This window comes from Lepisma saccharinum, chromosome 2 (assembly GCF_977018435.1).
Source record: "Lepisma saccharinum chromosome 2, izLepSacc3.1, whole genome shotgun sequence".
Classification (NCBI taxonomy): domain Eukaryota; kingdom Metazoa; phylum Arthropoda; class Insecta; order Zygentoma; family Lepismatidae; genus Lepisma; species Lepisma saccharinum.
Window position 1 is genome coordinate 203554550 of NC_139230.1, and position 144179 is coordinate 203698728.

The 144179-nt window shown below is 38.0% G+C and overlaps 4 protein-coding genes across 6 annotated transcripts in view; 2 read left to right on the top strand and 2 right to left on the bottom strand.

Annotated features, from left to right (window-relative positions):
• The first annotated feature begins 12756 nt into the window (after positions 1 to 12756).
• LOC145984270 (UBX domain-containing protein 7) lies at positions 12757 to 54589 on the top strand. Its single transcript, XM_083117900.1, has 10 exons — positions 12757 to 12921; positions 29958 to 30224; positions 34963 to 35081; positions 35677 to 35823; positions 38055 to 38261; positions 39542 to 39766; positions 43210 to 43323; positions 45804 to 45975; positions 47757 to 47830; positions 48584 to 54589. Exons 1-10 carry the CDS (start codon positions 12864 to 12866, stop codon positions 48740 to 48742), a joined length of 1542 nt encoding a protein of 513 aa, XP_082974026.1. The 5' UTR covers positions 12757 to 12863; the 3' UTR covers positions 48743 to 54589.
• A 15491-nt stretch (positions 54590 to 70080) lies between these two features.
• Positions 70081 to 88546, top strand: LOC145984271 (uncharacterized). Its single transcript, XM_083117901.1, has 4 exons — positions 70081 to 70303; positions 79708 to 79830; positions 82318 to 82489; positions 86240 to 88546. Exons 1-4 carry the CDS (start codon positions 70240 to 70242, stop codon positions 88263 to 88265), a joined length of 2385 nt encoding a protein of 794 aa, XP_082974027.1. The 5' UTR covers positions 70081 to 70239; the 3' UTR covers positions 88266 to 88546.
• A 12683-nt stretch (positions 88547 to 101229) lies between these two features.
• BORCS6 (BLOC-1 related complex subunit 6) overlaps positions 101230 to 144179 on the bottom strand; it is a 179345-nt gene continuing 136395 nt past the window's right edge. Inside the window, exons 1-6 of one of the 3 annotated variants that reach the window (XM_083117911.1) lie at positions 120682 to 120804; positions 118040 to 118424; positions 109120 to 109295; positions 107932 to 108015; positions 105402 to 105478; positions 101230 to 102461 (exon numbers count right to left, since the gene is read on the bottom strand). In XM_083117911.1, coding sequence (XP_082974037.1) covers positions 102410 to 102461; positions 105402 to 105478; positions 107932 to 108015; positions 109120 to 109295; positions 118040 to 118415 — 765 coding nt within the window. In that variant the 5' untranslated portion in view covers positions 118416 to 118424; positions 120682 to 120804 and the 3' untranslated portion in view covers positions 101230 to 102409. Of the gene's footprint in view, positions 102462 to 105401; positions 105479 to 107931; positions 108016 to 109119; positions 109296 to 118039; positions 118425 to 120681; positions 120805 to 120885; positions 121088 to 144179 lie in introns of those variants that run through there. The other 2 variants (XM_083117909.1, XM_083117910.1) reach the window with 2 other exon arrangements.
• LOC145983833 (uncharacterized) lies at positions 128244 to 128771 on the bottom strand. Its single transcript, XM_083116878.1, has one exon. The coding sequence runs from the start codon at positions 128769 to 128771 to the stop codon at positions 128244 to 128246; it is 528 nt and encodes a 175-aa protein (XP_082973004.1).

Genomic DNA, 144179 nt, shown 5'->3' on the forward strand with positions numbered 1-144179 from the left:
GAATCCGTTGGATGCCGCATGCAAAGATCACGACATCGCTTACAACACCACGCAGACGGATCTGGACGCACGTCACGAAGCAGACAAAAAATTGGAACACGCAGCTTTCGAAAGGTTCGTGAGTAGAGACGCATCGCTGGGTGAACGGGTCGCCGCACTGGGTACCACCATCGCCATGAACACGAAACAAAAATTGGGGTGGGGTATATAAATAACATACAGTAAAAAAAAACAACATGGCTTGCATAACTGATTTGCCGCACGAACTACTATCTAAAATATTCAAAAAGGTAGTTAACGGAGATGTTAATAAACTTGTGATCATAGCTAAAACGACGCCGGCATTTCACATGGGATGCGAAATAGTTCTCAAGGACCGTCTTCGGGAGATCAGTGGCCTGAGGTGCGGTGATCTCAACATTCTGCTTTTGGCTGCAGGGGAGAAATTAAACGATAGGTTCGATGAATTGCACGAGGCAAGGCAGGGGAGAAGACGGTATACTGATGATTGGTACAAGTCTATGCAGGAGACGGAAGATATCATTACGCACATCATCGCGTTTTCCGAAGCACGGACTTTCTTCCTCTGTTAAAAAAAATAATAATATATATACGTGTCAAAAAAAACTTGATATATAAATAAATAATCTTCGGTATATATAAATAACACACAACGTGAAAAACAATTAAATTTCTCTCTAACACTTTGAAATTTTTTTTGATATGACGACTGAAATAATAAGTGATCTCCAAGCATTAAAACAAATGCTAAATTTGTCAGTCGAGTATGTAAAAATTCAGGAATTGGAAGTCGACAAACCTTACACGATAACTTCCGGTTCAATCGTTTCTACCCAGTATGGTCCCAAGGTACGCCTGTTGCTCAACGCACAATACAGTCTATTTTTACCAGATCGATACGCTAACATGTTATCTGACGAGAAGCTATCTATTTTAATCGAGAACAAAACTCGAATTGTGTACAAGGGGACAAAGGAACTTCTTGGCAAGAAAACAAAGCACGTAATAGAATTTGTGTAACGACTGCGAGGCCTTGAAAATATATAAATAACATACCGTAAAAAACTACACAAGAAAAAATCTCAGAATATATATATAAATAACATACCGTGAAAATAACACATAGAGCATCAACATGAAGCCCAAGGGTGTCGTGTACCAGATACCATATTCGAATCTAAAAAATCTAGGTACCCTCGATGGGTTACTCACCAAGAAACAACGCGAGAAGAAACGTTCTTGCTTGTCGAAAGGACACGGAATGAAATTGCTGCTCAGCACACCTCAATTGAAAAGATTGCAGCGTTCGCGGAAACAGCAAAAGATCGGAGGTTTCATATTCAGCATCCCGGCCATCCTGGCAGCATTGGGGGCCGTTGGAAGTTTGGCCGGCGGAAGCGCCGCCATCGCAAAAACCGTCATCGACTCGAAGAAGAACAAGGCGGAATTGGAAGAACAGAAACGTCACAATCTGGCCATGGAGAAGAAGGGGAAGGGCGTGATGAAAAAGTTTAAAAAAAAGAAACAGAAGCACTCACCAACCGAGACATTGAATCTCTGATCGGACCGTTACAAATCAAACACTTCAGAGGAGTTTTCATGTCCGACTCGTTACCTTCAAGCGTTAAAAGAAGAGAATGCGGAGTAGTCAACTTGGACGGTCAAGAAAATCCAGGTACGCATTGGATATGTTACCACAAAAATGACAATGATAAAGCATTCGTTTTCGATTCTTTCGGAGGTGTTCCACCTACAAATTTAGTTCATTATCTGAAAACGAACAAAACCTCCATATACTACAACGACGAACGCATTCAAGATTTCGGAGACGTGAACTGCGGTCATCTCTGCCTCTCCGTGCTCGCGTTTCTCTCTAAAATAAATAACCCTACGGTCGAAGATTTCCAGAAAGCATTGTGGAACCTCAAACAGCATCACTAGGATGGGCGTGTTCCATCTCACGAGCGAATCTTCAATCTTGAAACTCACGCTGCACGACGACATCGTCTATCCTAAATCCGTGGCTCTGCGTGCATTCTACAGCATGTACCTCATACCCAATGTTACGCAGCACAACAACAAAATTAGCGTCGGAAGCGAACACATCGTCGTCACGCCAGGACAATACAATCTTTCCACTTTGCAAGCTCAGTTACCCAAAGGCACATACCTTTCTCAAAATTCGGTCACGCACAGAGTGGAAATCCTATCCGCGACGGAGACCGTGGACCTGGGCACCATGGGAGAACTTTTAGGTTTCGAGAACGACACCAAACTCGAAGCTGGCATCAAGCACGTAGCAACCAACATTCCTAAATTCTTGGCCATAGAGACTCTGAACGTACACTGCAACGTGGCCGAAGGTATGATCACGAAATCTTCGGACGGATTGTTAGGAAGTCACAAGCAGACGGGAATCATAGCCACTTTCAAACCAAGTTCCGAGTTCATGGAACCGATCATCTACACACCCTCTTCGCCGATCTATTTTCCAGTATGTCGCAACCGCATAGACGACATAGAGTTGGTGGTGACGAACGAGAAAGGAGACGTGGTGGATTTCGCAGGTGCCACTACGACGGCCATCGTGGAGATCAACATATAATAAATAACCATACATGTAAAATGGAGCAAATCGAAAGTTACGAATTGCAATCTTTCCCTCCCAACCGTCGCACGTTCGCCAATCTGAACGAAGCGAACAGGGAGATCGAATACGACGTGGACGTAGGGGACGGGTTCATTCATCCTCACAGAGCGGACCTCTACCTTCAATTCGACGTGGTGAAGAAGGAAAGCGGAGACGCGTTTCCCGCAGCAGCAAACTTGATACTCGTGGACAACTTCGTGCCTCACCTGTTCTCGCAGGTGGAGGTGAGGAAACACAACACCGTCATCGACAGAATAGATTATCCAGGCATCACGTCGACGGCGGTGGGAACGTTGAAATTATCCAAAACGGACGCAGCGTACTACCAGGCCGGGGGATTCGAAGCCGGAACCAAAATATCGACGAGAAGTCACACGGTGCTCTTTCCCATGCGTCTGCTGCCTGGTTTCTTCTCGGACTACAAGGAGATCATGTGGAAGGGAGGACTGAGGATCACGTTTCGAAGAGCGGCCAACGACAACGACGTACTGATGCGATACTCTACTTTGGGTCCGGACGGCACCACGCCGATAGCCAACACTTTACCCGAAGCAGCGAAATGCGTCATCCGGAGCATGGAATTGAGAATGCCGGTGGTGGAATACGAAACGAACTACGCCCTCAAGTACAAAGCGGAGATCTTGAAAAGTCCGCAGGTGCCGATTCACTTTCACGGTTACCAGTGCGTGCAGAAGATGGCGTCGGGAAGTCACATGGAATTCGACGTGACGACGCAGTTCAACAACATACAGTTCGACATGCCAGATTTCGTCGTAGTGCTCTTTCAGACCGGGAGGGACAAGAATCAGGAAAAAGATTCCAGCAAGTTCGACGACTGCAAGATCAAGAACGTTTATCTGAACAACGGTAGGAACGAAGTGTTCCCGCGCGAGAATTACAACCTCGACATGACCAAAGACGATTACCTCAAACTTTACGAAGCTTACACGGCTTACAAACGCGTGACCGAGGGAAGCGTGGACGTGTACTACGCGCCCAGCGAATTCAAAACACGCAGGCCGATGTTCGTCATCAACACCACGAAAAGAAAGCAAGTGGTGGTCAACGATCGCACCAACATCAAGGTCGTGTGCGAGTTCCACGACGCGCTGCCCGATGATACCCTATGCAGCGTCATCCTGATTGCAGAGAAGTCTTTTGTGTATGATGTCAAGAATGAAAGAGTGACCGAACAGTTTTAAGTAAAAAAAAAATCACATAATTCTCAAAAAATTATACTGATCGTAGGTTCAAATATTAGATTAACCTGCAACGCAATGTTTAGGATGTACTGCGAGGAACACCTTCTTACATTTGTGAGAATAATCTGGAATAAAAAATAATAAAAAAAATTAATTTTAATGCATTTTAGAAATAAATCACACTTGAACGCACAAAGGAACTTCCCCTTTGGCCCTGCGTGTGCCCCATATTCACCCCGTAGGGCGCGGCAGGGAGTTAGTCCCGCTAAAAATCCCAAACCTCCACCTGTTTTTTTTTTTTGTATTTGAAGATAAACACTATTGTTCTAGTATTTTGGCTATATTAAATTAGAACATCTGTTACATGAATTGTTTTTTTTTTGTTTTTCATACATACATACATACTATTTACTACATTTGAGGCACATCTTACTAGTTTCTAGACGATGGTGGCCCCATGGGAGCGTGTGAATACCACACTCGAGAACGCACCTCTTATCGTCGTTGGGATCCAGGGCAATTTTTCTAACTTTGTTTGTGGTCAACACATGGTCGACGCTCTGGATGCGCTGTTCTTCTCTTAGAACCGACGACCTGGTCTTGAGGCAATCGACAAAGTCCTCGAATGCGAGATGCTCCCGAACCACCTGTCTGCCGACACCCTTGGCCTTCTTGGTAACGCTGCCCTCGGCTTTGATGGCATAGGCCTTGGCGCGAAGACCCGCAAACTCGAGAATTACATCACCGTCCTTCTCGTCTTTGAGTTTGCCAGGCACTTTTTTGTTTCGGGGCAGGATGCCGTACTGGTTCGGCTGGGGATAGCCCGAGGTGTCGAAGAGGTTGACCAAAGATGGTACCGTGACTATATCCCTGTATGCATCGGCTGAGTGGACTTGGTACACCAAGCTGTCCGTGTCCGTGTAGAGAAGCGAGATGTTGTGGCTATAATGTGGACGTAATATGTCGTAGTACGTCTCGAACATGTGCAGCTTGCTCAGGTCTAATACTGAGGCACCAACATAAATTGGCTTGTCGAGCCTCACCTCACTCTTCCTCATATGCACCAGAGCAAGCTGCTCATTATAAATGGTCCTCGATTTAAATAATGGGTTTGCTACGAGCCTGCGACATTGTGCTTTCCTCGTTACCAATTTTATGTCCATGCGATTCCGTACATTCTCCATAGTTTTGCCAAACACCGCATTATTCATTAACTTGAAGAAATCGCGATCAAAATCAGAAGTGGCGACTGTGCGATGTTCGGTGTTGAGCTCGATGTATGGCTTCAACCATGGAGAATGCTCGAACTTGAGGATGTGGTGAACTACGTGGACCGCGACCCCTCGCTGCATCAACCACCGGAGATTCTGGTAGTGCAGGACATAACGCTCTTTGGACTCGAAATCCATGACGAGCTTCTTCTGGTTGGAATCGGGTGGACACTTGAACTCGGGTGCAGGGGGAAGATCGCAGAACAAATCCTGCAGCTTCTCGGAGAACTCAAGGTCCACCTCGGCGAAGAACCCATGTTCCGAATCGTCGAAGCTTTCGACGTCGAAGTTGGAAGGGTCAGCCCACTCGAAGCCTCTAAAGGGGAGTGGCTGCATCATGGAGTGTCCGTAGAGGTTATTGACGTCCGTGTACATGATGTAGCTGGACGGTTGTGAGGGGTCGTAGCCGGTGGCCATGTGGTGATTGTTGGCGCGCGAGTGTCGCTGCGACACCTGGACCATTCCACCCCGCACGGCACGTTCCACAAACAGCACCATGTCCACGTCCGAAAGAAGCTCCAGCTCGATCTTCGTCACCAGAAACATGGCTGACCACGCTAGTCCGGGGAGACTGTAGAAGTAGGCAGGGTCCAGCTTGTAGATCTTCATGGCGGTCGCACGGAACGTCTGGAACACGTCGGCGAGGAGCGTCACATCAAGTCTGAGGTAGGCGTCGTGGTAGTCCCCGAGAGTTCGACAGCCCAGCTCGCGCCACATGGACTGGGCATGGTGATATTCCTCGTCGGTGATGTTCGAGCCTCGCAGCTTGCTGTAGAAGTTTGCTCGAGGAGGTAGCGACGTCTCTGCGAACTTGGAAGTGTCTGTGATGTATTCGTAGGGATAGACACCCTTACGCTTGAAGAGACCTGCGTCCAAGTTCGGAAAGTTCGCGGAGGTGATGAGCATTTGCTCGTCGCTAAGCTTCCCTGCGAGAGCATCGAGGCTGGCCGGGAGGAACCTCAGGGAGTCGAGGAAGCGAAGCTCGACGGTAGAGTGTGATCCTGATATTCGCACCCACTTGCTCAAGCTAATGTAACGCTCCTCGTTCTGCGCCAGGACGTTGATTCGCATGTCGTCGTAGCCAAAGTGAGGCACCAGATGGTGGAAGTCGTATCCCGAGCCATTATGAAAAAACACAGGGATGAAGCGCGGGTCCCGAGCCATGAGGTTGCATCCGTTGCACCATGGACCAACATACCTACCGTTAAAGTGATCATGGTGTTGGACTTTACGGTTGTTGGTGGTGTACTTCTTGACGCAGACAGGGCAAGCGATGGCCTCGTCGTGTCTACGTTGATCATCGGGGGACAGTGGGAGCATAGACTTGGGGGCAAACAGTACCTTCCCTATCTCGCTGGCTTCCACAACCATCCTCTCGAGGAAGTGTTTGGCTGCGTCGGGACCACGGTACATGTAGGGCTCGGGGGCGATGTGCTGGTCACGTCGCACCACAACGTATGCATAACTCGAAGCCTCGTGGAGTTGGTAAGGGGTGGTGGAGGAAACTTCGGGATCGGGATCGCAAGTGGACAGGGGTTTGAGGAAGGCCTCGAAATCCGCGATGATGATAGCGGGATGCTCCACCATGGCACCGTGCATGTGGAAACGCTCCACGGTGCCAGGTTTGGGCAAGACTGCCACACCAGGCTCGTTGTTACTACAGTAGAACTTGTGGCGAGCGAGCTTCTCGACAGCGATGTTGGAACCTTTGATGTGCTGATAATCCTGCTGTTTTTGATTGTCAAAAGTGAACAGGCACCTTCGACAAACTTCTATGCTACCATCATGCTTGCTTTTTTGGCTCGACACCAACCGGGAGAGCGAACGGATGAGGGTGTAGTGGTGATGGGTCTCGTCCTTGATAAGTAGGAGATGGATTTCTCGAGCATCATTGTTGTTTACGTCACTCACCCGGATGGGGTACACCGCATTTTTGTCAGTGAGACCGTAAACGTTGATAGCCAACCGCGTACGAGCCTCGAATTTTCGAATGTCCGGGACCTCTACGGGATAGTCGATCCCAGCCATGGCAACTTCCAGCTCTGGCTCGTAGGGTAGGTAGTGGTTAACCCGGTGTGGATGGTTTTTCCTGTCGACAGGGTGCAACGCTGCAAGCACCGACCAGACGAAGCACTTGGCGTCACTGTTCTGAATGTTCAGGACAGCCTTTTTTGCCGCAATAGTAGGTGGTAAGGGGACATAGCTGGAGGCGGAGAGAGGCACGAACTTGCAAAGTTTGACGCACAGTTCGTGAGGCTCGCCACACAGCGAACCCCCCGAGCCTTTAGCTTGATGTTCTTCTTGTTTTGCCACCAGCTCCTCGGCAAACTGGTTGTAGATGACCTCGAGGTTGTCGACATCCGCCAGATGCAGCGTCTTCGCCTTGGTGTTGTGGCAGAAGCTGTAAATTTCGTCAGACGGCTTCTTGTACTGGCAACGTAGCGATGCGTAGAATTTGGTGGAGTGCATTGCAAGCGCATCACCGAGGATGGAAATAATTTCGGCTTGCATGTTCTCCAAAAAGCTACGCACGTCGCATGAGCCCTCCGAAGTGATGACAAAATCTTCTAACAACCGCTGGAAAGCAGACTGGTTAGCTTTCGCCACAGGCTTGACGCGTTTGGCGGATGGTGGCGAGTCGGCTTCCGCTTTCCTCTTGGTCGAGCTGGTCGACGGTTGTGGAACAGGTGTTCCGACGACAACTTTGCATGATGTTATATGCCTCTTCAAATTATTAATGGTAATATGTATACCGCACCTGGGACATGGTTCGGTGGCAGCCAAATGCTTGCCTGGCACGCAGGTGCGACGATGTCTTGCAAAACGTTTGCTTGATATGGTTTTCTTGCACACAGGACAACTTTTCATGGAGCGCATCTTGTTGAAAATATTTGTGGGTATGTTATTATATATATATAGTGGAGTGCCATAAAATAAATACTGTGCAATAATTCACAATGGTGTTGGGTTTGGTGGGAGTGTGCTATTTATGCTACTTCTTGCTTCTTAATGAAACCTGTAAATAATTGAAAAAAATAATTAAGCTTGTGTATAGAAAACACAAAAATATTATGTGTGCATAATTCTACCAAACAATCTTTTTTTCTAACCCTCAGCCCTCTTGGCATATGAAGTATAAATCATAATTTCAGAAAACATAGTTATTTTCCGCTCGCCATTTTAAAAATCAAACCATAAGCATTATTTATGTTTATAGTATTCGTCGAGCGATAGCAGATAGAGCAAGAATCGTTTTCCTACAACCCATAGTTGATGAATTACAAAACATCTTAGAAATTACATCTTGAAATTTTAATCCAAAATAACTCGAAAACAGCAGGCAGTAGTCATCATCCCTCCAATAAGTTGTAGAGTACTTCTAATTGTGTATCGAATGTTATTAAAATTTTCGAATTAGGGCAAAAACTAAGCCTACAAATCAAGTTTCTCAAAAAAATAAAAAATTGTCTGTATTTCCGAAACTTGAGGGGGTGGAATCGATTTTATTTGCTAGTCGAATAGTTCTCGTCGAATCCTATCCAACAAACCTAAAATCATCATCCTAGCTCAATTAGGAGCCGAGAAAATCAATGTCTTGGAAAACGTCTTAAGATTTTTTGTCTTAAGAAAATTTTCTTGACAGACCGGAAGTAACATCTTGAGATACCGGAAGTCGACTTTCTTAAAGATTTAGATATTTGTCTTAAGACGTTTTCCAAGACATCTTGCCTTACGAGACAAATCCATTAAGGCATGAGCCCCCTGAGCCCCAAATGAGGGCGCAGAACTGTCTAAACTGGACTACTGATGACATTATTACTATTATTATTAGTATTATTAGTAGTAGTATGAAAGACGTTATTATCGTCGTAAATCACGCAAAAAGGGGAGAAGTTGGTGCTAAACCATTTGTGCTGGACAAACGATTTGAATTTTTTTTTCAAATGTTCAATTTCACATTAGCTAATAATTAAAAACAAACACACAAACTGTATTTTTGAAAGACAGAAAATGCATGACGAATATAATTATTTTTGTACCTTAGAATAAGAACATGCATATGCAACATGTTAACACTGTATTCAAAGCTTATTTAATACACATATATAACATATTATTTAAATGCATTGCATAATCAATTTATCCGCCTCGTAACAAACCAACAGCAAAAATGATATAAATCTCTCAAATGTGCGTGCTTCTTTTCATCCAAGCAATGCATTTAAGACCAAACTGCTTAGCAGTAACAGTCTGAAGTACATAGTTAGTCTCACTCACTTCTCTCTCTGGTAATTTACAATGCATAACAGAATAGAATGATGATATTGTCGGCGTCGCTCGCAAGAAAATTTCTAGATCCATATTATTGCAAACCGAAAAACAATATTAATTTAATATGCGCCGCATTCTCTCTTTCATAAAGCTTTATTTTAGATTGTTCGCCGCCTCTAGCTACGTAGCTACGGCTCTGAACTTTTACGAAATTACGAAAAAAAAATTACTAAATATATATTTTCATTTGCATAAAATTTGAAATCGAGGATGGTAATGCTCTCTGTGCCCCCCCCCCCCTTGCCTTTAGGTGTCCTCGTCCGTCTGGAAGAAAAAATAAATACATGAACAGTTGAACACTCATTCCATTTTGAACATCATTTTGTCATGCTGCTCTTAAATTCTGCTAGCCTTGCTTTTTTTTTTACTTCCATTTTTTCCCCCTTGTGCCCCATAGAATTGATATCGGACCAAGTTTGGGACCAAGCTTCAGCTTTGTTAAAATCCCCTTCTGCCGCACTATCCCCATCAACGAACTGTAACATTTCTTTGCGAACTTCGGGCTCCTCAGCAAAGTCTGAAATGGTACTTTACTAAACATGTTACGTGAAACATATAGAACGTATTAACAGGTAAACTATCCGTCACGATACAACTCACGTTAAATAGTTACCCAAGCACGACCTGATGAGTGATGATGTCTTGAAAGCATCTGAAATTTTTATTCCAGTGCGACTTGGAGAAAAGAGGAACACCAAGTAGGCGGACAATAAAACCGTTTCACAACAATGCGAAAAAAGAACTCACTGAGCTGTGTGCATATATCGAAAACACAAAGGCCGCTTAAAACAAAAGAAGAAACAATTCTTAACAACAATACTGACGAAAGAAAATAGAGTCCAACACAGATATTTCTGCCGTGCGATGCGCGACAGAACTAAAGAAGCAGTGTTGCTAATGGAGCAGATAGAAAAATCGTTGCAGTGCGCCGATGCACAGCTGTTACGTACAACAAGGAAATTAGAGAATTCAGGTCTATCTAACGTTGAGTTTTAAACGTCATGCATTATACCAGGACTAGGATTAATATGTACTAACAAGTGGCTTTGTATGTAGCTACATACATATGGACTAAAAATTCGCAAAATATGAACTAACACATACGTAAAATTACCAAAAATGCTGCAAAGAAGACTTCTTCATACGATTCCTTATTTGAGTGATTTCAAACAAAATAAAAAAAATATATATTATGTTTCATTGCATTAATGCACTGGTGGCGTTCTAACTTTTCACTCCCAAAACCAGTATACACTGGTACGGAACTGCAACGGCAGATAACAACATGTCAACGTGTTAAACCGCGACAATTGGACCCCAACACTCCTCCGCAAGCAGTATTATTATTTCCTCTCCGTGATCGGCGAAAGTCGGTTGCCTTTGTTGTACATTTACAAACGATGCCGGCTTCCACAACAATAACAAGTACATATACTGCCACTAGGTGTTAAGCTGCGCGGCTCTTTCTTTTGCTATGAACCAGGGCTGGCGCTAGTCATTTTGCCTCCCTGGGCGGTGGCGGTAGATGCCGCTCCATTTCGAACCCCCCCCCCCCCGGCCATTACGCAGCAACGGGAAATTGAAAATCAATATATTCCTAAGTAAAACATCAAAATATAAAATAAATAATGAGACTTCTTATGCTATTTCAATACTATTAAGCGCAAAAGAATATCTCGCTCGACCACAGTTTTCAATAGGCTTATTTTTTTCTTCTCTTCAAATTTTGCCGCCCTGGCCGGTGGCACGGTTCGCCCTCCCCTTCCGCCTACCCTGCTATGAACTTGGTCACCCATCAAAGCATGGCAATTTTAACACAGAAAACAATATGCATCGCATTAAGCAGCAAAAATGACAGCCTCCTCTTCCTCCTCCTAAATCCCATCTTTCGCAGCAAACGTCGCAAACTCTCTTGACTTCCCGCAAAATTTATGTCCGCCTATAATTTGACATGCAATTTTTTCAATGTTGGCACTTCATTTTCACGCAGAGCGCAGTCGTATATGCGCCTACGGATAACGTTTTCATCGAAAGCGTCCACTGACGATTTGGTCGCTGGTCTTTGTCGTTCTTTCCCGGGAGTGTGGAATGATGTGGAGGGGCCTTCTGACATCTCAAGAGATTGTCTTTCGTTCATGATAGCCCTGATTGTTCGTTCAGGAACTCCAGTCGCAGCCGCTGCTCTCTTGCCAAAATGCTGTATTGGGATGCTAACACCTTCACTGGCTTCCTCCTTCATGAACTCGTGCACGTTGCTTAGAATTTCCCGAGCTTGGCTATGCAAGGTTTTTGATTTCAACTTTGACAGAACTGGAGGCATTATGGAATTTAACGTTCATTAACAAACACACACTTTCACATACACACACGCAATACACGCACACAACGTCAAACCGGTAAAATACTTAGTATAAAATAAAAATATGATGCTTCCAATCCAACAAAACTCACCGTCATTTTACCTGCCTTTCCCCTTCCGTGACAGAAATAGTGCTTCATTATTACAGTTGGCAACACTAGTTACTAGCTAGCCAATGAACATGCACTGCATAAAAGAAGCAACCACTACGCCGTACTATATTGACACATTACCGTCCCTGCCGAACGGTGTGAACCGCGAGCTGGAGAGCTATTCAATTGTTTTCAATGATGTTTGCGCGAGTGTGTCCAGGAATGGAATGACAATATGGCAACAACAGCGAAGGTTTTCGAGCAGGGTAGAACACGTGATACTAAGAGAGAGGGAGACGAAACGAAAATTGGTATCTACGCAACAGCAAACTTATGTGTGTTGTACTTTACAACGGCCTCTGATCTTTATAGATTGCCGACAGTTCAGGAAAATATATGCGGCTTCTCTTTCAATGCTTGCCTGTTGTATACAATAACAGCAGTGGTCTCACTACCAATGTAATAACTACGACATATGGCACTGCAAGAATTAATGTTTTCAACATAGATTTTGAATAGGGGTGCTGACGGGGGTGCGGAAGAAATTTAGAGGGTGCGCTAGCACCCCCTCGCGCCCCCCCTTGTCTTGAATGAAAGGATTTCCCTCCCCCGAACATTCCTTCTACCCGGTAACGTGTCCATCACCCTTGTTCGAAAAGTTGAAAAGTTTGACATACTTCTACCATAGACAAAGCACTTCTACTTCGTTTTAAGTAGACTTTATGCTCAATTTACAGGTTGGTTTGGCCCGTTTTGTGCTGTATAAAACACAAAAATGGTCCAGATATTTTAATCCCAGCAGGAGTATGGAAGTAGTCTGTGATAAAGATAGGGAAGCGAGACTGTTTGAATGAGTGAACGAGTTTTGGAAAAATTGGGTGTTCTATTGTACACTAGTAACAAATTTCAGAAAAAAGTAGAAAATATAGTAGAGACATGGCATTCCGAAATAAGGGAAATAAGCAAGACTTGGAACAAGTTGTGAATATTACAGGTAATTTTGGTAAAGAAGCTCGTGGCGACTAGCACATTCGAATAAACGTCATTATAATGCACGAAATCTAATAGTTAACATACTTAGTGCAAGCCTCTTGTTCGATTATATTTAAGAAACCCTCCTTCTTCTGAATACCAAATGTTTTCATTGTTCGCGGTGCTGTAATGATACTTTTGAGTATTGTTGAAACCCGAGCTATCACCCACCATCACGCACTCAAATTCCAGGGGATGGTGTGAAGGGGTGGGGTGAGTGTTTTGGAAACAGTCAGATGTCAACCTCTCTTCTACGTAGTATATTGCGGCAATTGCAACGAGACACTTGTGCCTAAATGGACATTGTTTCCTGTTTTGTCAATGTACGTGTGCTCCTTCAGCACTTACCATTAGTCTCATCGTCGCGATCTGGCAAAAGTGGCAAAAAGCGACGTGACGTTCAGCGAAGAGAGTTCATCGTGTCTATTCAGGATGTAATGAAAATAAGGGGGGAAATGTAAAGAGAAGGGAAAGAAATGTCAAGGGTATGGAAATACATAATGGTAACGGTTCCGATTGTTTTATGATTTTTTTTTCAAATTCTCGTAGCAGAAGGATTAATTATTGTATAATTTTGGAAATCATTGTCACACGAAATTTGAACCCTCCTTAAAGTAATGAGCACTGCTTGGATTCGAAGAAAAAGTTATGGTAACTGTTCCGATTTTTTCATGATTTTTTCAAATTATCCTAGCAGGAAGACTAATTATCGTATAATTATCATAATCATTGTCACACAACATTTGAAACTTCCTTAAAGTAATGACCACTGTTTGGATTCAAAAAAACTTATTTATGTTGGAAAAAACAACTTAAAGATTACCTTATGCAAGCATGCTTGCTTCCCATGGACAATGTATTTTCCATTGAAAGTATCGTAGATTAGTGGGAATTAATGTAGAAGTAAATCGAAACCTTAGTAGAATGCATTTAGAGACTTTATTTTAAGGTACTAATCTGATATTCCCCGGACAGATTTCTTCATTTTTACAGAAGAAACTACTTACGGTAATAAGTTCCTGTAGCATTGTCTAACATCTGGAAGGTGTTTTGTGTGATGCAATGGATTTCTTCAAAAGTTTGGGGCTCATTTGGGGGCAGGTGACTCCGGCCAATTTCTAACATGCCTTTAACAGGGACTCTATAGATAAAGCCGGGGAGCCGGAGCAGAGGTGGGGCCACGTTAGCGGTTGGGGGGTGGTAGGTCAATTACCCCAGGGGCGGAGCCCGGAATCTGTGGGAAATTTGGACTCAAAAATTTCAAACAGAAATAATTTTTTACTTTAAATTTTCCACCGATTCCGGGACGAAAAACGTGAATACACCTTAAAGAATGTTCCGCGAAGTAGATAGGTAAGTACAAATGTAAAAAATTGACAAAACGAAGTTATAGGTGTCTGGGGAATATCAGATTTTTACCTATTTTAATGCTAAGAGAACCAAACCTGACCTGCATAACCTCACCATGAAAGTATATATTGAACAAAATCTTAAGTAATCGCTAAATCTCCACACTATGTGTTAACAGATGTAAATCAAAATCTAACCATGTAATAATCATATTCATAGCATGATATATTACACGAAAGGGAAAATGGGACGGAAATTAAATAATTTAAAAGATTAGAAAAAATGTAAATTCATTCTTATTGGAGAAAGGTCCCCAGCGGCCATGATAGATAAGGGATGAGAAATCATGAAAAATATGACAAATAATTATTTATATGCTGAAAATAATTTAAATATCTAATTATCAATAAAATGAATTTGCGTTTGTTTTCTAAACGTAACATCAATATTTTTCGTCCAGTAATCATTGTTGAAGATTATTTTTATTTGTTTTAAATAAAAACACCTTCAGTCAGACAAACAGGAATGTCTTGACTTTACAATTTTAACTGTAAATTCCTCATCCTGGAATTACTGATATAGAATCAAGTGTGCAGCCAGTCTGTCGGGTGTTTGTGTGTGTGGAAGGAGGTGAAACGAGGGAAGTGGCGCATGAAAGACGGAAGACATTAATATTCACTTACCGATGTCATCAAAAGTTTCAAACTTAAATTCTGTGATTTATATATATATAAGTAAGTTTGATCTTCCGGTGGGATTTGTTGCCAGAAAAAACATCAGAAGTGGTGGTTATATGGAGTTTCAGTAACAACACAATAAAGAAAAAATAGGTTCCAAACTCAAAATTATGCCCCACAGTCTGTTCAATAATTATTTTTGCCAGACCCTGTAGCCAAGTGGTTAGCACATCACGCTGCGACACCAAGGGTCCCAGGTTCAAATCCCGCTAGGGCTTGGTTGTATGTGAATGTCCATTCATCAATTTCATCATTCATCCCCATCTTCGCAAATTAGCCAAGAGGCACAAAACGCAAAGTAAAATAACCTAAATCAATCAATAATTATTTTCTTGCCACACAAACAACAACAAAGTATAAACTTGTGACTTGGTGAAATACTTTTCGTGGCATCCGTTTGATCACACGGGGAATTGAACCTAGGATTTCATCTTACGAATCTGACGTTTTACCGACTTTAACACAACCGCAGTGCGGAAAGCATACTATCCAGGTGATTTCTCCTGCCTGAAGATTGCATCTTTATCTGTCCGGTTCCAAACTTTCAATGTCCTTTCTCTCTAATTACATTCATTTGAAAGCAATACACTTCATTGTATAGTGTGTCTATGCTGTACACACATTGCTCACAGAATATAAGTTAATGTTGTATGTGTATATTAATGAAGACGTGCTTTTGTGCAAGGTTAGTGTTTCCAACCCTTAATGATCATCATGCTCAAGCTTCTGTCAAAATAGCAGATTCTGATATGTGGTGACGAATCTTGTAAGTCAATGGCGCATACATTACTATATTCTTAAACTAATTATTTGATGAAGAAGAGTGATTTTGCGAGATTTTTATCCTACTTTTGTGGCCAATGACATGCTAGAAAATCAGTGTGCTTACATAAGACAGAAAAACAAATGTGATCCTGAAGTCACGTTATTCGGGCCATTACAGAAAGAGAGAGAGAGAGAGATTCTTATTTCTTTGGATTATTTATTTCCTCCCATCCACAGTTTGAATGTCAATTTGATTTAATTTTTGTTAGTGTCACTTTTCTTCCACTTCTAGTTAATTACAATGTAGGTCGGAATTCGAACACTGGTCTCATGGGTGAACATCAACTTTGCTGTTACTTAAGCTAGGGAAAGGGGTAATAGAACCACCATCCACTCCCTTCTCCTTTCAAATGAATATGACCTTTTCCCAAAGCGAAGGGGTTGAGGCAATTTTTTTTTCCCCAAGATTAGTTATGGGATACTGAGTTTCTCGAACATTTTTTCCCGATTATTTTCCCATCATTCTCTTGTAAAATTGGACACTTCATTGCATTATTTATTACAATGCAAGGCTTTCCTGTAACAGTTTCTTTCACTCGGCAAGTCAGAAAATTCCCTGCATCAGGTGAAAAACTTTATTGGTAAGCAACATTGCAGTGTGCTGTTTTTTTACCTTTACTTTGGCTGGAGTGCCACACTCGATTGGCTCTGATGCTGATCTTTAGCTCAAATGAGTGTGCCAGTTTATGTGCACTCGTCAGCCTTTCCTAGCCTGACTACAAGGATGTAGATCAGCGGCAGTGGCATGATTAATCATCTAGGGGTGAGCAAGGGGTCCAGAATGAAATTTAGGGGGTGAGATGTTGAAAATAAGAAAACATGAAACACACACACTACTTTTAGCCACTACATCAAATACCAACCAAATTTTAGTAGGAATTTATGATAATATGTAGGCTAAATGAAACTGACTAGTACTTGCAACCTGCTTCAGTTTTTGCTAGATTTTAGCACATCAACTATGTTTGGAAATTTGAAAGGAACAGCTTGTTCAAGGGAGGCCAATGACATACATTGACATTTGAAAGATTTTCCTTGGAGGGGGGGGGGGGACTAGAAAATAGCACTCCTTCAGTTTGAAGTTATCATGTTCCTGTGATTCACTTATAATAATTAGCATAAATTACTTTGACTGAAATTAAATGAATGTGTGAAATATATAATTTTAGGTTGACATCAATTTTCCAGGGGAGATCGTGGTACCTCTTGCCCCTCCTTGTCTTGGAGTCCATGATGACATATATTACATCTTACACTCAAGGAAAGTGATCATAGAGTACAAATATTCAGACTTATTGAACTATATAGTGAAATACAAAATAAAATAACCCATTCCTTTAAAAAGACACTTTTGAACCTTTGCAGTACAACAAGTGGAGGTGTATAAAATTCACTTATTGATCAAATATTAAATACGTTAAACAGCAACTGCTGAGTATTCATTTGTGTGCATTGGGTTAAAGAAATAAATCCCTATGCAGCTTGAATTTCTGTTATTTGAAATAGAAAGGAACACCACAAATACGAAATCATGTAGTCACTTTCATGTAATTATCAAGTCACTTTTTCTTATACAATAACAGTGGTCTCACTTCAATACCTAACATTAAGCACTCAATATGACAGGATGATATATGATATCGTTAAGAGTTAGTGTTTTAGGTCGAACATAGCTTTTGAAAAGGGGTGCACAATCACCACCCTGGCGCTAACCCTGATGTACACTGCTCACAAAAAGTTTGGAATGTTGTTATATTAGGCAATAGGTTTTAATTGATTGGTGTTTTAAGTCTACTTGGAAAGAAAATGAATGCTACCCCATTCCAAATCTATCTATTTCACTTATGCTGCATGAAAATTCCTATTAGAAGTAAAGATCCAATCCATCTCCAGACAGGCAGTGAAAATGAGAATGGGGAAATCATAGTCTCTGAGGAGCACACCATTTTGCTTCTCGAATTTTTAATGATTTTTTTTTTAATTTCAAATTTGGACAAATTTGGAACCATGGAAATGTTCTGGAACAATCTGGAACCTTCCAGAATGTAACAGAACCTTCTAGAACTGGCTGGAACCTTCCAGATAATTCCAGAATGTAACAGAACTTTCTTGAATTTTTCAGATAATTCTGGATGTTTGGCCTAGCATTTAAAAGGGAGGACATGGAATGCACAGTTCAGTTGTCAACAGGCAAACAAAAAGAGAGCAGTTCACCAAATTTGTGGTCCAGGAGTGCTTGAAAGCTTTTATGCAAGGATTACTCATTGTAGGTAATTACATAGGATCCCAATTCATAGGTTTTTGTAACCGGTCTGCTGAGAGGAAAAAATGGCTTCACAATGGTGACAGTACAGAATTAAATGTGCAGATTACGGTCATGTGCACAAGAAAGTGTGTTACAAAACAAGCAAAAGACCACACTTTATTGTGGTTGGTGTTGTAAGTGATGTGTTTTCTGAGAGGTTTCCTAATGACGAAGTGAATCCAAACCATCACTTGTGCTCCAAATGCTACAATAGATTACGTAATGAAGAATACGAGCCACCTACTACTGTTGCAACTGAAGATGGCAATGACACACCCTTTGTCTCTGAAAATGAAGAGTTGCAGCAGCTAAATACAACAGCATCAGCAGTTGGAGTGTCACCTGTTAGAAAGCCTGGTTACCTGAAAGGCAATCCACAATCATATGTAAGAAGAAAACGAAAAGAGCTTGTAGCAGCAGTAGATGTGTCAACTGGAAGGAGTCTGTCCAGAATTTTTCAAGCTGAATCGACCTCCCATTTGGCAGAACATAATGTTATTCCACACTGTGAGTGTTGTGAATTATGGTTTAAAAATATAAATACAGCTGTTGAGTCATGCACAACTTACAACCAAAAGGTTCAAGTTATGTCTATTGTTCCCAGATCTGTTACTAAACAGCAAATATTAGAACACATCCCAAATTCTACCAAACACATGATTGACAAATCACGAAGACTGGTGGTGAAGAAAGGAATGTTTGGCATAACAGACCCCTACCATGGACATCCCATTATGAACAAGGACTTACAGACAGCAGTATAAAAATGATACTGTTACTGTGATAGAAAATGGTCAAAGAATTCCCAAAATAAAATGCTATATGGCAAGGAGTATCAGTGAAACATCCTTTTTAAACATGAGTATCCAGAAATAAAGATAGGTAGAACATATTTTTTCTCTTTGCATCCTAAGTGGGTAATACCACATCCAACAAGAGATGTTTGTGTGTGTGTGTACTGTTCAAACTTCAATCTCTGTGTAGCTACCCTGAAAAACCTGCTGCAAGAAAGTAATTCTTCAGACAATCTTGTGAGTAAGGTGTTATCATTAGTTGTGTGTCCTATGGAGAGTGAATCATGCTTATTACAAGAATGTCACAAATGTCCAGGTCAGGGTGGAGTAACTCTACAAACCTTACGACTTGAAGAAGCAGCAGAAGAGAAAGATGAAGTAAGCTACGCAACATGGGAAGGCTGTCAACTTTTAAAAAAAGACTGTGGCAATCTATTATTTTCTTCCAGAATTTCCCAAATGGACTGTGAAGGCCTTAACCCATATTTATATGAAAAATGTGCAAAGAAAATACATCTCCCATACTAAAGACTAATTAAAAACATCTGCTCAACATTTAGTCATTCATTGTGATTTTGCAGAAAATTGGTCTGTTGTTCTACCAGGACCTACAGGGGACCTAATATCAATTTTTACAGAGTGACCTATTTCAACAATTAGACAACAAGTTTTGAAATTATTAGTGATGACACAGGACACGATTCGTCTCATGCTTCATTAGCACTTTAGAAGATCAAAGAAAACCTTGGTTTTCAGATGGGGTTGCTAGTCACTTTAAAAACCAATTTCAACTGTATGAAGTTTCAAAATCACCAGGTCCCTCAGAATGGTTTTTTAGTGCAACTGGACATGGAAAGGGACCATGTGATGGGGTCGGAGGTCTAGTGAAATATCATGCCACTAAACACAATCTATCTAAGCCTGTAATACAGGCCACTCAGAGTGCAACAGATTTTGTCCAAACAGTTACACAGTACTCTACTGCAATCAGGTTGATGCTTTTACGCAATGATGATGTTTAAGATTTGAGCTAGAAAACTGGAAGATTGGAAAACAATTAGACCAATGAAAGGAATCCAAAAATCTCATGTGTGGGCTTACGACGGAAACAAGCTCTCCATTTCAAGAACAGCGGGAAGCATCATGGAATATGTTTCATTTGACAACAGTAAGGATATAACAGCTGTTAAACCGCATGATCTCCAAAGTTTAAAGACTGGAATGTTTGTGGTCTGTGTGTATGAAGGTGAATGGTGGGTGGCAGAAGTTACACAGGTCAGCAATGAATTACATGAAGTTACTGTTAACTTCATGCTACGTCATGGCCCATCCAGTGGGTACCGCTTTCCTGACAAGAAACAGCAAGCTGATCACACATGTTCTATCCAGTTGCATGATATTCTAAAGACAATTGATCCTCCTGTCCCTGTTGGTGCATCAGCAATAGTTCATTCCATGCTGACACTAAATCTATTCAGCAACTGTTCAGTGCTTATAATGGACTGGGACAATAGGTTCACTGTCTTTGTTATATTAGAACTGTTTTTTTTAATTGCTTCAGCAAACAGTGTCTCATGGCATGGATGCATAATATATATTTCATAAAACAATTTATAAGTGTATTAATGTAAAATTTCCAGAGTTTCAAATTTGTCCGAAAATAGATTTTTAAAAGAAAATTCATTAAAAATTCGAGAAGCAAAATGGCATGCTCCTCTTTTCAGGATATGTAGTACCCTTAGATATACAACTCCTGTAATATTTTTTAGAATTTTTGAGATAAACAATTTCTAAAAATAAAAAAAATGTTTATATTTTAATTGCTGTTACAATGTTGGTTTTGGAGATATTATTTCTTTATAATATGTAGAAACACAAATACTTCAAAGCAAAAAAGATTCATCCATTTGTCTCTTATTTGTTACGAAGATATTGCAATTTAAAAATTTGGCAGATCCAAAATGGCTGCCACATGGTCAACTTTGAACAGCTACATCACGAGTGAAAATTAAAGTAAATAATATGTATTTCTCAGATTCTCTCACAGTTTCACATATTAAAATTTCAGGAAAATCAGTGATGATGATTCCCACCCTTCTGCCTGTCTGGAGATGGATTCGGCTCAAAGAGAATAAATGCAAGCAAATTTTGTTGTCCTGAAAGTAGATTGAATTTTATGGATATTTTCGTCACACATTCATTTAATTTTATGTGTCAATGTGTATTTTGTCCCACAGCTTCTACCCTTACACTGTCAAATCCCCTCATTCCTTATACTCTCTGGACCTCTCGATGGCACTGTGGTAGCGTCATCGCCTTGTAATAGGGGCCGCAGGTTCGATACCCGGTGGAGGCACATAGTGGTTCGGATCCCACTTTAAACAGTAGGCCCAGTCCCAGTTAGCCTTTCTGTGCTAAGTGGACTTATAACACTTATAACACCACCTCAAATCCTTATACTCTCTCTCATCTGATATTCCTTACTATACTCCTTAAGGGGATCGACTACGGTCGTCATCTTGACAATCTTTCGCATTCATTTACATGGTAAATTGTTACCGTGATTGCGTTGCTCTGAAATTGAATTTTGATCATCTGCTTGTAGGGTCTTGTTCTTCGTGACCGTCCCATGTGTTCTATCACTTCAAAGCATAGATTTTATAATTATATTAAGAGCAAAATAATAAAGAACCACAAAATACAGTGATATGCGTTTCCACTTAAATTTCTTATTTCACAGGAACAATATTAGAAATCCAACAAGATAGTTCACTAGAGGAAACATTTGTGCATAGATTGCTATATTCTTGTCACTGGAAACTTTGCATATTATCATGCAATTTTGACAACACTGCACAACATGAAATTTGTCCTTTAGATGAAAATGTGTGATTCTAATGTATACGTGCATGACAAAAACTGATCTGCAATTTGTTTCCGTGTATCACGTGTCATTTAGCCAAAAACACAAAATTTGAAAGTTACATGAGAAACGTATGGGACAATAGCCGAAAGTGTGTTTCTCCTGTGTTACAAAGAATGAATGCTCTAAATTATACATTGGTATGACAGGATAAGTTGTATGCAAGAAGGTTGTTTGTGTGAGATCAAACAACATAAATTATGTGAGAAAAATTTTCCCCGTAACTTTTAAACCTTTTTCTTGAAAAATGTGTGCAAATGTTAATTACAATTTAGAGTAACTGTGCATTTCAGTACATGACCAGTACAAAATGTAAAAAGATAATGAAAAACAGCTGTGCTGGAATTCACTTGGCTGGTGGATCAAGTAAAAAATCTCCCCAAGGATATAATATTTCGAAAAACATTGGTTTATTTAGTTTATATCAGTTATTATTGTATAATAATCAAACCACAATATTATGATTACTATTTCTATTATTCGAAGATTTCTACAAAAAATTCTGGCCAATCCCCATGATGCCATTCGGTGCAATAGTCAAGAAATAAGTCTTTCAAATGATAATGTACTTACATCAGCTTATCTGATGCCATATTTGTGATCTGTAATCACTACAAAGAGGACAAATGGTGATGATGCCAGGGTGAGGAGAAATCCAGGGGGGGGGGGAGGATGACTGGTGTCCTTTTCATTGTTATTTATCATCATCATGATAGAAGATATAAAATAAAGGGCTGGTTTGTCTTTTCTTCACATTTCAGGCCAACTACCAGTGTTTCACAAATGCATAGAGCATTTTTTTTGTTACCTAAACAAGATAGAGATATCAGCTTTTTATTTATCAGTTGATTAAATTATAAAAGTAAACTTGAAACACGAATTGCTCATATGCATTGACCATGCATTAGAAATCTGTAATTAATGAGAAATGGCTGTAGGAACATGTTGTCAGGTTCCGAATAGTACCCTTGGAAATATGGTGATCCATAATAAACACGGTTCCAACTTGTTTTGTTATTAAATTTTCTGAATATGCATGCATACTATCCCAATGGACAAAAAAAAATAGTCTAGCAACATAAAAGAGAATAATTCAATAAAACACTTAATTTGGTGGCGTGTCCCCTGTCCTTTTGACCCATTTCTTTAATAAAAATCCAGTCAGGACAAAATGTGGCAAAATATAGGCTTCACCACTAAAAATAGACCTAACCTCTCACATGGTCATATCTTCCCTTTCAAATACCATGAGCATGGCATTATCTTTAGTAAAATTATTTTTCAGACAGTTAATGAATTAAATAAAGTTTAGCACAAAATGGCTAAACGGGACTGGATCCAATTGCAACTATAGTTCTATAGAAATGGAACCCGGAACTTCTTGATTACAAGATTATAACGTTCATGCTGTTCCATCGGGAGGACTTCAATGAAGAACGCAACGAGAGAGATTGTATGCGAAATTACATCGATAGAAACAAAGTGGAAGTATTCTAGAAAGTCAGATCTTTGATAATTGCGTTTGAGAGTCGATCCCAATGTAGATTCTCGTTCAATATTATGCCGAGGTTGCGTGCTGTTTCTACTTTCTGTATTTTGGAATTATTCAGCATAGGGAGAGGGAGTTTTAATTGTTCTAACTTTTTAAGGTTACTCGTTATGCCTAGTGTTAAAATGTAAGACTTAGATGAATTCAATTTGAGTGCATTACATTCAGACCATAGCTATATATTTATATTACTTCCTGTAATATAGATAATTTAAAACTGCACAGTCGCCACGTGAACAATTTTGTCCGCAAAATCATGTGTCGGCGAAAACCTTGCTGGTCTAAAGCCTAGAAATTGCCTGACTGAGGGGGGAGGGATAGCAGTATGGTTCTTCCGGCCCTCGGAAGGAGGGAGCTCTAAATGTTTGCCACTTGCGAGTAGTCAAGGCCAACTTTTCAGAATGACACAGTGGGGTATTTAGTTACGAAACAACCAGTGACTGGCCGGTGCAGCCAGAAACATTTCCTCTTTTTGGAAACCGTTACTGTCTTTCCACCGGCAAAGGAAAAGTGTGCCCATACTTCTGGTTCTGACTTCTGATTGCACAATAAGCTGCATTGTGAAAAAGTGTTTTCTTTGTCTTTACTTTCACCTAGAGGCTTGACTTAAATTATTTCAAAAATAATTTACGTATTCTTATGAAATTCATCTTATGTACAGTATCCTGCAAAAATAATTTTAGACAAATGGGATACGAAATTGACTGCTTTATTTTAACCATTGCGAGCATAGGTGGATGCATAGAAATGTTCCTGGGTGGGTCACAAAGTATGCTGTAAACATATGACAGAATGTAATGTTGGAAAGATAATGGGCAGACACAAATTCCAAGACAATTGCAAGGATAAAACCAAATGTTCTCTTAACATCCACTTTTACATCTCACTGAATCCGAACCAGGGACCCATTGATTACAAGGTGCTAGCATTAGGAGCTTGGATGAAGTAGAAGCAATGCCACAATTATTTGTATTGACAGTGATTAAATGAGAAATACTCCTTCAGGTGAAACATTTATGATGAAACTGACTGACTACTTTCAAAGAACATCCATGCTCAGGCTGGTATTCGAACCTGAAACCCCTTCCCTATGTAGCACGCTCCGCCATGCAGATCGACTCAAACGCAATTATCAAAGATCTGACTACCACTTTGTGTCCATCGATGTAAATTCGCATACAATCTCTCTTGTTGCGTTCTTCATTGAAGTCCTCCCGATGGCACAGCATGAACGTTATAATCTTGTAATCAAGAAGTTCCGGGTTCCATTTCTATAGAACTATAATTGCAATTAGATCCAGTCCCGTTTAGCCATTTTGTGCTAAACTTTATTTAATTCATTAACTGTCTGAAAAATAATTTTACTAAAGATAATGCCATGCTCATGGTATTTGAAAGGGAAGATATGACCATGTGAGAGGTTAGGTCTATTTTTAGTGGTGAAGCCTATATTTTGCCACATTTTGTCCTGACTGGATTTTTATTAAAGAAATGGTCAAAAGGACAGGGGACACGCCACCAAATTAAGTGTTTTATTGAATTATTCTCTTTTATGTTGCTAGATTATTTATTTTTTTTGTCCATTAGGATAGTTTGCATGCATACTCAGAAAATTTAATAACAAAACAAGTTGGAACCGTGTTTATTATGGATCACCATATTTCCAAGGGTACTATTCGGAACCTGACATGTTCCTACAGCCATTTCTCATTAATTACAGATTTCTAATGCATGGTCAATGCATATGAGCAATTCGTGTTTTAAGTTTACTTTACTATTTATTCAACTGATAAATAAAAAGCTGATATCTCTATCTTGTTTAGGTAACAAAGAAGATGCTCTATGCATTTGTGAAACACTGGTAGTTGGCCTGAAATGTGAAGAAAAGACAAACCAGCCCTTTATTTTATATCTTCTATCATGATGATAATAAATAACAATGAAAAGCAACCCCAAGCACACCAGTCATCCACCCCCCCCTGATTTCTCCTCACCTTGGCCTAACCACCATTTGTCCTCTTTGTAGTGATTACAGATCACAAATATGGCATCAGATAAGTACATTATCATTTGAAAGAGTTATTTCTTGACTCCTGCACCGAATGGCATCATGGGGATTGGCCAGAATTTTTGTAGAAATCTTCGAATAGTAGAAATAATAATAATATCATGGTTTGATTATTATACAATAATAACTGATATAAACTAAATAAACCAATGTTTTTCGAAATATTATATCCTTGAGGAGATTTTTTACTTGATCCACCAGCAGAGTGAATTCCAGCACAGCTGTTTTTCATTATCTTCTTACATTTTGTACTGGTCATGTACTGAAATGCACAGTTATTCTATATTGTAATTAACATTTGCACACATTTTTCAAGAAAAAGGTTTAAAAGTTACGGGGAAAATTTTTCTCATATAATTTATGTTGTTTGATCTCACACAAACAACTCTATTTTTGGAATTTTGAAAACTGTGGAATCATTTTTTCTTTGGATAAAATGGTAGAAAATTGAAACACGAAACAGCTCGGTTCTTGTATTTTACACTCAATGTTTACAATCTATTGCATTTTTTGCTTTTGTTCTGTTTGAATACTAAGTAAACTTTATTTCTGATATTAACAATAAAAACAACAAGCTTTCTGCTTTTTTTGTAATTTGCAACGAACAATGCCAATTTCCACACTGGTTCAACCTTCTTCCAATGCCCATGAATGACTTCTCCCAAAGCAATCGTACATGTTGTGAAATCCCTGCTATGTACCTTCTCTGGCTACTGGCTGGCATGATCATTCATTGAGACAACAATCGGGGAGAGAACAAGACAAAACAAACCCAAGGGAGGTCGTATTTGGCGGTTTCAGGATGAAAGTTTTATTTTTGCACATGCTAATTTTCATGGTTTTGAAAATTCATTACACAGTCAGTGATCAACTTTTTTTCTGTTAGAGATTGCAAATGATACTGCTATGCAAAAAGCATATTATGACAGCTTCCCTTACAGTTGTTTGTGATAATTTAAACTTACAGTCTATTCTAATGTATAACACAAAGTCAAAATGTTTCACAGTTTGTGTCCTGCATTATGGATGTGTCAATTGCAGATGAAAAGCTGTCGAGAAGAAGCAGAGGTCAAATGAAGCGGGGAACTACATTACATCGCACAACCACATGTCCTCTGGCATTCAAAACAACGAGACCCCACTCGTCAGACATAAGGGTTGTGAAGTCGTTTCCATAGTCCATGTGGTTAAGAAGTGAGTTCTGTGATTCAGTTCAATGCTCCCGGCCTCGTCGATTGCATAGTGGTAACATTGTTCCCTTGTAATCAAGAGCTCCCAGGTTTGATTCCCAGTGGAGGCACAGTGGTTGCGATACCACTTTAAACTGTGGATCCAGTCCTGCTTAGCCTATATGTGCATAAAGTGGACTTAAAAACCACCCAGCTCCATCAACACACTCAAACATTAGTTGGTTCAGACTAGGGCGACTGCAAAAATCATTCTGTGGGTGTATAAATGAAGTCACCCCTGTTTAGAATATATAAGTGGCTTTTGCTACATTTATGTGAAATCCTGTGGGTTAGAAAATTTTGTAATCTTTAGTCAATGGTTGAAGTAGCTGCCTGGAAATCATTTAAAAAATGAGGTGACAAACTTCCTGGGTAACCCAAAAAATAGAATGCTTTTTGGCCATTTTATCTGTTTTCAGTGACAACATGTTTGAGTTTGAGCCCATGCCACTCAGTGGCTTACATGGTGAATGGTTGACTCACAATTTCATCACCAAAGGTTCAGGGTTTTAGGTGTGGGTATTCCTTTGTAAGTGTTCCTTCATCCGTTTGCATCAGCCAGTCATCATTTGCCTCATTGTCATCAGGGTGGCGACAGACCTGGAATACCAGGAAAAGTCAGGTAATTTCAGAGGTCAAAAGAAGTCAGGGAATTTAGTCTTTTTCGACAAATGTTACTTACTTTGAGCTCTAGATGTGATGCATTGAAACTGCCAGGCAGGACTGGCACATTTAATGAATCTTTAATTATCACATTTAAAAATGTACTGATTTATCATTTTCTCTTGTTTGTATGGGAGTAATGAGGGAGTGTAGTTGTCAACCAGAGAAGTTCTGGGTGGAGGGGGGTGCACTCACTAAGGCTCCATCCGACAGATGTCCAACACCAAAGTATGGCATTTTGTCAAACATTCTGAAGGAACATGGAAACCAATGAGGGCTTGTAATGCAACCTATTTTTTCAGATTTCATGGTACAACATGTTGTCGGATGAACATTATTAGGGTTCATTGATGGATGCAATTGTTGTCGGATATTGCCATCCAACTAATGTCGAATTGCAACCAAATATCTCACTATGACATCCAACAGAAAATTAATACATGGCACTCTCCTGCATCCGATTTTTTGTTTCATGTGATACGACATTTCAATGGATAAACTTTAGGCTCCATTTATGTGTGTGAATTTTTTTGGACGTACCTGTCAACTTAAAAAATTGACAACGTTCTACACTCACTTTGCAAATCACCCTTCTCTTCTCCATTCTGTTAACCTCAGGATAGATGTTTTTTAATCTACTACCGGGGGGGGGGTAGTATATGTCCAATGCTATGGAATAAAGTAATAATAAATAGCTAAACAATTTTAATATACTAATAATCACTTTACTCAATAATCGATGTTCCTCTGCAGCTCTACTGATGTTTCACTTTTTATCTATTTTGATTGAATTTACTAGGCTATTACTTTATATGAGGGACATCCAGAGAGTAAGTTCCGATCAGTCATAAATTAAAACAAGAACATTGGTAGTAATTGACATTTATTGTATTAGTTATAGCGACCCATAACTTACTTTTTGACTTATTCATCACCGTTGTTCTGGCATTTCTTGTAGCATGGCTCTAAATTTTGTGTCCATGTCATGTTTCTGCCTCACTATCATAAGTCATAATGTATCTTCTGCCAGAAATCGCTTTAGCTGATGGAAGTTGGTACGTGTGAGGTTGGACCTCCCACTTGAAATAATGCAAAAGAGTACATGTGCACTCAGCTGTGGCCATGCACAGTGTGTCAGCCTTTCCATTTAACCATCGTCTGACCATACTCTCTCTTATGAAGTCCAGTCCTTACATCTGACAGGATTGTCGGTGGAGCTCTGCTGGCATCTGCTTCTGAGCGTGCAGACATCTGATTTCAGCACTTACTTCAGTAGGCAGGAGACTGTATGAGAGCTGCCATCTTTCTCCTAGCACTGTTATAAATGTATTCCATTTACAGCACTGCGACTGCACCCAATTACAGTCACATACCACATTTTCATATCTGTATACGTGTGTTGTGCACCAACCACTAAGGCCAGCAGAACTTACTTTCTGGATGCCCCTCATATATAAACTTGCGGATGCTGTGATCAACCACAAGTTTCTGTTTTAATGAGCTACTGCATCGTTCAGATGCCTGTGCAATGCAGTAGACTCCCCATCTATAAATGTTTTTTTTTTTCTCCCAGCAATAATGCTAACTGCATGTTGTCAGTTACACTCTACTCGAATATTGTGAATGTTTGTACTGAAGAAGTTCCTTGGATAATGTAAGGAAATATGGCTTTGTTTTGCATGGTCCCATTGCTTCACTTTCAGAACATATACATAGTTCTGAGAACCAGTTTTATGCAGGGTAGGCATGTTTAAAACTTGATATTTGATAGTCTGTGGTTATTTGCGTGTTTTGTGACTTAGTTTTCTTATTCAGCCCATAGGCCTATACATATCAACATATGCCCGACCCTGTGGCCGAGTGGTTAGCACATCGCGCTGCGACGCCAAGGGTCCCGGGTTCGAATCCCGGTCGGGCTTGGTTGTTTGTGAATGTCCATTCATCAATTTCATCATTTCATCACTCATCCCCATCTTCGCAAATTAGCCAAGAGGCACAAAACGCGAAGTAAAATAAACTAAATCAAATCAAACATATCAACATATGTATAATAACGTGAAAGACTAAGAAGAATTCAAAATAACTTTCGTAAAAATAACTAATTCACTCTAGTCTCATTTCGTCGTAACTCAAAAAATTATCAAATATATTATTTAAGCCTGTTTCCATGTGATAAAATCTCTCCTCAGATTATGAATTACAATATTTTTCCAAATTCACTATTTGCCAGTGTGAATATAAATCATAGAGAAATGAAGTAAATTTTTGTAAGCTAATATGAGAACAAGCCATTCACGGAAGCTGTACATCCATGTCAGGAAATTTGTCCTGGAAAACCTGTAAATGTCAGGGGATTTCATTTCTGCTTGCCTGTAGCCACCATGGTCATGATTAGCTTAAATATGCAGCTGCTGTGCTTAATATGGAAATATTAGAAACAAATCTTATATCTCAAGATGCACTAGTTCTAGTGGAATAACATTTCATGATATTGAAGAAAATTTTACTCTAAGTACTTGTACTAACATCACAAGACCCTATCATTTTTTTTTCAGGCTTGACTGAAGATGTAGCTAAGAATCTTCTTGAAGCATGTCTATGGAATGTTGAATCAGCTGTAAATATGCACCTGGAAGGAATGACAGACAGTGTTATTTTACAACACAACCAGTCTGCAGAGGAGGAAGTGAGACCACCTATTCCAGCCCAACGTGAAACTTTAGTAGAGGATCCATATTCTGTGCTTTATCCAGTGGCACCAAGGAGGAGGCGAGCCAGAAATACAGTATTTAATCCATTTAGAGATTTCCAAGTAGAGACAAGTAAGTTCCACTATTAAATTGTCAAATATCAATATAGATTAGTACTAGGGTTGAGCTGATACCACTTTGAACTGGTACCCATACCGACTCTCGCCGATACTGATGCTTGGAAATTGTAACAATTAACGGTTGTTCAAAATATTGATTAATGTTATTGGATGAGTATTCCATTCCAATTGTATGCATCAATGTACCTGATTTTTGCTTCAAAATATTCAAGAATTACATCAGCATATTAAAATTTTTCACACAATCTTTGTGCTAAATAAAAGGAAACTTCGAATTTTGCATACCCTCCAGGATAATTAGTGCGCTTTCCAGATTTCACTAGTGTCCACCAAAGCATACACCAGGTTAAACCATGACGTCCATATTACACCAACCTCCAGAGCTGGTGAATCTAAATGGCTTCGTCTGCTTTGAAACTTGTTCTGATTCATGATATCTGTTCTATAGGCAATAGTATGAAATGTCACCCCGATTTTGCTGGACTGAGAGCAAATAAACTGGATGCAGGCATAAACTGTCGACATTTTTAGTAGTACTGCTCTTTCACTTGCATGCAAAGTGAAATAAAGTATGCTGATCCATCAAAACATGTGTCCTTGTTCTGCTACAATATGCAGGAAAGCCTCCATTCACAATATTCAATATTTTTACAAACAATACCACTTCAATTCATAGTGCACATGCAAATTGAGATGTTGTTAAGTGATAATATATATTGTTTGTGATATATCTTCTGTGATTTAGTCACTATCAGTGACTTTTCCCTAATAAACGTGAATATGCATGCACTTTCCGTTTCTCTGATTCTTATACTACTGGTATCTGCTGATACCAAGACGTTAGCATTAGCGTTAGCTTAGTACTAAAAAATGTACAAGAAATCATGTTTGTTAAAATTCTTAAATGTTGAACACTTAATATTTTGGCTACTTTGTTTTTGTATGAAAAGATTTGGAATATTTGTGTAATCTAAAAAGGTGTTACATACTTACGAGATGTTATTTTATTTCTACACAAGTAAGATTCAAATTCTATTCACAGCCATAATATTTATTGTGGTGTTATCCACCTGGCTAGTGGGGTACAGAGCTCATATAACCTAATGGTTAATGCTATTACCTCTGGTGCAAGCAGTTCTAGTTTCAATTCCTGATGAGGCTTCAAAATTTCAGTGTTCACCCAACGTCGATGAGGACAATTGGATACTACCTGAAAACAATAGCAGTGGACCCAACAGATAAACAGTGGTGATGGGACACAATTTGCTGACTGCATCAGCCAATGAAAAAGTGTCTGGCAGCCCTTAGCTGTCAATGAGTTGTTTGCATCATGCGGTTTTTGACTGAGCACATAAGAGTGGTTAACTCATATCACCATGAAAGGTTCCGAGTCTCAGCCCAGGCATAAGTGTGTGTTCTCTCATCAATTTCATCTAGTCGTTCTTCATCCTTATTGTTGTGATGAATCAAAAAGTTTCACCAAAGTGATGTAAAATAAGAAGAATACAAGATGTAAAAGCTGCCATGTTTGGTTCCTCTTTGTGTTGGGCCAAATGTGTGGAATCATCCTTATAAAATATGACACAACACCATTCCATTGTCCTGACACATGATGTGGGCGAGGGAGAAAAACCATCCAGGGCCATGCTACCAACATGGCCAGCATCTTGAAAGCTGCCATCTTATAGTCAACTTCATTTTCTTACATGGAAAAGTAGCCATCAAAATGGGCTGGAAGTCGACGAGAAACACAAAGGTGTGTTCAGTTTGTTGTAACTTTAGTCATTCTCATGTAATTTTTTGCTTTCTAAAGTTTGCTGACTTCTCTTCATTCACTGTTGGATTTTGGAACAGTCAAGATGACAGAACATTGAAATTGGAAATTAAAAGGATCATCACTCATTTTGTCAATTCATCATCGTTACAATTAAACCCAAGAGGCAGAATAGCAATGTGAGACTGATAGAGTGGCAATAAAATTGAGAACACCACAGTGTTTCTTGACAAACTCTAGTTCATTTTGATATGCAACATGACCACCTTTCCATTATACAGTATATACAGGGTAGGGCAGAAACAATTAGATGATTTAAATTTGGTGCCATACCAATATCTTTGTAGTTGGCGTGGTGAAACAGACATCCCCGACTAGAGCAGTTTGAAGCCTTCAGTCATCAGGAGCATTCATCAGAAGAGCATTTGTTGTGGAAGCATTCTTTAAAAACACCTCTGCTACTGTAATGCAGCAGGTTTGTTGATGACATTTTGACATCGGAAGCAGTGGCAAAACGTGACATTTTTACTTAGTCATCGCAAGACTTGCCAAACATCAGGGTCAATCTTTCAACCTGGGAAGGGGTCATTCCTACATTGATGATGATGATAACAGTGTTCGTACCTGATGTGTATAGATGGCTAATTCTATTCTTAAAAAAAAATAATTAAAAAATAAATAAATAAAAACAAGGGAAAATTGTTTAACTTCTCTCTCCGAAATTCGGATTGCTTCCGAAATCCGGGTAGTAGAATTTTTGAATCGAGATTTTTACATTTTCCAGAATCCTGATATTTTTGGCCATCCCTGGTGTGAAAGTAAGATGTGTTAGGGAAAAGGTTCTGTTTCAGTAAGTATGTCTGTCACCTCGAGAACAAAAATCTTGATCAATCTTGTCATTTGTAAGTATAGTAAACACAAGAAAGCAGGAAGTACTTCGTGTTTTGTAAACCAAGAACATCCCCCCCCCCCAAAAATCGATATTTGAACCACAGGATCCACAAAAATTAAAAGAAGAAATACTATGAAGAAAATAGAATGGATCCAGAACTGCTTTTTTTTTTCAGTTCTTTCTAGCACTAACTGTGGGGAAATTTATGCTTTTGCTTACTTATATTTTTCTGTAAGTTTCTGTGTAAGTTGCGTTGCGATGCTCTTAAATATGTTTCTTTTTTCTCTTAAAAAACAAGAGCGTTGCATGGTTTACAGTGCTGGACATTCTGAGAAGTTTCATCTTGATGTCATAGAAACCCTGCCATGTTTGTAAACAAGGAGGCTGAAAAAAAAGGTCTCTCATGACCAGACCTTCAAAAGCGGGGGAAAAGTGGTCGAGGGACCTTGGATTTGCAGACCTGCTGTGATGAGCTGGCCCGCCTGACACCATTGCACTCACCGGAAACTCAGCAGGATGGTTGGGCATGGGGGAGGGGGTGTAGAACTGGGCTCTCCTTTCGATGCGCTAAACTTAGCAAATCTCTTGTGTATTTCTAGCTGTTTAATCGTGTTACTTAACTAGTTTCGCTCAAATATGCGAATATTCTGATTTATTTTTCTTCTTCCCTAAAATATTTAAAAAGCAATATTTTTATTATTTTGCTTTGTCATTGCCGCATCTCCCGATGATTGGACTCTGATAGGAAGGAACGGAAAGGTTCCAACACACCAAGCAATATTGAATTGGGTTATGCAATTCAAGACTACTGTATCCATTGCCCGCAAGAGACCTCCTGGTCTCTATTGTTCCTGATGTCAAAATATCATTGAAAAACACGCTGTGTTACAGTAGTGGAGTTATTGTTCCCAAAGAACAACATTCCACAGCAAACACTCAATGCTCTTCCGGCCAACGTTGATTGACGACTGAAGGCTTTAAGCCTCTTTACTCAGGGATGTGTGTTTTACCACGCCAACTACAATGGTGCCAAATTTAAATTGTCTAATTGTTTGTGTCCCACCCTGTACATATATGCCAAAACATTCAGAAGAAATCATCACATTAAATACACCATAATAGCTAAAATATCACTCTTTAAGTTAAATGTGTGTCCAACTATCCAAAACACTAGTAGATCATCTACTTAACATTCAGAATATTACTATATAGTATATTTGATGACTGAAAGGAAATGTGTACCACAAAAGCAAGGGTTTTCAATATGAAGAAGAAAAAGGTAAAGCCCCACACATTCTCAATTTCTACCACAGTGTGGATGATTAAATGAACACCACAATCCAGCCACCTGTACTTACCAGGCTTGCTCCCAGTTACCCATTTATGAGAGGCTGACTGAGCCCCAGTACTGTTTAAGTGGGAGCATTGTCATAAAAATTGCCAACTCCTTGGCCGAAGAAATACATCTCATTTGTCAGTTTAGTTTGTGATATTGTGTAACTTAGTACTAATATCTGTTGCAAAGTAGTTTGCTTATCATGCTACAACACCAAGGGTCCCCTTTTGGTTTAACCCACTTTATGCTCACATGGTATAAGTACTGGGCCTACCATTTAAATTCTGATCTGAATCACTGTTCAGTGTGTCTCCATCAGAAATCAAACCTAGGATTCCTTGATTACAAGGCAGCATGGTTCCACTACACCATGAAGGAAAACAAAGTATGAATGTATCATTATGTTTGATCCACAATCTAATTTAACAGTTCGTCATTAATTTTCATCATCATGATTCATATTGAAACGTAAGAAATCTGTGTAAAATAATTAATGCATGTAGTGAATGAAAGGAATGATGGCAAAAGTGCTAAATACCAAATGAGAAGGAAATTGGAAATACTAGTTTCCCTATTTCCTAATTAGGAAACTTCCCTATTTCCTTCTTGTTTGCTATATGTTGTTCAATTTAAAATTTAATTTTGATAACCGTGAGTGATCTTACGTAAGTTAAATTTTCTACATATTTATGTTAATACATTTTAATTTTATTGATTTTTTTTTAAAGGGAGACAAGAAGAATTATTTAGCAGACCACCAAATAGTAGTGATAAGACGCATGTAAGGACATTGGAAGATTTATTCCGCCCACCAATTGATATTATGTGCCAAGGAACTTTTCTGAAAGTAAGAAAAATTTGGTAATGATTTGTATAAAATTCTGATCTATACTTTAGCTAAAACTGCTGAGCTCTAATTTTAATGAAAATTTTAATTAATGCATGTATGGAAGTCAAATTTATTTTTTGCTGTGCCAAAATAAATAATGTAGATAAAACTAAAATAGCATTAGACAAGGAAATGTGTAGTAAAATGTTCCTAATGTCTTCATTTTACTCTTCCATTCACCTGGCCCAGCTGTATTGTCTTAGGGTGAGCATAGAGAAAAAAATATAAAATACCATAATAATGACAGAGGAAACAAAAATACTACATGAAGAAATTGCAAAAGAAAATAGATAAAATATATACAGTGCATGTGCAAATAAAAATGATACAATATTAAAATGAATAATTATTGGTTAATTTGGTGCTATTGAAATGAAGATTGTTTCTATCAGGTCATTGCACAGGAAATGTCGGATTTGGTAGTGATATTTCAAACAACAGTAACTTAACATTAATCATCTATCTCATCCCTATATTGCTTATAAAGTTATTTTATGATTAGTTTATACATTCATGCATTATAAAAATACAAATTTATATACATATTTTATAGGCTCGAGACTTTGCTACACTCTACAAGAAATGGTTGCTTGTTGATGTACAGAATATACAGGAGTTTGCGTGCCAGGTTTTAAATCGTGACATATGGGCTAATGAAGCAATAAGAACTATAATTGAAGAGCATTTTGTACTCTGGCAGGTGAGAGGTTAATTATATATTAGTACAGATGTTGTTTCTGGGGTTTCCCTTCTAATAATATTCAATTAAATTTGAAGCATTGAGCTTTGTACATAAATTTCCAGGGGATAGAATCTCTTTATTGATGAAAACATTCTCTCGGGTTATTGACCACAGGAGATCAGGCAAGGTTACCAAGCTTTCGAGAGCTAATGTCACTCTCATCTTCAGGGTTGAACTGGAAGTATTTCCAAGCTTTCGAGAGCTATTCTACCCTGAAGAAGAGAGTGATGTTAGCTCTTGAAAGCTTGGAATCACTTCCACAACTCACCTGGTTGATAACCAGAGTTAGCCCAGGTGGGTCTAGCCCAGTTTCCCCCTGAAAAACCCACCAAGAAACCAAGTCAAAAAGTGTTTTCTTCAGAAAATGTAAATTTTTGCTTTAAATACTTGAGGTGATTGTCAAAAAATTGAGAAAACTTGTAAAAAAAAAGTTTTAGCAGAGCTTATAATACACAAAATAATTAATGCAGTACAAGTCACAGTGGGCTTGTTTCAGGCTATTTTTCTCAAATCATGCTTGAAATGGACTTTTAACATGAATAATAATAATAATAATATACATGTACGTATATTCAAGCAACAAAAAAGAAATATCTGAAATTTTTAGATAAAACATTTGCATTGATGCAAGATTGTTGATCAAAGTTTACAAGTTTGAAATGTGGTAGTACTTTGGTTATCAGGCACTTCCTTATGTGGGGGAAATCATAGTTTCATCTGTGATGATCAGTTGATGCAATAAATTTTTGCATGTTTAAAACATTACAAGGAAAAATTGAGTACATTTTATTGAAATTTCGTGAAAGTAGAATAAAGTTAATTGTGGCATAATTAAATCGGAACACTCTTTATATGATTTTTTCATTTCTCATCATAATCGATTGCTTGCAAATATTTATGTCTAGTTACAAGTTCTGTAAGTCGTGCACTCTCATAATGAACCCCCTTTTTTTAAATAGGTGTGGGGTACTCACATGAATACAGTGTATATGTATACTTTCATATTTTGATAATTTTTTACATTTTCAAACCTTTGTCTAGTCTACAGTTTGAGCTCTGTGCACGAAACTTACAGGAGCATTATGACATTCCTTGCACTATAATTTGACAATAATTTTTCAAAATTTAGTACATGATTTAGGAAGAGCATGAGTTGCGGTGGATGGGCAAAGTGTCATCCATTTAGTGACCGTGATAATTGCTGTAAGTTAGAATCATTTACAGGGTGGGAAATAACCTTTTGCTAGGGGTCCACAGTCAAAAGTAACAACAATTAAGAAATTATGGTAATATCAAATGTTTACTGCGACAATTGTGGTTACAAAAACAAAATTAAAAGTTAGTATGTCCGCCGTTTGCTTCTCTCACAGCACGAAGACGATCAGGGTAGGAGCTCAGAAGATTCGCAAACAGTCCGTATTCCATTCCATGTCATGGAGGACTTGTTCCAGATGTGCAAGGAGTGTTGGCCGGGAATAGCGGTCCGGTCCGCGTTCCACTATCATCAAGGACTCAACTGCATCCTTCAGAATAGCCCCCAAAGTGCTCCGCTGCATTCAGGTCCGGTGATGCACCCGGCCATTCAGAACTGCTGAAGAAGTCAATGCCACTTCGCTGAAGAAGGTCTTGGTTTTAGCATTTGCCTTGAAGCAAGGTGCTTTGTCGTGAACTAACTTTTAATTTTGTTTCTGTAACCACAATTGTCGTAGTAAACATTTGGTATTACCATAATTTCTTAATTGTTGTTACTTTTTCCTGCAGACCCCTAGCAAAAGGTTATTTCCCACCCTGTAGTTAAAATTATTTCTGCAGCTAGAAAACTTGATAGACTGCAATGGTATTACATGTGAGCAAAATCAGACCAGGTGTTTGAATATGGCAGATGAAAAACCTTGTTTTCCTCATGTTTTAGACTCTATACCATGCTCTACATTAAAAAAATAAATTCAAAACTGTCTAGACTACATTTTCAGGGTTAATCACTTTCGACATTTTTTTCTTTCTTTTGCCTCACAGAAGTAGCTGTATTTGTTTACAAGTGTTAGCTTTCACTTGATTTTCAATGAATATGTTACAACCCAGAAGTGTCCGTGACTTCACATGTCAAAAGTATGATTCTACAGTTTTTAAATATTTTTAGACTAGTTCTGTGCAAATAATTTTGACCAAAAATTTTGTAATGTTTTTAGGTGCTTTCCTCGAGCCCAGAAGGTGCAAAATACATGACGTTTTACAATGTTAAGAAATGGCCATATGTAGCTGTTATAGACCCAAGAACAGGGGAGAAAATGAAAGTGTGGAACAAAGTTGATTCTAGTACTTTCTGTGATTTGCTTCTTAGTTTCTTGGCAGAGCATCAGTTTATAGACAGTCCTGAACAAAAGCGTCCAAAACTGGTAAGTATAGGTTAATTTTGTGTTATTGTAATATTGTGGATTGTTGGGAACATCAAGATTGAATGTATAATGCAGGGAAATGTAAAATCTGGGAACGTAAAATGGTATTCCTATGTAATTCACACCTAACTAATGACTCTTTAGAAGTCTGGTCAATCCATCTTCTGTTCTTTAAACACCCGACTCTTTTTTGCAATGTGCTCCAATCCTGACGTCGTCTTCTCATCCAAATTATAAAATGCTACAACTATGGATGAGGTGATACCGATGCTGATGTATTGATCTTGCTGATGTCAGGGCATCGATATCAGAAAGTATCTGTTTGAATTTAATCACCGATTCCTGCTGATACTTTCCAGATTCTGGGTGTATTGTGTGGTCTGCAAAAGTGCCATGTAACACTTTTACAGTATCTAATTATCCTGTAAATTTTGCAAAATTTAAAATTTTCATTTTTTCACCAGTATTGTGTGAAAGAATGGATTTTGTGATATTTTTTATACAATGTAATTCTTTGAATATTTTTATTACAAAACTCTAGTAAACAGGTGTATAATTGCTATAGAATACTTATATATGGTGTGAAAAATTATTGATGAATTTTGTAAGGTCATATTTTCACCAATAGTGAACAGAAATATATTATTTTACCACTATTTGAAAGAGGAATATTTGCCATTTCACACAAACCCTAAATACATTTGATGTGCTTTCCATGTGTGGCATGGCAGATGTCCAGGTGGACTTCCATTCTTGCCAAGCCTTCTCAAGCATGCCTTATGGGATGTTTCTGATGGGACTCGGTGTATGATTTCTGCCTATGGGGTTTCATCAAAGAGCATGTTTACATTGCTCTACTTCCACAGACACTGCCAAAATTGCGAAGGTGGATCAACATCAATATCACCATCAGAAACGTTACGCAAGAAATGCTTGAGAAGGTTTGGCGTGAATGGAAGTACTCCTGGACACATGGGGCACACATCAAATGCATTTAGGGTCTGTGTAAAACTTCAAATATTCGTCTTCAAATGGCAACAATATCATGTATTTCTGTTCATTATTGGTAAAAATGCGGTCTTACAAAATCAACCAATAATTTTTGCGCATCGTGTATATTAATTTTAATCAATATTCTAAGCAATTTTTTATTGTTATAATGTTTTACCATCTGTATCAGTAAGAATTGACACGAGCACTGATATCAGTATCGTAAGTATTGGTGTGGTGAGAGATGGCAGTGTTGTAAGTTATAAAGACGTGTTCCCATTCCATTTCAGGCTACTTCTCCTAAACACCATAGAAGAAGTGGTGTTAGTTGGACCATCACATCTCAAGACAGTTTGGACAGTTCTTCTCAAGATAGTTACATGTCTGTCAAAGAGAGTGGCTCAGATGTTCAAGAAGCGCCAATAGAAGGCAGAGATTTTGGTGAATTGAATTGCTGCAATGAAGCCAGAGAAAGTGCTTGGGTGCCATCTGATGTCAGTCAAAATGAAGAGAATGTAAGTGTATGTTGTAGTAAATAAAACTAAACTGTGTGTGCCAAGGTTTGCCAAGCAACTTTCATTGCATAGGTGTGCACAGACCCTCTGATTAAGGGGGCTAAAGCTTTGATGAAAGTTCGGTCGGACAAAGAAAATCCTCATTCCATCTCACTGTTTTATTGTATTGATGGGTACTAAACAGGGGCGTATATAGTGTGTGTCTGGACCCACCGAAAATCACTCTATTAGAAGAATTCCAGCTTCCGTGTCACAGAGTTTGCTGTTCCTCTCCCACTTTATTTTCCTTCTCTGTGGTTCAGACTAATTTACATATAAATGTTATTTCATACAGCAGATTCAAAACAACTAACTACACATAATTTATTCATTTCCAATATATGATCAATTTTTTCTGTGACTACAAACTAGGCTAATGAATAAAATGTGTGAGTCTTAATAAAAGTAATTTGCTGGAGAACAAAGTGAGATAGTCCAGTTGCGTAGGAAATAAACCCTCTGTAGTTGCTTGGAACTTACGTTGTCTTGAAAATACTTATTTTGTTTAAGAGTATAATATTGCTTAATAACGGTAATAAGATTTGTCTACACTAAATTTCTAAGTGAGAGTATTAGGAGGGGCAACTGCCCCCCCCCCCCATGCACATGCTTATGTTTCATTGGATAACACGAATCCCACCTTGGGAATGGGTGTCAATTGTGAGTACCCTTCATCAACTTCATATAATCATCACTCGTCAGGGTTGCTACGTGTCTGAAAAACCTGGAAATGTCAGGGAATTTCATAATCAAAAAATTGTAGCAACCCTGCTCGTTCTCATCATTGCAACAAGCCAAAAGTGGCAGAAAAATATGCTATAACAAAAATACGAATATGTTGCATAACATGTAGTCATTCCATAGTCTGATCACATTATCTGGCTTGTGGGACTAGAGGCTGCTACTATTGTTTTGAAGTAGCTCTCTAATTGTTCTCAGGATACTAGGTTAACACTGAACCTTTGGAGTCCAATCTAGAGATTGAACCTGGAACCACTTGCACCAAAGGCAAGAACACTATTATCTTAGATAAAGCACAACTCGCACCACATGCCATCATTTCACTAAGTAACTGAAGTCCAAGTGGCATGCCAAAACTCTACTTCAGTTACTTAGTACTATTTATTTTGTCTGGACCTCATATGTTATGTTTCTATTCTTCATTTATCTCTGATTAACTAAGTTTGAAGGGAGTATATACTTGCTACATGGACTGTCTCCGTCATATTTCTTGGTTGTAGCCATATGTAGATTACACGGAAAAAATAAAATATGAAGAAGGAATAGCATGGGGAAGGATTGAGAGGAAACTGTGCCTCATTTATAATCAAAATCTATGTAAATAATGTAATAAAAACTAACTAAATCCGAGAATTCTCGAATTCTGAAAGGAAGAAATAATGAAGTAATAAGTGCAAACATTGAAGAGATAATGTAAAAAAGTTAAATATTTATGTAGAGATAACTAAATAACACATTTTTGTATACATAATGTAGGATTTGCTCATTACTTAAACAATTAGAATTCTAGACTATTGTGCTGTAAACCCTTGCATGAAATACATATTAATTATAACTCAAAGTAACACAAAACTCTTTGATTCAGTCCCAAACTATCTACTTTATTACTGTCATGCTTATAGCTATTGTTATTCCATCTAGAGATAAAGAGAAATATTGAATTTGATTTGATAATATTTCTAAATTTTGTACTCATTAATTTATTAGGTGGGAGAATGGCCATCGGCTGAACCTCACCCTTTAATAAAGAAAATTTGAATGTGTCAAGGTGTTATTTTTGCATATTATAAGCCATTGGATGTTACTATTTAATTTCATTTACAGTAGAAATTTATTGTAATAATTACACATGAATTGTGGTATCCTTCCAAAGTAAGATGAAATATGAACTTGTTGCATACAACTGAACTCATTTCTACTAGTAGAATAAGAGAAGAAAACTAATGTTAAGGTGTATTTTTGAAAATTCTCTGACTTCTATTGTAGTGCAGCTTTTCATTTTTAACATGCTTCAGATTAATATTTTTGTTAATTCATTTAATACACATAATTTGTATGACTGTATTATTGGAATTGTCAAAAACTGTTTGCAGGTAGATATAATGACTATTTTATGGACAGGTGATGCGACAAATCACTTGAATGGGAAATTATGATTAGGAAATTGAATATGACAATCGACTAAAATAAAAATTTGTGGATACACATAAAGTGAGAATCAGTATTTGTAGTGTCTCCCTGATGGTGTAGTGGTGACGTTGTTGCCTTGTAATAAAGGGGTACTGGGTCGATACCTGGTGGAGACACATTGTACAGTTTAAACTGTAGGTCCGGTCCTGATTAACCTTTAGGTGCCCGATCGTCTCGTTATACGTTATAACTTCGCTATTTTTGGCTAGAATTCAGATTTTCTTTTTTCATAATGTTGCTAACACATGTATTTAACAAAAATGATTGTTGCACGTGTTTTTTCTTCAGAAAATGGCGGGAAAAAGGAGACTTCTTTTTGCATCTTTTTTCAAGGGAAAAATTTTGCCGACAAAGGAAGGCCGTCTTTGTTGTTCTAAAGCAATGCATTTCCCTCACCCCTGGAAACTGCATTTGAAGGAAGTTTGTTATCGGTATCTGAGGTCAAAAGGAATGTTTTGACCTTTTTTTAGGGGGTGGGGGAAACCGCAATTTTTAAAAAAAAAATATTTTTGGGGGATTCCCCCTCACCCTCCATATATATATGCCGAATATGCATAAATTTTATATTGTCTGAATCTGTGATTCATTCCACTTACAATGGTATATCATTCCTCTCTCTAGGGCAATTAGCCTCTGAGCTACCTACAGTCATTTCATGGTAAGACTGCATTTTGAAGCTTGAATCATTGGCTTCCTGACCATTCCTTTTAGGGGTACAACTCGCGTTACATTGGTCATACAATAATAATGCAAATATTTTTGTGTTCCTTACATGCCAGCGATAATTTACATGTGCATTTCGACACTGTCATGTACTTTTTTCTTGGGGGGAGGGGGGAAATCCCCATTTTTTCCTGAAATTTTGGAATTTGGGGGGTTCTCCCCTCCCCCAACCACCACATATACATCAAATTTGCATAAATTTTATATAGTCTGAATCTTTGGTTCATTCCACATACAACGGTATATCATTCATCTCTCTAAGGCAATTAGCCTCCGATCTACACTCATTTAATTGAAACTCTGCATTTTGCTCAAAATTGGCTCAGGCAGCAAGTGGGGGGGGGGGCTCCTAAAGGTTAACCTATCTGTGCATTACGTGGAATTAAAGGAACAATTAAATTCAATTCTGTATTTATAGCTTAATGGTCTGGGGTTATGCAGATAAATTGATTTTTATTTTTATTTTGTAGGCATCTTCCAACCACAGGCGAGGTAACAAAAAGGGTGGAAGAAGAAGAAAAGCTCCTATCACAAGCACAATCACCTCAGAAACAGCCGAAGAGAGCTGTGATACTCCACTTCATGTAAGTAATTCATTACTAATTGATGAGGTAGCAGAAATTTCATTAAGTTTGTGAGTAAGAGTGAACCTCTTAGGGATGAGGCTAATTAATTGATACATGATTGGTTTCAGCCTATAACCAGTCTGTAATTCAGTTCATAGTTGTGCCAGCTCGGTGACCAAATGGGTCAAGTAGTCTCACCACTGAAGTTCCTGGGTTCAAGTCCCAGTGTGACCATTTTTTTGTAATTATTATAATTAATAAACAGCTGCATCTCTATAAACAAAAGAATTAATGAAAAATTATTATGGCTTGTGAGTTTTAGTGAATGGTAAAATATGTGTGTTTCACTCATGCAATAATTGGTTATTATTTTTTATTAATAATGGTCATTTTTGTAATTATTATAATTACACATATGCAATCAACAAAGGAAGCAGTGATTCAACAACAAAATGTTTTCTTGAATTTTGAGAAAAAAAAATATGGCCTATGAGGCTTCCTCCCTCACCCTCAGACAGTAAGTTTTATCATATGGCATGGGTAGATACACCAGGGTTAATTAAGGGTGGGAATGAATCATTTAGGTTTTCTCATCCTGCACCTACCCCATACCCCTTGTCACTCTCCCTCCTCCTCAATTAAATATTTACCACTTTATATTGGATCTGTACATTATCAGATATTGGTATGCATTGACTTTAGAGGAGCTCCACCACACAACTTGCAAATTAACTCTAAAGAAGCATTCACTGTGCAAACAATAGTCCCTGGCTTAATCTTTATTCTGGTAGTTTTAACTCTTGTGTTAATAGTACAGTCATTGACACGTCTGAGTTGTAATAATCCCATTCAAAGCCAACGAGGTTTTTACAACCCAGAAGTGTCTGTAACTCTACAATCAATACTTATATAAGTATTCATTTTTCTATTGTAATAGTGATTTTCAGTGAGTGTTATTTAATATGCATGTTGACAAGGACTTCCAGTCAAGAAATCAACAGGTAGGTCAAGAAAGTCAAGAAATTATGCTTGTTGTCAAGAATTTTTGCTATTTTTTACAATATAGTGAATTTACATTGTTATATACCTGTACTGGGATTTGATAAAATTTAATATATTTGAAAGTCTAAAATTCTATTGAGTTGTGGTTAGATTTTTTCGCCTTGTTTCTTAAGGATTACATTCTTGTATGCATCAAGTTTTGTAAAAATATTAAAGTAATGTGGCCATTCCCCATCCAGGACGAAGTCTGAAGCATTAATTTTTACATGCATTAAAAGTGACATTTTGGTCATTTTTGAGTTGCAAAGTAAAATGTGCCATCCTTCAATTTTTGAGTGAAATTGCCATGTCATACAATTTGCATTGGACTCAGTGAAACCATCTGAAATTGGGAAATACAACACGAAAACAACTTATCTGCAGTATAGTTTCTAATAACCTTATTTCGTAATGAACTCAGAAATGATCAAAATGTCACTTACCATGTTTTACACCTGAGGCCTTCAATTAAAGAAAGTCTAAATCTCTTATTAAAGTACAACTTCAGTTTTCATCTTTCCACTTTGTGTTTGGGGTTTTTCATTGAATAATCTATTTTCTTAATTTCCAGCTATACCTAAGTAAGGGTTTACATGTTTAGAAAAAGACAAAAGAAGGTCAAGGAAAAGGAAAAAAAGGTCAAGAAAAACTCAAGAATTTTGGATTTGTTATTTTGGTAGACACCCTGATTTAATTTATACATTGGAAATTATTAAAGCGACACACAGAGCTAGTGGTCCCAGGAGGTCCACACTATATTTTGGTCTTTAAGTATCCCTTGAGGCAAAAATATTCACTCAATAAAGATGATTCTGTTCTCTTCAAGTACATTCTGTGGGTGAACAGAATATTGAAAATTGACAATTTAGAAAAATTGGTTTCCATAAACTCATTTGTTGAATTGTAAAATAAATCAAGAAAAGAAGTGTAATTGACAATTTCGAATCAATGGTTCTTGGGTTCTGGGCTGAGATAGCGCATGAACAACTTTGAACAACTCTTATAACACAGGTTAGTACTCGTTATGCAATATAACTATAATTATCTACATGCTAAAGATATGTGCGTAAATAAGCTAGTCGTTATGGGATGAAAATGCCAGCATCTGCACCATGTCACATGCTATCTTGGTGAACGAACGCACTGTACTATGTGCCTCCACACATAGTGGTTGGATCCCACTTTAAACTGTAGGTCCAGTTTCAATTAGCCTTTCTGTGCATCAAGTGGACCAAAAGAAACTCCATATTCTAACCATCCTAGAAAGGAAAGACGTAAGAATTAGTTTCTTCTCTGTGATGCCTTTCATTTGAAAGGATTTTATATGAATTTGTATTAGAACTTTCATTGTTTATTATGTGTGCATGTAATGTATGGGAAGTAGTTGTCAACATTAAAATTAAATATTTTTGTACTAGTGTGAATTGCATAGGTAATATATACTTTTCCTATTGCAGCCAAATCCTGCAGCTAATTCAAATGTACAAACAACAAATTCACTTGGCTCTTGTGAGTCCTCATCCTCTGAAAGCTGTGATGTAACCTATCTTGGTTGTTTTTCTCAAAACAAGGTAGATCAGCAAATGACTCCTGAAGTATCAGCAGGTGATGATTCATCTTGTACAGAACGTAAGTAGTTATCTTTCTTAGAGTATATCAAGAGGAGATAATATTCTTATTTGTGTATGTGATAGTGTGCTCTTTTCAACATTAACTGCACATGGGGTCCAGTTAATAATAATAATAGGTTATCTGTTGTGTTTCCTGTTCCGCAACTCTCCTCTTCCATTTTTATTCATCTTGTTCAAGATGTAGCATGTTAATAGTTAAACATAAGTTTTCCTCTTTCCTGTATTGTTTCCATAAGAATGCGCAAAATTGATAAAAATTACCGATTGTTTTGAAATATATGTTTTGTTAATTTCCAATCCTGAGGTTACCCTTCTCAGTACCTTTCCAATGAACTCTTCCATTTGTTGGAACCTTAAATCAGGTGTGAGGCTTTGTTTGTTCTGCTCGCAAAGTCATATAAAATACTGCCTGCTATATTTCACCCATGTGCATGCTCATACATTTCAGCATGTTCTTTTTTCTTATTGTTATCAATTGTGCATACAGTGGCACCTCTATTTTCCGTTCTTCAGGGGACCAAGGTGAAATAACTTAAAATGTGGGAAAATTGTATAGCATTTTGCTCTATTGGGATCATGAAGATTGAATGTATAATGAGGGAAAATGTAAAACTGGAGAACATGAAATCGGGGTTCCACTTTATACAATAAAAATGTTCAAACTTCATAAATTTAGTTTAATCTGTGAAGGTGTTGTTATTTATGGGTTGTAAAACACTTATAATTCTGACTTTAAAAGTAATTTTGCTTGTGGGTAATATTTACCCAGCACGTCCATGCATCCTGACAGAGAAAGCTCATCTTAGTCTTTTTTCTCATCTTTATCAAGTGCAAAAACAATAAAAATGTTCGAACTTAATAAAATTAGTTTAATCAATGAATGTTTATTCGGACATAAGAAGTAATTTTGCTTGTGGGTAATATTTACCCAGCACACATCCTTGCATCCTGGTGGATAGTGCTTATCCTGCAGGTTTACATCTTATCAATTTCAGAGGATCACTGCCCACAGACACTGCCTTCAAAATTAATATGTTGTTATGAAATAAGTAATATGCGAAAAACAAATGATCCTTCTATGCGAGACCCATTACCAATTACAGCCTCCACAAGAAGTCCCAGATTCAAATCTCAGCCTGGACATGTGTGTTCTTTGTGACTTTCCCTTCATCAATATCATCTTCATGATTAGCCAAAAGTGGCAGAAAAGTGAAGTAAAATAAACTAAATCAAATCAAACTCTTGCCAATCAGATTTTTTTTTTAATTTTAGTTGCAATGGGATTGATTGATATGTATAAAATGATTGGCAGTCAATTGTGACAAATCAATATACTGTGGAACCTGAAGTGTATGTTGATTCAGTGTTCTTTGACTAAAGAAGGTAAGATGTAAAAATCTGGAAATAATTGTAATATCTTGTATTGGGTTGGGACAGGAAAGGTAAATACATGATGCAGGAAAATGTAAATTTAGGAACAATAAACTGTGTATTGGAGCTGAAAATTTTATTTTCATACATTTTTTTAAATAGCCCATGAGTTACTTTCACATATCTTTATTTTTTCTATTTGCCCTTATGCTGCCTTGGTGAACAAGTTATGGTCTAGTCTTTGCCCAGACCTTTTTGATTATTCTTTTATAAACACTATTCATCCCCATTTTCGCAATAACCAAAAGTGACATTAAATAAAAAAATCCAGTTACATTAAATAAAAAAATTCCAGTTAAACATTTATTGTATTTGTTACTTTAACATTCATATTGTTATGTTTTACAGGTTTTGAGTTTTTGCTCAGGCTTCCAAATGGAGAAAAAGACAAGATACACTTATCTAAAACAGCTCACATTAAGGTAAGAGTAAGAAATATTGTTTGTGCTACAGTAAAACTAGTTAAATTAATTTTCATGACTAAATATTGAATAAACTGAACTGACATGTGTTAATTTGTAGTGCATGAATCATTATGCTTTCATTATTCCCCACAAATTAAATGCATATGACAAGAACTTGCTTACATTAAATTTATACAGATCAACTCAGTTCATTGAATATTTCCAGGACATTGGACTTATATAAGTATAATTGAAGTTCATTTTAATATTGTTGGAAATGAAATTAAGGTCTTGGTAATAAGTGCATGTTAAGTCACTTTTAGTTAATGAGTAAGGCAGTGATATTTTAATGTACATTTTAATTTGGTATACTTACATGCTGCTTTATGTACTACATTTTACATTCTCATGTATGAAACAAAAATTAACTAAAGTTTGCATTCTTTCGTCAAGTGAGATGCTACAGTCTTTTTCCTCATGCTATGATTGATTGTTAAATTCATGAATGCAACAATTCCTCTTGATACAGTACATTTCAAAAGTCGATTGTGTTAAGAGCAGTGTTATCTGATAATTCCCAAACCCAATTTTCACCCAAATAAAGTTAATCTTAGCAACTCATTTCTAAAGGAATTTGCTTCTCATGTAATTGCCAAATCTGTCAAAAAGATGATGAAAAATTTCCATGCAAATTACAAATGATTCAGCTTCAAGCACTCAAACAAATGAACGAATGAATACTCTAAATGCGTCATTTCTTTCCTCACATAGGACATTGTAGCATTAGTATCTTCTAAAGGCTATCCTCCAGAAGAGTACGAATTGGTAACTAACTTTCCCAAGAGGAATCTTTCCACAACTGCTCAAGATATTACACTGTTAGATGCAGGACTTCATGTGCAGGAGACCATCTTTGTTCAAAACCGGTGATTCTCAAGAAAGTGTCAGTTGGAGAGTACCAAAATGGCTTCATCTGTGATGTATCTGTACCTCATATTATACTTTTGTGATTTTAAGGAATTAAGATTCTTCCATGATTATTAACATGGCATGCATAATTGTGAATATGGAATAGGTATGTATGTATGTGTGTGTGTGTGCATGCGTGCATGTGTGTGTGTGCGATTACATAGGTGATGGAGTACACATGTGCATCTCTGTTTCCCTATGTATGTTTGTGTATATGGGGGACACATGGCATCACTGTAGTCACTAGAATTCAAACATAACTGAGTCTAAGGCCGTATATCCAAACTTTAATGTTTCAAAACATCAGCATGTTTACAAATGAATTTTTGGAAGTATTTTAGTAATTGATTTACTAAATACAAGCCAGTTCTTTAGTTTTGAATAATCTGTAATTATGTTTTGTATCAAAGATATTTATTTGGAATTATTCTTCACATGTATTCAATGTAATCAGAACGCTGATATAGCATATCTGTGAAGGATGGGATACTTAGTGTGATGTCTGTTTACATTGTGAATGTTTTTGTACCATGCACACATGGTCACTTTGACAACATGAGGCTCGGCTGGACCTCTGGCAGCTGTTTTCAAATTTTCCTTTCCTTTTAAAAAAACTGCTACGATATTCCAAAATCTGAAATATTACATATGCTTAGAATTTCTTCCAGAACATTCGTGTGTATTTTCCTGTGGTTTGCTTTCTCTGTTGCCTAGATATTATCAATAGTTTTGTGGCTATGTAAGTCTATTAAACCAATATCTAGACAACAGCAAAAACAAACCATACAAAGATTCACAGGAATGTTCTAGAAGAAATTCTAAGCATATGTAATTCTTTAGATTTTGAAATATGATAGCAGTTTTTCAAAAGGTGAGGATAATTTGAAAATGGCTGCCCTGGTGTCGTCCAAAGGTCCAGCCAAGCCTTGAGGCTCTCAGACTGCTGTTCCTTATTTGTGGCACAGTGGATTCTTCTTGTTTCAGTGTTGACTTCTAATGCTAGATATTACTATGCAAAAGAAACTAAGTTATTCAGATTCACCTTGCTGCTGTAGACTTATTGTTTGTGAATGAAATAGTGTTATAAATTTAAACTTTGCTTATGGCACCATCGATGGGACTTCGATACATTATGTCAAGTCCTCAGAAACCAGTGAATGTAGCAGGATTATCAGCACCTATGTTGTAAACTGCTGTTTGTTTATGCATAACTTCTCCCTAAGCTTATGATGATTTTGCGCAAATATGATTGTGTCTATGTGGGAGCTCACATGAATGTGTAGTTTGTTATGCACAACACTGAGAGCGAGAACCTTATGCTTTCAAAATGAATGAAGACTACATCTGTTCATGTTGAACAGAAGAATAACATAGAAAATGACACTAAGTGTACCATCCTCAGACGATAAATTTTTGAGAAATTTCAATGGTGTAGCTGCCCTGTATTAATGAATTGCATTGAAAAAAGCATATCATAGTTAAAAGTTAGCATGAACATATTGTTGACCAGTATGCTGTTTGGCTGACTTTCACATGTGATCTGCCATTTTTCCACTATCCTACAAATTAAAAGACATGTAAGTCATGGTGTGGTAGTTGTCAATAAAATCTAGAAATATTAGAATTTTTTAAAGTTGTTGTTTGTCAGTCTGAATAAGTTTTTCTGAGAAAAATAACTACCTGTTGACCTGTTATTTTCCATTTGGATTTCTTCATTTATTCCAAGAAAATTTTGTATGTCTTAATACCCAAATATAAGACCTTCTTTTGATGTTCAATGAATGTTCTTTGTTTATACATGATATATGTGACTGCAGAGCAATTAGATAAAAATCATGCAAAACATACTTTACAAATTTTGGCATGAATTGCATAATTCTGGAAATAATTATGGAATGAGGCATACCACAAAATTATCCAAAATTATCTAGAATTTTCAAATACATTCACAAACAATTACTTCTTGTTACATTTTCACCACCATAAATATTGATTATAACAAAGTTACCATTTATATTTTTCTAGAAGTTGCTTGCTGATAATGCTTCTATATTTTCTCTGACAGACCTGTATCACACTGTTTAAAAAATTTTGGTAACTGCTATGTAAAAATATTTAGTAGACAAACATTAACAAGATACATTATTCAGAACTCTGGGTCGTTTGTACCTCTAAAATTTTTCATACATTTCAAAATATGGCTTGTGCCTCCTTGATGGAACAGTGGTAGCGGCGTCGCCTTGTAATCAAGGGGTCCCGGGTTCGATACCCAGTGGAGGACATAGTGGTTCAGATCCCACTTAAAACTGTAGGTCCAGTCCCGATTAGCCTTACTGTGCATAAAGTGGACTTAAAACACCAAATCAATCAAATCAAAATATGGCTCCATTCATAGCCAGGAATGAAATGTACGCTGCAAGGCTCTCCCTTTTGCAACAGTTGTAATGAGCACTGTTGACAAATTAGCTCTTTTGTGCACTTGTTTGGCCATGAACTGTGGTCCCCCCCCCCTCACCCTGCTCCACTATGGTGCCATCACTGGCTCCGACCCACATAGAACAACTTTTGCCATAAATATACATTTTGAATGTGATATTGTTATATTGGCTGTGTTGCCCCACCCCTTCTTACCTCCCCAGCTACTTTTTTTAAAACACCGTGGCTTATGTGAAGATGACATAATATTGCTATCCGGGAATAGTTTATTTTCGATTTTGTATGACCATTGGCAGATTATTGAGATGGGTGATGCCACCAGATCTAGACAGTGAAAACTAAGAATAAATTGTCATCACTTTAAAGTTGATGGTAATAGCAGCTTCCCCCTCCCCCTTTGACACCTCACATTACCAGTGCTCGAAAAATTGTCTTCAAAGCTAGGTGCCAGCTCTGAAAATCAGGCACCAGGAAACCACCTACTAACAATTGTGCATTCTCAGTATGTTTCAAAAGTCGCGCAATCCAAACTTTGAAAATTTATATCAATAAAATCGTAAGAGATATTTACACTGGGTTTTCTGCGCTAAACTAATCCTGTAGGCTATCACTGGGATCATAAATTTATGTTAGCATTTATCTAAATATAAGCAATTACATTATTTTAAAAAACATTGTTAATTTGCTGAAAACATCTGAGAACTGATTTTTAACAATAAATACCAACTTTTAAACAATTTGTGGGATCATTTGTTGGTATTTGACTGGTTGTAAAACAGTTGCTTTGGGAGGTACAGCAGAAGCAGGGCATTTTTATTGGAAAACCTCTTGCACATGAGTGTAAGAATGAGTAGTAAAATACTCTTCAGCAAAGCACACACACTGCTCCAATGAATACGCCATGCTGAATCAATTTTAAAAACTGGGCACAGTAGCGGCGAAAGTGAGCGAAGAAAATTCAATGTAACCAGGGGCAGCCTAGGATTCTCTAGAGTCCAATTTTGGCACAAAAATCTTGATTTACGATTTTTCACGTAAATATATAGCCAATACTTACACACATGTTGCATGCGACTGTTGGCAATATTTCGACCTGCTAGTGTTGCCATATATGGAGATATGTCCCAAAAACGGCACTTTTCACTCAACCCATAAATCGCCAGTCAAAAATTCATCAAATGTTGGACATGACCAATATTTATTTATTTACTCAGAGTTTCAGACAGTGTTATTTGGCCATTTTGCACTGAAACAACATAAAGTAGAAACAAAAAAAAAAAAAAAAAAAAAAAAGAACAATAACAAGATAGGATAGATTGTCGAAAATGACAGACTGACATGGCATCAGTCATCAAATGTCTAATTATGACCCTTCGATAATTTCTTACATATTTTTCTTACTTAGAAGTTCATTTCTGGAAAAAATTGAATGCTGCTTTCCCTTTATTTTAAATTATATATATATAATTTTCTGTACAGAGTGAACTGATAATTTTAAGCATTGAAAAATATCTCAATGGATGAGGCTTTATAATGCAGAAAACCCGGTGTAAATATCTCTTACGGTTTTCATGATATAAATTTCCAAATTTTGGGTTGTGCGACTTTTGAAACACACTGTATAAGATGCTGTGCATCACGGTATTCAAAACATCGCTAAATCATTTGAGGAAGCAGGAAATGGGGTGTTGAGGGACAAAGGGTAAGATACTATTACGGACTCTATGGAATGTTCACAACGATAAAAAAAATCATTTACTAACTTACGCTGTACTGCAATTTGAACTTAGAATCATCAAAATTTCGTACATATTATAGCAAAAGATCACAGTCGCCAGGCTGAAATTTTTAGTTGCCATGGCGACCGGGATTTTTCGAGCCTTGCACTTTACCCTAGGAGGCACTTTATCGAGCCTTTGAAAATCTAGCTCTTTGAAAGTCAGTTTTAACTCAATTTAAAGTGAAATTTATCTCTTTTATGTGCATAAGGTTGGGCAACACTGCCAGGATGGCCATACAAGGCAAGGAGAAATGAATTATGCTTGTGGGAGCATTATTTTATTTGTTCTCTTGGGAATATCAAACTTTTGATGACATAGAAAAGATGTCAATGGAAAGAGGACAGATTGAAAATTTGATTGACAAGCAGAAAAGTCAAAACTTCCATTTGATTAGCTGTAACGTGCAGTTGAAGTTGTTGCATTTTTTTCCCGCATAAGGAATGCACGAGATTCTGAAAATTGTTATTAATCATATTTTTCAAATGTCATATCTAGCTTAACCCAGTGTTGGTCAACTGATGTCGGAGTAATGCCAATGACTTATCACCTCCATTTGTCAAATTTCATTGGTCTTTTTTGGTTCTCAATGCCATTTTTTGTTCATAATGTGAATATTCCACATTGTTGTTTTGTCACGTCCAGTGTACTGTGGCCCATGAACATTTCTTTGATTTTGATTGTCAACTTCGACGGCTGATACTTCACTGTTGCTGTCATGATCACATGTGCCAGGCTGCTTCACATCACCATCTTCTGAATAAAGAATACCACACTGCTCCTCACCTACACTTTCATAGTCTATTTTAGGCTATAAAGGCTTTATACAATATATACATTATTGCAATATATGAGTATTGTCGATCATGAAAAAGTCACTTAAACACAAGGAGACCAATACAATTCACGAAAACAAAAAATAAACAAATGAAAAAAAAAAAGTCTCGAGGTTGGTCGACACATGAATATCATGCTAACAGCTGGCAATGTGATGACAAGATCATGGCACAGCTCCTACTAACAGAAGGGAACTCTCTACCCTATTATATTTTCCCACCCGTAACAAAACAAAAGCCATCTAGACTGTGTCTCAAAGAGCTTTCATATTTTGCAACAGATATATAAGCAGAAAAAAAATCAATGTTAGCGCAGCACTAACAAGTCTACCAACATCGGGTTAATAATCACCTTTAAAAAATGCTTCCATTTGCAACATATGGATAAATTCATACTTTAGATTTTTTTTTCAGTAGCATTGTCCATTCTGGCAATATTAAAATAAATGCACACCTGGTGCAAAACTGTCACTCTTTGCCTCAAGGTCCTAATAAAATCTGAAACAAATATTAACTTCTTGGAACACAACAAATGACACGGAATTACAACTTTTCAAAAATTTGAGTTAACACCAAAGTTTATCCAGAAAAATATGAGAACTCAGAATCTGTCGACAATGTGTGAAATATATAGTATTGTAACTTGACATTTTTAACCAATATACAGGGTTCTTCCTAAGGGATAGGATCTATTGAGACATTACATATTAAGTGTTTAAAAATGTATTAAGATCTGAATTAGTGGTAACTTGAAGTCGAGTCTGGGTTCATCTCAGAATTAGGAACTATCAGGAAAAAAAATGGAGTATAATCAGAGATGAATCATCCCTTAACAAGCTACCTGCTTACGAGTACATTTTTGTCTGTTGGTGTATCAGGAATAATTAGAATATCATACCTGTGTACCAGCAAAAACTGCAGTAGCTGAAACACCAGTACATTTGAAAATAAAATTTACGTAATCAGATACTTGCTTGGAACTGCTTAAGGAAATACTTATTCATAAATAAATTTTGAATAGTTTGATACTTTTTAGTATTGCAGAGACAACGGAAAATACATCATACAATGAAAAGTAAATCATGGGCGATTCCTCCATGTAGGAAATGAGGAACTTCCTACAGTTCATTTATACTTATTTCCAGTTCTCTACTTTTTAGGAGTTTAATGCGCATTATAAAATTATGAGTGCAATGTATGTACTAAGTTAGCTACTGTCAAGAGTTGACTGCTGTGGCTCACTACAGCCACAGCCCAAAGACCATGGAGACACAGGCTTTGCTGAGGAACCTCGGTGGTCACACTACAGCCAGATGGGTGAGGAGTGGAAGGGGCAGTGCAGGAAAGGGGGAAGGTTGTGAAGATGATCTAGGAACCAACAAGAGTTTCCTCAATCAGAGATGACAACTCCAGTAAAATGGTACTAAACCTAGCACAGTTTGATCTTTGTTGGCACCCAGCACCCTGCTTTTGGTGTAATTATAAAATCTAGCATAATCTGCAAACACAAGTCCCTTGGAGAGGGAAATCAAATTCAAAGGAATATGTTTCCAGGAAATAAAAATAAAATTATGTCCAAATCTTATTTCTACGTGAGCACCATATATACCCTTATCTGTGGTTTAAGTTTCAAACAAACGGGAGTATGCCAACCCAGCGACAAGCTTTTAAAAACCATGCCATGATCCATCCTCTATCTTTTCTTTCTCCTGCGCGATTTAGTTCCTGAGGAAATTTATGGTAGAAAGTTGGGGGTAAACAAACAATTTTCTCAAAACCTTGTCAAGTTCTATGCTCAATCCATTTAGTTTGTTGAGCCATTCTAAAAAAATTTTGTGGGAAAATTAACAATATTACATAACTGTAGTGAACAATAAGTAACGCAAGCTCAAAACTGGAAAAGTAAATGCATAATTGAACTTTAAACTACAGTTATCTGAAAAAATTAAAAAATATAAGTTCTAGCACGATTTGAGAGTATAAGCATCACTTTTTATTATCCTCAATCCATACGACGACAGGGAGGTGCAACAAGATCGAAATTCTTCAAAATCTGAAGTTATTTTGATAGGTTCACATTTAAATATTTCATAGTTCAAAGGGGGCAAGGGTCCCTTGCCCTACCTTGAGCATGGGCGTGCAGCTAACATTCTAAATACAAGTGATACAGGTGACTGTAATTGAATGCATTTTTTCAAACCTTCCTTGGTTTACCATAACTTCTTCCTACACCCCAAAAAAGCCACGAGACACTACTGAAGTAAATTTTGCATTATGTGTTCATAGTATTACAAGACAGTGAAAAGCAAATGTTACAGAATGATGTACTTTTTGTTTTACAAGACAACGGTTACTACTACTATGCTGTTTTTATTTATTCACATTCCGTATTGTCATGTATATCTCTAGTCTTGCACACCTTCCTTACTTCTATTTTCTTTACAACAGCAAGTGTTGATTTTTCCATTTCGATTTTATTGTATGCAGCAAATAATTAGTTATGTACATCAATGTAACTATTGTGCAGTTTTGAATCCTACTTTAATAATGTATGCTTAAAATAATATTTTACTTGTTGCTCAATTAACAGGTCAAGAGTAAGTGGTATTGCAGTAAAATTGTAATTTTAAATGTGTGTCCACTGAGTGGTCATTAGTTTGTGAATATTTTGTAATTGTTTGTGTGAAAGTGGGTAAATTGTGTGTATGCCTCCTTTTCTTTCTAATGTTCACTGCTCTTTACATAATGTATGTTACAATTGAATAATATTCAGAGCTAAAATTCAAGTGGAATAAGTAGTGCATAATAATGTATCTTGTGATTGTTATTTTTGTTGTACAAATATTTATGGTGAGGAAAGTTTCCTGTCCATACAGAAAAAAAAACAAGTTCCTCAGTTTCAATATAGTTGGTTGACTAGTCTTTAAATTTTATACTTTGTCATTATATGCTTTAATTTCTTGTAATATTCACATTTTGTAAACACATTTAATTTGGAGTGTGAACATGAGGTAATAATATTTATCATGACTGAAAGTATGTATTTTTTTTTGTATTTTTGTTACTTTACAATGCTTTTCTGCCACTTTCAGCTTATGAGGATGATTAGATGAAATTAATAAAGGAACACTCACAAAGAACACCCATGTTCATGCCAGGAATCAAACCTGGGAACACAGGTGTCAAGATCGAAGTTGAATGCTTAATGTGCTCAGCCATTGAGATGGCCCTAATCAAAATAGCATTGTGCCAACCTCCATGGTGGAGTGGTTAGCACAGCATGTTAACATACCAGGAGTGCCTGGTTCGAATCTTGGCCTGGGCATGACTGTTCTTTGTGAATGCCCCTTCATCAATTTCATCATGTTGTCACTCATCCTCATCTTCGTGATTAGCCAAAAGTGGCAGAAAATAAAGTAAAATGAACCAAATCAATCAACCAATCAATCAAAATAGCATTGTGTTTATGTTTTATGTAAGAAATACATCAAGTAACAATTGATTAATAGCAGTGAACTGCAGCAAAGTTGCTCAGTGAACATTATAAGAGAATGAATGGAAAAGTTTTAATTTAATGGTCTCTGTTAGTGTATGTTGCAATATTTCTCTTCCATAAATTATATAATGTTTGGTTTCATAATTGCTCTGGATGTCTTTTCATTTTAATATGGTGGAACCCTGATTTTACATTCCCAGATTTTACACTTTCCTGCATTTTAAGGTTTTTCATATTGGTCACCTGAAAAACGTAATATCAAGGTTCCACTCTATTCTATTTAAAAAAGTCATTTGAGGAAATGACGCAGAATCACCTTCAAAGAAGGCATTAAATCTTATTTTTTCTGGATTGTTTTGTACTAATGTTTAGTGTTCTAAACAACATTAGAATTTCATGTTCTGTAGAATTTTTAATGTGAAATTAATAATTAGTAAATTATTTACATGAAATCTTGTAATACAAATATTGTTTGGAATTTCTGTATACAGGTAACATAAATAGTGGTCATTATTAGTGAAAAGAACAGGTAGGAGGATGTGGGCATTGTTGTAGATCAGGGAAACTAAAGGAAGAAAGTGATGATTTTGTCAAACCTTAGAAACTTAAAAAAGTTGTCAAACCTGTTGACTCCAACACTGCCAGGTTCGTTATTTCTGTATTTTACATCGTTTTTTATTCAAATCATAATTTTGCGAGGTTTCATCTTGGCAAAAATGCTTTTCCAGTCTTTTTTTTTTTCACTGGTTAATCTTATCCTCCTTTGGGTTTATTGCAGTTACCACTTCATAAAATAAGAATAAAAGTTGGAAGCTTAAATAGCTTCAAAACAACTAAAACTAATTAACGCATACACATTTTAAACCCAGTAATGCAAAAGTGCCTTTTTGCACCTTGGGAAATGATCCAGAGTTGTCAAAATCTTTATATATAAGTTCACACAAATCATGAAAAATAACATTAGAAGGAGAACATTTTGCTTCAATAGAGGATAAGACAGAAAATAATATAATTTATGCCATATGTGCTGCCAGTGTTTCAAGAAATAGTTAAGTTGTAAGCAATCAGTGTAAAAGTTAATGTCAAATGCTTATTTTTAGTTCACATGAAATATTATACCCACATTATAAATAAATTTGGCTCATGTTGCAGCCATGTAGCTACAGAAATGAACAGAGGGGTTATGTTTTCACTGCCATTGTGTAATATTCTCTGAACTAGAATAACATACCAAGTGTAGTATTTTAGATTGAGTAGCATCTGTATGTTTATCAAGATTATACATTGGATGTTGTATTCTGTTCATTCATTGAGGTGAATATTTGTAAAGGTACTGAAAAATGTATGTATTAAATGCTGAGAAATATAGTTCTGAATTTGTGAAGGACTTTGGTTTGTTTCCAGGAACTGCATTTAAACAATTTGCATTCCATAATGTAAATAGTATAAATTTGCATTTTGGTGATTTGCTGCAATCATTGTTTTTATTTATTATTTATTTTATTTTGTTTTTAAGTGCACTTCATGCACAGAATGGCTAGTTCGTGACCTACATTTTGGAGTACGATCTGGACCACTATGAGCCTCCACGAGGTATTGAACCCAGGACCCCTTGATTACAAGACAACGGCATTACCACTACATTGTCGAGGAGGCACATCACCATTGTTGCATTATGTCATTCCTTCCCATTCTAATTCCAATACATCAGGACTTTATATATATTATAAAGAAAACTTTGTAACTTGCTCTTTTATTGGAAGATGGGAGAGAAAATAGAATAAAGTTTAAAATTTGGGAATGTAAAATCATTGTTCACTGTGTGTAAGTATTGCATTCCAACTTACCACACCATTTTATCAGAGTTGTGGTTTCAAATATTTATAGAACATTTTGTTTGATTTTGGAATCTGACATTAATCCCTTTAAAGTTACCTTGCTCCACCTCAGGTATGATATCAAAACAATATTCTTGCACAAAGATTTAGGTCTCACATTTGAGGAACACACAGGTTTAATTAATTGATTGTTTCAATTGTTTTAACCGTACATTTTGACAACACCCTTCCTCTGTCTAGCTGAGTTTCTAACCTTCCTCTTTTACCCCACTTTTTTGTTTTCAGTGTTAGCTAGATATTAGAGCCTTGAGGGAGGTTCTGTTGAAGACACTTGCTGTCTGAGTCCATGCGCGGATATAGGCATACCTAGTTTTCACCGAAAATCCAATATGTCGTTCCATGCCTGATTAACGAAAAGTATATTTTTTTTAATTTTATAGAATTTAAATTTTTATAGTTCTTATATAGAATCTCAATTGTTGAAAGGAAAGATCTAATCGTAATAATTGAGGATTTGGCGTTTTAGACCATTCATTTTGCATATTTTAAAAACCCAGTCTCTGAGACCATTAACGACCCACAAAGAGTTAAGTCCACTTTATGCACAGAATGCATAGTGACATTACTACTATGTAATAGAGAGGTCCCAGGAAGCCAAGAGCAGAAATTTAAAGAAAGGTTATTTTTTCTGTAGACTTTCCAACCATTATAATAGTCACTTAGTAAGTGCGGATATCACGAATTGTGCCTTCCCATACATCCGTATTAATATGACAAATCATGTTATTTCACCATGTGACTGACTTACAATTTCAATCAAGTGAATAACAGTGAATGAGTATGCTCCAGACTTGATTGCTAGTTTAACACTTTTGAACTGGACTAGGTGACATCACTTCAGGCAAGACCATACTTAAGCCTGCTTTTTTTACTTTTCAACCACCACCACCATAGTTGGTGCTACTGACGAAGTGCGGAGAGAGAGAGGGCACGCTATCCCCAAAGTTAAGAAATTTGCATAAACATTCCTCCATTTACTGCATTGATTCTAATTTCATCCATAGAAGCATCACCGCCACATATCACTTAACTCACTCCGCCTTGCCAGGTAGGGATTTCCATTTTGAGCACCCAATATTGTAAAGTGAGGGCAGATTTTAAGTACGTACCATGTGAGACTGGCTTTACAGTGCAGAAAACATTGAGAATCATTCTATTTTGAACACGACCGCTTTGATCCAGACAGTTTGACAAACACTTCAGGATACAAAGTTTGCAAATCATTTCAGCAATGATTTTCTGACTTTTCGGGTTTCCGAACAGTCTGAAGTTTCAGTTCATGTTTAAAAGTGGAGAGTTCTCAATGTTTTCTTTATTATAAGTGCATAACCTTCTGAAAGTGCAAGTTTTTATTCCAGAAATGCAAAAAAACAATAAATATTCATGACTTTTTCCGGAAATTAAGAAATTCTTCCGTCCCGAACGTTGGACTTTTCTAGATTTTCAGTATTTCTTTGTCCTGACTAGGGTTACCAGACGTCCGGTTTTTCCCAGACATGTCCTACATTTTAGCCTTAAGTCCGGCGTCCGGGAGGAATTTGAAAAATATCATAAATGTCCTACATTTTGACCGTCACATAATATTAATTAGGAAAATACGTAACAGAAAAAAATCATGCAAGTTACAAGTCTATGGACTGTGCTTCCAAACTCAATAGTGAAATTTATTTTGATTCAGTCATTGCCTAGAAAGAAAAAAAAAGTTTGTCCTGCTATTAAACAAAAGGGAAAACAGAAGCAATTAATGAACAAAGTTTTGGGACCACTTTCTGATAACGTCACTGTTCAATGCCTGAGCAGAATTTCTTGCATTAGGGTTTATACTGATGGAACAAGGTGTTGCCCATTCTTATTCAATATAATTTGATTGTAAAGCAGGCGTATGGAGAACAAAGTTATTCAGGGTGTCTGCCAGTCAAGAAAAAGTAAAGAAATCAACAATTATGTCAAGAAAGTAAATTAAAAGGCAACAAATTATTCTTGTGGTCAAGAATTCTTGCTATCATAATGACTGGTTGGTTGATTTAGTTAATTTTACTTCACTTTTTTTTTTTTGCGCCTTTGGCTAATCGCAAAGATGAGGATGAATGGTTTTACGATAAGATGGATGAAGGGATAATCACAAACACACAGGGACAACAGACACAAGACCCACATAAGATTATACTGGCTGTGAGTCCAGACGCCAAAACCTCGCTTGTCTGCCAAACACAGTTCAGGATGCATTAATACGAGAAGGCAGATATAATTTTTTCTTCTTAAATTCAGATTTAGTTTTTATCTTAACTGGCCCTTTGGTAGGGGCTTTCATTAAATAAATATTTATTTTCTTAATTACTACCAACTTTACCTAAGTAGGGGTCGAATAAATAAAAGTTCAGAAAAACTGAAAAAAAGGTATAGAAAAGTCCAGAATTCTGGATGTGTTATTTTCGTAGACACCCTGTTATTGAACTAAAAACTACTCAAGATGAAACTTCTAGAGCCATTTTAAATTACGGTAATTGCTGAATATTTGTTTGCCATTACAGGTCATAATTCAAATGTTGAGAGAGTTCTTTCATTACAATCAACACAAAAGACTCACGAGAGAAATTATTTTTTCATAAAGTCTGTAAAATGTTTGGTACTGGTCCCTATAATTTCAAAGAGTTTGACTGTCCACTCTAAAATAAATATAGTTTGACTAAACCTGAAATTTTGATAAAAAATGTTTTCTCTGAGAAGTACCACTTAAATCATGTAGTAAGAGGTGCATTGATTAGTATGATTGCAAGTTTTGAAATTTTGCATTTAAAAATTCATTAAGAATTCATTTTTTTTAAAACTGAAAACGGTCATTTTACAACTACTTTCTAACATGTTCTATAGAAATATTATTATTTATTGAGAATGTTTTGTGTCCTACATTTTGGGACAGCATGTCCTACATTTCCCTTACAGCGATCTGGTAACTCTAGTTACAGCGCCTCGAATAATGTAGTGTGGAAAACGACCCAAGAAACTAGTTCCCCAGACGGATAACAAACATAGATGGCAGTCCGATCGGACCAGGTGCTAATTTTGTTATGAAAGTAATGCAGCTTAGTTAGTTTTTGGAATATATTGTGTAGATTTGTTTGTCTAGAAAGGCGGTAAGTGAATTGATGGAAACAGTTATATTTGTGGAGTGATTTGCAGTCACGAAATGACATTAATTTGGAAATAAAAGTAAAATAAAATTAATAAATAAATAGCATGCGTAACACAAGAAGAAACATCGCAAAGTGATTCCGGACGTCAGGTGTTGGATTGTGTACTAGAGTTTTATTTTTCTATGTTATTAGAATTTATTAGAATATAAATAGTATTCTGAGAGATATTTCATACCAAGGCGACAAACCACAAGTGTCGCTTGGAAGTGAGCAGTCCGTAATCAATGCAGCCTTTCGAACCGTAGGGACACAAGCTCTGACTGCACCATTTCCTCAATGAGATTTTACACCAAAGCGACACGCGACAAACAATAGGAGGATTTCACACCAAAGCGACACGGGTCCTTCGGTCCAAGGCAACTTTCATACCGAAGCGACACATGTTGCTTGGAAACGAGCCAATCAAGAGCAACATTTCACATCGTAGCAGCATGACAGGAAGCACAGGCCAGCGTTCGGTTGGTGAAATCCTCAAGCGATAAGTGTCGCGTGCCCCTTGTCGCTTTGGTGCGCAATCTCCCTAAAGCAAGACACTCATTGCATCGCGCATGCGCGAACAACAAATCACGGCAACAAACAAACTTATCGTGTCACCTAGATCTGTTGTAATGTGTGGTTTGTCGTGTTGCCTATCTGTTGTTCGCACAATTAGCAGCGAACGCTTGCCAATAAACTGAAGGCACCATGTCGCCTATCACTTAGTTGGGAACTCCCCCTGTAGCGCTTCGGTCTGAGCACCCTTCCTTTAAGGAGCTTTCTGATCGAAGTTACAAGTAGCACGCGAATACGCCATATGAACGTGTTGTTTGCTGTTTGGACCCTCATGTGCAATGAATGCTATTTTACAGTCTATAAGTGTGTGTCACTAGTGTGACAGTGTGAACATCCCGTGTCACTTGTCCCATTAGTTTGAAAATTTCCTTACACTCATGTCGATGGCATTAAGAAAGTTTTGTGGGGTTCCCCTTGTCGTTTCATGCAATCATCATTATCATCATCACCGCAATTAGTTTAAAGCGGAAGAAAAGAGACAGTAAATATAAAAAATACAAATGCTTCAGTGTGTATATCTTTAAAAAAAAATGATGATAATAATAATAATGAACCTAATTCATACATAAAAATTTAGTTGCCAAAAGCATTCCATGCGTATTTTTTCTCCCGTATTATTAACGAAAGTATGACGATAACAGGCCGTGGTCGACTGTCTAGAATGTTCGTTAATATCTTCGCGACCACTGTACCAAATATCATAGCAATTATCACATTCATAGAAATGCTTCATGTCAAAGAATCAGACGTTGCAGCGAAAACTCCATTTACTTCCATTATAAGCAGACGAATACCAAGCACCGGGTCCAGCACCAGCGCCTCTAGCGGATCATTTTCGAGTTGAACCAGCCAGAGTGCAGAACCGTGCCGTTTTCCACACTACTACAGCGCCTTGAATAACGTAGTTTGGAAAACGACCCAAGAAACTGGTTCCCCGAGACGATGACAAGTAGATGGCAGTGCGATCGACCCAGGTGCTAATTTTGTTATGAAAGTAATGCGGCTTAGTTAGTTTTTGGAATATATTGTGTGGATTTGTTTCTCTAGAAAGGCGGTAGGTGAACTGATGGAAACAGTTATATTTGTGGAGTGATTTGCAGTCACGAAATGGCATTAATTTGGAAAGAAAAGTAAAATAAAATTAATAAATAAATAGCATGCGTAACACAAGAAGAAACATCGTAATGTGATTCCGGACGTCAGGTCTTGGACTGTGTATTAGAGTTTACTTTTCTATGTTATTAGAATATAAATAGTATCCAGAGATATTTGATACCGAGGCGACAAACCACAAATGTCGCTTGAAAGCGAGCAGTCTGAAATCAATGCAGCCTTTCGAACCATAGGGACAAAAGCTCTGACTGCACAGTTTCCTCAAGGAGATTTTACACCAAAGCGACACGCGACAAACGATACGAGGATTTCACACCAAAGCGACACGGGTCATTCGGTCCAAGGCAACTTTCATACCGAAGTGACACATGTAGCTTGGAAAGGAGCCAATCAAGAGCAACATTTCACATCGTAGCGGCATGACGGGAAGCACAGGCCAGCGTTCGGTTGGTGAAATCCTCAAGCGATAAGTGTCGCGTGCCGCTAGTCGCTTTGGTGCGCAATCTCACTAAAGCAAGACACTCATTGCATCGCGTATGCGCGAACAACAAACCACGGCAACATGTCGCAAGCTATTGAGGAAATGGCCCAGTTTGAGCGACGCAGAAGCGACACGTGTGACTTATCGTGTCGCCTAGATCTGTTGTTGTAATGTGCGGTTTCTCGTGTCGCCTATCTGTTGTTCGCAAGCAACGCTTGCTAATAGACTGAAGGCACCATGTCGCTTGTCACTTAGTTGGGAACTCCCCCTGTAGCGCGTCGCTTCGGTCTCAGCACCCTTCCTTTAAGGAGCTTTCCGACCGAAGTAACAAGTAGCACGCGAATACGCCATATGAACATGTCGTTTGCTGTTTGACCCTCGCGATGATCCGGGAACGTCGGCTACGTTCAGTCGTTGCAGTTTCTCCTCTATGTCCTTTATCTTCTCGGAATTCCCTTCCGCTAGACTCGCTGCTCGCCGTACCTGTCGCTCGAGGGCATCGTTGCTCCGATTACAGGCTGACTCCAGCTGTGCACATTGTTGGCCGATGTGTTGCAAAGCTCCTTCCTGCTCACTTACGCTCTGCGCCAGTGTTGCCACCTTGGCTTCCTGTTCATCGATGCGAGCGTCGGTCCTGGCGATCCTGGATTCGATTCGAGACTCGGATTCTTGGATCGTCTGAATGAGCCGTTGCGTCACTTCTTCTCCGGAGGCGCGAACCGTCCCTTGTAGGCGTTCTTCCATCCCTCGCACGTCGGTCTGCATCCCTTGCACCTCAGCCTGCAATCCCTGGATGTTGGCTTGCATCTCGGTCTGCATTCCTTGCATGTTGGCTTGCATCTCGGTCTGCATTCCTTGCATGTTGGCTTGCATCTCTGTCTGCATTCCTTGCATGTTGGCTTGCATCCTGGTTTCCATTCCTTGGAGCATCTGTAGAAGCAGCTGGAATTGGTTGGCACCACTGCCACTTCCTACGTCATCTCCTTGTTCCTTGCTGTGGTCGCTGTCCGCACGTGACGATGTACCCCCTTGGGCACTTGGTATCTCCCTTTCCATTTCCAACGGGCCCTTGCACTGGGGACAAACCGGTCTGGCTCCCTCCCTGTCGATTTCGGAGTCAGAAAATTCCTGTCCACACGCCTCGCTAACCATCATGACGTCACTCTTATTCAAACAGTCTATACGGCGATTTCTTAATCTCATGAAGGCCTTTCCGTAATTATCTGCTCAATCTTCTGTCGCACTTTGGAACAGTTACGCAAACTTACACGAGCTCACACAAAATGTGAATTACAAATCAATACATAAAAAGAAAAAGGAGGTCCGTCGGGAATCCCTTATCCCGCAACTCAGCCTGAAGCCATAAATTACGCCAAAAACCAAAAAAGTACATAAAAAATGCCCTATGCAGCTGCCCTTGCTGCTTTCGCCGAAAAAAATATCTGCCCTATTGTTACCAATTACGCCCAAAAACGTGTCCTTACACGTGAACATATGACAAATACATCAAAATAACCCTCGAAATACAAAACGAAAAACACACAAATAACCAGGAACCTAAAACAAGAATTTTATGCATAACGTATACAACAATGAAATTTCTGCCGCTCTCGCAGCCTGGTTTTCCCGGAAAGACATGACAAAAGTTGCCGTCCCATGTTCGCGGCGCCAAATGTAACGAGTGCACTCACGGTCCCCGAAATGACGTGTCAATCATACCCCGGCATGGGGCCAAACGTCGTTATGTGTACGGGAGACCGGTCGTGACTCTCGGTCCAGGTTTTCAAGTTCGGTACTGAGACGGTCGTTTATTGTCATACTATTGCGAGGCGGGGGTTAATACCTTGAAATGTTACACTGTTTTGTTTACCTTTGATATGTAGATTCGAACAATCATAAAACACTAATAGCATAATATCTGGTACCTGAAAAACGTCAAATAACAACACTGACGAACGGTAAAAAAGTGAATATATATTGTAACAACAAAAAAATATTGCAATCAACAACTGTTTACAAATCTTCCTCACTCTCACAACATTCACTCTATCTCTCTTTCATACACATGAGGTATTTTTACATGTGAAGTATGGATACAAATCATGGATCTCATTAACCTATCATTCCTTTTAATTTTTAAACCTTTATGTGAATTTAGGGCATTTGTCTGCCAGCTCCTGTGCTCTTTTAAATTAACTTAAGTGCCAGCCCTCGGAAAGCGGTTAACTAAGACAATTGGGTCGGCGTGGTTAAATCTTTCGTTCGAATGAACAAATGCATCGAGTCGTAAGCACGACATTATACAAGTTTCTCGGACGGGGGTATTACACACAAGCCTCTCTCGTCCAATGAGAACAACTACACAATTACATAGGGATGCAAAAACTTAATTGGCTCCAGCTGCCGGAAATACACAAATCAATCGTCGGCGCGAGCAAAAATTACCTTAAAAACCACTATGCAACAAATAATACTACTTCATGCGCACGACCTTGCAATAAAAAAAACTACGCTTTCCACAATTAACAAGGACTCCTCAGTCAACTATTGACGAATTAAATGGCGCGACGGGGCGGTCGGTTACACAAAAAATGGAGCACACTTTGACAATTTACACTAAATATTAAAGAAATGAAATGGAGCTTCTAACCCTGAATACAGACAATTAAATTAGAACATCTGAACATGAAATTACCCTTTTTTATAACAATACCAAAAATTATCAGACGCGGAGGTTAGGTTCGGGGTTTCCTGAGTAACTTTGCGAATAAGTGAGACTTCGGCGTTAACTGTACGGTGTTGATACTAACGACGCACGTTTACATGGACATGAGACCCTCTGAAGTATACTGTACCAGACTCTGCTACATGGCGTGGTCATTCATCTCTCCTGGACGCGGGACTTGCACACGGTTCCTTTGTGGCGAAATTGTCCTCCGAGGTCGATCGCGACGAGGAATAATTGCGACGACATGGTGTACTTGCACCTCCTCAGTACTTCGGGCGTTCCTCTTGTCACTAACATCGGGTGTACGTGGTCACGCGTCGGTTCGGAATATCTCTGGTGACGGGCTTCGATTCGGCGTCGTTCTGGAAGCGTCGTTCTGGAGTCGTCCTTCAATCTCTCCCTCTGGCTTCGATCGGCGTCCTTCTGGAGTCGTCCTTCAATCTCTCTCTCTGGTGACGGGCTTCGATCGGCGTCGTTCTGAAGACGTCCTTCGGGCTTTGGGCAGTGTTTGGCTTTGATGTCGTCTTTGGCGTTGGCTGACTGGCTTCATCGGAAGATGGCGATGCATCGTTGCGGGGTCAGGGAAGTCGAGAGACTCCCTTCTCAATCTCCTTTAGCCGCCCATGATTATGTAGTTAACGCTTGGCAAAAAACAAATCACCGCGTAATCTTCACCAAAATAAGGCGCACACTGGTAACTCTCTATCTGCAACTCGCTCGCGGTATGTAAGGAAACAAAGTCCACGGACACAAAACAATAATCACGCGAGAGTGTAGCGCGGAGCTGCTCTCTCTATGAAATCCAGGTGAAAACTGTGTCTGGAAACATAGTACTGCCTATATATAAGAGATTCGAATTCGTCCGTTGAAACCCACGCTAAGGTGGCTTCGCTTCGCTTTCTCAGGGGATGGAAATGACCTCTGTCCATTGTCTTGAAAGGCGCGGTCGGCGACGCGTCCTGGATCCTTGCAGGCTTGAGCTCCAGCTGATTTCTCTGGTCATCCGTGAACATGGGTTAGCCCGCCCGCTGCGACTCAGGCCTGGTAGCGACGAAAATAATCTTTCCTTATCTTCGCGTTGGTGCAAATATGTCATGTTCTAAGCGGCGGCTGTCACTCAGGAAAGACCCGGCTCCAACTCCCGACGTCTGGCTCGGATACAAGTTTATCCACAAAATAAAATACCCCACACTTTTATATTTGAACATAAAATGAATCAATAAACAAAAAATAATTTATATCGAACTGCGTTTCACATGTCACTAGATACCGTGACATTGTGGGGTTCCCCTTGTCGTTTCATGCAATCATCATTATTATCATCGCCGCGATTAGTTTAAAGCGGAAGAAAAGAGACAGTAAATATCCAAAATACAAATGCTTCAGTGTGTATATCTTTAAAAGAAATGATGATGATAATAATAATGAACCTAATTCATACACAAAAATTTAGTTGCCAAGAACATTCCACGCGTATTTTTTCTCCCGTATTATTAACGAAAGTATGACGATAACAGGACGTGGTCGACTGTCTAGAATGTTCGTGAATATCTTCGCGACCACTGTACCAAATATCATAGCAATTATCACATTCATAGAAATGCTTCATGTAAAAGAATCAGACGTTGCAGCGAAAACTCCATTTATTTCCATTATAAGCAGTCGAACACCAAGCACCGGTGTCAACACCAGCGCCTGTAGCGGATCAATTTCGAGTGGAACCAACCAGAGAGCGCAGAAGCATGCCGTTTTCCACACTACGTTAGTCTAGGCGCTGTAACACTACGTTATTCAAGCAAACTTTTTTCGTCAATCATCGCACCCCCGCCTCTCACTGACAGTTTGTTTCTTTATACAACGTATTTGCAAAAGAAACAATTCAACCTACATGGGTTGGATTGCAATTTGTAGGGGTGTGCGGGATCCCGAAAAGTCGGAAAAAGAAAATTCCCGTTCCGATCCCGCCTTTTCGGGATCGCGAGCATTCGGGAAATACCGAATGATCATTTAAAAAGGTTGACATTTCTCGACGCTTTCTGCATTGCAAGTGTCTGGAACTTATCGGGAATATTCCAGAAGTGCAAAAACAATCACTTAAGTTGAAAATGACGTGTAGAATTCAAGATTTTCAGAGCTTCGGGAAATTTCGAACATTACCCGACTTTGTTGGGAAATTGCGAATTTTTCCCGTCCCGAATGTCGGGATTAAAAAAAATTCCCGTCCCGACAAAAAAATTCTGTCCCGCACACTCCTAGCAATTTCCGATAAAGCCATAATTTCATTACGCTTCCTGTAATTAATAAAGATGAAAAGGTGAATGTGAAAAATATGCGTAACTCGTTATCTTATAGGGGTGTGCGGGACGGAATTTTTTTGGTTGGGACGGGATTTTTTAAAATCCCAACATTCGGGTCGGGCAATGCTCGAAATTTCCAGAAGCTTTGAAAATCTCGAATTCTACACGTCATTTTCAACTTAAGTGATTGTTTTTGCATTTCAAAAGCAAACAATTTCCTATAAATTCCAGACACTTGAAATGTAGAAAACGTCGAGAATTAACAACTTTTTAAAATGTCCATTCGGTATTTCCCGACTGCTCGGGATTCCGAATAGTCGGGAAGTAATTTCCCGAAGTCGGGATCGGGACGGGAAATATTTTCCCGATCCCGAATTGTCGTGATCCCGCACACCCCACCGACATAATAAACCGGATTATAATCTGTGGTTGCTATGGTTACAATATTTTGTGTCTGTGAATTATCTATAACAATCTGTGATTACGTTGGTCTGACTTTTAGTCTGTGAGTTCATCGTCTGTAGATTTTGGTGCCTCATTGAAAATTGTAAACGGCTTTACATACATTTTGAGGTTATGACAATGCAAAATTAGTTGGCATATTTTAAAATTATAATTGTTCCGTGTGATAAATAATCTACAGACAGCCATGCGTGGAGAGAAAACACGTACAGATTGGACACTGAATCCACGTGGTAAATTGTGGACAGAAGGTAATTTTTGCAAATATGAGTATATTTTATTGTCACAAGTTCCAATTTTTAATCATACAACTATTTTTTATATGGTTCGATGGGGCCATTGACCCATTGTACCCCTTCGAGAATTACGTTGAATTTTGTTTTCATTGACAGATTTCGATGTTTTACAAAATTGGTTCAAGAGCGCGGAAAACGCAAATAACCAAAATTATCACCAGCTTAATTAAAGACCTGGAAAAATTTTAGGGTAAAAATCTGATAGTCCCCGGACACCTATAACTTTTTCGTTTTGTGAATTTTTGACATTCGTACTTACCCATCTGCTTCGCGGAACATTCTTGAAGGTGCATTCACGTTTTTTTGATAAAATAATTTGAATTTTTTTTAAAGGAAAGTGTGTTTGTAACTGAAGAACGTACGGTACTTGTTTACTATCCTTCGGACACATTTATTTATTTTTACAGAAGAAACTACTTACTGTAATAAGTTCCTGTAGCATTGTCGAACATCGGGAAGGTGTTTTGTGTGATGTGGGAATGTTTCATAGCTGAAATTCATGAGAATTAATTCTCCGACGGACAATAGCGTTTGGCGCGTACACCTTCGTACACCATCACGCGGCGTGACTGTATCATGATGCGTCGTGATTGTGTTTTGTTCATGTTCATTGGGTATCCAGTGTTTCGAACTGTCTGCGTTTGCAACGAGAGTTAGAAGGATGACGTGTCCTGGATGCGTGGTGAACTTTGTACCGGGTGTGGAGGATCCAGTGGATTTTCTAATTGAACATGGGGTCGTGCAGAAAGGAAACCATTGGCGAACATGGGGTCGTGCAGAAAGGAAACCATTGGCGCTAGCCCCACGAACCATTGGCACGTGGATAGGTTAGTTCTGTTAGGTTAGGAAACATAGTTAAAATTTGGTGTTGTGTTAGTATCAGGATCTAGAAATTGGAAATAATTGCGAACCATTGGCACGTGGTTAGGTTAGGAAACATAGTTAAAATTTGGTGTCGTGTTAGTATCAGGATCTAGAAATTGGAAGACGTACTGATAATGTGAAAAATTGCAATTAATTTCATCAAAACAACGTTGATACACCTTCAGGAATGTTCCGCGAAGCAGATACGTAAGTACGAATGTCAAAAATTGACGAAACAAAAAAAAATTAGAGGTGTCCGAAGGATAGTAAATTTTTAACCATGAACCAAATACTGCGTGCGTTCGATGATGTAACCCCCGGTCAGTGTTTCCAACCACGTCGTTTTTTTGCAAGAACATGACAATTTTAGCTATGTTTGCCTAACCTTGCCATGCATGGTTTGTGGGGCTATTTAAGAATGGTTTGTGGGGCTATCTGTAATTGGTGTGTGGGGAAAGTAGGTATTTTTTGGTGAAGAAGGTTGGAAACACTGCACACCCAGTGATCATGGACAATGCTAGTCAAGATTTCCCTGCCATATTGTGTGTAACACAACCAGAAAATGAACGAACAATAATTACTCTGTATGTGGGAAATTGAAGTTATTGTCGTGAAAAAAATGAAATCCCACCTTCCACAATCCTTAGCAATGCAGAATACGTAAGTACCAATGTGAAAAATAAGAAAATTAAGGAATTTCAGACGTTTGGCGAATACTAAAGTTTTACCAAAGACCGGTAGTACTTTTTCCGTTTTTTATCGGTAACCGGTTGTATGCACACTCAAATTGTTAAAGAACACGCAAAAAGGATCGCCATCAAACACAGCATTCCTAACTGAATAAAAACATTGAAAATTGCTATCAGCACCAAACCTAACAGTCCTAACCTAATGACATAAAATTATAAACACCAATAAATCTATTGGGTGCTATATTCCCTAGGGGGAAGTCTGGCTGTTCTGCTTCACACTAAGGTAACGCATACTTTTCTTCATAAAGCATGGAATATATTTCACTTTCTCGAGTGTGTACAGAGGGTAAAGGGTACCGGTTCAGTTTCTATTTATATCTGTTAGGGGAGAGTGGGGAATAAAAAGCACATGGAGTAATAAAACATGAAAAATTAACATAGCCAACAATTTAAAATTTCTAGCTTTGATAATTGTTTCTTGCATGGTTGGTAACCCAATGTACCCAGAAAAAAATAATGAGGTCAATTGTGCAATAAAAGGAGCACACAAAGATTATAAAATTATTGACAATTTTTTTTCCTTATTACCCCAATAGGGGTGATAAGGGGGCCGTCGACCCACTGTACTCCCTCGAGAATTACGTCGATTTTTTCTTAATCGACAGATTTCAACGTTTTACATAATATAAAAGTGGTTCCAGCATTAGGAAACCAGAAATAACAGATATTTGATCGTAAAGTATGACCCGCGTAAGCACAACTATCGCTCATTTTTCCCGTAAAATATTCCCAAACAGCAGCAAAACTAACACTCCTGACATTACTACGACCCCAAATGTTTGCCTAACCTAACCTTACCATGCATGGTTTGTGGTGCTATCCGTGAATGGTTTGTGGGGCTACCCGTGCATGACGTGAGCGCCAAATTTTAACTGCAGATTCGCGATTACAAGGCCTAATTTACAATGTTTTACGTAATATACAAGTGGTTCCAGCATTAGGAAACCAAAAATTACGGAGATACTTGATCACAAAGTATGACATGCGGAAGCAAAACAAACTCCTATTCTGGACAACTTTCACTTCTTTTTCCTGTAAAAGAAATTCCCAAATAGCACCAAACTAACACTCCTGGTGTAACAATAAATCCGTTGTCGCTCGTGCAAAATGTGTGAAGTGGCAGACAAATCACCGTCTATTCGCCACAAGCGCGTGCCCTATAGATAAAGGGTCTCGCTTATCGCACAGCACTTGAGCAACCTTCTGTCCTGACGTTACTTGAGAATGCTTTTAATTTTTGGCTAAATGCAAAATGTCTTCTTGAACTTTGGTAACTCGTCCCACATACCAGCTGATGCCATACTAAATGGTATAGTATCATTCTGGCATAATAGTATCTGTTTCACTATCTTCTTGATCTTCATGAGATGACTTCTGCTTGCCATGATGAGAAATCAAAGTGTTATTGATTATTGCCCAAAGCAAGGGGTAATAGACATCAGTATCTTATTACCCCATTTGCTTTTCATATGTGGGCTAATAAGATACATGACAATAATCACACTCTATTTTTGTGACAGAAAATTAAAAAAATAGGACTAGAAAGTCCTATCTTTTGTCCACAGAATCACGTAAAAAATATCAAGAATGTATAATCTGTATTTACTATAGAAAATAATAATAGTGTGAAAATGCTACTTTCCGATGGAAAAGTTTAACACAAGCATAAACGAATGATGGAATAATCTTAAATATAACCACAATTATAGTGATAGACAATTAATGAGACTAACTTGTGAATTCTTTTCAAATTTTTACTTTCACAAATAATGCAAATAAAAAAATAAGTTTCTTATTCCCCTACTCTCCCCCTAACACGTACTTCAGAATTTTAGTGATTACTTACGGAGTTTCGTACAGTTCTACAGTTTTTTGCGAGCAGCCATTCATTTACTTTCGTTGTGTATACGAACGGACTGTTGCTACGATCTACTTGATGTGCATGGGGTGCAAAGAAGTATTACATCGCTAAATGCTTTTGTTGTTAGGGTAGGCAAGTTAGATTTAGGGCTCTTAGCATTAATAAAATATCCCCAAATGCTTTCGTTGAGGTTAGTTGAGTCTGATTTAGGCAGGGGTGCCCATCCCCCCCAAGGCCAATGGTGCAATCCCCACCAAAATCATGTCATACGTCCCCCCAAATTATATTATTCGCGCACTCAAACCATATAGTAATCCCCAGAAAGTAAAGCTCAGAGCGATAATATAAAACCATTCCTCTTTCAAAGAACTCGCCCCCTCTCCATTTTCTTGGGGTAAATATAATTATTTTAGTAACCCATAACAATTATTACATGGATTTTATCTTCAGTGCAAATTTAACTTGTTAAAGTAATATTTTCCTGTGACAAGAAGTTAGAAATGTGGATTCGATATATTTTTGTTCCAAATGATGTACCTACTTTAAATTAAGCAGTATACCAACACTAAGCATTATATTTCTTGTAATGCACCTATAGTATAAAACTTCACATTCACCTCAGTAAAGCACCAAAAACACAAAACCTTGTGACACAGTATTGCAAGCAAGAGAATTTTTACATCCATCTCTTTGCAGGCTTTCAAGAATATTGATTTAATAGGGTGTCAATACTTTCTTAGGATTCTGAGGTAATTAGTATTTTCCAGCTTCTCTTTTGGCACGTTTGGGATCGAAACGTTGCTAAATACAGTCTCCAAAATTTAATGATCGAACTCTCTCTCCACTACACAAATACCTTGACAACCTAAGATTTAACAATTTATCAAAAGATTCCTGTCTCCCCCTTTTAATTTAATACTCAATCCTACCATCATAATTTCCAAGTCAATTTTAGACTTACTGTTAATATTGAAGAGTGGATTTTGCCTCCTCCTAAAAATTAATTCTCAGTCTCCACAAATAAATAGGTAAATACTATACGATGCACCGTTTTAGAAGCGATATCGGGCAGAGCCACGCAGAGGGTGTGTGTTTGGCGACCAGCCAATGGAAGGAGTGCAACGTTGTACAGTTAGGAAACTGCGGTGCGCGCAAGAAGTTTTCATAAAACGCGCCACTCTAAGGTTGATCATAAGATGGGGCACAACATTTTGAACCTGACTGTCCAAGTCCCATGAATTTCCGTCACCTACAGCCGGAGTTATCGTTTCTCTAAGAAACACTGGAAACAACACATCTCTCTACACACACACACAAACACAATGACCCTTTCGTTTTCCTTCCGTGTTCCGTCCTTTGTTTTTTTCGTTGCCACCGTGTTGACCCCGATGAGTTGTTGTGTGTTGGTAAAGCTATGGGTGTCAAATTCGGCTGAATATGCACAATGATCTTTCATTGTCTTGTGTGTTCACAAACATTGCGAGTCTGGGTCAGTTTTGAGTTCAGCGTTTTCATAACAAGGGCGGTGTAAGATAATTTTACTCATACAGCATGAAGAACAGTTGTGAGAGGATTCAATACAGCCCTTATTGATTGATTTATTTTACTTCGCTTTTTCTGCCACTTTTGGCTAATTTACGAAAATGGGGATGAGTGACGATATGATTAAATTGATGAATGAACACTCACAAATATCCATGCCCGGGCCGGGATTCGAATCCGTGACTCCTGGCGTTGTAGCACATTGTGCAATACAGCCCTTATTCTCGATAGTTGTGGGATAGTGGGTGTGTTGCGTGAGTGTTATTTAATAATGTCGCGCCGGCGCCCTTGTGGAGTGGTTAGCAAATCGCTCTACCTCGCCAGGAGTCCCGGGTTCGAATCCTGGCCTGGCCATGGATGTTTATGAACGTCCCTTCATCAATTTCATTATATATCATCACTCATTCCCATTTTCGTAATTAGCCAAAAGTGACAGAAAAGCAAATTAAAATAAGGCAAATCAAATTAATAATGTCGCTCTCGAAACGTAGTACGTACTAGGGATGGCCAAACAGATCCGGATCTGAAAATTCTGGATCTGGATCTGAGAGTTTGGTATCTCAAGCCCATTATAATATCACCATACCTTAAAAGGTATTATGATCTTCGATTACAAAGAAGTTTTTCATTAGTTAGTCCTTCAAGAAATTTTTTTCAAGTGTTGTTCCTAAAATACTTTGCTACGCATCGGCTAACACACTCGTGCACAAAAATAATCTTACTTGTTTAACATAAAATGTCAGAGGTGATTTTGTAAATGCCATTGAAACGAATATGCATTCATTCAAATGTATTGGAAATGGATACACACATAAATGTGAGACATTTCATTCCAGGATGAAACCTTTAACACATTTAACAAGATAGAAATGTTATACAAAAAAAAAGTTCTACAGTTACAGTTTTACAAATTAAAATAAAACATATTATATGCAGTGTTATATATAATTACAAAGTGTGTAAGTGATGGACACGGAGTTCCATCATTCATCTACATCATCACGATTAACTAACAAGGGAGGTTATCTAAGTGTTCCCCTCCGATTTCCATGAAACTTGGCAGGTGTATAGTATATATATATATTATATATATAATAGTGATATATATATATATATATATATATATATATATATATATACACAATGTATATTAGCAGGTACCAATATGTTATAAACACATTCTTACTTTCCAAAGAAGCGCTCATGTGGGATAGCAAAATGGATCCGGATCCGAAAAATTTTAGGATCCGGTTTTCGGATCCGGATCTGGCCATCCCTAGTACATACCAGTAGTACAGGGAATGAAGGTACTCGTATTATGTTCACAAGACAGAAATCTTAGTTTTAAAGCTTATTCTTCAAGGAATTGGCGTTCGCAAGACGTGCATGCTGAAACAGTGTTTTCTCAGAGTCGAGAACTTACGGCTAAAGCGTGTGTGCATACTGTGTTGCACATTATAAAACAGGGTAAAGTATCTACCACAGAAATCGGCGAACCCCTATTAAAATCTCCTGGGAAACATGCCAGAAAACAGATACAAGAGCGATGATGATGACCTTGCAGTTCCTCTACAATAAATACGTACCTTCAAACTTCTTTCAGGTACGAGTTTCTCTTATATGCTGCAGTGATATGATATAATCCTGTGTAGAATTCTTCACTATATATTTCATTGTACTCAAGTATCACGTGCATCCATAAAAAGCTGAATATTGGACACAGAAAATTCTCTGTGTTTCCCTTCCGCTAGCAGTTGGTTTGACAACAGCCCGACAGCACTGGCTGCGTATTGGCTGAACTCATGTTCCTTCTAAAATCGTACGCCGTATAGTTAGTAAATCTTTTAACTCAGGTAATTGGTTTTTTGTGAGCTAAACAAGAAAGTCACAACTCGTAAAATGACTGTTCCTGAATTCCAAGAAGCCTCACAACTGTTCAAGGGAATAGGGTACTTTTTGTGCTCTGACTAGAGGCCTGCATAGTCTGCCTTTTACCTACCCACTGCCCTCTTGCCTGCAAGGACAGGTATACCTGCTCGCCTGCCCACGGCAACGAGTCGACTTGCTTCTTTACCCGGGTTCTTGGTCTTCAAGGTGCTCTGCACTTACAAGGTAACTGGGCATTCAACAAGACCCGGGCACCTGCAAAACCTGCTGGAAGGAAACAGCCCTCTGGCAGCGTGTCGCTCCAGGTGTTTCATCACCATGTGGACGGCTGCAGACAGTGTTGCCTACTTACGTAGCTCCTAAATCATATGAAGTCCTAGGAGGAGCTCTCTCCTCAAAGGAGAATTTATATACTTAGCGATTTCAGTTCAACGTAAGCAGTTTTTATCTTATTGCCAGGAAATTCACGCAATATTACAGCTTCATTTATCTAAATGAATGATCGAGCAAACAAAAAATCTCCTCACCTAATTGTTTTTCATTGCATGGTGCCTTAACCAGGCATGCAGTGGCACAACCAGAGGGGGCTGGGTGCATTGCTCACAACCTTGGACGGAAATTCAGTCTAGCGGAGGGGTCAGGGTGGGGGTCAAACATTAAAGTACAAGAAAAAATAGGCTAGCAGAATTTAAGAGTAGCAGGGCCAAAGGGTACTCAAGATGGAATTAATTTTCATATTTTTCTTGCATTTTCATTCCAGAAGGCCAAGGGCACCTGCAGAGGGGGAATGGAGGGGTAATTGCAACCCCTTGATTTCAAATTTTATGAAAGTAGAAATATATTATAAAATATTATACAGTCTCATGAAGTTCAATGCCGTAGCAAAGGGGTAGGGGGAATCTGCCCTGAGCGCCGAACGATCTAAGTGAGAAAAGTTTTAAAACAAACAAATGCTATGGCGTCCCGTGATATTATTTGCTATTAATGTTGGTTTGTTACGAGTTGGATGAATTGATTATGTAATACGTCGCTCCATGTGAAAAGAAAATATTGTAGATGGAAATTTTACATGCCATATGTATGTACATTCGGAATGCATTTATCATGCACTTTCGTTCTTTCAAAAACAGTTTGTGTGCTTGTTTTCCATTATTAGCTAATGTGAAATTGACGTGTTGAAAAAAAAATTCTAATCCTCTGTTTCAACACAAATGCGTAAGAACCGACTTCTACCCCCTTTTTGTGTGATTTATGAGGATTTTAATGCCTTTCATGCTACTTTATTCCTATTATTGTGATTGTTGTTGTTGGCACGTTTATCCAAGTACTTGCCCCCCCTCCCCCAAACGAGAGTAATGGCAATTCCCCTGGCTGGCTACGGCACTGGTGTTCGCAGTAGAACAGTGTGTTGTTCGACTCGCGACCTCAGCGTCGAACGTGACATGTTTCAATTCTACCCTATATCACTATATATATGAATATTGGTTGTTTACGACATATACTTATGGATCTTGTGCCACGGAAAACCTATTTCAATGTGTGTGTGTGGGGGGGGGGGGGTAGCAACATTCGTAAATCTCATTTCATTGGTGATGTGGCTTACGAAGCTTTGAGTTCTCTTTTTTAAGTAGTGAAAATCTATTGGAGTTGGCAACACTGCAGAATGGTGTGGGCCCTGTGCAGTTTCTACTCGAAGCAACTACGTCATGCAGAGGGAGGGGTCTGCAGTTGATGGAAAGAACGAACTGAGACCTACTAGGTATCGTAAGACTGCGGGTACCCGGCGGGTCTACAATGCCTGCCAGGAACGATCTGGGCAGGTGGGCATACAAGCTGCTCAAGTGAGGGTGTTGCGCAGGTTGCATGGCATTTCAGGAGCGATGTCTCGCGAACAGGTCTGCTCCAGGTCTTGTGCAGGCCTTTGGCTCTGACTTGGCTTCTGGTTTTTTACAGGCTCCCATTAGAAAAGAACATCAAGAATACAGACCTTTTACCTATAAAGGATGCTGTTAGTGTCACTCATATGCCTTTTGGATTGACCAATGCAGTGAGCATTTTTATGCATGCCATGCAAAGTATTTTTGAACCTTGGACCGAAGAACTCATGATTGCTTGTATTGATAACCTAACCTTTTAATTTTTGACAGTTCTTTGGAAAGGAAACTCATTTTGAACACATTGAGATTTTCCTTTAAAAAAATTATAGTCCAAACCATACTTTCAGGACTGCTGTCTTAGTGTCATATTTTGAAAACTGGCAATTTTCAATATTTGTTTTAGTAGAACTGGCAAAGGAATTTTATTTTATGTATTTGTTTATTAATATTAAAAATATCTTTAAAAATGGTGTATATTTTTTACGAAAATCAAATTGGCTTCATATACTTTTATGACGAAATAGTAACTAGAAAATTTGAATATTACTAAATGTACACAACCCTTAATTTTTGCAGATAATACTAAGATTGGTCAAAAAATGCTGGAGAAGATGGGGTGGTCAAAAGGAAAAGGTCTAGGTGTCAGAGAGCAAGGAATAAAGGAACCAATTAGAGTTCGGCATAAGAAAGATAACAAGGGTAAGTTCTGCAGGTGTTTTTTTCATTCTTATATAGGGTGACCAGACGTCCTCTTTTATCCGGACGTGTCCTCCTTTTTAGGTGTCTGTCTGGCATCCGGGCGGATTTTTTAAGAATCTGTAAATGTCCTCCTTTTTTTGGCAAAATTCTTCCACCAGGTGTTATTTTACATGTAAAGCATATCACTTGAAGCACGATAAGTATTCTAGCAATGCTTATTACACCTGGGAGCTCATCCACTATCATTTTGTCCAAATGAACCTTCAACGCATCCCAGACTGCAGTTTCTTTTCGAGTCGATACATACGCGACACAGAAACACGTAATGAGAAATTTGATTATTAAGTAATATTTACATTTATGAAATACCAAAGTGCCAGCCTCCGTGGCAGAGTGGTTAGCACACAGCGGTATGATTCAAAAGGTCCCTGGTTCGAAGCCCGGAACTGGAAAACCGTGGCGGATCCAGGAGTTGCAGTTGGTAGGGGCGAATTTCAGTTGGGGATCTCACACCACAGAGAATCAATTCCAACCTACAGTTGCACTAGTCTATACAAAGGAGAAAAAGTACTATAAACAGGAACAATATTGTTTTGCAAAAATAGGTATCCAGGGCTGGAATAGATTGTTGTTATATGTTGAAAGAAGCACATTTTATATATTTATGAAATTAATGGTAATTGCAAATGTGCTGCAATTTTTTGCGGTGTCCTCTTTTTTTATGTCTTGTTTCCTCCTTTTTCGCCATGCCCTGTCCTCCTTTTTGAATGTGTGTGTCTGGTCACCCTATTCTTACATAGTTGCTGAGAAGGTTATTAATCAATGGTCAAATGTGCTATTATACATGTTTATGCAATTTATACATAATTTTACTAGAAAATTACCTTAGAATTTTTTTTTTTTTTTTTTGCATCCACATGAAAAACTCTTTTCCTTAATTTATTTCGATAAATTCAAGAACATAATTTGGGACCTCCCCAATTGGGTTGTGGTAATGCCATTGCCTTGTAATTGAGGGGTTCAGATCCCACTTTGAACTGTAGGCCCATTTCCGATTAGCTTATCTATCAAATTAACATGATACACAGAAACCAGAAATTTTAAAATTGATACCAGATACCCGTTCTCCTCCAAAAGAGTTGCCATTACTAAAATAAGCAAAATAAAATGAATCAGTAGTATGCAAAAATTAAATTCAATTGTACATACATACATGAAAATAGTAGTCAAGGACTTCAGTAATGATCAGGTGAAAGTCCGCTCAGAAGTTGTTTTTTGGGGGGGAGGGCTTATTAGCCCATATTAATTCTTGCAGAAAAACACTAAAGCCGTTGGTCAAGGCAGTCATTACTTGTGTAAAAAGGAAAGAAAAGAACACTACACTATACATGTGACATTCCCACCCCATATCAGGTTCTTCTTCAGACTTCATTTGAATTTGTTTCTTAGTTCTTTCTCTAAAACGGAAACAAGAAAATTACAGTTTGGGTTTCTCCTCATTTTTTTGTTAAACGAAATGTTATGATTTCTCAGTCACATTACCATATCTGACTTCAGAATAGCTTGAGGGGACCTTATTCACCTGTACAGTGTGATTCCAGTTATTTTACTTTTCTTTTCTTCCACCTTCGGCTAATTACGAAGATGAGGATGAATGCTAATGTCTTTCAAAATACCTATGAATATCCACTGATGCTGAATTTTGAAAAAGCGACAATTTTTTTTAACATTTGGATCTTTGTCTGAAGACAACCCTGTTAGAGGGTGGAAATGTTACTTTTATAGTGTTATTTTTAGTGTTTTATTAAACATGGAAACAAGGCTTAATAGCGGAGGTAGACAAAACTAAAAAAAATTTTTTTTTTGTAATTACGGCTCAGAAAGCCATGAATCCAACTAAGGTAAGCTATGAAATGTGATCTTAAAGAAAATATTTATTGATTAATACAGGATTGGATTAAAAAGTAATTAATTCTTGTGCCAGAGTGGTGCCTATACGCCTTCATGGCATGGTGCTATGCACAGGGGAGCACTTTACCTTTTTTTTACCTTTTGCCAGAGTGGTATTCCTAAAGATGGCTTATCTGGTAACACCATCAATAACTATGCAATACATTCTAATATGTCCCCCGACTCCTCCATATCACTGCAGATTTTAAAATTCCGCTGTCAACAGTGCCAACATTTATGTATAATGGCATGTTTATTATTCTGATTTAATGATGCATGTGATGCAGAAAACACACAAACATTAAAGAAACGCATACTGTACTAGTTATTTTAAAGAAAAGGTCATGGAAATTTCTGTAACCAAACTCGAAATATTTTAAAAAGACACAATTGAAAAATTGAGGTGCCAGGCACAAATATTCAGGTACCATGGCAACCTGTATATTTCTGCCCCTCCTTAATAGTGTTACCATTTTCATTGTTGTTTTAAATGTGTTATAGTACTTTTTATGTATTTGTTTCCCTCCCCCATTAAAGGTGTTGGTTTTGTTGGTAACCCGATGGCAGATGGTGAGGTTGAGGATGTACCACACATAGAGGAATTCAGTAAACTGTTGGCAGAACTGAACAACAACAGTGTGACGGATGAGTTACCACAGAACTTTGCTTCACTTGCAGACAAGTGTAAGGAATCAAGGAGTAAGTTACAGTAAGTACAACATTCAACATGGGGTAGATTTTGTGGTAAAGTAAAGTTTTACAACATTCAACATGGGGTAGATTTTGTGGTAAAGTAAAGTATTGGTCATTCTTTGTAACCTATTTTATGACATCTCACTCCTACTCAGTTGAAATCTGCTGACCTCTGTGGCAGAGTGGTTAGCATAGCACAGTATGATGTCAGGGGTCCTGGGTTGGAATCCCGGCCTGGGCATGGGTGTTCTTTGAGTGTCCCTTCATCAGTTTCATCATTGCGATTACAGTGTGGCTATTCACTCGAAATTATGAGTGAATTGTTGGCTCCGGGAATTCTTCGTGAATTTTTCTCCATAGGCCTGAAAAATTGCAGCTTTTACTAATCCAAATCTCATTGAATTTATACATAGTTATAAATCCGGGAACTTGTCTAACGTTGAAAGCTGCCCACCCAGCGTCGAATAACATGGGTACCTGGGGGAAACCCTGGGAAGTAAAGGCGGTCAGGGGTGTGGTGCTGATTACATCACCCCCACTCACGACCGGATCAAGAAGTGTGGGGGTAACGCCCCACACTTTCTTGATCCGGTCGTGAGTGGGGGTGATGTGATCAGCATCACGCCCCTGACCGCCTTTACCCCCCAGGGTTTCCCCCAGGTACCCATGTTATTCGACGCTGGGTGGGCGCCGGGGCCGCTTCCATCATTAGAAAAGTTCCCGGATTTGAACCGGGCGGGGATCGAACCCGGGACCTTTAGCATGGTAGTCAGACGCGTTACCGACTGATCAATCCGTTTACTTTGTTAGTGCCCTTTGGAGAACAATCTATCTGATAGATGGAAGATTATTGCAAGATAAGATATCTTGAAGCTTGAAGTTGATTACGTAAATTTGAGTTCGAAATTCTCATACAATTAATGATTTTCCATAGATTAGTATATCCCATAACATTTGTGACTTGTGTTTGTGTAGATGTACGAGGTGTGACACAAAAAAAAAAGATTGAAGTAATAACTCAGAATACTTACATTATTGGTTCCTGTCGGTGGTGTCACCTTCAAAGTAGTCCCCCTCTGCTTCAACACACTTCTTCATTCGCCACTACCATTGTTTGTAACATCCCTGTAAGGGCCTTTAGTACGTTTGCCGTTTCTTTTTAAACCTCATTAACGAAGGTAAAATGTGTTCCTTTTAGTTGAGATTTGATTTTCGGGAACAAAAAAAAGTCTCAAGCTGCCAAATCAGGTGAGTACGGCAGGTGTTCTAACACTGCAATGTTTTTTCTAGCCAAAAATTGCTGTACGGATAGTGCCTTGTGAGTGGGTGCATTGTCCTGATGCAAGATCCATCCACTTTTCGACAACTGGGGCCTTTTCTTTCGAACTTTTTCATGAAGTTTCCCCAACACCTGAAGGTAGTAATGTTGATTTAGAGTTTGTCCGTTAGGAACCCAATCAATGATCACTATCCCACGATTGTCAAAGAACACTAGTAGCATTGCCTTAAATTTGGACTTTGACATTCGCGTCTTTTTGGGTCGGGGGAGCCAGGGCACTTCCACTGCATGGATTGTCGCTTTGTTTCTGGGTCGTAGGTGAAAATCCAAGTTTTGTCGACAGTTACAACCAAATCCAACAAATTTGGGTCATCGTCAATCCTTTCCACGATGTCCATACGCAATTCCTTTCGGCACTGTTTTCGATCATGTGACAACACTTTGGGAACCACCTTCGCACAAATTTTTCTCATTTGCAATTCTTCTGTTAAGATGCATCTGACTGACTCCCTGTCCAAGTTCACAGCCTCAGCAATTGCTCTAACACTCAATCTGCGGTCATTTCTCACAACACTACGAACATTTTCGATGTTTCTTTCAATCACAGAAGAACGCGGCGACCTGGTCGTTCATAATCATCACATCTCTCCCTACCCTTCAAAAACCTTTTGTGCCACTCAAAAACTTGTATCCTTGACATGCACACTTCACCATAAACTTCCCTCAACATTTGAAATGTTTCAGTAGCAGATTTTCGAAGTTTCAAACTTGATAACTCTTTGTTTTACTTTCACGTTCGTCATTTTCCGGCAATGCACTGACACACGGGTTCACACAGTGACACTTATCTTGTGACTGGCTGGCCCGGGTGAGTCCAATTCACGGTGCTGGGAAGGGCAGGTATGGTAGTTTATCCCTGCAAAAGCAATACGTGCAAAGTTATTTATTTTTAGTAATACAGCCACAATCCGTTTTTTTTTGTCACACCTCGTATTTTGAGTCTGAGTATGTGAAATGGCAAATGTAAACTCTGCACCTTAAATTAAATATTTCTAATACATGCTGTTCATTGAATTGAATTATTTTTTTTCGATACATTGGAATCGCACGGACCCATTATGTTGTTAATAAATTTGTGTGTGGGTGATGAGCGGTGGTAGGTAATACATAAGGTTGAAATAGAGAAAATATCTGCTTGTACCCTTGAATTTTTGGAAAGTTCGCTTTGAAAACCGGGAATTGTACTTGAATTTTATCATTTAGCCAAAAGTGGCAGAAAGGTGACACTAAATAACAAATATCAAAATCATATAGTTGAAACCACACTACTTATGCTTCAGGAAATATAATAACTATTTTGTAGTTACTAAACCTCTTTTCCTTCACCAACAGGACAGGTTGAAGGATACTGTGGGTGGACAGTTTGCCCTTGTTTCAATCAGTTAAAAGAGAGGAATTTGCTCAAGGGAATTGAAAATTTGTCATTTTAACAAAAACAACTTGAGAAGGGGACAAAATGTGGCATTGCTTTCAAATGTCAGCTGTGACCTCCTATGTGGAGTGATGGGGCAGGAGCATCGTAGACTAACTAATTTTATATGATTAAAAAATGTAAATATATAACTGTGCTGTCTCCTAGAAATTCATGTTGAATTATTCATATGTGCATAACAGAATCTGGGATTTATGCCCATCTTCAGGTCATGTATTTGGTTATTTTTTGATACTAATGTGAAAATTCTTGTTGATGAATGTAATTGTTCTGAGGTACACATACTAAATTAAACTGCATGAGTATTTCAGTCAAATATCTGGTTGATCTTGACAGTAGCATAGACATGGCTTCAATATAAACAACATATTAGATATCTTCATAGAAGAACATAATAATAAAATGTATTGTTATTCACATTTCACTCATAATTTTGGACATCAGTTTACCATTCATGATCCATCTTTATTGTTGCAATTAACCTCAAGATAATCAATAATTAAAATGTAAACACCAAAAATCTTTTCCCAATATCTAAATGTAAAATATTTGGAACTGTTCACAGTATTACATAGCTCTTATGCACAATCTGAAACTACAACAGTTAGGAATGAGAGAGTTTGCATCCTGATAAGTCTTACTGTGACTAGTTATAAGAAATTTGAATGGTCTTGTTTCTCAATTGTTACACTCCTGATTTATGGGAGGGGAGCAAATCATGAAAACATTGCTTAAAATTAATCTACCAACAATGTAAATAGTATTTGCCAAATACCAATACAGTGTGATTTCATGCAAATTCATTAAAAGTTAGCATATCTCATTGAAAAACAGCACAGTCCTAGCATAACTGTGCAGGTAGATATAGCTATAGAACATTGAGATCAGCTTAATGTTTAAAAATGTGCAGCATATATTTCATATGTAGTGTGTAATTTCTGCTGCACTACCGTGATACTTCAGTACATCATTTTAAAGTTATTATTTCTTTTCAGTTATGCAAAGCTCATCCGTGGGAAGGATCTTAGCCAACAGAAGCCTGATGACATTGCCTGTGTATTAGGAATAAAGAAAAAACGCCCTATTCATCAACAAACCTCGTGTGATAGTGTGGATGGGGAAAATGTTAAACAAATTGTCAGTGAAATCACAGTCACAGACTATTTTGCTCAGAAGATTGCTAAGATGTCAAACAAAGAAAAAGTAAATGGGGGAACAGAAAGTACATTGCAAGGAAATGAAAAGAGTCTGGGAGAGTGCAGCGGAGAAATTGAGTGTGAGATGGTAACTGGTAAACACAAGAAGAAGAAGAAGAAGAAAAAGTGCACCAACGTTCAAATGCTAGATTTAAGTAGTGCTTGTTATGTTAGTGACACCAAAAATACATGTTCAAATTATGTTCACCAGACATGTACTTTGAATGAGCACAATGATACTGAAAGGAGGAGAAGAAAGAAAAGAGAGTCAGAAGAAGAAGATGAAGAAAGTTCTGAGAAGGCTGTAGATTCTCCTTCAGATGCAGGGGGACATTCTGAAAGGAGGAGAAGAAAGAAAAGAGAGTCAGAAGAAGAAGAAAGTTCTGAGAAGGCTGTAGATTCTCCTGCAGAAGCAGGGGGACATTCTGAAAGAAGGAGAAGAAAGAAAAGAGAGGATGAAGAAAGTTCTGAGAAGGCTGCAGATTCTCCTGTAGAATCAGGGGGACATTCTGAAAGGAGGACAAGAAAGAAAAGAGAGTCAGAAGAAGAAGATGAAGAAAGTTCTGAGAAGGCTGTAGATTTTCATGCAGGGGGACATTCTGAAAGAAGGAGAAGAAAAAACACAGAGGATGAAGAAAGTTCTGAGAAGGCTGCAGATTCTCCTGCAGAATCAGGGGGACATTCTGGAAGAAAGAAAAGAGAGTCAGAAGAAGAAGATGAAGAAAGTTCTGAGAAGGCTGTAGATTCTCCTGCAGAAGCAGGGGGACATTCTGAAAGAAGGAGAAGAAAAAAGAAAGAGGATGAAGAAAGTTCTGAGAAGGCTGCAGAATCAGGGGGACATTCTGAAAGGAGGAGAAGAAAGAAGAGAGAGTCAGAAGAAGAAGATGAAGAAAGTTCTGAGAAGGCTGTAGATTCTCCTCCAGAAGCAGGGGAACATTCTGAAAGAAGGAGAAGAAAAAAGAGAGAGGATGAAGAAAGTTCTGAGAAGGCTGCAGAATCAGGGGGACATTCTGAAAGGAGGAGAAGAAAGAAAAGAGAGTCAGAAGAAGAAGATGATGAAAGTTCTGAGAAGGCTGCAGATTCTCCTGCAGAAGCAGGGGGACATTCTGAAAGGAGGAGAAGAAAGAAGAGAGAGAATCAAGAAAGTTCTGAGAAGGTTGAAGATTGGCATGCAGAAGCAGTAGGACATTTTGAAGGAAATAGAAGAGAGTTGGAGGAAGGTTCAAGAAGCAAGTCAGAAGAAGAGGATGGAAGAAAGGAAAGTGAGTCAGAAGAAGAAGATGGCAATGACAAGAAAGTTGATTGTCGTGAACAATCAGGAGGCCATTGTGAAAGAAAGAAACGAAAGGAGAGAGAGTCAGAAGAAGAAGATGAAAGTTCTGCAGGAGGACATTTCAAAAAGAAGAAGAAGAAGAAGAAACAATTAAACATATCAGGTGAAGTTTGTCTTGAGAAAGAACAAGAGGACATTGATCCTAAAAGTGAGAAATGTGCCAGGAAGAAGGAACAGCAGTTGCAATTGACAGATAAAGGTGTGACAGAATTAGATCATGATTCTCCGGCAAATGAGAGAAAGTCTAGAAAAAAGAAACAGCAAACAAGTATACTCGAAATTGAGACATCCCTGCACAATCAGGATCATCTGGAAAATGAAAAGCTTTCTAAGAGAAAGAAAAAAATACATTCAAAAACAATTTGTTTAGATAATACAGTTGCTTGGACAAATAAATGTGTGAACAATAAACTTCATGATGTAGATTTTACAGATCTACATTTTCCAGGTTCTAACTTAGAAAATATTAAGGGTTATGGCTTTCAAAAATAACATTATTGAAATATTTATGTACATTGTTGATAGTTTGAACACTAAAGTTTCAATTTTAGTACAGTCTGCAGCATGAACCTGCCAAGGGAAAAATTTGGGAGGTCTATAAAGCATGAAGGTCCCTGCCTGAGAAGATTGCTTCATAACAGGCCTTTCTGCCAACACCCACAGTCAGATAAATCTGTGATGTCGTCATGCAAGCACTTCCCTCTTGTGATGGAAGCAGGGTGGGAACAGGAGGATTTCTCCCTCGCCAACAATCTTGTCCTAACCCCCCCCCCCAACAAAAGTTTTTAGAGGAGAGTTTTTGTTTTAACAACAAAGATAATGTAAAATGTACTTTACTGAGGATAATATCGAAAATGCACACAATGAACTGAACAAAGGATAATGTCTGCTTCTACATTTGTGAGTGCCCTCTCTCTCCCTCTCTCTCTTGCTTGAGCAGGTACAAGTGATATTGTTTTGGCATCAGGTGTGTGTGCATTGAGCGTGAAATTGTCCAATCAATGAAAATTCTGCTCTTGTGCAACAGTTATGGCTGATAAGGAATCTTAAAACAACATCGAACAATGTGAGCATGTTTGGCCGAAACAATGAACAGCTGTAGCTTCACAATGCTATTGTCACAACACTAAATCTCATTGCTTTTCATTTAACGTAACTGCTACTCTTTTCCCTGTATGGAATTGGACTTGACTGCAAGATTCAGGAGACTTAACTTGAAATCCAGATTCACTGGTTTTACTATACAGATTCCGGATAGTATAAAATCCAGATTTGGCCATCTCTACTAGAAATAGGAGCATAAACAACTCCCACTAATAAACATAAAGACTTATATGCAAACTAAAGTGGTGACAAAGTGATTACATAGAAGTCCTAGGTTCAAATTGTGAATAAAACATGCAGGTTTGATTCTGTTTGTGCCCACAGTAATGCATATTTTTTTTTATTGCAAAGCCAGAACTTAACTAGTTTCTATGACAAAATCACAGTTTTGGCAGAAATTCATTAGGAAAATATTAAATTTTGTATATTTATAAAAAATTACTACAAATCTGTAGAATCGAATTCAATATGATTGTCTTATTAGTGTAATTTGCCGATGTTGTAGGATTTTATGTGACTGAATACACCAGAATAAAATAGATAAGTATACAAAAATACAGTTTCCTCATGTATTCATGGCACAATTAGAACACATTCAGCACTAAGGAATAGAATTTGAAAAGAAAAAAAAAATCAATATATTAAATGGGCAACTCCAAAGTACTTGCAGCCAAAAGTGAACTTTCCATATTTTCGAAACTGTTCACAAATGGATTCGCCATTGCTTGCTTCCACAGTGATGTCACAGGTTTATATCTGATGCGGCTCGTGTAAAAAGGGGAGTAGTGAAAGGACCTTCTCAGTGTGGGTGCCTTCACAGACCATGGAGTTCATAAATTTGAAGCATACTGATTACTTTTATAAAAAAACTAAAAATCTGTAAATTATTCCAACATTTTTTCTCGAGTATTACTTCCATTTATATAGAACTGTACATGTGTATTTATTCTGTTTGAAAGTTGCTGTGGACAATAATAGGAGAATTTTAATGAAAAAAAATTAAAATTATTTGAGTATTGTTTTTAATTATTTATTAATAGTCTTAAGGTTTTTCATGCTCAAACACCTTTGTGATTCAAAGAGAAGTGGAAAATGTTTTTTTCAAAACAATGTAATTGCACATATTTTTTCCCACAAAATATTTTTTAACCTGTCTCAAATCTCACCCTTCAAGACTAGTTCAGACTACTTGTCAGTTATCCTCCATTCATCGTGTACGAAACTACAGGTGGCACAATCGATGGTATGGTGTATCTTACAAAGGCATCTGAATTGTAAGCTCTATAGAATAGAATATAGCTCTTGCATGCCCTTGCACCAAAGAGCATGCCAAAAACACTAACTTTTTCATTGATTTGATTTGATTTTTTTTATCCGTGTGGGTTGGTAATTCGGCTACTGCACCACACTGTTTATTTTGGCCAAGATGCACTAAGCAAAGGCAATATCAGTAGAGGCATGCAAATTTCGTTTTTGACGAAAACATGAAATAACATGCTGTAATGTGCATTTTTCTACCCAGTTTTGTCACGAAATAATGCGAAATGAACTGCAATACGCGAAATAGACTCTTAAACACGAAATTTACCGTTTATATACAGACGCGACACTTTCTGAAGTATCCTGTGAGTTATGCAACTCATGGAAAATTGATTAATTCTGCTGTAAATATTTGAGAAGCAAAAATGAACCACTTTACCCAGGAATAAATTTAATACTCTGGTAGCTACATAAATGTGCTATTAGAAGGGGTAAGTTTATTTTGTGTAATAAGTGCAGTTTTTAAATCTTATATTCACAATTTTAAAACCAAAATGTCATCTGTTTTTGTACCGAAATTTTGCTTCTTTATTTACCAAAAATATGTGCCTCTAAATATCAGGCATGTTTAAAACACCCATTTCACTTTCAGTTGCCCTTCTCCCCTTCCCCCTCCTTCTGGCCTTTCCCATGCTCTGGACAATATACCATCGAAATTTCCCTTTTCTAAAAAAAATTGTCAATTTGCAATGATGTGTGGGTTCCCTTGACTGCTTCACACGGTCTCCAATGGAATGGGTTTGCAACACTACATTTGCTAACACAGACAGCTGTGTTCATGGGTTTCCTAAATGATGCAAGATCCCCAGGCACTTTGTCCAAGCCAGAAGATCCAATCAGCATTCTCTACGTGACTGCTGCAACAGCGTCAAGAGGGAACGAGACTCGCATTGTGCGAGGGCGGCTCGGTCTACATGGTTTGATATCACTGATCGCACGCTTGTCCACAGCAGCGTGGGAAGACTTGATGTTTCCAAGGAGATAGAGTTCAATAAATAAGTATAATAAATACACTGGTCAAAACAATTAGGGGAGCAAGCAAGAAATCCCAAAACCACAGTTGGAAAGTCAAAAGTAGCAATGTATGTTGATGAAGTGAGTGTGTCCTTAACCAGTACAATTCATCTGTGATGAATCATGAGCATGAAGAGCTCTCTAGTGACACCATAAGGCACGTGGCAGAATTTGTGATATGAGGAGCAATCACGAGGTCACTTGGGAACACCGGTTGTTTGGTGCTGGCAGACCGTAAGTGCAGGTGGGATTCAGTTGAGTAGTGTTGAATAGGAACGATGGCAGAACAACACGATTTAGGGGAATCTAGCGCATGGAGAGCCATTGGGAGGATGGAAGCAGGGCAAACACAACGTGAGGTGGCTGCAGCCCTTGGTGTGTCACGCAGTGTCATTTCCAGGTTGTGGACACGATTTCAACAGACAGGTACAGTACGAAGGAGGCCTGGGCAAGGTCGCCCACGGTCAACAACAGTTAGGGAAGACCGGTACTTAGCATTGTCAGCTCGCAGGAATAGGCAGCAAACTGCAACGTGGCCTTGTTTTGGCAACAGGACGAAGAGTCTCTGGCCAAACTGTACGAAATTGCCTGCGGGAAAGGGGTCTTTAGGCAAGAAGACCAATGGTGTGTGTCCCTCTGAATGCCCGACATGGAGAGTGGAGTTCAGTTCTCTTCTCGGATGAGTCGCGTTTCAGTCTCCAGTCAGATAATCGACGCATTCTCATCTGGAGGGAACGTGGGACTTGCAATTATCCCGCACATGTGCGCGAAGTGTCTCAGTATGGTGGCGGTGGCTTAATGGTATGGGCAGGGATCAGTGTTGGTCGACATACCCCCCTGCACATTATCCGGAACGTTACTTTGACAGCCTTACGGTACCGGGATGAGATCCTCAGGCCTCATGTTGTCCCAATGGCTGCAGATATCGGTGATCGTTTCATTTTTGTGGACGATAATGCCCGACCTCACCGAGCACATCTGGTTGACGCCATGCTACGGGATGAGGGTATCGAACGAATGGTATGGCCAGCATCCTCCCCAGACTTTAATCCCATTCAACATGTGTGGGACACACTCGGAAGACGCATTGCTGCTCGGCCAGCACCGCCTACAACTCTGCAACAGTTGGAAATGGCCCTTCTGGAGGAATGGGTGAATATCCTGCAGGCTGTCGTTGATAACCTTATTGGTTCCATGCAAAACAGATGTGCAGCTGTCATAGCAGTTCATGGCGACCACATGCCTTATTAGAGGTATGGATCTGTTGCGTATCTGTCCATTTCTGTTGTCTTATCACCGTGCTGCTCTCCTGATTTTGTGCAATACCTTGCAGAAATCACCCCTAGAACTCTGTTGTGCTAATGACTCAATAGACATGTATTGTACTGGTTGAGGACACACTCACCTAATCAAAATACATTGCTACTTTTGACTTACCAACTTTGGTTTTGGGATTTCTTGCTTGCTCCCCTATTTTTTTTGACCAGTGTATAATAATAATAAATAAGTATAATAATGATTTGCATTACAGATGTGTGAATAGCCAGAAGTCTCAGTGTGTAATCAAAATGTGATAAAAATATTGCAGAATAGTGAGGGTTTTTTTTTTCAAAGAAAATTACATTTAGAAAAGACTAGATATCCTTTTTCAAGAGAGTTCAACAATGGATGAAAGGTCCCATTGTTGCTGGGAAAGGAGGGAGACTCACAAAATGTGATAAAAATTATGCAGGATAGTGTCTTTTTTTTAAAATTAAACTAAATTTGGAAGAGGCTAGATATCCTTTATCATAACAAGTTCAACAATGGACGAAAGTTCATATTGTTCCCCATAAATGCAGCCATGCTTTGTTACAGAAGAATGTTAAACGTGGATCAATTACCCCACCATTAACATTCCCCAAAATCCAGTTACAGAAATTTAACCGACTCTCATTCTCAATTTGTTGACAAGGTTTCGCATGGTATTTCTGTATGGAACAGGCACACCTGGGAATTCTGTTGAAAATCTGCGAACATCCCTTCAAGAATTTGTAATCACATACGAATCGTACATAAAAACGTTTTATTGTAATGTGTATGTATGTGCCATTATTAAAACTATAGCAAAACAAAAAAACACTTGGAACACTAAATGCTTAATAAACACTTTATAAAACAATAGAAAATCACTAGAACACTTGTAACACGTATTCACTTTAAAAATACGACTGAACTGAAATAGCAATGTGTTGCCGCTCTGGTGCTGTGAACTGTTAGGAAACAAAAGCACACTTTTAGCATGTCTTGTTACCAAAGCTATGCAAAATTTCCTAAAAAACATTTGGATGCACGAGGACATCATTTCCAACATCCCCTGAGACAGTTCACATTCTCATTTTGAATGTAATTGTAACCGTAAATCATTTCGAAGCTAGCGGTATCCATAGTGGATATATCGCATGCAATTTGACGGGAGTTGCCACCAGGCACCCAAAGGGCAGCAAAATGCACTGTACCACCACTGTAGAGTTAGGCAATGCACATAACACCCTGTAGGGAAGCTAGTATTTGAGGATCCATTTTTATTGCTGGTGACTACACTAGCACATCACTACCAATGTTGGACAATTAATCCCTCTTCTTTCTGTGCCACCCTCAACAGATAAGAAAAGTATACATTTTCCACATGATATTTACAATTATAAGAAATGTTACTGCCTCTGATAAAATTTTATTGCTACTGGTTTAGGTAAAGTATGTAACCCTCAATGTTTTAAATTGGAATATTTTGACTGGAGATAAGAGTAAAATGTTCGAAGTACATATGAGCCAATATTCCAAGTAATTCTTTTGTTATTAAGTTTTTGTGACCATGAACCATAACACCTAATAACTTCAAAACGATTTTTGTTTCTGGAATTCCAAAGTAACATCTGCATAACCATTATTTTCCCTAATGTAGGAGCATGTTAGGAAAATGTGAGGGACGTGATAGTATTTTCTAGGGATCAGTCACATTTATTATACGTATGATTATCATATGCTAAATGTTTATTAAGCAGTTTAATCTGTTTGAAGTGGCAACATACAGTATGTAACATTCTTATTCGTACACACGGATTTTCAAAGAAAATGCTTTAATATCTGAAAGAAAATACTCTCTTTTGAAATTGTTTCTTTACAATTCAATAACTAATATCATTAGGAACATAAAATATTACCCAAATTCTGTATAACCAATGACAATAATAAATTAAATGAAACTGAAAGAGAAGCATGCCATTTTTTGTACAACTTTCATGCACTTAATATAAAAGAAAAAAGTATAATCAGATCAAATTGACTGACAGTTCTATTACTTTGATGTGTATCCTCTGACTTTAATTACTGCTCGACACCTGTTCTTCATAGAATTAACCAGTTTCGAACATGTTTCAGAGCTTATTTTATTCCACTCGGCTTGCACAACAGTTTTCAACTCTTGTTTGGACTTGACGCCTGCTTTATGGACTCTCCTGTTCAAAATTGCCCATAAATGCTCAATGGGATTTAAGTCTGGACTTTGAGCTGTAGTTTGTGCACATTCCATATTAGCCAATTCATGTTAACTGTCATTGTCTTGTTGGAATCTGTACATAGGCGGCATGTCCATTTTTTGGGCGCACTGTTTTACATTGTTCTTCAATATCTTCAAATAGACATATGCATCCATGATACCATCAATAAACTAGATGGTACCAACACCTTTGGATGACATGCAGCCCCAAATCATTAATGACCCACCACCGTGTTTAACTGTTGGAACTGTGTTAATGCGATCATTGTCTTTATTTGATTTTCTCCATACCCTATTTATCCCATCTGACCCATATATATTAATATTGGACTCGTCTGACCATATGACACTATCCCAAAATTCCTGGTCCTTGTGGATATGCTCTTTCGCGAATGAAAGTCTATTCCTGCAATTCATCTTATTTACATACGGCCTCTTTCATGGTTTTCTGCCATGATATCCATGCTTCCACAAGGCACGTCGGACAGTTTGATTGAACATCATCTTGCCAGCAACCTTTTCTACTAACGATCGTAACTGAGGAACACTTAGTCGGGGGTTTTCTCGCACTCTTTTTTAAATAAAGTGTTAATCACGTTTAATTCAACAGTCTCTCTCTTGGATTTCTCGGCACATTGTGTGTTGAACCTTCCTCTCTAAATTTGTTTACTATGTATTGAACTGTGGAGTGTGATTTATTGACTGTTTGTCCAATTTTTCTTAACGAATAACCTCCAAGGGCCAAATTTATAATAACATCCTTCAGATCGGAACTCTGTTCCTTCACCTTGCCCATTTTGAACACGCTGATAGATAGACGATAGGCCTACAATACCTATGCCAGCATTCCGCTTGACGGGGAGCATGCCTGCATGTTCAAACTTGTTACAAAGTTGCAAACTGCACGAAACGTCCGAATAATGGTGGCACTGTATGCAAGGAAGATTGAAACTCTTGCCTGTACGAATATCAATGTTGCATGAAACAGCATGTTTTTTCTTTTCACACAAATTATATGCACTGTTTATACACTTTGAACATACATTTTTATTGACATTTATTGGTGAAACCTCATTAACATTAATTTCCAGGTATATATGAAAATTATAATATATTCAAGTAGATATGACATTTGTTCCTCGGAAATTATGTGTGTACGAATAACAATGTTACATACTGTAGAAACACCTATCAAAATGTTGTCAAGTCTGACTGAATTATAATTTAGTGTGTTTTATTACATAATGTCCAGACTAGAAAGAACAAATAACCTGCAATATACTCACTAGGGTATGCTCTTTCACTTTACAACATTTTCTTTAAAAACTGGGTGCAAAGTTACACTGTATGTACAAAATCTAGAATTAAGGTTAAGAATTTCTTTAAGTTTTCGTTTCGTGAAAAAAGTGGGTGATTTGTGAAAATTTCTATTTCAGTTGATTTCAAGTGTATATCATCATATGAGAACCAGAGGAATGTAACTTTAAAAATGCAGTTTTTGGTTTTGTTTAACATGAGCTCTATTGGGAGTCAGATTGATGTATCACCACTTATAATTCTTAGCAGTAAGGAGGAGTCATGTATCTTCCAATTTACTACGTATCTCCAATTTACTGACTCTTTTCAATGGTCAGGCATATTCCTGAGAATACATTATATCCTCTCTCCTGTAAATTTGCTGCTGAACACTAATGGTAGGTTTAATTTGTCTGCTGCCATGTTGGGATCTAATGGGGTGACCAGCTGAATTTGTGTTTAGAACATGGTGTCTGTTATGGAAAAAAAATGGAGGGGGGCACCTGGCACACTCCTCGGCTACCATTTACATACAATTTTCCAAACATTCTTTTATAACAACACACCACCAATGGTGTAAAATTGAAGATTTCTATCAGCAATTCTTTGTTACTCAATGCAGCGACATGAAAATAAATTCAAAATTAGTAACTTCTTATTTATTTATTACCTCGATAAGCAATAGAGTAATTGAACATAAACTCAAAATTAGTAACTTCTTATTTATTTACTGGCAATTAACTTGATAAGCAATAGAGTAATTGAACAAGTTTTACAGTGCACAACACAGATTTATAATAGAAAATATAATCCTTAGTCACAGAATTAGAATATCTAATGTCTGAATAGTTCTTACATGGGAATATGCATTTTGCAATATTAATACACTGCAATTATCCTAAAATAATATACGGGTAGTAGTATTTACATGTGTTGGTCTGTGTGGGAACTGCTAAAAATATTCAATAATAAAACAACTTGCATATCATACTGACCTCCAAATAACGTGGAAAATATTGTATTACTACTACCATGAGGCATTTTTTAAAATGCAAGTTGATATGTAAACACAGATAAAATTTGAAGAATGAAAACTGCATCTTCATAAGAGCATACAATTCATTGATTTTTGTTCCTTATCCAATATTAAATCCAAAATTAAACACCAAGCATTCACACAAACACACCACTGCGCAGTGATCAAGAATGCCAGAAAAAATCGCAAAAATCTGGAGCTTGCTATTTCACCCCTAAATCAATACAAATGTGTGGGCACCGAGTTGGTTATTTAGATTATTTATGCAACAAGTATATGGTAATAAGCCCTACATGACCTATTTCAATAAACACTTTGAAGCACAGTAATATGAAACAAGACATTTGAAGACTAAAATATATTCCCAGAAGTAGATTACATTATAATAATAATGATTAAGTCTACTTTATGCATAGAAAAGCCAATCGGGACTAGACCTACAGTTTAAAGTGGGATCCAAACCTCTGTGCCATGTGCCTCCCAGCAGATATCGAACCCAGGACCCTTTGATTACAAGGTGAATAATAACAATAATGATAATTGTGACAATAATCATATTGTATCCTTGAAATTCATTTGCTAGGAAAACAAGGACTTCCTACCAAATCACTTTCAAGATAAATTAATGTCTTTTATGGAATTAAATAATATTTATTCACTAGTTCCCGCACCCTCCCTTCTCCAAATACACTTTGGCTGCGAATGTGAATTCCTTGGGTGTATTTTCCCAGCAAAGTTCTTCAGTTTATGGCTTTTTACTTCTGTCACTACTTTCTTCAAAACTGACACTGCTTAATTTGAGTGTTCCTATGGAAATATATATCTTCACCAGATATTTTACGAAAGATGTTTTGTGGATTTCCATAATGCATTATGTAAGGATGAGCATTTAGGTAAAAATTACCCAAGCTATTTTGACATATTTTAAAATAATTTCCAATGAGTGCCTGAGGCTCAGTACCTTTCCAGTGAACCCTTCCGAATGTTGGGATCTTAATCAGTAGTGAGACTTCGTCCATACATGTGCTCATTCTTTTCACTTTGATATTTCAACATGTTCTATTTTCTCATTTTTATCAATTGTGTAAATACAATAAATATTTTCAAAATTAATAAAATTAGTTTAATCAATAAATGTATTGTTATTCAAATGCTTTAAAATAATTATAATTCAGACTTAGGAAGTAATTTTGCTTTTGTGTAATATTTACCCAGCATGTCCTTGGGTCCTAACAGAGATTGGACATCCTGTTGGGTAACACACAGCAAAAAATCATTCACATTACACTTGGGGGGGAGGAGGGGTGTACGTTTGTATTTACGAGTGGGTAAAGGCCATTTAGAGCCCAAATGACAAAAAAATCTGGTCTTTTGGAAAAAAATAGGGAGGGTTGTTGTTGACATTTTTGGGGAGTCTTAGGAGGTCATTGGGGATGTGTGCAAAAATCACCGTTAGCCTGCAATACTGCTATATGTATTGATCATCAATAGCAAAATATGGGAATTTCAGTTTCACAGCGCCCACACACAAGTTCATGTTTGGTACAGGGCTGCATGATGACACATTAACAGCAGAGTACGAATTCACAAATAAGCTAAATTAGCCAAAGTAGCAAAACTTTTTCTCCTTTGCTTTCGAAATCATCCTGGGAACTAGTGGTGAAAGCTATGTTAACTCAAGATAACTTTTATATTTCAAAGTCAAAAATAAAAGTATTGATTTGATTTTAATTCTAATATATGCTCTTTTTCTGTGTGTTAGTGGGAAGCTTTGAGCCTACCAAGCACAATTATAGTGTAGGGTGAAGAAAAAATGCTACAAGTCTTAAAAATAAGTTCAATTTTCATGAGCAACCATTTTGCATCTTGAAAACGACAACAAATAATCCATTTAGAGAGAAATTTCTCTGTCTGTTTCATGTCCCATTTAGTTGTTTCGAGAACTGTTCAAGTTTTATTCCCTTACCAAAAAGTAAAAAATTTATATTTTTTGCTAACTTTTTGGACATTCTGGATCACTGTGCACTGCATTAAACTAGCATATTGCATATTGTAAGCTCAGTTCTGGGAACAACAAAAGAACTAAATATAAATGATGCAATATATAAAACAATTTCTCCCTTGATTTAGATATTCTAAATAAAATTATGCAAGTACACAAAATAGAAAACAATTTCTCCCTTGATTTAGATATATACTAAATAAAATTATGCTAGTACACAAATATAAAACAATTTTTTCCTCGATTTAGGATATACTAAATAAAATTATGCAATTACACAAATATAAACTTGTACACAAAATAGAAAACAATTTCTCCCTTGATTTAGATATATACTAAATAAAATTATGCTAGTACACAAATATAAAACAATTTCTTCCTCGATTTAGGATATACTAAATAAAATTATGCAAATACACAGTGGAACCTCAATTTTACATTTTCAGGAAACCAAGATGGAAAAACTTAAATGCAGGAAAATTTTCTAACAATGTTTTATTGGGGCCATGAAGATTCAATGATTAATTTAGTAAAATGTAAAATTGAGGCTCCCTTATACAAACATTTTACAATGGTGCGTTTTACTCGCTATCAATACAGATAAAAATATATAAATGACTTACGTGAGTGAGTAGAATGGTTCAAAATGACGTTTCAGAAGTCTGTACTACTTCCTTCATCAGATAAATAAAATAAAAAAAACTTTAGGTGCCAAACATGGTACCGCGGTGTCAAATCATAAGTTGAGGATAAAAAGGTAAAAAACTTACTGTAACGGCATAAAAACTCCGATGAAAACCTTCACTGGTTAAAAAAGTTAAAAAGAAAAACCACACAACTAAAACAAATAAAAATCGACGACCTATTATAGCCCCCTAGCGACTCCCGTCAGTGTTTGGTAGAACATATGGACTGGGAGCGCTCGTGTGCTGTGTTGAAGGGGAAAATTTCCCCTCTAGGATAGTTTACGTCACCATTCCAAGGTGAACTCCCTCTCTTCTTCGATGGCCCTCACAACCTCGAGAGTGACATGAAAACCTATTTTAGTGTTGGTATTCACTGCTTTATCCCACTTTTTAAGAAAAGCTATCCACCCTTCCTCCAGGTTACCATCATCTCTGTTAAGCTTGTTCCTTTTTCCGGTGCATATAAATGCAGCTTCATAAACGTTTGTTTAATTTGTTCTCCTCTTTCCTAATTACTTCTCTTTTTATAATCCTATGTCTGCTCATTATGATATGTTCGGATAGGCCTGTTTTGGGTACCTTTTCCTTAATATCTTGATCATGTTCATCCCATCTAGTGTGCATTTTTCTCCCAGTCTGCCCAACATATTCATTCCTGCATTCACATTCTATCTGGTATACCCCTTTTTGTTCTTCCGGGTTATCTTTGTTCCCACCCCCCCTTTTTATACCCGGTAAAATTCTTTTCTATATTTTTAGGGGCCTTCATCCCGCATTTTTCGCCGTATTTTATCATTGTTTTTGCAATTTTTTTCAGAAACCCCCTTGTAATAGGGGATTCCGATGAAATGTCTTTCATTACATTTTTCATTATCATCTTTTTCTTTTTGATTATTACTTTCATTCACGATAATCTTTCTCACTTTCTTAGCCATCCTGTCTAATTCTCGAATATTATATCAATTTTTCTGACCTACTCTTTTAATGCAGGCGATTTTTCTCTTTTGAACATGGATAAAGATATTAAGGAAGGTGTACCCAAAACAGGCCTATCCAAACATATCATAATGAGTGGACATAGGATTATAAAAAGGGAAGTAATTAGGAAAGAGGAGAACAAATTAAACAAACGTTTATGAAGCTGCATTTATATGCACCGGAAAAAGGAACAAGCTTAACAGAGATGATGGTAACCTGGAGGAAAGGTGGATCGTTTTTCTTAAAAAGTGGGATAAAGCAGTAAATACCAACACTAAAATGGGTTTTCATGCCACTCCCGAGGTTGTGAGGGCCGTCGAAGAAGAGAGGGAGTTCACCTTGGAATGGTGACGTAAACGATCGTAGAGGTGAATGAAGCACAGGAGCACTCCCAGTCCATATGTTCTACCCAACACTGACGGGAGTCACTAGGGGGTTATAATAGGTCGTCGATTTTTATTTGTTTTAGTTGTGTGGTTTTTCTTTTTAACTTTTTTAACCAGTGAAGGTTTTCATCGGAGTTTTTATGCCGTTACAGTAAGTTTTTTACCTTTTTTATTCTCAACCTGAATCCTCAACTTACAATTTGACAACACGGTACCATGTTTGGCACCTAAAGTTTTTTTATTTTATTTACCTGATGAAGGAAGTAGTACAGACTTCCGAAACATCATTTTTAACCATTTCTACTCACTCACGTAAGTCATTTATATATTTTTATCTCCCTTATACAAAATGTAATTAATTTAAACTCATTGTAACAAAACTGTACAATAAAAATAATGACAGTCATAATAATTGCAGCCTTTTCCCACTTGGTAGGTTGATACATTGTCAGTATTTTATGTCATTGGGACACACAACAACCAAGTTTATAGTCATTTAATTGTTTGAATTAGTCATATAAAGTTTAGTAAAATAATAGTTTCATTTTTCATTTCTCTACGATGTTGTTTGAAGCTTAAAGCTTTTTCAATTTTGAATGAAAGATGAATATTTATCAAATATTTTTGTGATGTTACTGCAAAAGCAAAATAATGTAATTTGAAACAAAATATGAAATTTATATTTACACTAACAAAACAATTCTAAATTTACTTGGTCTGAAATACATCATTTATTGTTTAATGTGAAATGAAAACATAATTCTACAAAATTAGTGATTAATGGGAAACCCTATTTTTAAATTGCATCTTCAATAAGTGTAAATAATTAAAACAATATATAAATATAAATAATGCAAACAACAATTGTATACTGTAATGAATTAATCAAATAAAAGCTATATTCCAAAAAAAAGTGACACTAAAGTGTAATTCATTTAGTCTTTAGTACTATCATGTTACACTACTTTTGGATAATGCTTTCGACCTTACATTCAATGTTAAAATTCTTACTGTTGGAAGCATAATGTGCATCAGTATATCAAATTCGATATTAATACTGACCAGTAAAAACAATAGAGTATTAACATATAAGTAATGAAATTATATTTCTAATAAAAGTAGGAACAAGTAACCTTGTAGTAAAGTCCTCATTTATAAGGGGAAATACACACACATTCTTTCAATTTTCTTCTGAGATTTCCATTTCATAATTTGGAATTATTTTCACGTTGATTATACTTTTAATACTTAGCAAATTATTTTTTGTAACCTGCGGCTAGCTGCTGATTGCACTCTCAAAGAGATCAAGCAACCTTTTGATCTCTTTTCTGTACATAAAATTAAGGAAAAACATGCACAATAGAAATACAAGACAGTTAATTTACTTCAATTAAATTAAAGACTCAATTTCTGTTATAACTGGTGCTTCTTATGTTCCTTTATGCTCTTAGAATAATAACAAAAGTTACACAATTGTGAACTCAATTACAGAACATTTATGAAATATAGATCACTAAAAATATCAGAAATTTTAATAAACTAATGTATCAATATATTCTGATTTCAAGTGACACTGAGAATACCATGGTACCATGGACAATAAAATATTTACACATCATATTGGATCTCTTATCTGAAGGCATTTAGTTGGAAATAATTTTTAGCAATAAAATTAGGTGGAAAAAAGAATTGTAATCAATCACACCAAAGTTTATCTAGTATATAATGGTTACTGCCTGGTAATGAGGAAAGTTGTACACATGAAAAGATCTAAACTTTGTAACCCCCACCACATATACACATACACACTCACACACACAGAATGTTGGAAAAGTTGTTCCTGAACAGTGGCAGCACCACTGGCATGGGTAAATACACTGAATGACTGTTAAAAATTTAGGTGGTTGACATCTTCAAATAAAAATGTCTTTTGATTTCACATTGTTGTTATGTGATTCAAACAAGGAAGGTTCCCATCATATTCATCATTATTTATACATTTTCATTTTATTTTTATCATGAAATTTGTTCATCACATTTTGATTTTGACAGAGCAGCCATGACTCATGCATGGCACATGTGAAAATGCAGAATACCTCAATTGAACTAAGAACTTTATGGGAACTGCTAAAGATTGAGGTATAATCAGGATGCTTGATAAGCACTAACCTCTCAAAATAGGCAGACAAAGAAGCACGAAATAGGCACTAAAATTGATGAACATTGACATTTTTCATCATGTTCCTGAACTAGGCACTCACAGAACAATTATCTTCGAAATAGGTGCCTATGACTAAAGTAGGCAAACAGCCATTCTAAAAACCACATATTCATTTCAGATATGGCCTGAAATGGTTTTTAAATGTAAAACCCTGTATTTTTCTGGCCAAGGAAGAAGAAAGGCATTTTTAGGGCAAATTCTCAGCCTACACCCAATGTTTTTCAAAAGTTGGTGCCACTGCATGTGTGTATTGATGACAACTCCAGGTTGTTGAAGGGACCGTCTGAGTCAATCGATGCAGCTGAACGAAGAGTGGTAAAAGTTAATGTAGAGTGGCCAGCCCCCCGATGAACATGCAGAATGACAAGGAGAGAGGGAGAGCTATTACTTTCTACACTCACCTGACCCAACCATGGCTGGCTGGTAGGTTTGCTCTGTGTTGTTCCTTGGTATATTGCTCAGCAGGCCTCCTGGACTCTGACATGGCACAGGTGCAACACCTGGTAAGTGTCTGTAGCTTGAGAGACTGATAACAAGGTGCCACTCAGAAATCCCTCAGATGCAGTCGAGTTTGCTGCTCCCTCAGACTGCATCCATGATAGCATGTCTGTGTACAGTGGGATGCACAAGAAATGCTCGGTAAATTGTCCATGACTATTTTAATTATTCTTTCTCTTGCAGCCTACATGTTTTGAATGCATGCACTTTTACTTATGCTGGAGCAGATTTTGAAAGTAGCTTGTTTCGCATTTTGTTTCTATTCTTGAAGCTCTCACTGAGCAAAACAAACTGAATAAAAATGATGTAAAATTTACTTGGTAATACTTTTGCATCCCACTGTACAACTGTTCTCTTTGTTCCAAAATGGTTTGATTGATTTGGTTTATTTTACTTCTTTTTTTACTGCTTTTGGCTAATCTCAAAGATGAGGATGAGTGATAATACGAGGCATATTCGTAGAGTAAGTACCGTTTGCAAACATTGCCGCCGTAGCGCTGCAGTCGCGACCATGTGAGTTCTCGCTGACCTCCTTAGTAAGCCACAGGCAGTCGTGGGGGCAGGTCGTGCTTTTCCTTCATAGGTTTATGAAGGTTTGAAATGTTCAAGAAAATCAATCGGCCTGCCGACTGTGAAATCCGGTCCACGATTCGTTTTCTCAATGCAAGAAACGTGAAACGGGTAGACATCCACCGTCAACTGTGACAGGTCTTTATTTATGATATTTAAAGAAGGTCGTGAGACAGTTCACAAGGAGCGGTCGGCCATCTGTTGTGACCGAGGATTTGGTGCGTGCGGTCGATGCGGATATTCGTGAAAACAGGCACTTCACAATATCGTCGCTTTCCATGGAATTTCCACACATTTCAAGAAAACAGCCCTCTACGAAATTGTGACAGATGGCCTGGAATATCGGAAATTGTGGTCAGCGTTTCGACGAGGATGACGACGTCGAAGCAGGAGTGCATGGATGGCTTTCATCACAGGCGGGAACATTCTATGACGATGGGATACAAAAACCAGTGCCAAGCTGTGACAAATTCTTGAAAAATGGTGGAAACTACGTAGAAAAGTAGTTTAAGGTCAGTAGAATGCAGTGCAAATAAAAAGAAGTACAAAACTATTTTACTTTATTTCTTACACCCTTTCGGTACTTACTTTCCGAATACGCCTCGTATGATGAAGGGACACTCCCAAACACCCATGCCTAGGTTGGGATTGGAACCCTGGACCCCTGGCATCTTAGCATGCTGTGCTAACCACTCCACCATGGAGGCCGGCACGTTCCACTTTTACTGAGCCCATTCTGCCATTTCTTCCCTCTACCAGGATGGAAAACCCAGCAGTTGCAAAAAGATCCCTCCTTTGCTAGCCATATGCTCAATGATGCCTGTACGATTGAGTCGGTGCACTCTGCAAAGAAGCTATATTCTGGAACTTTAAACGTTCACCCAACCTCCTTCATCAATACAAAATATCATTAATGTTCAGTGGAAATGAGACATATCACTACAGTCAATTTACATGCAAAGAAAACCAGAAAGGATACATTTTCTCGGATAATCTGTAGATAGGCTTCATGTTTTTGCTCAGCTCTTCACATTTTGCCATTAGCTGGTACATTGACTGCAAAGAGAAAAATATTAATTTCAGCCACATAATATACAAATTTTGTTTATAATCAACACAACAAATTATGGGTACTGAAATAATACAATAAGGTGTAACACTCTATACCAACAAAGGTCAAAGCTTCCAAAAATGATGTGTAACTCTCCAAACCCCATAAGGAATACATAGTAAAAATGATGCAAATTTAGTTTCAAGTGCTTGTTTTCCTCCACAATAACTCTCTCATCTAAAATGAAATTGTCCTCTGACAAAAGTTTGAAATGTGTATTTGCGGCACTATCTATTTCTCTCTATTGAGTAATTTATAATTAGACCTCAGATTTTTAGGTTCTAAAAAGTGTGCTTTTGGGTTCCTAAAATTGGCTCTAAAAATCATAAAAAAGGTTTGAAAAACCTAAAATAGGTTCTACAAATCTTAAGTTAGGCTCGAAAAATCCTGAAGTAGGTTAAAAAAACAAACTTGAAATAGTTCAAAATTCCTGAAAAATACTGATTAGGTATAGTCACCGGCAATGAAAATGGGACATCTATATCCTGAAATAAGCGCTATCTTGCAGTGGCGGTCCCTGTTCCCTCCTACTTATCGCCCTTTTTAGCTATTTAAGTTATCTATAATAACATAATAAGAACACTTCTTTCTCCCGAAATCAACACGCTGAAGAAAAACTTTCACCGTGACTGGATGTTTGTTTACTTCACCTACCCTCGTCGTTCCACCCTCTGTTGCGTGCCTGATGCCAAATATTTCTGACCACACGTGAAGGTAAATGATCCTCCTCCATCATGGAAGCTGAACACTAGCTGTTCCCTATGAGAGATATAGCGAATTTGTTTTCCTTCGAGTTTTTGCTATGTGCTAAAGTTTAATTGCGTCACAGTGACGGTTTTGAGTGTAGTAAGTCTATGTTTCCTAATCTCATTGCAAAATTGCATGTGTCAGTCATAACGAACTGGAAAAATCTTCTACAGTCTAAGCATCTGCTAAATGCCTTGGCTAAATGCTGTGAAATAGCTTCTGAGGGAACAGCTCGCGTCCACCTATTCCACAGCTCCAAGACCCATGCAACGGCAGGACAAGAATGCGAATGTTGCTAGCGTAGGGTTGCGAATTGTTGTATGATCGACCGGCTGAAGACGAAGGCTTTCAGTTCATTGAACTTTACAGAAAAGACAGAAAACCTACACCTATCCTAACTGAATAAAAAAGTAAAATGAAATCGTACACAAGGCATTTTCAAACAAGTTACTATAACTCTGTAAAATGATCAACTGGATACTCTTCCAGTGGCAAATTACTGTTGTCCTTATTTGTTCCTGAGAAGGTAGTTTGGAACAGTTCGGGGTTTTGTCACAATTTCTACAAATCTAGTGGATGTCATGAAAAAACTCGGCCATCTGATTGCCATTATTGCATTGAGGACGTTTGAATTACAAGAATGCTCAATTTTACAAAAAAAAATGTCAACTTAATCTAGAAATAGAGATATGGAAGACATTTCGACAAAAATAAAATTTCTCTGATCACTCAAATTGCATTTATTAATTTTTCCTTTCTTGTGCATCAACAATTTTGTTTTTAATGTTTTCTTTACATTATATCATATTTGCTTTAACATTGGTATTGTTATCCACATCACACCCGCAAAGCCAGTCTGAAATTTCATAGAGTTCTTTTCGAAAATGTATCTCAAAACCTTTTCCAAATTTTAACGTGCTTCATGTATGTCACTTCTGACAATTTGTAACATATGTATCATATGTTTATGTGGTTCATTTCAACAAGGGTTGAATTTTACTTGGTCTACTGTATTATATTACAACAGGTATGGGAAGGGAGGGGGCAAGTGCAGGTCACCTGTCCCCTGCCTGATTTAGCACCGCACACCACTGGTATCTTGTATAACGTTATGTGTGTTGTCTAACCCTATGGCGATGGCAGAACATACCCTTGGAAATTTGCTATTATAATCAGCTCTTCGCCGTATAGGCAACAATAGTTTTTCATGTTATCCATAGTCAAACTACGCAATTTTGTATGTGAGGATCATCGTATATGCTGAAATGTTAGTTTCCAATGAGTGAATGCCACAAAGCACCAAAGTGACGTGAAAGTGAGCAGGACAACACAGATCAGAAATTAGGACTTTGGACTGTACAGGTAACCAGACATTTTGTCTTGTTTAGAGCTTTGAAAAATCTCCATGGAGTTGGAGGAAGGGAAATCGACAGAGAATATGTTTCAAACATGTTCAGTCACTAAATTTTTTCATGAGCAAACAAACAAACAAATGCCTGTGTGCGATATAAAAATCCTGTAAAACCCTTTAAAAATATATAAAAACATAAAAAAAGGTTTGATTTACGCACATAAACCTAAAATAACAAGTCACCTCATGTTTAGTTAAAAATGTACAATTAGTGTAATATTTGGCACCATACATATTTACCTTTATGTTAGAATCTACAGCATCACAGGTTTTGCACACAGCATCACGATATACTTCCAAGCAGTCAACTGTCAAGGCAGACATCTACAAGAACAAATAGGTATTTGTAATGAATGCATATAAATATCCAACAGTATATTTTCTACTTTGAACACCAGCATGGCATTACAGAAACCATGTGGGCATAATTGTAAATGAAACAAGACATCATATTAAATATAAACTAGGGCTGAGCCGATACCAGTGGTATCGGTATCGGTTGAAATTCATCTACCGATACCAGCCGATACTTTTCCGGCAAATAGGTCTTTCATAGGGTTCGCAAAAATGCTATGAGACACTTTCGCAGAGTCTAATTATCCGGGAAATTGAGCAAAATTCAAAATTTCTTTTTATTTTGCACGAAAAACTATATTTTGTGATTACATAATATCTATTTTCATATACTGATTAAATTCTTGAATATTCTAAACCAAATTTCTTGCTAAATTAATGCATATAATTGGAAAATAATATTTACACAACAGTATTGATCAATTTTATGAACAAAGGTTAATTATTGCAATCTTCAAGTATCGGCATTGGTATCAATATTGGTTCAAAGTGGTATCGGCTCAGCTCTAATATAAACATATCGGCTCCTGTGATCGAAAATGGTAAATTATCTCCTGATTTTATTTCAAGAGTCTCAATCAAAAGTCACACCATAACAATTATCACCCCCTTGCAGGTATTTACTACTTACTGATCCTGCAAAATCAGTAAATTCATATACTTGTCTATTTGTATGTCTATGATGCATTTCTTTTGTCACGTGAGACAAAAATTAACTAATCTCATGAAGCATGTTTAATTCTGGAACTATGAAATATATCTGCAAATAAGCATGTTAACAATTGAAAATTGGAGTGCTCAAGTTTGTAAACATGATAATTCTGATATTTTATTGTGGATTGTTTGAACTTCCATTCCTCTATCATCAATGTTTATCACAGTATAGTAACACAAAGAAAGTAAAATAAAATAAAAGTACTTCTGGCATTGACATCACTATGTCAGATGAGCGGCTATATAATGGTAAAGAACCGTACATCTAAAAATTAGAGTTACATCATTAATATATCATACTCTCGTTATGTGATCTTACGTATAAAAAACTTAAAAAAACAATGGTTGTTTTTTGCTTACATTATGCAGTACCCCAGAAAGGTTTTCTGTGAGAGTATCAACAGATGTTGCCACTTTTCGTGCCTCAGCTTCCAGGTCATTCAGCACATTTGGATCAATCACTGATAGCTGAGGCATTAGTGCTTGCTTGTAAAGGCTTGGGGTTGAGCTTCTTGAGCCAGGAAATGGCGGAGTATCTAGAATGAAAATTAATGAATTAAATACATTTAGGCAGAAACAGGATACATTAAAAAAAAACATGTGCCCAAAATCTCTTCGATGGTGCAGTGGTAACATCATCACCTTCTAATCAAGGTGTCTCTGGTTTGATACCTGGTGGAGGCAAAGAGCAATTTGTATCCCACTTTAAAACTGTAGGTCCTGTCCTGATTAGCCTTTCTGTGCATAAAGTAGACTTACGATATTGGTGGGAAAGGTTTCAGGGGATGATTTATTGGACTCCACGTGGACCTGACATGTGGTTGTTAGGGGGAAAACTGATCTTTCGGAACTTTCTTTGATGTAAAGTGAGATTGGAACCAGGATGAGGAGTACACATTAATATGTTGCAGTGGAATTTTTATTATTACACCATGTTATTTATTTATTTTATTTATTATTATTAAACACAACTTGGGACCAGGGTTTACCTCGACGCCGACAACAATTAATATCGTCAGTATCACCAAGCCATAAGCTTGATAACATTTCGACGGTTTAACACTCACCGGAGGATCCTTGTCAGGTCTTGAGGAAAGCCCTCGATACACAGAAGAGTCCGATCCGTGCTCGGTACACGGCCAACGACACACCCACTTCCGCGAATGTCAGGTAGCCCACCCTGCAGCTAGGACCTCAAGAAAACACATCTGCACTCTTCGACAGACAGACCAATCTCAAACTATGTTCATAAATAAATTCCATAAATTCCATATTTCTGATGTTGCTTTTCATTTAGGTTAATCATGGCAATGAGGACGGATGATGATTTTAAAAAACAAATATAATAAACTATGTATGCCTTGGCAGGGACTTGATCAAAAAGAGATTGGAAGTCCAACATTAAAAGTTTCAGCTGCTGATGCTTCATTGTATCTGTAACACATTTTTCAATTAAGTAATTCAGCAGATTTTACACAAAAGTGATTTCTAACACATGAAATATTTACAGCATATTGTTAAAATATCATTCTACAAAAAAATTAAATCTATGTGAATGCACATTTTAACAAAGAAAGGTCAACATACTGGCATATTAACACAGAATACTGTTCCATGTTAGACCTTTTCTATACTGATATTGCTGTTAAGAAAACAGTAAAAGATTGGAGAGTATGAAAAAAAGTAAAGCCAGAATGCACCATCCCATGAAGGAAGGCACCACATATTCTCAAAGTCTTATGCCACATACGATAGGAGCCAGGATGTCACGTATAGCCTAAATATCATCTGGAATTATACTTTCCTTTAGACCTACAGAAAATTTAAATGAACCTATATTGCCCATGAATAGGGTTGCCTTAAAGATGACACTAAACCTGATACTAACTCATTTTCCTTCAGTTAGAACCTGAAAACATTGCTTTTATTTTGCATGTTCAGGCCTTTTTTTTTTTTGTTTGTTTGCTTTTCGGCCATTTATCAGTCACTTTTGTTGGATTTTATCATCCTTGAGGCTTCTTCTTGCTGTTTCCATGTTGTTTCATGATTTTTAAATTCATTTGCTAGCATAACTTACATATTCAAATTTTCTAACTACATCAATAATTAAAAAAAAACAACAACAACACAATATTATTTTTAACTGGAATTTTTGGCATAATTAATTGTAATTCACTCTATTAAGCTTATGGTTCATTTTTCCATTCAGTTCCAGCTTCCAGACAGGTGGCGAAATCGATCGCGAACAAAAACTGCACGGAAAAGTAAACTGCAAGCTTATCAGAGTGAATTTATTACCTCTATCTGCATAACCACCAAATGAATATCTTTATAAACAATATAATTAATTGTGGTAATTTTATTTTCCCTCCAACAAACTTAAGTAAAAATATAGAAAAGTACATTAGCACTTAATTACTTTTATTCCCTTTGCTTCGGTAGTTTAAACAACCAAACAACAGGTTTTATCAAATTATTCAATTACTCTCTTGTAATTTATGAAAAAAATCAAGCTTTCATTTTAAGAGCAAAGGTAATTTTTAGGTCAATATCTAATTATTTAAAGGTCATGCTACAGGTCTTTTTTTTTTAGATATTTTAGGACATTAACTTTCAAGCCTTACCCATGAATCACATGCAGTTACAAGTATTGTTCTGATCTCTACAATAGATTCTTATTCCTATGCTGAAACTAGACATGTGCAATAAGGTAATTAAAACATGTGACGAAGTTCAACATTAGTTGAAGGAACATCATAGTTTTCTCATGACAGAAGTTTTAGAATTACAAGTTACCTAAACTTTTTTAATGCACAAAACATGCAAGACTTTCAAAATGGGTAACAGTTCCAAATGTTTAATGATATTTGCAAGTTTCATAGGAGAAAGATGAAGTATCGCAGAGTAGTGTTCATTATTGTGAAAGTTTTCAGTGCTGCTTATAGGGAAAAAAAATCCAGAAAGTACCCTACTAACCATCGACAAGACATTCTTCATATACTGTCATCTTGAACACAGACTACTGCCAGATGTACACACACATAAGGCTAAAAGGGGCGTTGTGCTTGAGACCAGCAAGAACGTGATGAGCTGTTGAAAGCATTTTTGGATGTTATTGTAATGCCTATAGCCCCAAACCTGACGTGCCTAACCTAACCAAGAATGAATTTAGAGAAGTTACTTCAATGCTGAGTGAGTTTCACACAGCTTGAATCTATTCCTTGCATCTCCGAAACCTCCAAACATTTTTGCAATGCAATGGAAAGTACTACGGGTGTGCGGACAGAAATTTTTTTGATCAAGACTGGAAATTTTTTAAATCCAGACATTCAGGATGGGAAATATTCACTATTTCACAAGAAAGTTGGGAAATTTTCTGGACGAGAAATGTTCAAAATTTCCCGAAAGTCTGAAAATCTCAAATTCTACACAAAATGTTCACTTTAAGTGATTGTTTTTGCATTTCTGGAATAAAAACTAACAATTTATGTAGAATGTAGAAAATGTCGAAAATTAACGACTTTTTAAAATGGCCATTCGGTACTTCCCAACTGCTCAGGATCCAGAAAAGTTGGGAAGTCATTTCCCGAAGTCGGGATTGGGATGGGTATCTTTTTTCCCGATCCCAGTCCAGACTTTTCGGGATCCGCCACACCCCTAGAAAGTACACAATAGTTCAGTGCACAGTAAACAGACTGATTCACAAAGCCTCTTTGTAGCCCATGCACATGACCTAGATGACGGTAACAGTCTGAAACCAAGACAACAGTAAACAAATGATTGGTGGCAAGAAAAGAGTCATAAAGGAATATGCAGAAGGTAGAAACCAATCTCAACCAAATACTAACTAACTCACTCTCTAGCATTCTTAAACTCGAAGGTTTATGGCTGAAGCAACACAAGCATTCCATCTGTCCCTATCCTGGGCAAGATCAATCTAATCTTTTCCATCCTTACCAATTTCCTTTTGGTCCATCTCAATGTTATCCCCCCCATCTTTGTTTTGGCCTTCCTACAGGTCTCTCACCACCAGGTTTCCCAACAAGAATCCTGTAAAAAACTTCTTTCCTTCCACACGGCACACATGGGCAGCCCATCTAAGTCTTTTTGATTTAATTATTCAGTAAAATTTTGATCTTCGGGAAACTTATTTCTTCAATTTTACAGGAGAAAGTGCTTACCAAACTGAGTTTCTGTAGACTTTTGAAAGGTCGTGGAAGTGTTTTTTCCCAAGTTTGAACTTATTTGGCTGGTAAATCATGTATTTTTCAAGATTAATGTCTCTCCGATGCACAAAAGCTGTTGCCTCTATGTCCTTCCACTACGTGAACCAAATGTTGCGTTTGTTTGATGATGTAACACCCGGTCAGTGTTCCAACCATGCCGTTCTTTTGCAAGAACATGACAATTTTAACTATGTTTGCCTAACCTAAAGTAACCTAACCTTGCCGTGCATGGTTTGTGGGGCTATCAGTAAATGGTGTGTGGGGAAACAGGGTGGCTACAAACAAGCAGAAATGAAATTCCCTGACTTTTCCAGGTTTTCCAGGACAAAATTTACATTTTTCCCTGACAATTACAAACTAAAATAAATCAATGTTTTTGCAAATGGAAATAATAAACTCATACAGATCCAGGTATGGATTTGTTAAGTACCAATATTATCTTCTACGAAATTTACTTAATTTCTCTATTCTCTACGATTTGAATTCAAACAGCAAAATTGTGAATTTGGAAAATTATTACAATTAACAAGCTGGGAAAGGATTACGGAATTCTATCATACGCAGTAAGTTTAAAATAAAATACTTGATTATTTTTAAAGTTACGACTAAATGAGATGAGAGTGAAGAGTGATTGATTAAGAAATACAATTTGTAATTTATTAGTCTCCTTATACATTCTCGGTATTATATGTTGATATTTCCACTAAGGTTTGGAACCATCTGCTTGCAAGAACCATGAGTGCAGACTCATTTTTCGATGCATAAAGCTACTTCTCTCTTCTCTGTAAAGCAAACAACTTAACTCTTGCATATAAGTGAAACAACTGAACTGTACAAAAGAAAGTGTCATATTTCCTTAAATTATCAATAGGATTTCTGCTTCAGTACAGTATAGTGAAGTACTGTGAAACTGACAACATGCAGTTATACCATTATTGCTGATGTAAAGGGTATGTAGATATTAGAAATTTAACGCAAGGAATTTATAGAATTGCATTTTATAGGTACCTGATTTAACTAACATCACATTAAAACAGGAACACTGTTAATAACAGCTTCTGAAAGTTCATATATCCTGAAAAAAGCTCCAACGGTGCCTACATGCAGCACTAGTGGTCAGAGAGCGAAACACACACATGCAGGCAGGAAGAAGTGGCATGTAGCTGTAATCTGGTATAGTTGCAATGCAGCCATTTTAGGACAGTTCTAGGTTAAAGATTGCAGCTCTCATACAGTCTCCCACTGACTGCGATGTAGCCTACGTGTAGTAATCAGATTTTTGCACGCTCATTTTGTACAGAGCCACCAGCAATCATGTGAGGTGTGCAGACCAGACTTCGTGAGTGGTAGTATGGTCAGACGATGGTGCAGACAATTCACGGAAGGCCAATCGAATGTGCACAACCCCATACAGCTGAGTACATGCGGGCCCTTTGCATCACTTCAAGTGAGAGATCTTGGACCACTCCCTGTACAGCCCTGGCCTTGCATGTACCGACTTCCATCTCCTTGTTTAACAAATGACAAATTCCAAAATGATCTGGGGATGTTCGAAAGAATTCGAAACTCAATGTGGAATCACATACAGCATTGCATCTAGATGGAAGGATGATGCTTTGAACACCTCCTTAAACAGGTACGAAAGAGGTTTCTGGCAGGACAAGGATTTGACAGCTACACTGCGGTAGAGATAGTTCCAGTCCTTGCTGTCAGACACATATCCCATGGGCATACAAAATTTAGTGCCATGCTACGACAAATGCCAGAACAACGGTGGTGATTATGCCGAAAATTAGGTTAGGACTCTCACTATTACTAACGCAATAAATTACAACTGATATTCTTGTTTTATTTATGCCTAATTGGTAGGGACCTTGATTTCTTGTTATTTTTTTTTCAAATTGGTGTATTTTTTTTATTTTTTACTATTCGGTGTTATTTTTCCCAAAATTCACATTTTCATTTTAGCGCATTTTCTGGCAAATATATGAAATTATACCTCCATGGTGTTTTTAAACTACTGTTTCAAATTGTAAGTCACATGGCCTATGCCTCTTCATGAGAGTTTCATATCTTGAAAGTTTTTTTGGGAAAGTTATTTTCCATACCTCTTTTTTAATTTTAAGGTCAGGGTTTTATCATGGAATTTTCCCCATATAGGCCTATACTGAAGGGTGCATAATGACCATAAGTGGTGACGCACCCACAAAATTCAAATCAATCAATCTCACGTGACAGAAACCAATATATTATGGTACCAAAAATTGGCATTATCTTTTTTTGACTTGTTAGTATTACTTTTCCTAAAATTCGCGTTTTTGTTTTAGAACATTTTTCTGCCAAATATACCAAAACTTAATACTCCATTGTGCTTTTAAAGTATTATTTTAAATCGTAGGTCACATGGTCTACATATTTTCGTGACAGTTTGATATGTTGGAACAGATTTTTTTTAAGGAAGTAAAAGTAAAGTGCTCCCCTGCAATTTGCCATGAAGGTGTATAGGGGTGTGGAGTTAGGGCCCCACACTTTCTTGATCACGGCTGAAGGTGGGGATGATGTGATCAGAACCACACTCCTGGCTACCTTTATCCCTCAAAGTTTCCTCCAGGTACCCGCTTGATATGACGCTGGGTGGGCACCGGAGCAGTTTGAATAGGTGGAAAAGATCTTGATTCTCACCTGCAGAGGATCGACCCTGGGTCTCTCGCATGGTAGTCAGATGCCCTAACGACTGAGCTCCATTATTTCTCGCCCGACAAATACCAATGGTGCGCACTTAGCTTGGTAATTCAAAACACATCTCGCGCGAAAAATACTGAAGATGTGGCTCCCGTGTGACGGTAGATACACACTCGATCTCCTGTTAGAACCCTGTGATGCAAATGGTTTTGATAAAAGTTGAAAAAATCATGGGAAATACATGATTTAATGTGGCTGTCGAAATTATTCCATGTATAACAAGCATTATAGTTTACTCTCGAATAAAATGTTGGAAAACTTGCACGTTCTACGTACACAAAAATGGCCTAGAAAAGACAAGAATATTGGATTTCATGGAATTTTTCATTGTTTTAGGACTTTTTTTTAAAAAAAAATTGCTAAAAATGCCAACAATTTGCATCTTATGCCAAATACGCATTATTTCGATATTTCGAAGAGACGAAAAATGTGTCCAGACATCACTGCACATTCATAAACACAACTTTGCAGTAATTACCATTTTTCACGGTTTTCGCGTTTGCGAAAAATCAATGTCCCTACTAATTGGAAATTACTTTATGGCCACCCCTCGTATCAATCAGTAGATGGAAAGTGAAAATTTAGCAGGGCCATCAGAGAAAAGTCAATTCTTAAAGAAAATGATTTGCTTTTATGATTGAATAATTCAAGTAAATATGATATTTACGTAATTATTAGTATTTTATTTCATAATATTGGACATTAACTTCACTCAGTGAGAGATTAATGACCATCTCTCACGAGTTTAAACAGACAGGACAGAGAGTGGCATTAATTTCATTGCAATACTGTTGTTGTTGCAGTAAATTTGAGGTTGGGGGCATGCACTTGCCAATTATTATAACGTTCACCAATGCAGATTTACGTTTCACACCAATGATGCTATAAATTAGCGAAAATTTTGAATTTTCCTACTGTCCGGTGAGTGTTTCCTTTTACCTTATTTGATTTTTACTTAGCCCTTTTGGCCCTCCTTGCTTTTATCCATTATATATATATATATATATATATATATATATATATATATATATATATCCCGTTTTGTTGGATTTTTCTTGATATCTAAGAATAGTGCAATGTTATTGTAAACGTGTTAACTTGTGAGAAACCAGTAATATGTCAGGTTGATGAAATAAAACCTTCATAAGCACTAATACATTAAATAAGGTGAAGTGAGCCAGAAGAGTAATAAAATTCCAACAGAATATTTGCAGTCTAAAGCTCTTCTTGTTTATGCATGTGATTTTTGTTGGATGTTGCAGTCCGTAGACATCCAACAAAAATCAATTCCATAAGAGTGCCATGCATGCAATTTCTGTCACATGTTGTAGTGCGATACTTTGTCGGGTGGCGATATTCGTTTCCATGTTCCTTCAGTTTGTCCAACAAAATGCCTTACTACGACGTCCGACAACTATCGGATGGCGCCACCCGCTCCCATCCCCTCCATCTGTTGACAGTTCTGTCCCCTTACTACTCCCATACAGACAAGAAAATATGATAATTCAATGCATTTTCCACGTAATATTTAGAGGCTTAACACATTTTTCTGCCCCTCCGGAAATTTATATTTCTCTCTCTCTCTCCCTGCCTCCCCCACCTGCCATCACTGATTTCAGGCACCGTGGTTGTGTTGTGCATAAAGGGGGCCTAAAAGTTGAAGCTGAAACTTAGCAACAAGATTTCCTGTTCTCGTGCAGAGTTCCATAACGATATCTTAAAAAAAAAAGTCAATCAAGACAAAATCCCTGACTTTACCCGGTTTTCCAGGTCTGTCGCCACCCTGGGCAAGTAGGTATTTTTCAGTGAAGAAGGTTGGAAACACTGCATACCCACTGATGATAGACAACGCTAGTCAAGATTGCAAGCAAAAAACGGAGGAACAATAATTACTCGATATGTGGAAAATTGAAATTGTTTTCGTGAGAAAAGCGAAATTCCACCTTCAAGAATCCTTAGCAATGCAGAATATGTAAGTACAAATGTGAAAAATAACAAAATAAACAAATTTGAGACATTTCGCGGAGATTGAAATTTTAATAATTATTCTAATAATATCACAACTAAATACACATTAAGTATTCACTAAGACTCTGAAGTACATGTTAACAGACATCGAATCATGTAAAAGATGCCAGCGTGCCATGAATAATTCGGAAATAAACAAACAGAACTTGGGCCATATGATTGGTATTGCAGGCGTTGAAAGGATGATTAGGTCATAGTTTTAGGAGGTACCGATAATGGACCTACAAATACATGCTGTAACAATAAGTCAGCAGTAAGAACACACTGAATCACATTATACTAACCTCCTTTCTTTGTCACTGGGCTGGAAAGTTTAATTTTGTTTTCTAAGTCTTCAGCCACAAACAACACCATTTCACCTTCCTGGGTTACAGTGCCTTCCAGGTGCAGGCTACCTAAAGCCTTTTTCACTTTACTCACATCAGATGAACCACCTGCTGAATCACCTAGCTCGAGTTTATCAGGCCGTTTGCTGTCACTATCAAACTGAAGCTCTTCAAGAAACTGACCACATTCAGAAGCAAGTTTAACCTTTTCCACATGAGTTGGAATGTCCAATTCTGAACCTGTTGATGCTGCTAAAGAATGGTCCTCCGAGATTGAAGCATCTGGTGGGGACAGTTGAGAATCAAATGAAATTTCAGAATATGATGCTGTCATTTCATGTAACTGGAAAAAGAAAAGACAGAAACATTTATACTTAAGATCATTTTGAGTAAATTACATGCAAAATGTTATACTCTTTTTAAAATTCCATTCACTTATTGTTATTGTTGTAAATTAACAAAATCACACAATCAATTGTGTAGTCTTCTTTCCTGGTAATGTCTTTAAAAGCAATACAATTCCTCCCTCAAAAAAGACTGCTTCAATTTGAAGTCCTCCCACTCCTGCCACAACTACATAGTAATCTGGATTTTAATGGCAAGTAAAGGTAAAGTTCCCCATGCATGCATATAGCCAGTGGCGTACGCAAGGGGGGGGGGGGTTACCGGGTTTAAACCCCCCCCTTGAGCTTTTGAAATATTATGGAAAATGCTGTAAAAAAATTAAAAATGGCTAATTTGTCACAGTCAAAGATCTGCGACAGTAATAATAATAATAATAATAATAATTTGAATTATTATTTCCATGCAGCATGAAGAAAAGCACAACATTCCAAACACAATCTAAGCGGCCGCAAAGTTCAATTTTGCAATTTTTTTTGCAAAAACTCGCGCAGTGACTTTCGCGAGAATTGTGAAAATTCCTTGCTTCGTCCTTATTGTAAACGTTCTTCCCGGTACTGATTTCACATCCCCTTGTGAACTCTCAAGTGATGCTGAGTCTATATCCGAAGAAGTGCTTTGTGAATCACCTAGAAGTGATAAATGTGTTGGAATGTCTATAAACTTACTTTTCAACGAAAACATAGACTCAGTGGAATTTAGCAACATGTATTCTCGTGCTTCATCATCCTGGGCGAGTTCCATATGTAAAGATAATGTAAATTCCCCCGTGCATATAGCACTGTGCCATGAAGGCACACGTAGTGGTGTGGTGGGCCCCAAAGATTCTCGATCTCGAACTATTTTGCAGGTGATGTGATCAGCACCATGCTCCGGCAGCCTTCATCCCCCAGGGTTTTTCTCTCAGGTACCCATTGCTATGAGGCTGGGTGCGGAGACAAGGATGGATAAATTCCAACCAATTCCGGGAATCGAACCCGGATATCCCACGAAGTTGTCAGACTAGACCAGCGTGGCTCCTTGAATGAGTTTCATATTTCGATTATTTCAATAAATTTAATATATTTGCTTGTTTTTATGTATTTTCTTCACACTTAAAATGTCTCACTTATCATATACAAATAACCGTTGACTAGAGAATTATTTTGTAACAAAGAAACAAAAGAAATGTAATTTTGTTCTATTTCTTTCATAAATAGTAGCTGCATTAGTAGTAATTATTAGTAGTAATTAAACTAATTAATTAATTAATTATAAGAATTATTAATTAATTTATTATTATTATTAATTAAAGTATAATAAAACAATGGTAATGTGAATTTGTAGAAAGTTTTCGAAATAACACCCCCCTTGATGAAATCCTGCGTACGCTACTGCATATAGCAGTGCGCCATGAAGGCACAATTAGAGGATGTAGGGGTAGAGCCCCACACATTCTTGAGCTCTGATATTTTGGAGGTGATGTGATCAGCACCATGCTCTGGCCACCTTTATCATCAGGTACCCATTGATTTGAGGCTGGGTAAGCCCCAGAGCCACATATGAATATCAAGTCACGTGCAAAATGTACTCATGGCAAAGCTTGGTCTTTGTTTGTTGTGGTGGCATCATAGTGGGGCAGAGGCTTGGACGTCTGCAGGATTTTTTCCAGGGAGGGGCAAACAAGTCACATTTTCCCCCAAAAAAGTGTAGTTCCCTAAAAATTGCTTAAATTTGATTTTATGGTGTTAATTAATTAACACACATTATTGTGGCTAAAATGAAATTATATGTGTGAAATACATCATTTTTGGTTGACTTTCATTTCCCATGGGGGGGGGGGTGCACGCCCCACCCTTGCCACCCTTCCGGACGCCCATAGGCAGAGGGCGGGTGCCACAGTTCACAGCCAAACGAGTGCACGAAAGAGCCAGATCTGTTTTCCAAAAGAACGAAGTTGGCAACAGTGATCGGCAGCTGTCCCAGCGAGAAAGACCTAGGGGAGATTGTTCCTCTCTCCCTTAAGCATTTCTACTTACGTAAGGGAGACGTAGTAACCTGAGAAAGAAATTAGCATTCAATCTTAATTGCACATTATCCATTGTCTATTATTTTGCCTATTATAGATACTATCAATACATTTCGAACGAGCACCTTTTCTCTTGTCTTAAAGTAAGCATATTTCTTTTTACTAGTGGTGGGGATCACCTACAACGTACCTGTGATTTTAATGCGAATTCGGTGTGCAACAGCTAAAATAATATGGAAAAAAATACATGCGTTCACTGTTATTTCACCAGATTTATCTTTTTAACGCTTAAGCAATTCAGGGAAACATTTGCTAAATTTGTACATGCAATCAGCATTATTTTCTTGATTCGCTCAAGTTAATGCACAATGACGATCAGCTGTTCAGAACCTACCCTTTCTTCGTCAAGATCAAGTGTTGATATGCAATCTTCTGATGGAGAATGCTGATTCGACGCTTCTGTGGAAAATTCTGGGTTAAACGTTGTGACTTCATTTTCATGTTGAGTTAACGCTTCTAGCTTTTCCCCTAAATTTGCCATTTTTGTTTTGTGTACACATGCAAATCCCTCTCAAAAAAGAACACTGCCGACATATAACAGCAGAACAAAAATACAAGTGTTGCCAGATTCTAGTCAAGTAAAGGTATTGAACTTGCTTTCAGCCATTCCACTTTCATGGCAATAAGAATAAAACATGAAGTAGGCGTAAGTTTACAACGACATGCAGTGTATAAGAAGTATTTATGGCTATTTTGGCTCTAAATTTACACTTAAACCTCTTAAAGGAAATTTCTGGATAAATACAACATAGAGGACGAGAGAGCTACACAGAGCAACAGTCCACCGGAAGAAAGTGCACTCGCGCGAACGCCATACTTGTAGCACAACAACTTCCGGTTCGTATGCTCTCAACATGCAGCTAATGGGAGCTGAGATTGTGTCATGTATGAAAGGAACGAATGGGTGTGTACAAGGAGGATGTAAACTACGATCAGGGCTAAATATTCTTTCACAGATATCACTTCATCCATTTCCTCGAAATCTAGGGCGCCAAAATTATTGCCTTCAAGCTGCCAAGCGTGAAAATGGGAAACCCATTAGCAAGAGTAGACTCCGCAGTTATGACGACGGATGTGCAGGAACCCAAAAAGTCGGGACCGATCCAGACTTCGGAAAATCTAAATAATAGAGTTTAAAAGTAGCATATTCCCTACATAATTTATGTTCTAAATGTCCGAAATTTATTGAAATTAGCAGTTTTTATTCCAGAAATGCAAAATCATCACCCGAGGGTGAAATTGTGTGTATAATTATCATTTTCTTTAGTATCGGGCAATTTTGAATATTTTCCACCCCTGTAATCTCCCAATTTAGTAGGGAAATAACATTATTTTTTTCCCAGTTTTGAACGTGAGGACTTTAAAAATACCCTGTCCTTATTCCTTCCCAACCAAAAATTTTGCGTCCCACACCCCTAGAGGAGAAATAATTCAAATCGCGATTTTCGCTGTTTTATTGATATGAGCAAAAATATTCAAAATATGCTCGGTCATAGTCAGTTATTTTTACACGTTACGTTCTTGAAGAACATGCGAACTGTATTAAATTTTTGTGTATCCAGAAACAAATATTATTTTGTGTAACCAACCAAAAGAATAATAATTGTTTGTGTAAGTGCGGGTACTATTATTAATTTTCGTCTTATGCAATGGAAATCTCTTCAATATTGATAGAGAATAGGCCCTAGGTTTGAACACTGGTCAGGCAATGGTGTGTCATTGTGTTTTTCCAATCATTAATTTTTTCAGTTTATTATTCATCTTCATCGCCATGTTTAACACAAATGGCAGAAAATTGACTTAAAGTGAAATGAGCGTTTTGTATTTCTGCGTTCAAACGGGAACGAAACAAGTGTGCATTGCCGCATCCCTCTGACTCGCCCTGACTGAAGAAAGAAGGAAAGAGCTCCTTTTTCGCTTTATATATGTTCGTACATCTCGCACTTTTTTCACTTAAAACATAAATGTATGCATCCAAATATTTACATGCTTTACGAGCTCTCGCTGTGTAGGAAAAATTACTTTCTATTAAATATGTAGGCTACAAATATCGTCAAATGCAACGACCAGGCACGTATCCAGGAATTCCTTTCGGGGGGGGGGGGCTCAACACCATTTTTAAGGGGTATAGTAAGAACCTCACAATTGTATGTTTAAGACCAGTGGTGGCAATTGGGTTACAAAACAGGGGGGGGGGAGGACGGTGCAAGGAAAGTTTACTTTCTCTTGGTAGACAAGGCTTAACATTAAGAGGCCATAATGTTAAGGCAAAAAAATGGGGAGCAACTATCCCTTAAATCGTCGCCACTGTAAGGCTGTCATTTTAATCAGAAAGTGAAATGGGAACATTTTTTACCACTCGACTCCTCTGTTTCCTTGCATTAACATTGTGTGCCGGAACCATCTCAGTATGTGTGTTTGTCCGTTTCTTCTCATCAGGCATAAAAACTTCTATGGTGTCTTTCAGTGTTTTTACGAAGCTGTTACACATGCATGGGATGGACAATCCATTCGACAACGCGAGATTTAAATTGTGGGCTGCAAACTGGACACAGACAGATCTCGAATATGTATCTCTGATTCGAGCCTAAACACCACTAACGTGTTGTCCTCCCATGTTTGCAGCTCTTATAAAAGCCGAAACCCACCAAATTGTTCAGATTCAGGCCTTAGCACTCACAAGTGTTCAAAAATGCCTGTCACAGCGGAGCTTCCGCTGTCTTGTCATATATCGGCACGAAACAAAGGAAGTCTTCTCGAATACAGCTGGATCACGAAACAATTAATGCACAATGAAAACCCTTCCGTTCCCAACACATCTAATGTTTCGTCTCCTAGTATGATCAAATGTTTATTCATTTATCTCCAGTGACGTGCCCAAGGGAGGGTTGGTGAGGTCATAACCCCATTTGACCCAGTATTCCTTTTTTTAAAAAAAAGAAGAAGAAGAAGAACGTCAAAGACAGGAAAAAAATGGCAAAATCAGGACTGACCACCAAAAATAGTATGCGTAACTCCTCTCCCTTCCGAAAATCCTGGGCACGCCACTCTTCATCTCGGACACATTTTTTAAAATCAACTCACCAGAAGTTTTTATCATTCCATATTGGAGATTGAAGGAAGATGTGTTCTTCCTGTAGGTTTGGATATGATACTTTAGGGTGCTGTCGTCTGCCTGCCTTCACACTAACCTTAACAAGGCCCTAATTTTCCATCCTTGTGACTTGGATTTTCAAGACTTAGGAAGTTTTCAGACCGAAGGGACACGCGATACATGTCGATTGGGATGGGCCAATCAAAAGCAACGATTCACACAGTAGCGACACAAAAGGCCGCACAAACCTAATTTCGACTTGTGAAATCCTCAGGCGACACTGTGTGAAATCTCCCTTATTAGGCCACTGTCATTATCACCTCGAAGTAGTAGCTCTTGTTAACCACAGAATTAAAAAATCCTCAACCGGTGGGAATGCTCCTCAGTTTTCTTCTCTCTCCTATATTTTTTGTGCTTGTTCACTATACAGGCAACACCTTACGATTTGATATACAGGACATGTACTATGTAGACAATTTAACGAAAAATCAGTTGAAGTCAAGGATGACCAGGTGACTCAGTTTGTAGAGCTCTGATTCTCGTCCTGGTAGTGCCTGTGATTTCCGCCTAAAATGTCTACATATGCAACATCTTCTTGCTTTCTCTTCTCAACATTCATAAATTTTCGGCTGTCTCTTTATGGTAGTTAAGTGTTTGAATGTATTTTGAACCCAGTAGGCTTAAACAAAAGTATTTTTTATAGCATGAAATTCTCGGACTGCATATACGAAATTTAGTTCTGGCAAAACTAAATTATCACTCAAAACTTTGATTTTCAGTTGATCTATGCAGCTTATCTCTGTTTTAATAAACCACTCCAAAATCCAGTACTGCAGAAATATTCACTTTAGAGAGAGAGAGAGGCCTTGATCTCTTCGGCCCTCGACCCGAACTAGCACTACATTGAGGCCCCGGAAGTTCTACTGTCGTCAATGTCTTCATTTTCGAATCACTATATCTTATAAAGCAACCAGAGGACGCTGACTGATCACTAATCGACTGTATGAATTGTCACACTTACCTCTGAAATCTCATTAACCGATTCTTTGTAGAGATGAACCGAAAAATTGAATCCGCGTATTTATATCCTCATTATATTCTAGAACGTTCCACAGATAAAACGATTCGTTAATATTGACAGTAGTTGACTCCTCTCATTCAAGAACGTACCCTCTCCCGCCTTCCAGAGATTAGAAATTACAATGAATCGCCCTACGTGTGGCGCTACCTTTGTTGTGCAGCTTCCAAATGCTGACAAGTCTCTACATAGTGCTCAAGTGCGCTGCGATAGCACCGAAAGAGCAAGAAAAGTTTACGTGCAATATTATCAACAACAGGATTATAGAACATTCTCCGTCTTGCCTCGATAATTGTCTATCTCCTTAAATCAACGTCACATTATTCAAGAAGCCAAAATCCTAATTTTATCTAGTGTAAACAGAAACATTTCCTGAAGGGGGGCTCGAGCCTCCTGATTCCCACCTTCGATACGTGCTATTGACAATAATAGGGTTATAGAACACTCTTCGTCTTGTCTCGATAATTATTTCTCTCAGATTTATAAATTTATTATCTTCACATTATTCAAGATGCCAAAAATCTAATTTTATCTAGTGTAAATTGAAAAATTTCCTGAGGAGGGGGGGGGGGTTCGAGCCACCTCATCCCCACCTTGGATACGTGCTATTAAAAATAACAGGGGTATAAAATATTCTCAGTTTTGCCTCGATAATTATTTCTCTCCTTAAATTATTTTCAGATTATTCAAGAAGCCAAAAACCTAATTTTATCTAACGTAAACTGAAAAATTTCCTGGGGAGAGGATCGAGCCCCCTGTGCCCCATCTTGGATACGTGCTATTATCAATAATAGGTTACGGAACATTCGCGTCTTGCCTCGATAATTATTTCTCTCCTTAAATTATTGTCACATTATTTTATTTCACACCACAAGAAACCAAAAACCTCATTTTATCTAGTGTAAACCTAAAACTTTCGGGGGGGCTCGAGCCCCCTAAGCCCCCCCACTGGATACGTGCCTGGCAACGACGGTCAGCAAATGGATCTCATCCTGGAATAATGCCGTATTACTTCCTAGTTGCTCATCCAATTGATATGAAAAGGTCTCTACTTTGCCCAGATATCTCTTCTTCTCCTCGTCGTTAAGTGCTTTTATATGATACATTTCATCCGATATACAAGACGAGAAGAAAAGCCACAAATACGCGCTTGAATTACCCGGCCGCCGTGAACCGGAAGTTGTTGTGCTACAGTTCCACAATCGATTGTGCCGTTCGATATGTTTTTGTTTACTCGTGGATAGCCCCTATACTGGGTATAATAACGTTTTGTATTGCTCTTACACCTTGCATGAGCATAGTAATGAAGCAGATGCAATATTGTATTTATGGAATATATTCGAATGTTGATATATCCTAATGTTTGTTGATGGGTGTTTCAAAATTAATTAAGCAAAATGTAAGTAAGAAAATATAAAAATAACTTTTTATAAATTGCATACATATTCATATAGACGGTGTTAAAGGCGGAGCTACTGCGGAGCATGCGCATTCGTCTGTTTTCCCTCGAACATCTGGTTCGCTTACGATGCTATGGACGTTAATATGAAAGGGTAAAGAGGAGTTTATTTTACAAGGAAATACGGTGTCAGCTGTGTATCATATGGTTGCACAGTTTGATTGGGAACAAATTTATTGAGTCAAGTATTACTTCGTAGGTTTCCTAAGGACTTAGACGAAACCTGTGGATACAAGGCGAACGAAGAAAGGATTTGTACGACTTGCATTTTGTTACAAGCATGTTGATCTTTTATCTGCGTATTGTGTTGTGGTGAAAAGCACGCCTCTTAGTGAGATTTCAAACTGAAGCGACACGCGACAGCAGTGGTTCATACAGTAGTGACAAGCGACACAGGCCCATTTAGTCTATAAATAAGCATTTACCGCTCATGGGAAAACAAGTCTCAGGCGGCACAATACACGCCATTGGGAATCTGAGCGACACGTGCAACTTGTCGTGTCGCTTCGGTTCCAAAAATTTCATTGATCACTGAGGATTCACTTTTAAGTGGCACGGAGATTACACACCGAAGCGACAAGCAACGGCCCCTTTACTCTATAGGAAACAATTCACCTCGCATAGGAGTACAACAGACCGAGGCGACACGATGCATGGTTCTGAGAAAACAGTCCAGTCCAAGCGACACGGGCATTTCCTCGTGGTGAATTGGTTCGAAAGAAAGCTCTCAGACCGCAGCGATACGTGTCTCTTGGAAACCAACATATATATATATATATATATATATATATATATATATATATATATATATATTAAAAAAAACACCTTCCGAATTAAAGCGACACGACAAATTGCAGGTATCGCTTTCATGTCGCTCGGACTGGGCTGTTTTATGAATACCGTGCATTGTCTTGCCTGTTATTTGCGCAAGCGTGACTGGTGAATGGTTTGCTTTAGATCGAATGCTACTGTGCGAAATCCCGATATCGCTTGTCGCTTCAGTCTGAAAACGCCTTTGTTGTTTGATGTAAATTCGTGCAAGTTAAAGTGGTATGCCATATCATAGGCATACTTTATAATATAATAATGTCACTAGTTTTATCCCTCACTTTTCCATTTACAAAATAATTGAGTATATCTAAACTAAACTTTCGTACGTTTTGAGTTCGTCGTGCGTGTACATGAGATACTTGTATGAGTATGTAGTATGCTATACAACTGGCGGCCACAAAGACACGTCATATTTTAATAATCTGCTCTGCAGTTGATCATCCGACGGATTCTAGACGCCAACTCCTTCATAGTAGAACTTTAAAAAATACCTTTCTTGACTATCGTCGCACAACTGATGAAAACAAGCGCCCATTTCTTACTTCGTATGCCGGTGAATCTGCACTGGCAACAACGGGGACTGGCCTAAACCGGAAGTTCCGGGGGGACCGGGCAAGACCTCACCAATGTTTATGTTTACATTTTTAACACGGTCCATACATTTCTTTCATGCAGTCATCGTTCTCTAGGCAGGTTTTTCACTGCAACCTCCAGGCTTTCCGATCTTGCGCTTCATGTCATCGTACCGACTGAAAACGCCGACCAACAGTTTCGACTACAGAATTTAGGTCTGAGAACACTTGTCTGTAGATTCCTTCCAGGTAACACCATGAAAGAAATTAGCATCTCTGGGTATGACGCCATATTGAATACCTTACCATAGGGCTGGAACAACGGATACAGCAACAAATTTGCATATGATACAAGTCCTTTAACTCACTTGGCATTATACAGTAATTAAATACGTTTGCACACTGAATAAGATACACAAAAGCCCACATCCGATAGGCTAGCTGAAAAATGTTCTTCCCGCTGCCGCGAGCCGACATGCACCATGCCGTTGTGTTCGAATATCACGCTCCCAGAATTCCGCGTTCTTGCAAGAAGCTCCCAGCGGGAGTAAAATAAAAACAAATTACGAGCGGAAAGCAATACTATTTACAATCTTAAACATTCTCCCCCCCCCCCCCCCCGTTGGAATGCCCAGCATCCAAACTAAATCATGAAAGTTCAATTGATCTTCCCATCTGGAAGAGGCACAATCTTACTGAGAGCCCTTCGGCACACTCCATCCTTGGTGCGAACCACGGCTACACCAACTAAATTTTCTTTCCCTGGAAACACTTCTTTTATAATGCCCATTTTCCAGGATAATGGAGGTAGGTTGTCTTCTTTCAGAAGCAAAAGTAGTCCTGGTTGCAGGTTGGGCTGCGTGGTTGTCCACTTCTGACGCTGTTGCATACCATGAAGATAATCTCGGGACCAGTTTCTCCAAATCCTTTGTTGAAACTGTTGAACTCGTTGCCACCTGGAAAGTCTATTTTCCTTGAGATCACTTAAATCTGGTTGAGGAAAGGAAGTTAGTGGACCACCAATAAGAAAGTGGCCTGGAGTGAGGTAATTAAATTCTTCATGATAGTCAGGTAAGGATGTAAGAGGTGGAGAGTTTAAGCAAGCTTCGATTTGGCACAAAAGAGTTGACAGCTCTTCGTATGTCAGAACAGCATTCTTGGCGACTCTACGAAGATGGTACTTCATGGATTTTATGGCGCTTTCCCAGACACCACCGAATGATGGGCTACGTGGAGGTGAGTTTTTCCACTGAAAGTTTTCTTGTGCTGCATACCTTGGAATGTCTTCACTGAATCCTTGCGATTGAAATAGCAATTGAAGTTTCTGAAGTTCGTTCTTCGCTCCTTGAAATGTTGTGGCATTATCGCTGATAATGGTGGAACACTTGCCTCGCCTTGCTGCTATGAAAGCTTCAGAAGTAAGGTCTGTTACTAGCTCAAGATGTATTGCTCTCGTGGTTAGGCACGTAAAAAGAGCGATGTAGCATTTATTTGTGATTTTACTCCTGATTGACCCTACTTTGATGACGTATGGTCCGGCATAGTCTATGCCTACATGATTAAATGGCTTGCTAGGTGTAACTCTGATGGATGGGAGCTGTCCCATTAGCTGTTGTGCTGCGGATGCCTTCAAACGATAACAAGTTAAACACTGATGAATGATTTGCTTAATAACTTGTCGTATTCTAGGTATCCAGTACCTTTCTCGAATGGATGAGATTAACAATTGGGATGCTGCGTGCATCAATCGTTCATGCTTTGATGCAATTAGTAGACGAGCGAAGTGACTTTTTGGATGCAAAATGATTTGATGCTTGCTGCTGAATTCGAAGTTGCTATTTTCTAGCCTACCTCCGACACGAAGAATTCCCTGATTATCCAGAAAGGGGTGTAAGTCCTTGAGGATACTTTTGTTGGATACTTGCCCTTTGGCAGTGAGATCATTTATCTCTCGATGAAAGAACGAAATTTGTGTCATAACGACGCACGTTTGAGTGGCATCTTCAATGTCAATTGAAGTAAGTGGATCGGATTGTTTGTTACTTGCATTTTTACACTTGCGAATGAATCTTTTACAGAGCGCTACAATCCTTAACAATTTGAAAAATGTAGAAAAATTGTTTATTATTGCCTCTGATTGCAGATGAGACACCAGTGTGGTTACAGGAAGCTTTCGTTGTTCAGGAACATCTTTGTTGTTAAGACTTGTGTCAAATGATGATGATGGCCAGCACGTTTCATTTTCTTGCAACCAAGCTGGACCATGAAACCATAGCGAATGATGATAAAGATCTTGAGGTTTAACTCCACGGAAGATTAAATCCGCTGGATTATCCTTGGACGAAACATGTCTCCATTGATAAGTTTGAGTAAATTCTTGAATTTGCGCTACTCTGTTGGATACAAAAAGCTTCCAGCTGCTTGCTGGCGATCTGAGCCATGCCAGAACTATTTGGAAATCTGTCCACAAATAAACATTGTCAATATTAAGTCTCAAAATTGGGAGTGTCTTGTTGAGTAATTTGGCCAATAAGACTGAAGCGCACAGTTCCAATCTAGGAAGAGTGGTATTCTTGATCGGGGCGACCCGTGATTTTGAGCACAGTAAGTGAACTTCGATGTAACCTTCTTCGTTTGCTGAACGAACATACAAGCAACTGCCATAATTTTTCTCCGATGCATCGGAAGACCCATGGATTTGTATATTCTTGACACAACCAGGTGTTAGGATGAAACGTAGTATTTGCATTTCACTGATGACTGGTAGCTGAGAATGAAGATGAACCCATTCAACGTGCAGGATTTCTGGAAGTGGATCATCCCAGTTTATGTTGTGAAGCCACAACTGTTGTAAAAAATACTTATACATTACAGTTACTGGTGAAAGTAGTCCAATTGGATCAAATATCTGGGCAATAACACTGGCCACTTGACGTTTGGTTGGTTTGTGTGACATCATGTTAACAGACTTGGCTCCAATGTTAATCATGAAAGTGTCTGCCGAGGGATTCCAGGAAATTCCTAGAGTTTTAACACCTTCGGTATGAAAATGAATTAGATTTTGAGTCTCTCTCAGTGATTCTGGAATAGCGTTGAGTACTTCAGTGCTGTTGGAGCACCACTTTCGTAAGATGAATCCTCCTCTTTTCAGAAGTTCTGATAGATCTTGATAAAGTTGTAACGCACCTTGCACGCTACTGCTTCCTCCAACGTAATCATCAACATAAAAATCACGCTGTAACACTTGAGATGCGTGTGGGAAGTTAACTGCTTCATCTTCGGCTAACTGCTTCAGACATCTAGTTGCTAAAAAGGCACTTGATGTAAGCCCATACGAGACCGTATTCAATTGAAATACTGTTATGAGTTCCTGAGGAGAGTTTCTCCACAGAATGTATTGCAGTGGCCTGTCATCTGGATGTATGTGTATCATTCTATACATTTTTGTTACATCACAAACCAATGCCACCTTGTGAGTTCGAAATCTCAGAACAATGGAAAACAAATCTTCCTGTATGGCAGGTCCAACCATTTGTATGCTATTTATTGATTCACCGCTTGTTGATGGCGAACTCCCATCAAAAAACAACACGTATTTTCGTTGTACTGGAATCCTTGAAAACACAATGATGCGGAATGAAGAATTTTGTGCTGTCATTTGTTTGTACATCATTTAAATTTCATATGGGCTCCATGTGTCCCAACTGGTAATATTCTTGCATAAATTCTGTATAATCAGCCTTTAATTGTGGTTGAAGTTGAAGCCTCGTTTCTAATTGGTGAAATCGAGTTAAGGCAGAGTGTGAGGAGTCACCTAACACTGAACGATCCTTACATAATGGCAGCCTGACCGTATAACGGCCACTTTCATCTCGTGTCACATTTCGCTGAAAATGTTGCTCGCAAGCAATTTCTTCTGGTGATTGCAGTTTCGTGTGGAACTCCTCTATGATCCAGAACTGTTGGGAGTTGCGAGCTGAGAGAATCTTCCTTTCTCGTGAAAAATGACCTAGTAATACTGTTGCTAGAAGATGTTGCTGGAATCTTCCCTGCAATAATTCATCCAAACTCTGTGTCTTGAAGAATGGGAAAATTTCCTGGTTTTGTTCTCTTTTCAGGCTTCATGACGGTAAAGAAAACCTCTGCAACAAGCAGAATCTGTATTTTGCCCGGCGAACAAAAGGTTGGGTCTGCTAAACGAATATCTGTTGGAATGTTCCATTTACTAGATGCATCAACCTTTTCTGAAGGCATTAGTCCTGTGATGGTTGGCAACACTGAGCACGAAATACTTGTCGTAAAATTGCTATTATTAGATCTGAGACGGATCTCTACTGAATGACTCGATTCAGCTGACGAATTGTTGATTCCCTGAATGGGAACTCGATGCTTTACCTTTCTAAGACGATTACTTTGAACAACGTCTGCAACAATGAAATTATTCTGACTCGCCGCGTCCAAGAGAGCACGACAATTGACCCAATTGCCCGCTATATCTTGTACTTGAATAATTGCCGTAGCAAGTAACACCTGTGAAGTACTTTTCTGCTTAATTGAACGATAAGAAACTTCAGGTGCTTGATCTGAATGCTGTGAAGAATCGCTCGTATTATTTACCATTGATGGGTTCACGTGACCTTCAGATGAAGCCTCACGGCGCCTGTGGTTTACATTGGATGTACCTTCATCTACGTGAAGTAAAGTACTATGCTTCTGTTTACATCGCTTGCACACTCCATATTTACACTGTGCCGAAACGTGATTATTGCTGCTAAGACAGTTAAAACATACGCGATTTTCACGTAAAAATTTATACTTTTGTGAAATAGAAGCTTTCTTAAAGGCTTCACACGAAAATAAGCGATGTTTGTTTGCTTTACAAAACATACAGAATGAAGAATCTGTTGTAACATATGACTTCGAAGATTGTTGACATTTAGCACTGTACTGTTTGTGCATATTTGTAGATGATTTTGTTGCTACCTTGTTACCTTCACTCGTAACTGGATTAATCTTTTCAAGAGCCTGGCATCTGTGCTCTAGAAAACTAAAGAGCTGATCTAATGTGCTAAATTCAGTATCATTACTTTCTAGTTCAAATGCTCTTCTCGTTGCAGGATCGAGATTTGAAACAAGATGCTGAACTAAAATTATATCAGTTAACGACGTGTCGTCAGCTATCATTTTGAGCGCTGAAATAGAGCTAACTGCAGTGTTTGTAAATGCACGAAGTTCCTGACAATTCTCCTTTACAACTGGATTGATATGTAAAATATCATTTACATGTGAGACTGCAATCAACCTTTTATTGTCGTATCGCTCACTGAGTTGCTCCCAAGCAATAGCGTAATTTGCTTCTGCCATTGGCAAATTCTGAATTAGATGTAAGGCCTCGCCTTTCAACGATACGCGCAAATACTGAAACTTCTGAACATTTGAAATATCTACATTGTTGTGTATAAGCGACACGAATGTGTCCTTGAAAGACACCCACTGCGTGTAATTACCGCTAAAATGTGGTAATGCAACTGCCGGCAATTTCACCTGCGTATTTGAAGTTTTAGATACACATTTGTTTTCTACACATGTTGCTTTATCATGGTTGTCAATTAATGTTTGCATCTGTGACTTTAAATCGAAATACATTTCTTCGATTTCATTCCTTTCCGCGTCGTGTCCACCCTCGCTTGTTTCTGATTCTATTGTGTCGAGCACGCTTTCCAGTTTACTCCAGATAGTATTTACATATTCCATGTTTTATTTGTTGTACTTTAGCTGAGGATTCGTCGTAAGTACTGACATACGATTGAATGCGTATAAGTTTCCCTTTGTGGGAGCTTCTTTCTTTGATCAATGCCCTTACGTTTGCCATGCTTGCTGAGAAACGCAACTGAATGCAGAAATAAATACAAGTATGCAAAAGGCTATGAAACAATGAAGAAAAAGGAATGTTATAGGAAACCAGACTTTTGTACTCACCGCTGCCGAAGCTAACACACTTCACGGGGAGTTGATTGTTGATTGTGTTTTTCTCCGCAGAGCTTCATTGTAGATTCCGACGAAAAACGTAGAACGGAAGAAAAGTTCAAGGTCAGCTATTGCTCCATGCGTTCGCGAAACAGCTGATTCCACCGTACCGTGACGATTAATGCTACTTAATCGCAACCGAGTTCAAGGTCACTGCAAAATGCGTTGTAACAATGTTGGTTACGAAAGCGCGGAAAACATGTATGCGTGCAAACCAAAAACACTGTTTGTTCTGTAACACTATCACAATTAGCACTCTCACAACTGATGATCACTGACCGGCACGAAACAAACTGTCACTATATCCGGAATGCGGAGGACCATAAATGTCTGTAGATTCCTTCGAGGTAACACCATGAAAGAAATTAGCATCTCTGGGTATGACGCCATATTGAATACCTTACCATAGGGCTGGAACAACGGATACAGCAACAAATTTGCATATGATACAAGTCCTTTAATTCACTTGGCATTATACAGTAATTAAATACGTTTGCACACTGAATAAGATACACAAAAGCCCACATCCGATAGGCTAGCTGAAAAATGTTCTTCCCGCTGCCGCGAGCCGACATGCACCATGCCGTTGTGTTCGAATATCACGCTCCCAGAATTCCGCGTTCTTGCAAGAAGCTCCCAGCGGGAGTAAAATAAAAACAAATTACGAGCGGAAAGCAATACTATTTACAATCTTCAACAACACTTTTGGCTTAATTATATTTTTAATAATGTTGCTCGTAAACCAACACGGATACTATCTTTTGTGGTTCTTCATTACACATTCATCGAATATTTTACATATAATTCCATAACTGTCGTTTCTTGTTCAACATCATTCTGCGTTTTTAATACATCCCAGTAGGGGTGTGCGATATCCCGAAAAGTCGGTACCGGGATCCGGGGATCGGGAATAAAATTCTCGTCCCTATCCCGACTTCGGGAAATGACTTCCCGACTTTTCGGGATCCCGAGCAGTCGGGAAATACCGAATGGTCATTTTAAAAAGTCGTTAAAAATCGACGTTTTCTGCATTGTAAATGTCTGGAACGTATCGGAAATTGTTAGTTTTTGTACTAGAAATGCAAAAACAATCAACTAAGGTGAAAAATGACGTGTAGAATTCGAGATTTCAAGACATTTCGAACATTTTCTGTCCCGAAAATTTTCCGACTTTGTCGGGAAATTGAGATTTTTTTCCCGTCCCGAATGTCGGGATTTAAGAAAATTCCCCTCCCGACCCAAAAAATCTGTCCCACATACCCCTACATCCCAGTTTCTGTTGTTTTAAGTATCTTGCGATTAGTGGCGTAGCACAGTTTTTTGTGCCCCCCCCCCCGCAAGTAAAATATTGGAGAGTCCCCTTAATGAAAAACTCGTTCGGCAAATGCATCCAAAAATAAATAAAATGAAAAGATAAAAATAAATATAACTATACTAAATCTCATCATCAAGGAGATAACAAAGTTTGTCCGGGATACGCCCGGCCATTTCGTGGTTACAAAACCCAAATTCACGATCTCCGTAAATTTTAATTTAGACCTTACGATAGTCACGAAATTATTTGATATTACGATATTTCGTGAGGTGTTTAACCACGAAACTATGGCCATAAGAAGATAATCCGAATTTGTGTAAAGATCTTGTGCAGGAGGATATTTCTGTCAGAACAATTGAACCTAAAGACACGACAAAGAATAATTAACGAATACAAAAAGTAAAAACAAGAACCACAAGGCAGGAAAAAATGAAGACAACATAGACAACTTTGCTAAGACCTCTGGCGGCAATAATGCATCTCTACTAGGCTTGCCAGCCCTCTCGGAATGGCCGGGAGTCTCCCGGAATCGAACTCTCTCCCGGACAAACGTTATTATCTCCCGGAATGATGAGATTTAGTATTATATATATATTTTTTTATCTTATTTTATTTTTGAATGCATTTGCCAAGCGAATACACTTGTTATTGCAATTTAATTTCTCAGTATTATTTTGAAGACTCGTGAAATATGAATCACTGTTTAAGTAAATAAGTTGGAAGAGGGAGAAATAGAAAGTTAAAAGTACGTTTCCCTAGAAGTGTAGAAGGAAAAAATAAGATAGAGAGAAAGAAGATAATTAAGATAAAGAAAGAGAGATAAGGGAGATACAAATACAGATACAGAGGAAGAAATAATCATAAAGAAAGAGAGAAGCGATAGAGTAGAAAGAAAGAGTGAATGGTGATAGAAAGAGAGAGAGAAAGAAGGAGGTAGATAAACGGAGAAGAGAATGCAACAGACAGAAAAAGAAAGAAAGATGGAGACAACCACACTAAGAATGATAAAAGAAAGAAAGAAAGAATGGGCTAGAGAAACGGAGAAAGAGCTGTAGAGACGTCTTTATTTCCATTGACCCAAGTTTGCTTCATTATATAGATTTAATTCGTAGTATGGGATTAAGTGCGTTTCAGTGATCGTGTTGTCATGGTCAGTCCGGAGTCCAGTTTCAAGTTCATAGGGATTCTATGACTGTAACTTAAAATTTGAGGTTAGTTTTACAGAACATTTTAATTTAAAGGGTTTGAAGGATGTAAAGAAATCTCCCAGAATGTTATTCTTTAAAGTTGGTAAGCCTAATCTCCATGTACAGGGAAAGCTTATACCAATTCTATAATATGTAGGCTGCTGTTTAAGAGTATTAACAATTTAGTTCATATTGAAAATGTAAATATAATGAAATATCTAAATAATTAAACGAACAGGAACACTACCTAAGAAGTCGATTTTTTATACATCCAGGTTATATACACTAAAAATGCCAAAATATACGTTAAACCGGCCAAAACATTCACTAAAATATTTAAAGCGTAACCTGTAAATAGTATATTATGCTCCCTATATATGCTTTATGGTTCCACCAATACCTGTGTAGAATTTGAAATACAGGGTGTTAGCAAAGTCACGCAACCAAGAGTTTGAACGTAAACTTTTGTACCAAAAGGCGATGCAGAAATGTACCTTGCACTGGGTATTAACTTTGTCTATGTGGATATTTTTGAAACACTAAACAAGAAAATCATATTCTACATAAACGTTCAATATGGGGAAAACGTTACTAAGGTGTAACAAAGTTTTTGTACGAAGTAAAGAGAAACATGGATAAAAAGCAGCTGTGGAGTTGCTTGCAATAATTTTAGATGGTTTCTGTGGGTATTTTTCGAATTGAAAGAAGAACGATAAAATGTTACGCATTTTATGCATTAGCTACAGGGGGCCCGGGTTCGATACCCGTTAAAGGCACAAGTGGTTCGGATCCCACTTTAAACTGTAGGTCCACTTCCGATTAGCCTTACTGTGCATAAAGTGGACTTAAAACACCAAATCAACATTTTATGCATTACAGACGATTTATGGGTTTAATTATGACATATTCATAAAAAGGTGGTCGAGTTTCGATCCCGATACCAAGGTCCCAGGTCTCGAGTCCTTGCCTGGGCTCGAGTGTTTCTTCGCCTATCTCCGTGGCGGAGTGGTTAGCACAGCGCACTACGACGCAAAGGGTTGGGTTCGAATCACGGCCTGGCCATGGGTGTTCTTTCTGAGTGTCCCTTCATCAAATCATCCTCATCGTCGCGATTAGCCGAAAGTAGCAGAAAAGCAACGTAAAATAACCAAATTCAATCAATCAATCGAGTGTCCCTTTATTTCATTTAATCATCAATAATCCTGCTCGATTAACCAAAAGTGGAAGAAATGCAACGTAAAATAACAACAAAAAAAATTAGGAAAGTTACTTATTCACAAGAAATTAGAGGAAGCACCCCAATATTACCGAGGTTGGTTGTTGTCTTGTATTTTGAAATTATTCATGAATATCAAATTATAGCTTAACGCTGTATCTGCGCTACTGCGAAACTCATATTCGAGTGAGATATCCTTTCTAAAATATTACCTCCTGGTTATGTCCAACACAATGCTGTGTTTAGCGCGTATTTTAATTTAAACCTTACGTATCAGTTGCCATGGTGATTCTATGCGTCACATCCTGAAGTGATGTAAAGCCTTTAAGCCATTTAATGATAATTCAGGTGACTACAATGAAAGTGCACGCCAGATGAATATTTTTGTGTGAATCATACACCGTGCGGTTACGACCGAATCATGCAGAACAGCGTCAATGCGACAAGGCCCCATTCAGATAATATAAGAGTAAAGTAGCCCTGCTGAAGGAGATAACGAGAATGGAAACTGGAAACCTTGCTTCCGCAAATTAACTGTAACATGATCCTTTTTTTTCTTTTTTGATATATTTTAGTTTTATGTGCTTTTCCTAGTTAGTTTTATGTGCTTTTCCTAGTTAAGTCCTATCGTATCTATGAGTAGCGACGCTAAAGGACCCAAGGTGGCCTCGAACTTGTGATGAATTCGTGGGGTGGCCTGGGGGTTCCTCTCCTGAAATTAAAAAAGTCCCCCCGGAAATTTCAATAACCTGGCAGGCCTTTCTATCATTCGATTTAATTAAACATAGAACGTACTTTATCTGGCATTTTCTTAATAATAAGCACTGATCCAGTCCTCTTTATAATTAAAAGTAAAAATAATTTTAAAAAATATTACTAAATAAACATAAAGAGTCAAAATAATTTAATTACATATCAGAGGTAAGGGACAATTTTAAAATATTAGTATTATTTTCTTAGTACAGTGCGTCCATTTCGATCTTCAGCCGAGAGATCGGGAGAAACGTGGCGGGCGGCGCTGACGGAGATGCCGACATTTGAGGCCTGTAATGCCCGCTTATTTTTATGGACATCTTGCAAAACGAGCACTAACCTGTGTTGTAACACGCAAAAGTTCTTCTGTAATTCTTCCAAGTTCCACCCCTTATATACACAAATAAATACGCTTTAGAAATGATGTTAAGAGCCACAGATAATACTCTGTAAAACACTTTAATCATAGTTTTGACCAGTAACGTCCTGCTTAAGTTTATATCCTTGAAAGAGTTTTGTGTCGATGGGGATCGTTTGGAGGTTTCGAATGTCCAACACTGTATCAAGATTACGCTGCAGACGAACCGTTAAAAGCTAATTGTTTTCGTGAGCTTCCTTGCAATCCGAAATCTCCTAGCTCAAGTTTTTTGTTCCTTCGCGACTACAGAGCTGTGAATATAGTGGCAGGCAGATGTAAACCAAGAGCGTGTTAATTTCGTACTGTGCGTGTTCTTGGTTACTTGCCGTTACTTGTTTGTGTTATTGCAGTGTGTATGTGTGTTGTGTCAGTCAGACGATTGGAATGCCAGCCGCAAGGTTCACGTTAGAACAAAGAATTTTTATGTATGACACTTACGTGAAAACAGACTCTTGTCGAGACGTGTGTAGGCAATTTGTACAGAAATTCCCAGGCGTTTCACCTCCACATAGAGATACGGTTAGACATCTTGTCCTTAAATTACGAGAAACTGGATCGTTAAATTTTAAAACACCTAAGCAAAAACGACGGATTCTAACCGAAGCAAAACTCGATGAAATTGGTGCAGCGTTAGAACGTTCTCCAAACAAACCTCTACGCCGTGTTTCACAGGAGATGGGCGTGTCAAAATCATCAGCACATACAGCCACTAAGCTACTAAAATTAAAACCGTACAGAGTTTCTATAGTGCAAGAATTACGGCCCCCTGACAACGTAAGTAGAGTAAATTTCTGTAATTGGGTTTTGCAGAATATTGTAGATGGTATTGTTGATCCACAGTTAATAATTTTTTCGGATGAGGCATGGTTTCACTTGCGTGGTCATGTTTGTTCACAGAACAATAGATACTGGAGCACTGAAAATCCCCGAATAATACACGAAGTTCCGTTACACGATGCAAAAATTGGTGTGTGGTGTGCTGTAAGTGCCAAAAGAATAATAGGGCCTATATTTTTTGAAGACACAATAAATTCAGAGAGGTACCGCACACAAATACTCGCGCCGTTTTTTCAGTTGTTATCAGATAATGAGAGACAATATTGGTATTTTCAACAAGATTCGGCCACAGCCCATACCGCCGCTGATTCTTTGGACGCTATAAGGGAGGTGTTTGATGACAGAATAATTTCTAGAGGTTTATGGCCTTCACGTTCGCCAGATCTTACCGTATGTGACTATTATTTGTGGGGAACCTTAAAAAATAGAGTCTACCGAAATAACCCTCATAGCATCGACGAACTAAAAGACAATATAAGGGCAGACTTGGAAGAATTACGGAAGAAGAACTTTTGCGTGTGAATCAAAATTTCATCAAACGATGCCAGGAATGTGTGAATGTAGGTGGACATCACTTTGAACAACTCTTATAACACAGGTTAGTGCTAGTTTTGCAATATTTATATAAATGTCTGCATATGTCCATAAAAATAAACGGGCATTACAGGCCGCAAATGTCGGTATCTCCGTGAGCGCCGCCCGCCACGCTTCTCCCGATCTCTCGGCTGAAGATCGAAATGGACGCACGGTAGTATGATTTGATTACATTGCCACCCGTGAAGTTTGATCCCCTTCCCCCCGGAGGAAAGTAGCTGGATTCAACACTGCCACGGACCACAGATAAGTGTCTAACCCTGTACCCCTCCAGTTTTTTTTTCTTTTTAAATTCACTATCCGTATATACCATTACCATCACCATTACCATTCTGAATTACCTTTCGAACTTGTTAATATTCTTGTAGGGTGTAAAGGGTATTCCTTTCTAGAGGCACCCAAATGTCAACATCCCTTCCACCTAAAACACCCTGGTCTGCATTTTACAGACTAGCGAGGCTCTGGCGTCTGGATTCACAGCCAGTATAATCCTCTATAGGGCTGGTGTTGTGTCGTCCATATGTGCTTGTGATTGTCCCTTCATTCATCGTACCTTATCATCATTCATCCTCGTCTTCGCGATTAGCCAAAAGTGGCAAAAAAAGGAGAAGTATAATCAAATCAATAAATCAATATTCTTGTGTATCTCCCATCTGCCCCATCTAGGTTCTCTTATTGAAATACAATGAGATTGTTACAATTCACTAGTGTCCTAGACTGTACATATGTAGTCCTACGTATATTCATAGGTAGGGCTGCCGTTAGGAAACGCAAGAGGCCCTGTGTGAACTATTATGCTGTGAGGCCTTTATGTTGTGAATACGGAAAGTAAAGATAATTTACATTTCTCGTAAAAAAATCTACACTTAAGGCAACATGATTACTAGTATTGCATAATTATTAGATATTGTTGTTGTTGAGTATGTTTTTAAGTTCACTTTACGCAATGGAAGGCTAATTGTAACTGGACCTACAGTTTACAATGGGATCCGAACCACTATGTATCTCCTCCTCGTATCGAACCCGGGGACCCCTTGATTACAAGGCGACGATGATACCACTACACGATCGAGGAAGCCCTTATTGCACATATAGCCTTTATTGCACAACTAGAATATATGTTACGCCAATTCGTATTAGAATATTGTAGTTCAATTTTGAATGCAAATAGTGAAATGGCTACGTTTTAAAGCAATATTGAATATCGAAATAAGGATTATATCACTTCAAGGCATTTTGGTCGCAATACGTTAAAATATAGGAGAGTCTTTAATTATATAATATTCTTGCGGTAATTAGTAAGGCAAGATTGGCTGTGTTCAGAACTGTTAGGAAAAACTACATGTTAGGAAAAACTACATTTTCATCTAACACCTTTTTAAGCAAGCACAAGAACACCCTTTTACGCCCCATTATCCAGGTTGAATGTACACAGAAACTCTTAAGTTGTAAGAATGCAAGAATATTTTAATTGTCATTATTATATGACTTGGATATATTTTTTAATACTTGCAGTAGGGTGGCATAAAGCCGATTCACAAACCGAAAATGGGCTCAGTGGGGCTCGCAGTGTTGCTAACTTGTAGCTTTTTACGATGTATATTTTACAGTGTAGCCAACTCATAGTATTTTACGATGTATATTTAACAGTATTGCCAGATTATTGTAGCCTTTTACGCTGTTTCGAAAATGGGGCTCGGTGAGGCTCGCAGTGTTACCGACTCATGTTACTCTTTCACACCTTAATCTAAACTAACATCGTACTCGATTACGACCTAATCTATCCTAAATGGATAACATCTTACCTTACGGTGATGTGGCTAATTTCTCGGATATATAGCATTTGGTGAAAATCCCCATTCACAACATTGGCAACTTATTGTCGTGGTGTATCAACTCTCGCGCATAAAAAATAACCATGCCTATGAATGTGTTGGGGTTCAGGAAGCAGGCTATCATGGAAACCTTGAGTCAAACTGCATTGTCATCAACAAATCCATAGTTTCGACAGTTGGACCAAACCCCTCCTTTTTGAACTTAGAAATACCAAACTTGGACACCAAGACAATGCAAATATAGAAAACCCGAACTCTCTACGACCAACGGTTTCCGAGATAGACCCACTTCCTGTCGCCATTTTGGATTTCCGAGCATAGGTTGTATTGAGACATTTACTCACTTATAGGTGTACATTAAAATTTCGCAAACAGATTTTGGCTAAGTCTTACCGCTTAGGCTGTAGACCCACTTCCTGTCGCCATTTTGGATTTCTGAGCATAGGTTGTATTGAGACTTTTACTCACATATAGGTGTATATTATAAATTCGCAAACAGATTTTGGCTAAGTCTTTTTGCTTAGGCTGTAGTCTCACTTCCTGTCGCCATTTTGGATTTCCGAGCATAGGTTGTATTGAGACTTTTACTCATATCCGAGTATATATTGTAAATTCGTAAACAGATTTTGGCTAAGTCAGTAGGCTGTAGACCCACTTCCTGTCGCCATTTTGGAAATCTGAAACTTGTTTCCAGTCAGAGAGGACAAAGAACACCAAAACTCGGAAAAATATTTCAAAAACTTCACATTTTTAAAAGACAATAACTATTTAACAGAGACGAATTATATTTTGTTTTAACCGTTTTTAGGTACAAAAGAATGGCACTGCTTAAATACATACTTCATAATCCATGTATGTAAGAATATTTAAGTGTTTTCTAAATTGTAAACTTTGCACATGTCGTATCTTCATGTGTTCTTTCGTGATGTAACTGCAATTCCATGCGACGCGATGGCACGCGATGCGATGTAGAGTGCCACACACGTAAATTTGCCGTTGCGTAGAAACGAATTTTCGTTTCGTCTCCCTCTCCCTTAGCATCATGTGTTCTACCCTGCTCGAAAACCTTCGCTATTGTTGCCACATTGTCATTCCATTCCTGGACACACTCGCGCAAACATCATTGAAAACAATTGACTAGCGCTCCAGCTCGCGGTTCCCACCGTTCGGTAGGGACGCTGATGTGGCAATATAGCACGGCGTAGTGGTTGCTTCTTTTATGCAGTGCATGTTCATTGGCTAGCTAGTAACTAGTGTTGCCAACTGTAATAATGAAGCACTATTTCTGTCACGGAAGGGGAAAAGGCAGGTAAAGTGACGGTGAGTTTCGTTGGATTGGAAGCACCATATTTTTATTTTATACTAAGTATTTGACCGGTTTGACGTTGTGTGCGTGTATTGCGTGTGTGTATGTAAAAGTGTGTGTTTGCTAATGAACGTTAAATTCCATAATGCCTCCAGTTCTGTCGAAGTTGAAATCAAAAACCTTGCATAGCCAAGCTCGGGAAATTCTAAGCAACGTGCACGAGTTCGTGAAGGAGGAAGCCAGTCATGGTGTTAGCATCCCAATAAAGCATTTTGGCAAGAGAGCAGCGAACAGCAGCAACAAATTGTTCATATTTCATAATTTTGGAATTATTCAAAATAAATAAATTATGTGGCTCCAACATCATTTCAACTCTGGCTCCGGCAAGTGTTCTTGTAGAAATTGCATAGAGGAGGCTGTCATTTTTGCTGCATTTTTGCGATGCATATTGTTTTCTGTGTTAAAATTGCCATGCTTTGATGGGTGACCAAGTTCATAGCAGGGCCGGCGGAAGGGGAGGGCGAACCGTCCCATCGCCCAGAGCGGCAAAATTTGAAGAGAAGAAAAAAATAAGCCTATTGAAAACTGTGATCGAGCGAGATATTCTTTTGCGCTGAATAGTATTGAAATAGCATAAGAAGTCTCATTATTTATTTTATATTTTGATGTTTTAGTTAGGAATATATTGATTTTCAATTTTCCGTTGCTGCGTAATGACCGGGGGGGGGGGGGGGGTCGAAATAGAGCGGCATCTGCCGCCACCTCCCAGGGAGGCAAAATGACTAGCGCCGGCCCTGGTTCATAACAAAAGAAAAAGCCGCGCAGCTTATCGTCTAGTGGCAGTATATGTACTTGTTATTGTTGTGGAAGCCGGCATCCTTTGTAAATGTACAACAAAGGCAACCGACTGTCGCCGATCTCAGAGAGGAAATAATAATACTGCTTCAGGAGGAGTGTTATGGTGCAATTGTAGCGGTTTAACACGTTGGCATGTTATTATCTGCCGTTGCAGTTCCATACCAGTGTATACGGGTTTTGGGAGTGAAAAGTTAGAACGCCACCAGTGCATTAATGCAATGAAAAATAATATATATATATTTTTTATT

Bases quoted from the DNA above. Each gene is read 5' to 3' on its own strand.
- LOC145984270 (XM_083117900.1), top strand. From the start codon at position 12,864: ATGGCATTCCGAAATAAGGGAAATAAGCAAGACTTGGAACAAGTTGTG. The intron at 30,225-34,962 runs GTAAGTTCCACT...TTTTTTTTAAAG, and splicing joins AGATTTCCAAGTAGAGACAA to GGAGACAAGAAGAATTATTT. The intron at 35,082-35,676 runs GTAAGAAAAATT...CATATTTTATAG, and splicing joins GCCAAGGAACTTTTCTGAAA to GCTCGAGACTTTGCTACACT.
- LOC145984271 (XM_083117901.1), top strand. From the start codon at position 70,240: ATGCGTGGAGAGAAAACACGTACAGATTGGACACTGAATCCACGTGGT. The intron at 70,304-79,707 runs GTAATTTTTGCA...TAATTTTTGCAG, and splicing joins TGGTAAATTGTGGACAGAAG to ATAATACTAAGATTGGTCAA. The intron at 79,831-82,317 runs GTAAGTTCTGCA...CCCCCATTAAAG, and splicing joins GCATAAGAAAGATAACAAGG to GTGTTGGTTTTGTTGGTAAC.
- LOC145983833 (XM_083116878.1), bottom strand. From the start codon at position 128,771: ATGAAGTACCATCTTCGTAGAGTCGCCAAGAATGCTGTTCTGACATAC.